This window comes from Oryx dammah, unplaced genomic scaffold (assembly GCF_014754425.2).
Source record: "Oryx dammah isolate SB20612 unplaced genomic scaffold, SCBI_Odam_1.1 HiC_scaffold_10, whole genome shotgun sequence".
NCBI lineage: Eukaryota > Metazoa > Chordata > Mammalia > Artiodactyla > Bovidae > Oryx > Oryx dammah.
The window spans coordinates 55425696-55569874 of NW_024070194.1; the positions used below are offsets into that span (position 1 = coordinate 55425696).

Genomic DNA, 144179 nt, shown 5'->3' on the forward strand with positions numbered 1-144179 from the left:
GTTTAACTTGGTGGACAGCTTGCGGCAGGCAAGGCATTTAAAAAATGAGAATGTGGCCTCTAAAATTCTTTCAGTTTTTTTTTTAAAAAACTCATAGTATTAACAACAGCATTTTATTTTGTGCATTTTTAAATATTTCAGGTCAAAATCCCTAGCACCTGGATGGAAAATGTTCACTGTTTTCCTTCCACAATGAATCATAGTGAGAGGTGAGGCACCTGAGGGATGCCAGGTCCTCCAGCAAAGCCAGAGGAGACTGAGGCTTAGGCCTCAGGTGCTGCCCACAGATGGAAAGGCTGCAGGACACAGGCCTTCGGGGAACGTAGCGACAGCAGCTATTGTCATCGGTTGAGCACTTGTCCTGCCAGACTCTGTACTGAACTACATAATCCTTATGGCCAATTCTCAGGTCTTACAATTTCCAGTTTCAAAAACCCAGTCTTTGAAAGAATACATGAATGTCCAAGGTGAGATAGGTAATAAAGAATTTAAATGCAGGTGTTTGCCAGCAAAGCCCATGTTTTTGTAAACAAAGGATGACCAAATGCATCACAGAGCTTGCTATTATCTTCTATTAACTTTCTATCCTCCCAACATTTTCCCCAAATTCTCAAAAAAAAAATTGTGGTAAAATATACAGAATATTAAATTTGTCACCTTTACTTAATTTTTTAAGTGTACAATTCAGTGGCGTTTAGTACATTTACAACCACCATCATTATTTATTTCCAAAACACTTCTATGACCTCAAATCTGCACCCATTATGCATTAATTCCCCTATCCCCACAGTCTCTGGAAACCTCTAATATATTCTCTGTCCATACACATTTGTCTATACCACATACTTCACAGAAGACAAATCACACAATATCTGTCTTTTTGTGTCTGGTGTGTTTCACCTAGCATGTTTCAAGGTTCATTCATGTTATAGCAGATATTAAAACCTCACTCCTTTTCATAGCTGAATACACACAGACATATCTAGACATTACAGTCTATCTTCTTACATTTCATCTTTTCATCTATTCCCACATGGTAATTCTGTTTAACATTTTGAGGATGCTTTTTAAACACTGATGGCCTTGGGATGTCTGCTCGTGGTTCAGTGGTACCTAACAGTGGCTAACAAGGACACGGAAGTTCATGCAGTCGCAGAGTTGGACGCAACTTACCAACTGAACAACAGTGGCTAACAGGCAGTCCTGAACTGACACCAGGAGCCTAATCTTATAGCTTCAAAAATGTGTTATTTGGATTCTTTATCAGTTGAGCCACAACGGAAGCCCTATTCAGAAACACATCTCATCAAAGACAGAAAAATTAAGATTTCTTACTTATTAAAAACTCCCTTCTGTTCTTTCTAGCTTTTTACTATGAAACATTTCAAAAATAGGGAAAAGTATGTATTAGAACAAACCCTCATATTACCATCACCCAGAATCAGCAATTATCAAGATTTTCCTGCACTTGCTTGGTCCAGCCCTTTCCCCAATTAGCTGTAACAATGTAACTTTATTTTTAAAGCTAAGAAACAGAGGGAAAACCTCACTCACAATCCCATCACTTGAAGTTGACAGCTATTTCCTTCCATGAGTTTTTCAACAGTATGCTTTTGCAATCTATTTTTCTGCCGCTGTGATTTTGTATTGTCTTAGTTGGTGAGTCTCCGGGCCAGTTTTTGCATGCAGCTATCCCATCTTTGCTGGCTGAGCAGAAACGTGCATTGAATGGAATGTAGGATCCTGGTTTCTGCTCTCCTGGCAACTAGCTCTAGGCTAGATCTGTAAAAGGGAGGCTTTAGATTTGGCATCCTTTTAGGCCCTTCCAGCTAGGACATTCTGTCACCCATGTACACAGGCACAATGGTTCATGTCACGAGGGCAGAATGGATACTTTGGGGAGACTTGATGGCTGTGCCCAGATCCGAGCCCTCCATCCTCACATAAGGACTTCATCTCTTGTCCCCAGAACAGGAAGAGAGAAGCCGGAAGGCCATCGAGCAGTGGCGCCAATGGCATTACGACGGCCTGTACCCATCCTATCTCTACAATCGCCACCACATCTGACCTCTGTTTGAAGGACACAGAAGATGGAGCCTGAGACACCCGCTCACCCCCGGTATTCGGTATTCGGGCACCTCTCCCGCACACAAACAGGCCCCTTCACAGGGCCTGTTGCCTAGGGCCTTCTGTTCTCATGGATGGAAACACCCAGGCTTGTGCTTCTTGGCAGATGATTTTCTGAGGTGAGCAAAGGCCTGTGGGGCCTCCTGGTATCTCTCCTAGAGGTTCCCTGTTGCTTCACCATCGCTCCCACACTGAGACTCCTGGTCCACAGAAAGATGAGAAATCACAGTAGAGAGAAAAGATTGTGTATCTGCTTACAGCTTATGAATAAAAACTCTTGAGTCAACACTGTACCGTCTTCTTGAATCTCATGCTGAGCGGCACCAACTTGTCCCTCCCAAATGACAGTGGGGCTCACACAGACTTAGGTGTCAAGAAGCTTGGACTTGGGAGCATGTCTCACTATTTCATCAGCCTGTCTCAGTAGTTATGTGACTGAAAGGGACCTGTAAATGCAACTGTTTGGGTAAAAACCCTTCTCTGAGCCCAGGTGCTTCTCACGTCTCTAAAGTCTTAAGGTTCAATGGTGGTTTCTTAATGGTATCAATCAAAAGCCAGGGTTACAGTGAGGCCAGCTGTAACCAAAAGCAGCCAGCAGATAAGGTTCAGTTTTAGTATCATCTCCTTTTTCTTCATAGTATTAGTTTACTAGAGCTTCCGCAACAATGTGCCAGAAACTGGGAGACTTAAAAACAATGAACATTTATTCTCTCACAGTTCTGGAAGCTGGGAGTCTGAAATCAAGGTGTTGGCAGGGCCACACTCCCTCCAAAGGCTCCAGGGGAGGTCCTCCCTTGCCTCTTCTAATTTCTGGGGTCTCAATTGTTCCCTGGCTTGCGGCAGCATTGCTCCAGTCACTCCTTGCACCATCATGTGGCCTTTACTCCCCATGTCTCCACAATCTCCTCCCCGTGTCTCTCTTCTCTTGTTGTAAGGACACCAGTCATTAAGGGCCCACTCTGCTACCTCAATAACTTAATTACATCTGTAAAGACCCTATTTCAAAATAAGGTCAATATTCACAGGTCTCAGGGGTTAGGTTTCTGTATATCTTTTCCTGGGAAACAACTCAGCCCGTAACAGTGCCCTCTCTTGTTCCAAGGGCTCTGACTTCCTGCCAGACTAAGCACTAGGTTACTTCCAGCCTTGCTCCCAAATGTCTTCAGGGATTCCACACTAAGAATGCAGAAAACTCAAGAACAACATTAAGTGGGCACCTCTGTGGGATCAGAGGATCATCTTTCTTCTCAAACATGGAGAAAAAGCACCCACTCAGGCCTTCTCCCAGTCCCCTCCCCTGGGTCTTCTGCTTCCCCCTCGCCTTGGGTCCCTGGCTGGTTAGTTCTGCCTACTTTGGAAGCAGGTTTCCAGGAAAACTCAGCAGTGGCCACAGGACTGGAAAAGGTCAGTTTTCATTCCAATTCCAAAGAAAGGCAATGCCAAAGAATGCTCAAACTACCGCACAACTGCACTCATCTCACATGCTAGTAAAGTAATGCTCAAAATTCTCCAAGCCAGGCTTCAGCAATATGTGAACCGTGAACTCCCTGATGTTCAAGCTGGTTTTAGAAAAGGCAGAGGAACCAGAGATCAAATTGCAACATCCGCTGGATCATGGAAAAAGCAAGAGAGTTCCAGAAAAACATCTATTTCTGCTTATTGACTTTGCCAAAGCCTTTGACTGTGGGGATCACAATAAACTGTAAAATTCTGAAAGAGATGGGAATACCAGACCACCTAACCTGCCTGTTGAGAAATCTGTATGCAGGTCAGGAAGCAACAGTTAGAACTGGACATGAACAACAGACTGGTTCCAAATAGGAAAAGGAGTACGTCAAAGCTGTATATTGTCATCCTGCTTATTTAACTTTATGCAGAGTACATCATGAGAAATGCTGGACTGGAAGAAACACAAGCTGGAATCAAGATTGCCAGGAGAAATATCAATAACCTCAGATATGCAGATGACACCACCCTTATGGCAGAAAGTGGAGAGGAGCTAAAAAGCCTCTTGATGAAAGTGAAAGAGGAGAGTGAAAAAGTTGGCTTAAAGCTCAACATTCAGAAAAAGATCATGGCATCTGGTCCCATCACTTCATGGGAAATAGATGGGGAAACAGTAGAAACAGTGTCAGACTTTATTTTGGGGGGCTCCAAAATCACTGCAGATGGTGACTGCAGCCATGAAATTAAAAGACGCTTACTCCTTGGAAGGAAAGTTATGACCAACCTAGACAGTATATTCAAAAGCAGAGACATTACTTTGCCGACTAAGGTCCGTCTAGTCAAGGCTAGTTTTTCCTGTGGTCATGTATGGATGTGAGAGTTGGACTGTGAAGAAAGCTGAGCGCTGAAGAATTGATGCTTTTGAACTGTGGTGTTGGAGAAGACTCTTGAGAGTCCCTTGGACTGCAAGGAGATCCAACCAGTCCATTCCGAAGATCAGCCCTGGGATTTCTTTGGAAGGAATGATGCTAAAGCTGAAGCTCCAGTACTTTGGCCACCTGATGCGAAGAGTTGACTCAATGGAAAAGACTCTGATGCTGGGAGGGATTGGGGGCAGGAGGAGAAGGGGACGACTGAGCACGAGATGGCTGGATGGCATCACGGACTCGATGGACCTGAGTCTGAGTGAATTCCGTGAGATGGTGATGGACAGGGAGGCCTGGTGTGCTGCGATTCATAGGGTTGCAAAGAGTTGGACACGACTGAGCAACTGAACTGAAGAGAAACAAAAATATATCCACAGAAAGACTTGTATCTGAATATTGTTATTTATTCATAACAGCCCCAAATTAGAAACAATTCAACCCAAATTATCTATCAATAGGTGAATAATGACATATAGTAACATAATAAATGACATAAGTGACATATCCCTACTATGAAATATTAAACAGTAAAAAAATGAACTATGGACACAGGCAACAACATGGCTTTATTTCAAAATATGCAAAGTATAAGAGTATATTCTGTTTTGACTCCATTTATATGAAACTCTAGGAAACACAGATCTAAATAGCTCAGTGATGGATGTGACCAGGGCATGTGGCCTGACTGGGAAGTGGCAAAGGCAACATTTTGGGGGTAATGGCAATGCCCTCTATCTTGCCTTTGGTGGTGGTTACGTGGGTGAATAAATTCACCAACATTTACCAAACGATATACTTAATATGTGTGCTCTTTGCTGTGTGAAATTTAGCCCTTAATAAAGTTGACTTAAAAAATACCAATAGTGAAGTCTCTGCTCACTACTGTCTGCTCAAGCAACATTATTACAGACTTAGTTGTAATCTGTTTCAAATCACTTAATTTTCTAATCTGCAAAATGAGAACAATTCTGGTCTGGCCCTGTTTTGGGAAATATTATACAGTTGTTTCTCATTATTTGTGGATTCTGTGTTTTTCCAAAATCACCTAATAACTAAATCTTAACTTCTAATTCCAAAAACAGTACCTGTGGTGTTTTTTTGTGGTCACTAGGGACACGCACATGTGCAGACTAACAAGAAACTTGAGTTGCCCCTAGCTGAGGTCAAAGCAACATTTTTGCTAATTTCAGCTCTGATACTTTAAGAAGACGTCCTTTTCGTGCATGTCTGTCACATTGTTGTGCTTTTTTGAGGGGCTTTTGATGTTGAAAATGGCTCCCAAGCGGAGCGCTGAAGTGCAATATAGTGTTCCTGAGGGTAAAAAGGATGGGATGCATGGATCATCCAGAGAAAATGCATGTGCTGAGATCAGCTTCATTTGGTCAGGAGTCACAGGGCTGTCCACTGTGAGTTCCATGTTAATGAATCGACAATATATATATTAAATAAGCTTTCTTTAAACAAACATATATAATATAAAGTTATTTATCGAGCCAGTGAAGAAAACGTGACTAGAGGCTCACGGAAACCTAACCTGTATTTCCTCTAGGAGCAGTGACTGTATCTGCTAGCTCAGTTGGTAACTTTATGGAACAATTACTATGAATAACAAAAACCCACTGTATATATATTTCTAGTCTTTCTTTCCTTTCTCAGTGAAAAGGCTTTGAGTTTTCACCACCTCAATTACCGCTGTCTGGCTTTTCTCCAAAACGCAAGTCAATTTTATTGGCTATGTGGTCTGACTGTGTAGGACATGGCAGGTCTCGTCTGCATTTGATCTGGAGAGTTCAGCTGTGGTAATATTCTTGGCTCTAAATTTTCAAAACTTCCATAGCTTTTTCACAAACTACTGCCAAGCTATGCCCACTGATTTCTTCCACCTTTTGTACCTGTTATTTTCTTTAGATACTTGGTTCTTTCTTTCCTCAATACTAACAAATACAGAATTTCATTTTTGGAGCCCATCATCCTTCTTGTGAGTGGTGCTGTTTCCAAATCTCTCCCCGCGGCATCTGAAGTGTCTGCTTTACCTGTAAGAGCAGAGGCTGAGAGGGGCTGCTATCAGTGACAACTTGGGCAAACAGATTTACACTCCTGAATTTATATGTTGTCAGACACATTTAGTCTCTTATAAACATCTAGCTTTACTTCTGTCATCAACTTTTACACAAAAACTCAACTCATGCAATCGCTCTCTGTCAACTTTCCTATACATCAATTTGTAATGTTTTTAGAAGTTGAAAACTGGAAAATTTTAAAAGCTGAAATTCAATGTTTTCAGTTCTCTTTGGAGACAATTCCATAATCCTCATTCAGAAGCTTCTTATTTGCTATTCTGGATCATTGTTACCTAAATTAGTTCAGTTTTCCTTCTGTAGTTCGGAAAGGGAAAGTAGTATAACAAAACTCAAGAGAAAGATAATTTTCTCTAAAAAGCCACTTATTTCCTCTAAACAAAAAAAGGCACAGGGAGTTCTCTGTGGCCTACTGTTAGAGGATTCTGGGCTTTCATTGTTGTGGCGTGGATTCAATCCCTGCTCAGAGCACTAAGATCTTGCAAACTGTGCAGCATGCCCAAAACAAACAAAATAAACCCCCCTCCCCAGAAAAGGCATTAAAAAAAAAAAATCTATTGTGAAGATCAGAATATTGTGATCAACCATGGAGGACATGACCATTTTTGTGTGCTTAGACCACCATGTGCTTACTCTCTTCTGATTATACAATAAGCCCTACACTGCTATTAATACACACTGGTAAAGAGGGTAGGAGGATTGAAGACTGGCCTTGTGATGAACCATACTTTTAATGTAAATGAGTATGTGCCCCTCCAGCCCACCTACCCCTCTCATCCCTGAATATTCTAACAGAACACACACAAACAGCATCCCCTGGTGGAAGCACCCCAAAACCTACAGTAAGTGAGAAGTAACTCAATTAATTTTTAATTATTCAAAATTTAAAAGTCAAATTTAAAAACAGGGGCATCTACATTCAGCTCATCCATTCATCTTTATAAGAATGTTACTGCACAACATATACAGAAATGAATCTGAACTCGCATAACACCCTTGGTTCAAACAAGAACATGTTTCTTATACAGGGAGGGGTCTTCAAAGAGCAACCTGCAGCTCAGTGTCCAGGTGGCTGCTCAGATGTGACCTACTTCAGACCCATAGCTGTTTTAAGTTTATGGGACATACACAACTACTTGAAATGAGCCATCAAAAATATAAAATTTTCACGTGCTTTTGGTTATTTTTGAGATTTAAACATTTTTTCTGTTTAGAAAACAAAACAGAACAAAAACGCATTCCTCCTGGAAAGTGAAATACTCCTAAAAGTGTGTGACCTTAAGTGGAACACAAGCCTCAGACACAGAAACTTCTACACACAGAGCAGACTTTGATGGACTCTAAGGCATGTGAACTTTATTCCTGGCTCTTGAAAACCCGAATCAACCATCTTCCACAACCATGTCCTTTTAAGAGTTATGTTCCTACTATATTACTATCCTGGGAGAAATATGTATTATTTCTAGCTAGAGTTAGGTGGCATTCACTTGGGTCAAATGGCGTTTGCAAACTCAGGTTGCCCAAGCAGAGGACTCTCCTAAATGAAGTAGCCTGCATGTCTGACCTATCGGTTCAGTTCAGTGGCTCAGTAGAGTCTGACTCTTTGTGACCCCATGGACCGCAGCTGCCCCTGTCCATCATCAACTTCCAGAGCCTACTCAAACTCATGTCCATCACGCCAGTGATGCCACCCAACCATCTCATCCTCTGTCGTCCCCTTCTCCTCCTGCCTTCAATCTTTCCCAGCATCAGGGTCTTGTCAAATGAGTTGGTTCTTCGCATCAGGTGGCCAAAGTATTGGAGTTTGAGCTTCAGCATCAGTCCTTCCAATGAATATTCAGGACTGATTTCCTTTAGGATAGACTGGTTGGATTGCCTTGCTGTCCAAGGGACTCTCAAGAGTCTTCTCCAACACCATAGTTCAAAAGCATCAATTCTTTGGCACTCAGCTTTCTTTATAGTCCAACTCTCACATCCATACGTGACTACTGGAAAAACCATAGCCTTGACTAGATGGACCTTTGTAATGTCTCTACTTTTTAATACACTGTCTAGGTTGGTCATAGCTTTTCTTCCAAGGAGTAAGTGTCTTTTAATTTCATGGCTGCAGTCACCATCTGCAGTGATTTTGGAGCCCCCAAAAATAAAGTCTGACACTGTTTCCCCATCTATTTCCCATGAAGTGATGGGACTGGATGCCATAATCTTAGTTTTCTGAGTGTTGAGTTTTAAGCCAATTTTTTCACTCTCCCCTTTCATCAAGAGGCTCTTTAGTTCTTCTTCACATTCTGCCACAAGGGTGGTATCATATGTGTATCTGAGGTTATTGATATTTCTCTCGGCAATCTTGATTCCAGCTTGTGCTTCATCCAGCCCATCATTTTGCATGATGTACTCTGCATATAAGTTAAATAAGCAGGGTAACAATATACAGCCTCGACTTACTCCTTTCCCTATTTGGAACCAGTCTGTTGTTCCACATCCAGTTCTGACTGTTGCTTGTTGACTTGCAACAGATTTCTCAGGAGGCAGGTCAGGTGGCCTGGTATTCCCATCTCTTTAATTTCCCACAGTTTCCTGTGATCCACACAAAGGGTTTGGCATAGTCAATAAAGCAAAAGTAGATGTTCTTCTGGAACTCTCTTTCTTTTTCAATGATCCAGCGGATGTTGGCAATTTGATTTCTGGTTCCTCTGCCTTTTCTAAATCCAGCTTGAACATCCGAAGTTCATGGTTCATATACTGCTGAAGCCTGGCCTCAGAATTTTGAGCATTACTTTGCTAGCGTGTGAGATGAGTGCAATTGTGCGGTAGTTTGAGCATTACTTTGGAACTGCCTATCTTTGGGAATGGAACAAAAACTGACCTTTTCTAGTTCTGTAGCCACTGCTGAGTTTTCCAGATTTGTTGGCGTATTGAGTGCAGCATGTTTACAGCATTGAACAATTCAGAAAACATTTATTAAGTTCCTTGTATTCACAATTTTTAAACTCTCCATCCACCCAACATTCACTGAACACCAGTAGTATAGCACTGGGCTTGGCACCTGGAAATTGAACCACACTAAAATATACAAGCTAGCAGCTTGTATATTTGTGGATAAATATATATTTATATCATATCATATAATATATTGTGGATAAACAAACCCACTACAATAAGTTTTCTGCCACAGCAACGCTCAAAATACAGCAATAGACTGGAGAAAGGAGCAGTAACTGTCCCCAGGGATAATGGGTGGGTATCACAGAGAAGAAAAACTGGAGTTGCTTGTTTTTACCTTTCATCATGATACTTTAAAACATATATGATAATACAGACACAAGCACCAGTCTCCATGTACCCATGACCTGGCTTAAAATAATTCGTAACTCGGTCCCTTTCGGTTCACTGAAACCCCCACGTGCTGCCACCCCACCCTTTGTTTTGCTCTGAAAGCCAATCCTCAACATTTTTATCTGTGTTTGAAGACTGACCTGGATAGGATCTTCGATGAGTAACACCTCCCCATCTATTTTTCTGCTTGCGGCCCTGCCAGAGTCATATACCCTAATTCTTGCTGGTGACACCAAAACCTGGGCTGGTTCAGGCAAAGACCTAAGACGTTATGGGTACCTCTGAGTTGGGTGCAAGACAAGATGGAGCTGATTCAATGAGAACCCATCCTGCCTTATCTGGAATGCTGACTGCATTCTTCTAGCCCTTGGTGCTCTTAAAACTGCTATTTCTTTAGAAGCTTACTGAGCACCTAATGTTTGTATACAATGTGGTTACAGTTCACACTGGACTTCCCTCAGAGCTCAGTTGATAAAGAATCTAGTTTGATTCCTGGGTCGCGAAGATCTGCTGGAGAAGGGATAGGCTACCCACTTCAGTATTCTTGGGCTTCCCTTGTGGCTCAGCTGGTAAAGAATCTGCCCGCAACATGGGAGACCTGGGTTTGATCCTTAGGTTGGGAAGATCCCCTGGAGAAGGGAAAGGCTACCCACTCCAGTATTCTGGTCTGGAGAATTCCATGGACTGTATAGTCCATGGGGTCACAAAGAGTCAGACACGACTGAGTGACTTTCACTTCACTTCACAGTCCACATTCCCATGAGCCCACTGCAACCTCAGACTGTATGGGTGTTGTCCTGGCGGCTAAGCTGCCCCAGACTTGGGTCCTGTCACCACCTTGATCTTCCCTGGGTGGGGAGCCTGGTGCATCTGAATGTCTGGGCTATCTACCTCCCATCCCTTCAGTTTTTTCTCAACATCCATGCAGTTAGTTACCTAACCCAGAGCATGACCCTGGACTCCCTCTCCAGCACAATCTGTCTGTTCCTTTGAGGTCATCCACAACTGTCCACCTCCACCATCATCCTTCTGTCCAGGTGCCCACATCATCTCAGGCCTCTGTGCTCTTACCTGGGAAGCTCCACTTCTCTCACTGATGACAAAAGTCACACCTACTGTGCTCCTGCACACATACACCATCTCACAAGAGTTCATGCCACCAAGACATCATCACCTTCATTTTGCTGATGGGGAAACTGAGGACGGGCACCTCAGCCACAGTTCCAGAACGAGTGAGCAGAAGGGCCCAACTTGAGCGTAACCACACGTCCCAGTGATCCTGGATCTAAAATTATTAGTGTGTCTAATAATATCTGTAAATCGGAAACTCCACAGGATTCTCTTTGTGAGATGCTTCTGTTTTACAATTGGGTTTCATGGTTTCTCTAGTTTTACAGTTGTTTTGGTTAGAGGTTTCAGTTTCTTTAAGCCATATTTAAACAAAACCGTATTTTAAAATGATGAAATTTTAGGTATTTCTATTACAGAGCTCCACAATAATGTAAGGGCACAAAGAACCATATAGATATGAACTGAAATGCCACATGGGTCAGTGACTTGATTTCCAAGGACAAAAAATGGAGGTAACAGCAGAATCAACAGAAGGAAGTTGGGTTTTAATATTAACATAGTGAGACTATATCAAGGGTGATGGTCATAATTTTCTAAATGGCAAAATGTTATATTAACTTTAGAGTTTTGAGTGCACATTTCAAGATCATTTAGTCCAACCTTCCTCATTTTACTGATGAGGAAACTGAAGCACAGAAGTTAGGCAGGTTACCTGAGCTAAATTCATTCTTTTGCCTCTGGCTATCCACATAACAGAACCTTACTGTGATTAAGAAGTGATACGTATACTCTATAACCCAAGAGACAGAGAAACACAACTCTTTATCTACCTTTTGGTATCTCGATTTTCCACTTAAAGGTCATGTTAAATTTGACGTTAAACCAATGAAAAGTCATAGGCTTAACAGTATTCGACTGTGTCAATCAGGAACATGGGCAATTCAGAGCCAAAACTTTGCTTTTCCAGAACCACAAGGGGCAATGTACACTGTGGGTACCTGTTTGAAGTCAGGGCTATTTAAGGCTATTCAGAAATTTGGCATGTTCTTCTCCTCTTGGTAACAAGGTTTCTCCTCCTATCTTTGGACCTGTCTTTTCCTAGAAAAACAGAAACAGTTTAATAAGAAATGGGTCAACAGTATTTGCATGGGTCACTAAAATCTATCACCTTACAGATGACATACCTTTAACATTCCGTCCCGTTCCCATTTGAAGAGGCCACAATTACTGAAACAGAAAAGATGGGACTGACTCAGTGATGAGGTTACAGGTCCACATACATGAAGATAATAGTGCTCCTTGCACTTTGGGGGAGATCCGCCTCATTTAAGCAGAAGCTCACTAAGATGAGATTCATATTCCAGTTTACATTCTACTGCTACTAAAAATACACACGTCAGTGATCTGAGCAACGGTTTTGAAGTGTGTCAAAAGCCAGATACTTCAGAAAAGGAATTTCAAATGGTAGGGCTGCATAGGGCTATACACTCTACAGGCGAGGAGAGCGAGCTTGGTTTCTAGGGAAGGTCACCGGGATGACCCTCAGATTGAGAAAGCCAGCCTACAGTGACAAGAAGCCCATGGCTTGTTCCTTTCTCCTTTTCTGGAACTCAACGGTTGTGGTAAGAGAGGATTACTCTTCCTTCGGGTTTAAACAATGCTTCCTCGTTTTCAGTAGTTAGAACAGGGAAGACAGTAACTTTTCCACTGAAAGGTCACTGTTAAGTTTGAGGCCAAAGCAACACAACAGGAAGAAAATCTTTTCTTGGTCCAGAGATTTTTCACTCTCTTTAGTCAAAGGGCCTAGAGACTCATTCTCATTGTTTAACATGGTAGTTGCATCCAACCCTGAGAAGGCAGGGGGATACTATGGGGAAAGCTTATTTTCTAGCAATGTTACACTGGGGAGAGAGAAACAAATGAAATACAGTAAAGTCATGGGACTGTGGCTCCCAGGAGCCTTGGATCTGAGAGGGTCTTGGGCATAGGGCCACCCCATCCCTACTCTGAGCATCAGCTGCAAAGGACTTAGCCCGGAGCCTCTCCATCACCTTCCCCAGCTACAGACCTGTTTAATATCTATTGAGAGAACTTTCACAGCCTACTACCAGATCAATGATGATATTACACACCTCACTGTCAGACAATTATAACACATGGGCCAACTCCAGCCTGCCACAGTTTTCATGAATTTTTTAAAACACAGCCATGTCTATTTGAGTATTACCTATAACTGGCACAACATGTTTGAGTAGTGGTGAAACAGGGCTGGCAAAGCCTAATATATTTACCATTTGGCCTTTTACAGAAAAAGTTTGCCCATTTCTGCTCTAGATTAAGAACTGACAAGAGAGACACCAGAGAAAGCACAAGTTCTTAACAAAGTAACAGTGCCACCTGGGGGCTGAAAAGCATCATATTCTTTCATTTGGGTTGCACTTACTGCTTATCCTTAATGATCACATTTCTCTGATACTCTGTTGTTTTACATAAGCTCTTGCTGTTACAATATTTTGGAGAGAAGTCAAGTATCAATATATGAATAGGTACTTTAAACAATTCGAATCTCAATTGTTAAAAAAAAATGCACAAACCAGCTCTGACAAGGGGATGAACCAGCACGGGCTTTGGGTTCCTCCACCCCCACCCTCATTCCAAATCAGCCATGGAGAAACTTGACATGAGAGTGAAGTTTGGGCTCCAGGAAATAAACAACAACCCAAATGAAATAAGTGAACAACAACAAAAAGTAGTGAGGATATGCTGGTGAAACATTCTTGGGAAGACTAAAAGCGATAGCAAAATTGCCTCAAGTTCCAAAGACTCAACATCATACAACCCACCACCCAAGCTCCATTTAGTCAACAAACATTTCTGATAACCTAGTGTCAGGCACTATATTTAGTACTGGGGGTACAGTCATGAAAGGGGGAGGATCCCTTCCCTCCAGGAGCAGTTGGGGATACCCAGGAGCTGTAAGGAGGCACAGAACAAGGCTGACCCTCTCGGGGTCAAGGACCGTCTGAAGTTTCTAGGGAAGAGCATCACCCAGGAATTGCAAAAAGGTTCAGGAGGCCTATGGGACCAAGAACCCCAGGAATTCTCATACCTGCAGTGCTTCTGGGGGAGTCTGTCAAGGGAGATAGTTCTGTTTCCACAGGGACACTTGAAAAACCTCTTCACACCGTCATGCCAGTGGTAGTCATGCTGCTCACTGACGCAGGTCTCCAGAGGCTTCAAGTGGGTGTAGGCACACTGCACAGAACCAGCGCAAAGATCTGGTCAAGAGCTCTTAAAGAGAGAGGAGCCAGCTGCCATGCGGCCTGTTCCTCAGAACTTCTGTTCTCTTGTCACTACCAGGCAGTGACTAGTGGAGTTACCATCTTTCAGGTGCAGTGATCCCTGTGATTTCTTGACTTTCCCCTATTAATACCATTTTTTCTCATGTTTGCCCCAACTTCAGGTATAAAATTCACAGTAATCTTCTGTGACATCAAGACAATAGCTAAGGAGAAGGAAGAAAAGGACTGGAAATTTCTAAGTAGCTTCAGTTGGTCTACCTTGTATTCACTCTAGTCCCTGATTATATACAGGTTATAGGCATGGGGCCTATTTAGGAAGGATGATGAACTGCTTTTTCACTTTCTCTTACAAGGCCTCTGAAAAGGATTATAAGCTTATTACTACTCCTATTTCATAAGCAGTAAAACCAAGAAAGATCTTAAGTAATTTTGATCCTAAAAAGGACTGAACAGAACAAGAAATGGTAGGAGAGGGTTGAAACAGAGTCAGGACAGTGCTATGTAATTTTTGGTAATCACACTGAGTCTAGATGAACAACTTTTGGCCTTGGCAGCCTCAAAGGGGGCAGAGTACAGTGGTATGCCAATTGTGTTAGGCAAAATAATCCTCTCATGATATGCACACCCTATTCCCTGGAACTCACAAGTATGTTATGTTACTGGCCAAGGGGAATTTAGGTTGCAGCTGGAATGAAGGTTGCTAACCAATTGATTTTAAGATTGGGAAATTATTCTGGATTGTCCAGGTGGGCCCAAAGGATTCACAAGAATCCTCAAGAGTGGGAGAGAGGAAAGGAGGTTGGAGCCATGCACTGAGAGGACCCCACCTCCCACTGATGATTCTGATGATGGAGGAAGGGGCTACAAGTCAAGGTATGCAGGCAAGCTCTAGAAGCTGGAAAAGGCAAGACACGGATTCTCCCCTAGAACTCTAGAAAGGAATGTACCCTATTGACACCTGGATTTCACCCCAGCAAAACCCACATAAAATTCTGACCTATAGAACTGTGAGATAATATATCTGTGCTGTTCTGAGGCCCCAGCTGGTGGTCACTTGTTAAGCAGCAACAGGAAAGGAATGCACCAGCTCTCTCCTAATATGGCCATCTTGTCAGAGGAAAAGCTGTCCTCTAAGGTAAAGGCTTTACTAACTGCACTTTTTCAAAGGAGTAGTTGGTTCAGTGCTGCCCACCCCCCCCCCCCAAATATAAAGGAGAATCTAAGGTTTTAAAAATAAAGTCAGAGAAAGTTGTAAGCTAAGTCTCTTCCTCTTACACAGGCTCACAATGCTGATTAGTCATGCAGGTATATTCAAAAGGAATGGTAATGCCAGGAAACATGCACAGAAAGAACTTTTCCGGGGGACATATACATTAGGCCCTGAGCAGAAGGGAATAAAAGTAGTTATCACATCTGATGTCAAGTCAAATTTTTCAATTAAGTCCCCAGGGACTGGAAACTAAGGATTGAGGACATGTTAAAAATTGAGAAGGGTGGCTTCCCTGGTGGCTCAGTGTAAAGAATCTACCTGCAAGAGATGGGTACAATCCCTGGGCCAGGAAGATCCCACATGCCACAGAGCCACTAAGTCCATGCGCCACAACTCCTGAGCCCGTGCTCCAGAGCCCACAAGCCGCAATGACTGGATCCCGTGCTCCCTAGAGCCTGTGTTCTGCAGCAAGAGAAGCCATTGTAATGAGAAGCCAAACTGTAACTAGAGAGCAGTGCTCCCAATGGCTGCAACTACAGAAGAGCCCACGCAGCAACGAAGACCCAGCACAGCCAAAAACAAACCAAAAAAACTTGAGGAGGAGAGAACACTGGGGTCCTGCCTAATTAAACGACCCTAAACCCAGGCAGGACTCTGGTCACAAAACATGGCCCCACACCCCGCCAAGTCTCCACACCCTGCAAGGTCACCGAGCCCGCAGATAGGCCACAGGGAGAGCTGTCTCCCGCACTCACCGTCTTGCATGTCACGACTCGACATTTTACTTCCCGGGTGTTTCTCATCTTTTCTTCCATTTGTTCTTTTTTCACCAGAGGCTCAAAATAGCGTTCCTGCAGCTCAGCCTCGGCCTAGAGAGACATGACACCCAGAAGACCTTGAACCAAATCTGATACAGACTCAGGCAGTTGTTTAATAATAATCAAATCAGACCGAAGAAACAAGCTAACTGCATGAACGCATGGCTCAGTGAACTGCAACCCAAAAGATGGTAAGTAGAAATACGCCCTTAATGGACAAACAGAAGGCATGAAAGCATCTGGTGATGTGTAAGACACTAAACACAAACTTAAACTACTGATGTGATTAGCAGTGTCATGAGCTCAAGTGTGCCCCAGAAGGGTAATGTTTCTGTTGTTCCAACACAGACTAGTTTACGGGAGGTGTTGGATACCTCCTCAGTGATGGTACCCCATCTGTTTGATTCTATTCCCCAGACCAAGCACTTGGAAGGAGCAATCCCTGCTTGTCTGGAACAATGTATAGGTATGAGGGCAGAGAGCTATTCATGACAGAATGTGGTCACAGTTCAAGTCAGCACAGCTGAACAAGGCATAAAGTGCCAGGGAACTTGGCTCTATAGTCTTTCAGGGTCTGCTTGAGCTTCTCTTCTAAGTCTCGAGTCCAGTAGAAAAATATTTAATTGTCTCCTTAGTTCTTTATTAACCAAAAAAGAGGTAGATCATTTGGCATGCTGGCACTAAATAAGGGATATTTAAAAAATCTGCTGTAACACTTTTTCTGTTATCTCAGTGACCACTACCCCTGCTACTGACAGGGACCACAAACACTACACCTTTTGCAGTGCATGGAACAGTACTTTATACATCAAAGGATTGTTCTGAATGTTCTACAGGGCATCCATGTTGATGGAAAACCTATTATAACTTTTGAACCTAATAGCCTTATTTATATACAACCCTATGACACTTGGAGAAGGCAATGGCGCCCCACTCCAGTACTCCTGCCTGGAAAATCCCATGGACGGAGGAGCCTGGTGGGCTGCAGTCCATGGGGTCGCTAAGAGTCAGATACGACTGAGCGACTTCACTTTCACTTTTCACTTTCATGCATTGGAGAAGGAAATGGCAACCCACTCCAGTGTTCTTGCCTGGAGAATCCCAGGGACGGGGGAGCCTGGTGGGCTGCCATCTATGGGGTTGCAGAGAGTCGGACACGACTGAAGTGACTTAGCAGTAGCAGCTACAACCCTTGTGCATGGTTTTAATATACACTGACTGTTCCTAAAGTGCAACCGGACAAGTCCTATGGTTATGGAGGGACAACTGTGCTTTGATATCTTGTACAACACAGTAACTTGATATTTTTATACAATATTAAGTTATTATAAAATATGGACAAACACTTTAATACCAAAGTCAATTTAAATAATGTTGAATGATACTCTTCAAAGCAGCAAAGGCAAAGCTAAAATCTATTAGCAATATTCCTGTTCTTCAAAATAAATTCAAACAAACCAACATACAACTAATGTTTCAGCTGAGGTTACAGGAACAAATTCTGAGTCCCATAACAGAGCACCCGAGTCAGAGGATAGCTCTGTTACCTACGCCCTTCTGGGCTCTTTCTTACCTCTTTTAAGATCCCCGTGTGCCTCGATTTTGCTTTTAGAATTGTCTGAAATTCCTCAGATTCCAGGTAGGAAAGTTGCTCTCTCCTTTTTTTCTTGGCAGGCTCCAATTCATCCTCAGCTAGAGCAGAATGAAAAAGTGTGAGCTGTCACAGAGGAACTGCAGAGAGTCAGTGTGCCTCACCAACTCAGCTTCCCCCAGCTCTGTGTTCTCCGCCATAAGGCCCTTCAAACTGAATTTACCTCCCCTGGTACCAACAAAGGGAGGCTCTTAGAAGAAGTGAACTGAGAAGTGCAAACTAGAATGGAGGGAGGGGATGGCAGGTTTGATCACTAAATTAAAATCTCTTTTTCACCTTAAAATAAGGGCCAATTATGAAAAGAGGTAACAACAACAAAATTTTTATCTACAAATTGAGGTTAAAGTGACAATTGTCAGCTTCAGTTTTAAAAATTAAAATAGGGCAATTTAAAACAATGTCTGCTCCTTTAAAGCAAAGTAAATCTTTATACTAAAATATAGGTGCAAAGATACAATGAGTAATCTCAAGATTTTAAACTGTACATAATTTCATTTTAATTCAACGTGATTATAAAAAACAATCAGTTCCAGCTGCAGAAATTCTACTTAGGTCCTCTCCATAGAGGAAAAGTGCAAAAAAAATAATGACTTTTGATGTCGAGGGCTTCCCTGATAGCTCAGTTGGTAAAGAATCTGCCTGCAAGGCGGGAGACCCCGATTCAATTCCTGGGTTGGAAGATCTGCTGAAGGAACAGGCTACCCACTCCAGTATTGGGCTTCCCTTGTGGCTCAGCTGGTAAAGAATCTGCCTGCAGTGCGGGAGACCTGGGTTCAATCCCTGGATTGAGAAGATCTCCTAAAGAAGGGAAAGGCTACTCACTCCAGTATTTTGGCCTCGAGAATTCCATAGCCTGTATAGTCCATGGGGGTGCAAAGAGTCAGACATGACTGAGCAACTTTCACTTTCAGTCTTTCAGCCTTCAGGCTGATTATGTTTGGAACGTTTCCTCTGTAAGTAGTGTCTTTCCCCACTGGACAGCTTCCCATTTGCAGTACCTTGAGGAGAAAATGTGCTGTTCTTTTCTACACGTTCCTTCACTTCCAGGACATCCTGGGGTTCCTTTAGCTTCTTAATGCTATTTGGGTCTGTTTTTGTAAGAATCTGGCCTTTTGACCTTAATTTGGTTATAGCAGCTAACTAGGAAAACAGAAAAGAGAGGGAGATAAAAATCTATAACGATAAGATAGGCATCTGTAGCTCTGTATCCCTTTCCAATGAATTAACCAGTGAATTCTTGAAGTTCTCAAACACACATTAGCAAAATATATCTTCATTTTACTTGGCATTATTAACACAATCATTAAAACTTCAAAGAAGGGAAAACAGGTCTGTAAGTTAGCAAACCAAATCTCAGTTTGTTTCGAACAGAAAAAACAATTCCAAGTCTGTCACTTACTAGTTTATAACCTGACTTAATTGTTTAGCTTCAGTTTCTACATTTGTAAAATGAAGATGACAACCATATCTTTTAGGGTTGTAGTTGTAAGAATAAAATGAGATAATGCAAGCCAAGCATGTACTTATACACAGTAAATAGCACGTATGCACAAATATCAGACACCGAATAATAGTAACATAGGTGTGTAATTGCTATTATTATTACTGAAGGTGTGGATTTGCATTGCAGCTAGCCTTTGCTCTTCATGTGATTCTAGCTGCTAACTAGGACAGAGAAGACAGGTTCAAGTTGGGGGCTCCGTGACTCAGGAAGAGGAGAGGTTCTGACCACCCCCAATTGCCACTTCAATCAGAGCAATTTAGCTTCTAGCTGTCTACAGACTAGGCTTCTACGTAAGATTTCTTCCATGTTATCTCCTGCAGCCTGACAAGAAATAATGTAGACAATGGCTAGTTTTCTTGGATTAAATTAATGGCATTGTTGATACCAATTATCATTTAAAATTCCTTTGACTCTAATTATCATGCTCAATAAATAGGTATGAGGTAACTGTCTTTTCTGGTTACAGGTATATTAAGTTTGAAGCACCAGCTATGTCTGACAGAATACAAGTCCAAGTGGTGAAGAAAACAGATGCCAGTTACCTTTTTGGCTTCTGCTAAGGCACTCAGTTTTGGTCTTGGTGGTGGTGACTCATCAAAAAAGAGGACATCATCTCCTTCTGAGATGCCTCTTCCAAGCTTGGGCATCTGCATGGCTGGGGTTCCTTTCATCTTGGGGAATTCAGCCCCCGTTGGTGGAGATCGACAAGGGGGCTGCTGAGAAGAGGATGGCACAGCTGGGCTCTTGATTTCACTGGAGCTTTGCAGAAAGCTTTATAAAGAAAAAGGCAGTCACAAACTATGCACACAAGCACAAAACACACAGACTGGGAGACCACAGACAGGCCACCAGCTGATAAGTAGTCGTCAATAAAATAATTTTCCATCCTTGGTTATTCAGATTAGCGCACAGTAAAAACAAAACTAACCTCACTAATTCTTCAGTTAACTGACTTTTCACTGAATAAATGCTAATTGTTTCACCAATTTAGAACTGATTATCAATTGGCTTTCTAGTGGGGTCGGTATATGGAGCATCTTCAGCCCTGAAGGTGAGCTGTGCCCTCTGGTTAGCTGAGATGCTTCAGGAACTCACTGAATCTGTGTATTTTGTTTATTCTACTAGGATGAGGTAACACGCACGATACATTTGGAAATCATAGAAGAAGGGTGCTATTAATATAATTCACACTGATTATTTTATATATGGGCTTTTGTAAAATTTTAAGATATTTTATTTTTCTACTATAGTAGTTTTACAATGTTAATTTTTGTTGTATAAGATATCTCCTCCTTCTTGAATCTCCCCATCCCTTCATATGTGGCTTCAAGGGCTATGTAAAAACAACAAAGGTCAGAAATCATTTGTCCAAACCTCTCATTGTAGAGATGAAGAAACTGAAGCCCAAGACCCCACTGCCCATTAAGTGACAGGCTGAGGACTAGTACCAGGTAATCCTGAGCCAGTCTTCTTTTCACTACCATATTATCCTCACTCCTGTAAGTTCTAGGCTGAGTCTGCAAACTGCCTACCAGATGCTGTCCAAAGATAAGTTATGTTTGGCTAGGAAAACTTTGGAAAACTTTAAACTGTAATGCCATTAAACTGACAGGTACTTTCCACTCCCCACAAGGTCCACATATGTATATACATATACATTCATGTCATCTGTAGGCCCCTGATGAATACTGCTATAAACAGCCTACCAGGACCTCAAAATAACCTGCCTGAGGCCAAATCTGTTCCCCTATTTTTTTCAAAGCATCTGTTCTTGACTCGTAATAGCCTTTTACCCCCTATGGAACCACATACCCTGTAAGAGCCCAGGTCTGAGACAGCAATGGTTCAACACTGGCGTAGAACAGGTAAGTGTGAGTTTAAACTTGGCTCCAACATCTACTAGCTCTCTGGTCTTCAGTCACATTAGTCACAAAACAAGGATAACACTTCACAGATTATGATAAGGACCAATGTGACACGTGTACAGTGTAAAGCATGGTGGTCAGCGTACACTGGGTACCTGCAGACCGTAGCTTTTACTACCATTCAAATAACTTGAGTTCAAGAATCTTTGATTCATTTACTTTCCATACCCATTTCCACTTGATTTTGCCTCTCAAATGACTCTCTATTCTCAGTGTCTCAATTTTATCACTGACCTGAACAAATGCAGAAGCCATGCCCTGGCTCAGACTGTAATTAAAAAACCTAACTGACAAAACTGAGAAACAGGTGGCAAACTGGCCACAGTCTACTTTCCTTTTTCACAAAACTGTCTTTGTATGTCATTACTTTCTCTTTTCTACAGTGACATTCATTACTACAGCCTGTAGTACCTGGTCTCAGGATTCACTAGCATCAGTCAGAAATACTTACCTTTAAATGCTTTATAACCTTAAAAGTTATGCTAAAATTATTTTTAAAAAAATTTCAAAGTTGAAAAAGTGGCCAACCACCTCAAATCCAAAGTTACATTTCTGAAATCTATTAGGACAGCCCCAGAATTCACAAGATGAGCAATCTGAACGAATATTAAACCTGCGACTCCTACCGTTTCTGTCTGTCTTCTGACTTCTTTTTCCGCATCTCTAACATATGCTGCTTCTGCTGCTTCAAGAGGGCTGATGCTGAGATAGACTGGAAAGCAGGTTTCGGGCTCCCCACGATCCCTAGAACACAAGCCACAGGCTGAGGAAGTTCTGAGAGGGGCAGGGTCTCAGGTGTGGGCACTAGAGCAGGTGCAGGCTGACTCTACCTGATGACTTGGCTTTGGCTAAATGATGTTTCAAGTTTCTAGCTCCAGATGTAGGCAAGTCCATCAATTCCCTAAATTCCTCAGAACAAGACAAGCTCTTCTGGGGTATTCCTGAAATATATATCAGGTTTAGAAGATTCAAAATTCAGTCTATTTTCTGTCATGTATCTTATTCCTTTTTAAACTCTGCTTTCATAATTTTTTCATTTGTAAAATGAAGTAGATGGAATATCAAGAAAAAAAGAGAATCCTTAACCTCTAATATCAGACCAGTAGGACTGCAAAGGTAAGACAAATATCTTACTTTGAAAAATGATTAAAATACTATTATCTGAGGGGTCATTTTACACACTATTTCTGGATTATACACTACGGGCAAGGGTCCATGCTAGACTTTGACCGCTGTTATAAACAGAGCCCCAAGGACAGAGCGGAGGTGGCATTCTCTGACCTGGACCTGTTTTAGTGAAAGACAGGAAGTTGACAATACTGATTCTAGTGCCAGACACTAAGAGTTAGACCCAGATACATCAAGAAGTTTTAAAAACCTAAGACACAGCTAATATTAATATGCTATAGCTTAAGATGCTGCCAACGAAGCTTGGTTCTTTTACTTTAGGCGATGTCACTCAGTATAATTTAGAGTTAGGAACCAACTGTTTTCAATCCTGAAGACTACAAATTTAAGATGGAGAATGATACAAAGTTACCTAGTTTTTGTTGAGTTTCCTGAAGAATCAAGTCTGTGCCCTTAACCACCAGGTTAGTTAGAGTGGTTTGAATCTTCTTTTTAGGAGCAACAGTGGCTGCACTGAAAAGGAAAATGAAAACCACTGAAAGTCAATGCTCTATGAGGTAAAGAAGGCAGAAAAGTCGTTACAAAATATCAATGTTTCTCAAAGCTCCTTTTAAGTAGACTGTAGTTAATACCATGGTCCTACCACTAACTGGTGTGTGCATTATGGCACAGACCTAAGACAGGCAACCTAAAACTTGCTTGAAGGCCATTCCGGAAAAGTAAATTGGCAAAAGAAATAAAAATATGCCAACACTTTGATCAAGAGTAGGACTTATCAAGAAGTCTAGGATTTACATTAAGACCTATGCAAAAATGTAGGATATTAATGGAAGCTTTGTATTGTTAAAAGTTAGAAATACTATAAATGTTTATCCATAGAGAATTATTTAAACTATCAGAGCCATGTGAAAGAATACTGTAGCCACTAAAAATAATGCCATTAAGTGAATAGTCCACAAAGAAAAATTCATTATTTTTATGGGAAAGAAGAACATTGCAAATTATAGGCATACTATGACCTCATTTTATACTCTTAAAAATTTATACTTATGGGAAATGTCCCCCCCAAACCATATATACCAAAACTAACAGTTATCTAGATGGTGGGATTATAGATGGTTTTTATTGTCTTCTTTTGGCTAAAATGTACATGTTTAAAAAAAATAATGTTATGTGCACTGCCTTTTGCAATTAGCTAAAATACAGACATTATTTTAAATCTTAAAAATGTTCTTTGATATTACAAAATAGAGGTGAGAGTCCTCTAGCCCAATGGCTCTTGGATTGAGGACAAAATCTGTTTTATTCTTGGACCAACTATACCTCCCCTGAGCCAAATCCCTGCCTCAAATGTATTTTATAGAGTCAGGTGACAGGCCATCAGTCACCTACTCAGGGACTCTAGGGACAGGCTGAGATCCCCAGGAGTGCCAGCTTCAGCAGTATCCCCCTTCCCTGTGAGGTTTCTCTGCATATTCATTCACTAAATTCACTGTGGGTTCCCTGAGATCTACAACCTCACACTCACAATGGAAATGATTTCAAGGATGTCAACACTATGATGAACACTTTCAGTGGCCAATCAATCCTGACAAAGTTGGACTATTCACATTAGAAGCCAAAGAGGAAGTGCAGGCTCCCTGTTAAAGACCAGGAGAGCCCGACTCAGTTTCTCCTCCTTCTAAGTGTGTTTTCTTCTCCTCCCAGGAATGAAGTAACCTTGTTTTGGGTCTCTTCTCCTCTGCTACATTGTTTTAGGCAGCTTGTTATAAAAGATAAAACCTGTACAAACCTTCTAGGACTGGGACAAAAATATACAACCACTGGGCTTACTTTTTGTTTTTTCCTTTTTGGCCACACAGCACAGCATGCAGAACTTCCCCAATCAGGGATGCAACTCACGCCCTCTGCAATGGAAGCATGGGGTCCTAACCACTGAACCACCAGAGAAGTCCTGGGTTTACTCTTAAATGAAGACCCCAGCCCTCAAAGAAGCTCTGAGAATGTCTTACATTGAGGCTGCATATGAGGCTGAAGAAACGCCTCCGTAGTAAAAACCATCCTGACACAGCCGTTCTTTCAGGCTGATGCCTTTGCGAGCAAATTTCTTTGGAATGCGGCCTCCAGAGAAGGTGGACTGCAAGTCAGCTCGCCTGGCGCTAAGCCTCTTGTACTGGGCCTGGATGTGATACTGACAGTACTCACAGTCATTCTGTGAAGAGAAAGAGCAGCTGTATCAACATTAGGGCAATAGGCTAGGGACAATGTTAATGGACACAACTCCTTTACAACTCCTTTCTCCCAGCCTCACAGAGAGCTATTCTGTGGGCAAAACTCTCCCGGCTAACTTCTGAGATCATTTTCTATCCACAGCTAAGAAGCAACTTAGAAGTTCATCCTCTAGGTAAGGGGGTGGAGTGGGGGTGATAAATTGGAAGATTGGGATTCATACACACACACTATTATATATAAAATACATAACTAATAAGGACCTACTCTACAGTACAGGGAACTCTATTCAGTACTCTGTAATGGCCTATATGGGAAAGGAATCTAAGAAAGAGCAGGTATAAGTATATATATATATATATAACTAATTCACTTTGTTGTATACCAGAAACTAACACAACACTATAAATCAACTATACTCAATAGAAATTAAGAGAAAAAATTTAAGGGGACTAAATTCTGAACACACTATTTGGGTACAAGAAAAAGTGGCACTTTTCAAACTGCCTTTGTCCTCTTTCTACAATGGAAATAAAGTCAGTTTCTAGGATGAACCTTCAAAATGTTATGCCAAATGAAAGAAGTCAGACACAAAGGTCCCATGTTGTATGATTCCTTTTATGGCATATATCCACAGAGACAGAAAACAGATTATAGGTCATCAGGGAAATAGTTACTTAATTGCTAGGGGGTGTTTTTTAACGGGGTGATGAAAAGATTTTGAAACCTGAAGCTGGTGGCTGGACAATAAAGTGAATACACTAAATATTACTGACGTAAATGGTTAACTATACACAATGTGCATTTTACCTCAACAGAAGTTAAAAAATAAAACAAAATCAATTTCCTTTCTGTTTCTCTGGTTGACTCTCAGACAAATGCTACCCTTACAGTGAAAGGCGCAAAGAGAAACTATTAAGTATTGTTGAACTAGGTGAAACTTAAAGAGATGCTGACAATGGAGGTTTAATGGTCCAGCTCTTGTGATCTGATAGGTATACGTCCCCTGAGACCTCTTTCCAACTGTCTCCTTCCTCCCTATTTCCTGCTCACTAGTTCATCTGTTAGACAGCAATGAGCGAAATAAAAAAGAGATGAAACCAGATCCTATTATACAGTCTTTTCAAAGAGCTCTAAGAAGTACCACTTCACATCTACTTGGATGGTTGTAATCAAAGACAGACAGTAACAAAGTGTCAGAGAAACTAGAACCCTCACATACTGCTAGGGAGATTGTAAAAGCCACCTGGGGAAACCAGTTTGGTGGTTCCTCAAAAACCTAAATACAGATCCAGCAATTCCACTCCAGGTATACAGTTGAGGCAACTGAAATGGACATCTACATAAAAACCTGTATATGCATGTTGACAGCAGCATTATCCATAACAGTCAGATATGAAAACCACCTAAGTATCTATCAACCAATGGATAAACTGAGTGTAGCCTATCCATACAATGGAGTATCATTCAAATACCAAAAGGAATGAAGTGCTGATAAAAGGCTTTGTAGCATGAGCATAGCACAGATGAATTTTAAAAACATTATTCTAAGTCCAAAGAAGCTAGATACAAAAGGCTGTACATTATACAATTCCACTGTATGAAATGTCTAGAGTAGGCAAATCTATAGACAGAAAGTAGATGAGTAGTTGCCTGGACTAGAGGAGAAGGGGAATAGAGAATTACTGTTAGTGGGTATGGGTTTTTAGAAGGGGACTGAAAATGTTCTGAAATTACCTGGTGGAGATGATTGCACAATCCTGTGAATACATTAAAAATCACTAGATTGTGTACTTCACAACTGAATGGTCTGGTACATGCATTCTATCTCAGTACAATGTTTTTTTACTTTTCAAAAAAGAGAGTTCTAATAAAAGGTAGAATCTGGCTAAAATAAGGTTGCAGTGTATTTCATCATTAGTGTTTGATCTTCAACACTAGAAAGAATTGAGGGCAAATTAAAATTCTTTCTTAAAGTTCCCGATCAGCTGGTAATAAAAGATCAGTTTCCTAAGAAGTTAAATCCTTCCCCTGCCCTCAGCTTTTTAAACTGGCCATTATTAACCACACATTTTACTTTCTCTCTTTGATTCTTCCTATTATGTAGGAAACTCAGTTCCAAATAGGTCATTACAGGTCAAGTGCCTAAAATTTATTCTTGTTAGTTTCTTTCTTTAGCAAAAACCACCCCAACAAAGCTTAAACCTACCAAATTCACAATCTGTGTACATGGTTCTCCATTCTTTTTCTTTGCTTTACAGGTTCCCAGGTCAAGAGCTTCCCCCATAATTAAGATCTTTTGAGGATGATCAATAGATAAGCATATCTGTAGAAAAAGAGGTAGTGGGAATTAAAAGCAAACAGTTATGGCCCCTCACCAGCAAGAATGGATATAATAACGGTTGGCATGAGTTAGGCTTTTTGTCCTTCTCATCAGTGCCCTGGGATTTGAAGCCAGTGCTCTGTAAAACAGTTGTAGAAATGGGAAAGAAGACACTTAGTTCTCTGTTCCCTTCTGCGTCTTTACTATCAGAATCCTAACGCTCAGCCTTGAGTGATGGAGCAGGTTCCCAGTTTTCCTAGCACTCTTTGCACTCTGGCCAATGAGACTGAAGTAGTAGTCTGCTGGGAAGGTAGCCAGGAAAGCTTCTGCTTTTATATAAAAGCAGGGAAGAGGCTGGCTGACTTCCTGGCTTCAGTGGAGATATGATGGCTAGGGTTTCAAGCCATCTTGTGACCAAGAGGGAAATCTGAGAGACTCATGGACACCAGCCCTGGTGTTAGGGCATTATTACACTGCCTATGCCTGGATTTTTTATTATCCAAGAAAAACAAAAACCTCAGTGTCTACCATTACAAAGAACTGTAGCGAAGCTTTTGTTACTTGTGGCCAAACACCTTCCAAACCAATAAATGAAGATTTGTTGGTCTTCTCTCCTGAAAGCAATGAATGCAACAACTTTGTCTCTTACTCCTCCTGATACAATGTGTCTATAACAGAAGCAGTAGCCTCTTGTTGACATCTGTGGAGAAACAGTGTTCACGTACCTAGGTTTGCAGTTTACTAGAGAATCAGTAGGTAGTAACCCAAATTCTAATGCTGCTTAAGACTCTGAAAAGTCACTTTAAAAATGAAAATTCGTAAAGTTGCAGCTATGATTGTACTAACAAATGGAACAAAACCTCCTCAACTATAAACCCTTCCTTCCTGATGCTATCAAGGATATTCATAGGAGATGGAAGGGAACCTGAGCCCAAGAACTGAAAAATAAATTCCAGGAAGCTTGGAACGAATTTGAAAAAATATAATGAAATAAGTTGTCATAAAATACTCTAGCGTAGTCTGAAATTCAGAATACTGACAAGTAAGAAATGAACGACAAACAAAAAGCCAGTAAAATGGAGTCAACATAATACAAAAGCTTGACTTATTACCTGGAGGTAGACCAGCATAAAGGTTTTTGATAGAACTCAGCCAAGTTATAAAGACCACACACACACAAAAGAAACCCATGGAAAGAGTCTTACCTCCTCTGAACCATCCTTGGGCTTCATGAGGTTTGCATTGAGCAGCCCTATGACAGAACCCTGCTCAGTCTTCCAGAGTTCTTTGTGAATCTCTCCAAACAAGAACAGTGATACACATCTCGTCAAGTCACGAAGATCATTCAGTCGCCAGATGCTAAATGTTTTCCCCTGGAGCAAATCATTTATGCTTATCTTTAATAAATCTTCAACAATGGGTTACAATGTCTTCATTTACAGTCCAAGTGTTCTACTGTGGAAGATATCTAAGCATGACCTAGTCTGAATAGGTTATCATCAGAATGTCTGCTAATTATAAATTAATCCTTTCTCAAGGCTTTGGTATGCCTCTTCTCATTTTAGAAATGAAGGTAAAGAAAGACAAGCCTCAGAAAGAAATGGCTTTCTTGTTAACTCGTTAACTTTTTTTCTTCAAACTTGTTATTAGCAGACACAAACTAGTATATAAAATATTTAGACAATAAAGACTAGTACTGTAAAGCACAGGGAACTATATTCAATATCCTGTAATAAACCATAATGGAAAAGAACATGAAACAAATCTACATATGTATAACCATCACTTTGCTGTACACCTAAAACACATCACAAATCAACTATATTCCAATAAAAAATTTACTGATATATATTTAAAAATATTTATCATTGTTATTTTAATATTAATAAGGAAGTTTCAGTTCAATGCTTCTAAATCTTTCCTTAGTTTAGAAGAAAAACAACATCATTTAAAGAAAACTGGTTGTATTTAACTCTAAAATTTTGGAAATACTATGACATATCAAGAAACTCAAAATGCTAGCCACACACTAATATGAACAACTTCCATGTTTACAGATTTTTTAAAAAAGCAATTCACACAATACTGAATCAAGCTATTTCACTGAGGCAGCCTAGAGTGGGTATGGCTACAGGTTATAGTGAATTATTGCCTAAACTCCAGTATTATAATTATTCTTCCAAGGATTTATACAATGCCATTCTTAGAGAAGTTCAGATAAATTTCACACCTATTATTTCAATGTCATTATAGCCAGTGATGATGCAATTATGAACTTAATCAAATGAAAACCAGACTTGTTCACATTTACTGAGACAGACCAGATATAGAGCAGGACTCAGAATCTGAAACTCAACCCCTGGTGTCAGATTCATAAAAAAATTTAAGGTTGGCCAAGATCAAAACTGGAGAATGAAATTAGTTTTGAACAAGATAATCTGCAGTATTTTAGAGACAGCCTTTCAGGTAATCAAAAGACAATTCCTTCATTTTACAGATAAGGAAATGGAGGTCCTTAAAGAAACAGTAAGGGCCACCTAATCTCCTGATAAATGGAGAATGAGGCTTAGAATCCAGCTTTTCTGACTTGGCCACAGAATAATTTTTGTTATTCCTCAGTCAACTGTGATTTTAAAACTTATCAGACCTCTTGTAATATTTGTCAAATGAAATGTACCATCCTGTACTGGCACAGGTCAGCAATATCAGGACTTCAGAGACTGACATCTTACATCTAGTAAGGCTCTTCAAATGGTCTTTGAGGACGTGCTCCCCTTCCACAAGGGGGATTATTCAGAGTCGTAGGGCATCCACAGGCATCACCAAACAACAAGTAAAATGAATAAGAATGATGTGGACAATAAAAAGCGCAAGAAACTTGTCCAACCAGACCTTCTTTAAGTAGGGCCTTCCTTACAGATCTCCCCCTCTGGTACCAACCAGGTGATGGTGTGGCAATTTGAGAACTCACTAGCAATGACTACAAAATGAAACACTGATGGGCTCTGGGTAACAAATCAAGAACATGAGTCTCCATTGCCAATCTGTGATGAAACAGCTGATTAATAAAATAGCTTACACTGTTAGAACTCTGTGGAGTGATTTTCTTCAATATAACCCCAAACGTCACCCAGTCTATTTCTTCCAGCTTCTCACTTGCCATCTTTTCCTTGAGCTGAGACAGTCTGATAAGTTTTCGGCCGATCATTTTCTTGTTCATTTCTATGGAGGATACTCGAGGCTTTCTGGGTCAAGACACCAGCAATTGGTAGATTATTACTCTAAGAGATAACCTGGCACTGTAGCAAATTAGTTAGAAGAGATATTATGGACAGAAATCTCTAAAGCACCTATTCTCAGGGAGGCTTAGTACAAGGCACGTATTTTTTCAGCAGGTAAAACTTCCCTGGTTGTTCAGTGGTTAAGACTTTGTGCTTCCACTGCAGGAGGCACAAGTTCTACCCTTTTTGGGGAACTAACATCCCCATGCGATACAGCATGGCCTCCTCCCCAAAAGGAGATAATTTTAAAGACCAGGTTTGCTTTTCCACGGATATAGAACTGGGACTTATGTAGAAAGTAAAGACCACAAATTACTTAAGTTCTTATGAATTCTAATATAATATTCTTTTAAAAATAGTCTCTTGATTTTAATACAAAATCATGAATTGCTTAGGTAAATTAAGATATTTCAATTCCATCAATTCTGTGAGAATTTCATAAGCTCTACTGTTTCTAATTAGATTTTTTAAAAGCCAACCTTTTCACATAATAAAAAAAACTGACTCAAGCTTCAATTAATATACTCTTGTTTCTAATGACTGGTTAAAACTCATAAAATTTGCAAATTATTTTTCTCTAGTTGAATATTAAAATTTGTTTCATGTTGGATCATAGGACGAGAGAAAGCAGTCAGGAGAAAACAAGCTTTTTGACTCTTTCACAAGTTTTCTAGACTAGAAACTCCAAGGGCTAACTCAACAATAAAGAATATTCAGGAGGGAAACACTGACATAAATGGAGAAATCCTTTCCTTATTTGATTTCTGAGTTAACAGGTTACTATGAAGCTACGATCCTACAGAGCATCTTCAGGTTCTGAGGTTCAGTAGAACAATCATGAGAAAGACTCAAACAACTCTGCAACCCCCTAAATTTGTAGGCCCCACAGAAGCTTTGGCTGACTAGTTTCAACTTCGTCTACTTCCATTCAGTTCAAATGTATACCAAGACTCACATGAGCAACATCTTTATTATCTCTAGGGTGTTTCCACTGGCAAAAGCAGTATTATCTCAGGAGGGCCACATTTACCTTGAAAAAGAAGCCTCAAGTTCCCTCAGTGAGTTTTTACTACATTCCATTCCTTGGACTCTGTCTCAAATGTAATTAAAATATTGATCCCCCACACCCAATTTTGAAAAGTATGGAGTTATTACAATAAAGTTCTATTGCATGTCAACAGTCACTTGTTCTCCCCAATAACATATAATTTAAAAGCTCAGCGGTTTTAGTTTAGGTTGACAAGGTTCAGGTGTTCTAGAGGGGTTGCACTTGGCTGCTCAGTACTAAAGGCAATCTGATTTCAGAGTAAGGATGTCGTCTCTGCCCAGGACTTCAAGAGCAGTAATAACAGAGATGCAAAGCAGTAGACACAGAAGACTTAGAAGTCCAGGTTTTTCCCTGAACTGATCCTGGGATGCATTTCTTTTTTTTTCAAATTGGAGGACAATTGTTTTTTTACAATGTTGTGTTAGTTTCTGCTGTATAATGTGAATCAGCTGTAAGTGTATATACATCCTCTCTCCCTTGAGCCTCTCTCCCACTCCCCATTTGTATTTTGCATGAATATCTTAATTTCTCCACGTAACAATACAAAAGAGCACAGTTATTTCTATTAACATTAATTATAAGAAGATGCTACTATCCTAGTTAAACTGTATATTCCTTTAGGTATTTAAGAATAGTCTCTACCACTGTTCCTACTAGTTTCTGGTTAAATACAGTGCTTATTATTTATTGATTTCATTTTAAGAACATATATCTTTTACTCTCTACACAAACAAAAGAAAACTTTCCTTATTCATATGTAAATACACGGAGTCAAACTCAGTGCCAAAGGCTTAGTATGGTAAACTACAAGAGCTATACGTCTCATGTGACTCAGCGGTACAAACACACTAATTCTGGAAGGCTCAGTCCCTAGGAAGGAGGAAGAGGCATCTTGTGGGGCCTACGAACAGAGTGAAAGAGAGGGCTCTCACAATTACTGACCTGAGCCTCAGCCCGGAGAAGGCTTCCACGGAGACTTCCTGAGCCATCTCCCCAGAGCTCCTGGGTGTCCCTGTACTCTGATCCCTAGTCATCCCACCAGGCTTGTTCCCAGGAGTTGTTCGCAGGGGTTGGGAGGGTACACTTGTCATCTTCAAAGGTGAGCATTGGGGCTCTAGAAAATATAAAAACCATACTGATAATTAAACATTTTTTTATTAGAATTGTTTCTTTTTTAATCAACACGTCAAATCTTGAGAGAACAACAGTAACCCACAGGATCATTTCTGTACTACCCCCAAACCTCTGCAGCGTAGTCTAGAACTTCCTGTGTATGGAAATGTTTTATACCACTGCTGTCCATGTGGTGGCCACCAGCCACAAGTGGACACTGCCCACCTGAAACTGACCAGTGTGTCTAAGGAAATTAATGCCTAAATTTGTAATCTAATTAGTCACAAGCGGCTAGTGGCTGCATCAATTCTACTCTAAAACACTGTTTCTCTGTGCCATGCCATTTCTTGAATAGTCACCATATACAGAGCACTGTGGCAGATTTCATAAGGTGTAAAAGCCCTCCTTCTGAAATCAGTAATTAGTGGAGATTTGTGCACAGGTCAAATTCTACTTGAAAGACATTCAAATTTAGCTTCCCTTTCTTGTTTCATTTCAATTCATTTAATTTTACTTGTGTGTATGTGCTGGAGTGGGGATGGGGGTGGTCGCGGGAGTGTTAGGGGACCCAGGATATTCTGATATGGTTCTTTTCATATATTACAAGCATTTGATAATGTTCATGAGGGTTGGAAAGCTTGGGTATTCTCCTTAATAAGTATAACTCTCTCTCAAATAAGATTGGTATTTACTTTCAAAGTGACTTTGGATCACTGCTCCCAAGGCAAGGGCTAGGGTAACCCTAGACCTTTTTAGAATTGCCAGAAACCATACCCTTATCTCAACATCTCAAAACCCAACTTTGGACACTGTCTAATAAAATACTTTAGTAATACCAGAGCTCCTAAGGGAATAAACACCATTAATAAGTGGATGCATGGAATATATCATCTGTTGTCAAATAAATATGAACACACAGAGGCTACAGCCATTCTGTATTGTTGTGTCATATGCCAATGGTAGTCAAAAGGGCCTTTTTGAACATGTGTGATCAATAAAATGCTGCCTACTCTAAGCCTAGTTATCTCCAGGTCATTTTCTCTTAGATCTTCCAAAGAGTAATTGCTTTGGGCAAAAAGACAGTATGACAAAACCAATACACAGAGCTTACAAATCCTTTACATTTTATTTTGTGTGAATATACGTATGTGCCGAAATAGGATTTGAATACCACTCTATCCTCCTGGCAAAGATGACTTTTCACAAGAATGAACCCTCTGGCTTCAAATAAAACTTGACCATTTTATTAAAGAGATCACTGTGCCTCAGTCTCACCGCCTGAAGATTAAATCTCTAGCTTTCTAGCATAAGAACTCAACCCAGTGGTTATACTTCACTATAATTCAACTACAGGACTATAGAACCAAAAAAAAAAAATTGAATCCACTAAGCATTTAAATACTTATTCTCTACCCAAGTATTTTCTAAGCACTTTGTGATGTACACAAAAATTATGAAATATAGAACGTGGTTCCCATTTCCAGGAAACTTACTTTTCTCAATAGGCAGGTAAGACAGACCAAGACAAACACCCATACATAACAGTACCAAAATATATTGTAAACAGAGCCCAGGCAGTGAGAAACTAGGGGTCATGAGTACTCACCTGCAGGTGAGACCTTTGGTGTCCGAGCCACTCGCTTGGGTTTTGGTAGAGTAGGGACGTCAAGCTCCGCAGAAAAGCACAATGACTCCTGAATTTTCTGAACTTTCTTCTCCTTAAGAGGGGGACGTGGAGACTTATCTACTTGGTTAAAAGAAATTAGTAAAGAAAATTTAGAAAGGGGTTAAAAAACTGTTTCACCAGGAGTTGGATGCAGAAGTAATGTTATGATTTCTTTATAAGAGAAATACATACTATCCCTAGAATTAGTTTGATTACCTGGAGTTTTACATGAAAGGGCTGGACTTGCAGGCTGTTTAATTGTCGCTAGTTTCAGCTGTTCTTGTAAGGACTTCATTTGCTCTTGCAACTTCCTTAATTCATCTACGGGAAAAAATATATTGATTTAAAAACCAGGCCAGATGAAATACCATACATAATGAAAGTGCTGAAATGATTTTTGATGTCTACCCATCACCTCCAAAACTTGAGACCCACAATAGAATCACATACTGAGAACTCATAATTAACTTTTGCACTTTAAATAGTCCCCCTTAGAGAAGTAAACATGGTATTTCCAGTAAACAAATCTCTAATACCAAAGCTGATTATGAATTTGTACTATTGACAGTTAGATACATGTCCATGGTTGACAAGTTCTTAAGAGTCAAGAAATGATTATGGCCCCTAAGCAAGGATGACATGCAAATTTGTGAAGCTTTCCGTATTTAAAACACAAAACAGGTAAGATACAGGGATATAATGTACAGCACAGAGAATAACCCAGTATTCAGTAATAACTTTAAATGGAATATAATCTATAAAAATGTCAAATCATTATGCAATACACCTCAAACTAATAACACTATAAATGAACTATATTTCAATTAAAAATATATATGTAAATTAAAAAAATACATATCAGAGATGTCAGGAATAAGAAAATGGCACTCCTCCCTGGAGAAGAAAATGGCAACCTACTCCAGTATTCCTGCCTGGGAAATCCCATGGACATAGGAGCCTGGGTGGGCTACAGCCCATGGGGTCTCAAAAGAGCTGGACACTATAGTGACTAAACAACAACTTCATAAAACTAACTAATATAGATAAACCTTTTCTAGTTGATGTTTATAAGTATTTGAATCTCCTGTTGGGATTAAAATAGAAATTCTGTAGCCAAAATCCACCTGGAATCCTAATCATACAGATTAGGATAAGTGACCCAGGACAAGTCACTTACATGCTCCAATGCTCCTGAAACAATGAACTAAAAAACTTGTCATACTGCTTTTTTGTGAGATGATAAAAACAGGGAAAAAAAAAATCTGTAACACTAAAAAAAAAAAAAAAAGAAAGAAAGAAAGAAAGAAAGAAAGAAAAAGCTACTCCTAGATGGATCTGTTCAGAAGAGGTCTTCTGCTCAAACAGAATATGTGGTGGCTTTGTAGTCTTGTCCCTGGCTCCCTTTGCTAATTCCCAAAGTATTATTTTTCTGTAATAATTGTGAGAAATGTTAGAGCCATTTTGCAAAGGCTCAATTATAGCTGGCTGACCCTGATATCAGGGACTGCTATGCCCTCAAATGCTAGCTTTAAATGCTTGCTCCACTAACTTCTACAATTTTTTTTGCAAAGTCATGTATCTCTACCCCTGACTCAGCAGCTATTTTGAAGAAAGCTGTCAGATGAATAGTCTTCATCTGATCTATCATAAAGAAATTAGAGAAAGCAAGTGGTTAGGGCACCTTGCAACTCCTGATTAGTTTTCCCTTGACTGGGAGCAGGAGCAGAGACGACCCTCTCTTTAGTTGATTGCGATGTAGGAGCTTCTTCCTCATCTGTTAAGTCTCCCATGTCTCCAAAGAGAGTAGCCAAATTCTCCTTTTCGTTTTCAGCCTTTTCCACTTCTCCCTCATCAGTCTCCTCTGTGTAAGATTCACCATCACCATCAGCATCAAAGAGCTCATCAAATGAGTCAGGTTCACCATCTTCCTGGGTCAAGGGCTGACTCTCTTCTGAATTACAATCCAAGGCTGACTCATTCTCCTCCAGCAATGCAGTCAGCAGAGACAAATCATCTTCCTCCCCTACGGGAAAAAGAAGAAAAAGGAAAAAAAGGAAGCCTATCTGTGAAAAACAGCCATTGACAAAGCAGAGTCAAAACATTCAACATTCATAACGCAGTTAAAATGACTGCAGATTCACCTTTTTGCCTGGTACATGTAACTATCGTTCTTGTTTCTACCTTTCTTCTCCCCAAGTGCTTCTTGGTGGGCACTAGGCTAAGAAAGTAGGAGCTAGTATCTGCTTAGTTATCTCAGTGGGCCAGCCACTAGACTAGGTCTCCTTATCTACACTACTTAAGCTAATCAGATGACTTCCTGCACATGAAATTCAATCTACAATGGAATAATTGAAAATCATACTAAGTATACATTTAGTTCCTAGATGTATACATTCCCCACTTTTTAATTGTTTGAGTAATTTTTAAAAACTACAGCAAGTTACAAAGCATTACATTAAATGTACTCATATCCCATCAACCAGAATTAGCCATAATTAACTTTTTATTAGAGAAGGAAAGGGCAAGCATGCCAGTATTCGTGCCTGGAGAATCCCATGGACAGAGAAGCCTGGTGGACTACAGTCCATAGGGTTGCAGAGTCAGACATGGCTGAAGCAACTTAATGCACACACAACCTTTTATCATGTTTGCTTCTGGCTTTTACGTTAGAAGCTTATTATGTCAAATCTTATCCTAACTCCTTACCATAGCCACCAGGTCCCAGTATAATCACTGTCATAATTTTGATGCATCACTCAAGGCCATTCTCCATACTTTTAACATAAATACATATTCATTAACATATCTGGCAACTATTTACATAGCATTTACATTGCACTGGGTATTATAAGTCATCTAGAGATTATTTAAAGTGTACAGGATATGTGTAGCTTGTATGCAAAAAAATATGCCATTTTATTAACATATCATGGACCTGAGCATCTGGATTTTGGTATCCATGCAGGGTCCTGGAATACATGCCCTGTGGATACCAGGGATGACTGTATTAACTGATTTTTTCCTCAGAGCAAAATAGACAAGAAGACAAATGTTTGGTGACTTGCCAGAGGTGAAACTGTCCAGGGCAGGAATTTGAACCCAGGCAGCCTCACTTCAGAGTTCACCTTTGATACTGAAATCTGTTGAAGTGGTTTTAGTCTAGCTCTGACAAATTCTTATACTACTTCTAAATTTTGTTCATTTTGCAGGGATATGTGCAAAATATTTATTAGTACATAGAGAGAGATCAGCTCTGGTTTTCTCATGAAAAGATGGATTCAAGGCCAAGAGTGTAGAGCCACTAGGCAGCCTTTCTCACCCAAGGTTCCCAGTGGTGTTGGGCACAGGCCTCTTCCAGGGTGTGCTCTCTGTAACAGCTTGGAATGGGAAAGAGAGGAGGGCCTCTTGGCTCCGTTTTGGGGATGCGGTTATCTCACTTGGAACCTGGGTAGCCAAGTAGCCTCTTCTCTCTTGCTACACCCTGTAGTCTTGGAATCACTGCTGACTAAGCAACTCAGATTAATCATTATGCAATCTCTGACTTTAAGCTTTAGGTTTTTTCATCAGATTCTAGACCCTGAGTTACTGGCTCATTTCCTTCTGAGGTCAAGGAGCGTAGAGTGGTAGAAAGCGTATTGGTTTGCTGACCTAGAGGTCTCTATCCTAACCCAGGCTCCTGTGCTGACCTGTTTCATCATGTGATCCTGAACAGGCCCTTAACTTCTCTAGATTTCAGCCCCCATCTTTTCAGTGAGGGAGTATATCATGTATCCTTAATGTCTGTGTTTTAAATGCCTGATTTTATAAAGGAATCATGCCCAAATTGTGGGGAGGTAGGAATGACCAAATAAAAGAAACAGATAAATCAAGAATAAAGAAATCCAACTGGCCAATAAATAAACCAACAGTTCTCTACTTCACTAGTAATCCTGGAAATGCAATTAAAATAGTGAGCTACCTTTTAAAATCATCCATCAGATTAGTTAAAAAATCTTGGATGATGTCTCAGATGCTGGTGAGGTGGTAGGGAGAAATGCTCACACATGTGCCAAACGAAAGAAAACAACATAATTGCAGCATAGTTTATAGTGGTAAAAGATTGGAACCCATATGCCTTTTACTGGAAAATGGATTACTAAAATGTGATTCAATCTTACCATGGATTGTAATTAAAAGAAATACAGCAATTGAAAGAAATAAAATGAAACCATATTTTGATTTGCATCAATGTTACATGCAATGTTGAATGAAACCAGGAGAGGAGTAATACGTAGTGTGAAATAATTTATATAAATATTTTAAAGTAACATGGATACCAAAATCCACAGATGCTCAAATCCCTAATATATTACTTATAACACCCAGTGCAATGTAAATGCTATGTAAATAGTTGCCAGAGCTTAGCAGACTCAAGTTTAGCTTTTTGGAACTTTCTGGAATTTTTTTTCCCCTCAAATATTCTCTACATGCAAGCAGTTGGTTCAGTCTGCAGATGGGCAACCGTCAGATATGGAAGGCCAACTGTATGCATAAGATCTTAGAGCAGTGCCTGGCCAACCATCATTATTATGAAAGACAACCAATGTTAGGAACAGAAAGTGCACCTGGTTAAAACAAATAACATTCACTGACTGAAGTGAGATTTCTATTGCTACTCAGACAATGCTTGAGGGTAAGGTAGCTATTTTCACTATTTTATAAGTGATTTAAGTAACAACTAAAGAAGGAAATGGCAACCCACTCCAGTATTCTTTCCTCAGAAATCCCATGGAAAGAGGAGCTTGGTAGGCTACAGTCCATGGGGCAGCAAAAAGAGCTGAACACGACTTAGTGACTAAGAGACAAAGAGAGAGATAAGTAACAACAAGCCCACGGACAAAAGATTGATTTTTCATGAAACAAAGGGAAATTGAGAAAACTGCCAGGACTCACCATCCATGCTGTCAAGTGAACGGTGGTGATGGAAAACTGAAGGAGTATCAGGTGCCCAGGAGATGGCAGCAATGCAGAACCTTGGCTGTGTGGAATCAATGCAGGGAAAAAATCACTCTCAACTGTTCTCTCACATTACATATCCAACAAATCCAGCATCCTACAAATTGTAGGAGCTTAAGCTCAGAATTAATCCAGGCTCTGGCCATTTCTCACCCCACCACCAACATTCTCTCCCTCCTTGTATGGATGCAGTCCCTTGTATGGATGTGTCTTGTCTGCAAGCTACTGTTATGCAAACTTCGTTGAGGTACAGAGTTGTTTTGTGTGATACTAGATTACACGGATGAAACAAACTGTGAACAGGTATTATGACACTCAGAGGAATAGCTGGCATAGCTAAGTAGGATAACTTTATATTATCCTGTGCACTTTCCTCTTTTCATTTAAAATGATTTTTAAAACTACAAGAAAAAAGCGTCTATTTTCTAGGCTATTGTTTAACTTATAAGTGCTCTATAATACATATGATCTTGATAAGTTCGATGTCAAGGATTAATTACGGTGCTTTCTTTTCATTTATTCACCAGACATTCCTACAATCTATCATGTATCTGGCACTGTGCTGTCAACTGGGGAATCTGCAAGACTGTAAGGTTCCTGAGGGTTGGAAAGGGGCAAACTGTCTTGGTCATTTCTATAACCAACCTCCCTCCCACCCTACCCCCCACCCCCATCATCTAGGACCATCTGACAAATGCTAAGGGTTCTTTCTTCAATATATTGCTAAAATCTTCTGTGCTGTGCTCAGCTGCTCAGTCGTGGCTGACTTCTTGGGACCCCATGGACTGTAGCCCACCAGGCCTCTATCCATGGGATTCTCCAGGCAAGAATACTGGAATGGGTTGCCATGACCTTCTCCAGGGGATCTTCCCCACCCAAGGATCAAACCCATGTCTCCAGCACGGGCAGGCGGATTCTGTTACCAATGAGCCATCTGGGAAGACTCTGACCTAAGGAGTCAAGTGGGAAAATCATGAGAGTACTGATGTCTTAAGGAGAGCATCTGGGTGCTGGTCCTGGGGGAAGAAAGAATGGAGGGAGTGAAGGTTGAAAGGAGTGTGAGGACTTGGGAGAAATCTCAGAGGCATAGGATCACATCCCCTGGGAGCCTTGTTCAGTATCTGGAACTCAGTGTATACCTCAGAGCCCCCTACTGGGGAAAGATTAATTACAACACTGTTCCCTGATTGCCAGTACAGACCTCCTGCTCAGTCACTCGGTGGTTTTCAACTCTTTCAGTTGAAAATCTTCTATTTCTCCCCAATTACATCCAAAAACCTAGTCCAAGTCACCATCAATCTTTTGCCTGGAATACTCTATTAGACTCTCTGTCCCTCTGAATTGTAAACACTACAATAATCTTTTCTTTGCTCAGCAATATCTGCAATCTTTTAAGAACATAAGTCAGATCGCAGTATTCCCTTAATAAAATTCTAATTAGTTTTCCATTGCCCTTAGAACAAAATTTACAAAGACTACTCGCTCTCCTACCTACTTTCACTTCCTCATTTTTTCCTACAACCACTCTACCCAACCCCAACCCCGCAATAATGCTTCATGCAGACTAGCCTGCTTTGAACTTCTTGAACACGCAAGTGCTTTCAGGCCTCTTTGGATAGCTCTCCTCTATCTCCTTCTCATTCCTCAGTCTCTGCTTAACTACCAGTTTTTCTAAGCCTTTCCAGACCACTCTATCTGACCAGGCCTCTGGAACCCTGTCACCTCACTGGTTTCACGACTTTATCGCACATTCCACTACGGTGTACCTGTTATCTGTTCCCTGGTGGCTCAGACGGTAAAGCGCCCGCCTACAATGCAGAAGACCAGGGTTCAATCCCTGGGTAGCGATGATCTCCTTAAGAAGGAAATGGCAACCCACTCCAGTATTCTTGCCTGTAAAATTCCATGGACGAAAGAGCCTCGTAGGCTACAGTCCATGGGGTAGCAAAGAATCGGACACGACTGAGCGACTTCACTTTCATTTTTTCACCCACTTTAAACTGGATAACACGAAAGTAGATGCGATGGGAGCCTTGCACCCCTATCAGCAAATCATAAACTTAAGCATAAATTTATAAAAGAGAAAATCCAAATGGCATGTATTTACAAAACGTTTTAAACGGTAATCTTTAAAGAGAAAAAAATGGACCCTTACACAGCTTGGACGGCCGAACGCCTGGCACCTCTCGGCGCCTTTCGGAACTACCCGCCTTTCCTAGCTCCGGAACCGTCCATGGCTCCGCACACAAGGCCCTCCCGGCCGCCCAGCCCCGCGTCAGCCCAGCGCTCGGCCCAAGCCACCTCAGCGTTCGCCTAGTTCCAGTCTCACCCACCTGCGCGCCCCCGAGCTCCGCGCCTCTCGCCCTAGGAGCTCGTTAAACTTTCACACAGACGCCTTCGGCGGTCCCTCAACCAGCGCTCAACACTCGCAGACCCGCTTCTTACCCGGCTCCTAACCTCTTTACCCTGCACAGCCGGACCCGCCAAAATTCCAACTCCTCTCTGCCCCTGCTTCTGACGTCAGACGCACGCCTTCTCAGGCCTGTACTGATTGGCTACTTCAGAGCTCTGGCGGAAACGACCTCAAGGGGGCGGGGAGAACGTGAACGTCGCGTTTAGCAATCAGGTTGGCTCACGTGACCGGCGCCCTCTTTGTTGGGGGGCAGGGGAACTTCCGGTCGGTAAAGTCCTAGGCTTCTCCGGATAAGTGTTCTAGCGTCGGGAAGTAGATGTGTCTTTTTGTGGTCAGTTCCTGACATTTTCCGGGACTTTCTGTGTCATCCGATTCTAAGCTTCGTTTTCTCTTCCTGTGAGGTGGAGGGTAACTCTTGATGCCGACAAGCCTAGACAGAATCTCAGACCGCGGAACCCATTGCAAACTTTCCCCCTGCCCTCACCGATTGCCAGTGGCTGCGTTGCCTGTATATAGATGTGGTTGATTATTTCCTTTAGGTGATCATTTTACAATCGTGTTCAGTTGAGATAATTGGACTAAAAGAAAAGTCTGGTCCACTTTTACCTCTGTCTTATCTTGGGGAAGTAATATCACCTGTAAAAAATGAGAAGGAAAGACTAGGTGATATTCTTTAACACACTAGAAACGACTGTTTCTGGAGGAGTGCGTGGTCCTTAGACTGGGAATTGCGTCAGAGTTGGGAGTAACTGTTTTCTGTTTCTTCCCATCAAAAGGTTAGCATCTGAAGACAAGAGACTGTCTTCAGGGACTGAAGCATCTGAAGACAAGGGACTGTCGTCTTCATGGTCCTATATCTTCCTCTCTCTCCTCTTGCTTGTACCTGGCACACACGAAATGTTACAGAGAGAAAATTTCGAGAGCATTGCCTCCTTAGCAAATGACTTCGCTTTGGAGGGCTCTTTTTTTTTTTTTTTTTTTTCGTCTCTAGAGTGCTGATGAGGGGGGAAGGATCAAATGAGAATTTCCAGTACATTTTTACACACTGGTTATCAGTCATAATCACTTAGTGCCTCTGTTGTGCAAGGGTGGGCAGACATCTAATTTGGGAGATGTGATCTATGCATAAAAGACAAATTACATAAGGTGACTAGGGGGCACCAATTTTGCTGGAGGAGGTGAAAGAGAGGGTGAGGTGAAAACATTTTAAGTTGATAAATCAAACTGTGTGGCAGATGATGAATACCAAGTCAAGAACTTTATTCTGTAAGTGTTAAAAGGACCATGTTTGAGCAGGTGGGGGAGGAAGGTACAAGAGCTAGATAGGGGAAGGTGTGGCTAAGTGCTTAGGCTCTGGAGTTAAGATGGTGTGATTTTTAACTGCCACATACTAACTATGCAGCCTTGGCTAAATTAGTTAACCTCTCTGAGCCCCAACTTACCCACCTGCAAAACAGGGACAGTCATAGTTATTTCATAGGGAATTCATGAGAAAAACTTAAAAATATGCAGAGTGTGCCCAACACATGTAAGTAAGCATTAAATGTGTATTAACTTTTATTCTTACTTCTTTATCAGGCAATGCTTAGGATGATTAAGCTAACAAAGATAGGTACTCAGGAATTGGGTATACCAGAAACTGGAGGCAAAGAAATTCCACAGGAGATTGTGAGAGTCTGACTGTGAGAGCTGAAGGGAAGAGAAGAATGGGAAACATGTTATGAAGGAAACTTACCTGCTTTGGTAACTCACCAAAGGAAAGGTGTCCTTGGCAGGAAGAAGAGAGGATGATTGCCACATTGGCAATAGCTGGGAGACCAGCAGAATTATAGAGGCAGAACTTGCTTTTGCACAGCATAGACATGGTGAGTTCAGCCTGAGGTGGTGGCGTGGAGATTTCAGCACTACCTTTAGGTTTGTGACCCAAGCCAAGGGGACATATCAGGGCTTCAAGTATAGGTTTACTGAGTTCTCTAGAGATTTTAGAAGCAGAGTATCTTAGAGTATGTTTCTGGGGGTTAACATGCCAGATGATAGGCCCAGCAGAAAACAATGCTATTTAAAATCAGATCTTCTGGGAGTAATGGCCAGTTTCCATAGCACCGTTATCACCTGCCTGTAGGCATCTGTTTACATATGCCTTTATGTCTCATGCTTAATGGTACAGAATTCTCTAGAGTCTTATCCCAAACTTGAATTTGTCCAGCTATTTGGACAAAACTCTTTACTGAAAAAAGTATCCTTCCTCAGAGGCAACACTCTACTGAGAGATGAATGACCCCTCCGAGAAAGAGGAAAACCCAACCTCTTGTTTTCCTAATAGAATATTGTCTCTGTTGCCCAAATAAATGTCTGTTGCTTTTCAAACTATCTAGAGGTTACTTTAAGCAACAGGGTATGTTCTCCATCTTTACTGATGTTTTACAAGGGAAGCTAATAAACTCTCTAGCCTTGCTGGTTTTAATTAATTCATAAGAACATTCAACACATTTCTTCCTTGGTCTTTGCTGAGTTAACTACAATATATACATTATGTATGTGGTCTTTGCTGAGTTAACTACAATATATACATTATGTATGTGGAATAAATGTTATCCATGATTTTGGATCTATATATTTAAAGGACAAAATTGCTACATAAACAGTGAGAGTTCCTGAGCCAGTATTTTTTTTTTTTGTATTATACTTCATATCTTTGTAATTACTTAGCTAGAAAAGAAGAACACCTATGGTATTCAGTGATGACTAGTATCTTCACAATGAGAACATAATGTTCCTTCAATAATTTTTAAAATGATAAACTCTGGAAGTCAAAAGATACCAAAGAGGATATAAAATTATTTCCACTTTTTGCCCTTCATAGCAAAGCAGTTTTGGTACCTTTCCTTCTTTCATGGAAACATTTGAATATTGGTTCATATACTTGATTCCTGTTACACTTAAATGCTGCAACTGGCTGTTATGTCAGCTTTCTTCCACTGAACTAATGATAGCATAATGAATCTGATATCTCATTAAAACCAATTCCAACGGAGTCCTTTCATTATGGTTCAGATGAAATTGTTAGGCAGTTTTTACCAGAATCTTGATTGTATGATGTACACAATATATTTTATGTGTATTCATATTAAATAATCATATATAGTTCAAAGGTTTTTTCATTTTTTAAGAAAATAATATACTTATTTTTTAGAGTAACTTTAGGATTACAGAAAAATTGAGTGGAAAGAATAGAGTTCCCACATAGCCCCTTCCACAATTTTATTATTAACATCCTGCCTTAGTATCAGACTTTTTGTTACTACTGGTGAGCCAATATTGGCACATTATTATTATTAACTAAAGTCTGTAGTTACCCTGAATATTCATTGGAAGGACTGATGCTGAAGCTCCAACACTTTGGCCACCTGATGTGAAGAGCTGACTCACTGGAAAAGACCCTGATGCTGGGAAAGACTGAAGGCAGAAGGAGGAGGGGGCAGCAGAGGATAAGATGGTTAGATACCATCACCAACTCGATGGACATGAATTTGAGCAAATTCTGGGAGATAATGGAGGATAGAGAAGCCTGGTGTGCTACAGTCCATGGGATTGCAAAGAGCCAGACATGACTGAGCAAATGAACAATGATGAGATAGTTTACATTGATTCCCTCTTTATGTTATACATTCGATAGGTTTTGACAGAGGTATCCACCATCAGTATTATCCAGAATAGTTTTATTGCCCTAAACATCATCTGTGCTCTTCCTATTCATTCCTCCTTCCACCTAACCCCTGGTAACCACTGATTTTTTTTTTTTACTATCCTTACAGTTTTGCTTTTTCCAGAGTGCATGCTCAAAGCATACAGTATGTAGTCTTTTCAGATTAGTTTCTTTCACTTGACAATATGCATTTAAGGTTCCTCCATGTCTTTTTGTGGTTAGATACTAGCTTATTTCTTTTTATTAATACCACTGAATAATATTCTATCATATGGATACAATATCCATAGTTTGACTACCCATTTACCTTTTGAAGGACATCTTGGTTGCTTCCAAGTATTGGCAGTTATGAATAAAACTATTATCAACATTCAGGTGCAAGTTTTGTGTGGATGTAAGTTTTCAGTTCATCTGGCTAAATAGCAAGGATTGTGTGCTTAGTTTTGCAACAAATTGCTGAAACATCTTCCAAAGTACCATTTGGCAGTTCCACCAGCAATGAATTCCTGTTGTTGCACATACTCCCCAGGTGAATTTGGTGGTGGTATTGTTTTGAATTAGTAGCCATTCTAATAAGTATGTGATGGTATCTTGCTGGAATTTCCAATCCCCTAATGACATATGGGCTTTCTCAGTGGTAAAGAATCTGCTTGCAATGCAGGAGACCTGGGTTCAACCCTGGGTCCGGAAGATCCCCTGGGGAAGGGCACAGCAACCCACTCCAGTATTCGTGCCTGGGAAATCCCATGGACAGAGACGCCTGGGGGGCTACAGTCTATGGGGTCGCAAAGAGTCGGACACAACTGAGCTACTAACACTTTCACTTTCAATGACATAAGATGTTTAGCATCCTTTCAGTATTTGCCAACTGTACATCTTTGGTGAGGTATGTATTTTCTTTCTGCCCTTTAAAAAATTGGGCTGTTTCCTTATTGTTGCATTTTAAGAATTCTTTGGATATTTTCATACCAGTCCTTTTTCGGATATATGTTTTGTAAAGATTTATTCCTGGTCTGTGGCTTGAGTTAGTTTTTGTGAAAGGTCTAAGGTCTGTGTCTATAATCTTTTTCTTGCATTTGGATACTGTGCCAGCATTTCAGCATTTGTTGAAAATACTGTCTTTTCTCCATGGAATTGCTTTTGCTTCTTTGTCAAAGACTAGTGGCCTCTCTGGGTCTATTTCTGGACTCTCTACTCTGTTCCATTCATGTATTTATCTACTCTTTCACCAATACCACACTGGTTTTTACTGTAGTTTTATAGTAAGTCTTGAAGTTACTGTCATCCTCCAACTGCTCTCACTCAATACTGTGTTGGCTATTCTGGATCTTTTGCTTTATTAATAGCCACAAAATAATTTGGGATTTTAATTGGAATTACTTTGAATCTGTAGATCAGGTTGGGACAGTCTTCACAATATTGAGTCTCCTATACATGAACATGGAGCATCTCTCCATTTATTTAGTTTTTTGTCTTTCATCAGATCTTATACATATTTTACTAGATTTATAACTAAGCATTTCATTTTGGCATTTAATGTAGATGTTAAGAGTGTTTTAATTCAAGTTCTACTTTTTATAGTGTATTGATATTAGTAATATGTCTCTTCTTAATTAACATGACTAGGAGAAGGCAATGGCACCCCACTCCAGTACTCTTGCTTGGCAAATCCCATGGACGGAAGAGCCTCGTGGGCTGCCATCCATGGGGTCACGAAGAGTCGGACAGGACTGAGGGACTTCACTTTCACTTTTCACTTTCATTCACTGGAGAAGGAAATGGCAACCCACTCCAGTGTTCTTGCCTGGAGAATCCCAGGGATGGGGGAGCCTGGTGGGCTGCCATCTATGGGGTTGCCCAGAGTCGGACACGACTGAAGCGACTTAGCAGCAGCAGCAGCAGAGGTTTATCAGTTTTATTGTTTCAAAGAACCAGCTTTGGTTTCATTGACTTTCTCTATTGATTTCTTGGTTTAAATTTCATTGATTTCTGGTCTCAATTTTTTTTCCATTATTTTCTTCTGCTTATTTTGTGTTTAACTTGCCATTCTTTTTCTAGTTTTTTATTTTCAAAAAAGCTCTAATTATTGATGTCAGATCGATCATCTTTTCCATTTATGCATTGAGTGCTACACATTTCCAGTGCTTTCATTTCATCCCCAAATTTTGAAGTTATATTTTATTCCATTTAGTTCATATTTAAACTTTTCTTGAGACTTCATTAGGCATGCATTATTTACAGAGTGTATTTAATCTCCAAGTGTTTTGAGAGTTTCCAGGTATTTTTGATACTGATTTCTAGTTTAGTTCCATTATGGCATGAGAACACACTGTGTATGATTTCTGTTGTTTTAAATTTTTTAAACTGTTTTATGGCTTGGATGTGAGCCTAAGAAGAATGTGTATTCTGTCATTCATATGTGTCTTCATATAGAATATGAAGTTAGATCTAGTTGACTGATGCTATTCAAGTCAACTATGTTAATGATTTTTTGGCCTGTTAGGTCTGTTAATCACTGATAGAAGGATTTTGAATTCTCCAACTACATTACTGGATTCATGTTTTTCCCCTTACAGTTTTATCAGTTTTTGCCTTATGTATTTTGATGCTCTGTCTTTAGGTACATAAATAATACAGATTGTATGTCTTCTTAGAGAATTGATTCCTTCATCATTTCATAATGGCTCTTTATCCCTGATAATTTTCCTTGCTTTGAGTCTTTGTCTGAAATTAATATAGCTATGCCATCTTTTTTATTGATTATATCTTAGCATGCTATATCTTCCTCCATTTTTTTACATTTAATGTGTCTGTGTCTTTATAGTCAAAGTGGGTTTCTTGTATGCAGCATATAGGTGAGTCTTGTTTTTTATTCACTCTCAAAGTTTGTTTTATTTTTTTGAGCTGAAATATTTCGATTTTTTTGAAAAATTTGTTTTTTAACTGGTGTATTTAGACCAATGATGTTTAAATTGATTCTTGGTAATTGGATTAATATCTATCTCATTTTTACTGTTTTCTATTCATTCCCTCTGTTCTTGGTTTCTTCTGTTATCTTTCAATCTATTTCTGACTTTTCTGGTTTTAATACAACATTTAAGTTTCTCTGTTTTCTCTCTTCTCTTCAGTTAGGTCAGTTGCTCAGTCACATCTGACTCTGCGATCCTATGGACTGTCAGAGAAGACTGTCCTTCACCAACTCCTGGAGCTTACTCAAACGCATGTCCATAGAGTCAGCGATGCCATCCAAACATCTCATCTTCTGTTGTCCCCTTCTCTTGCCTTCAATTTTTCCCAGCATCAGGGTCTTTTCCAGTGAGTCAGCTCTTCGCATCAGGTGGCCAAAGGATTGGAGTTTCAGCTTCAGTATCAGTCCTTCCAATGAATATTCAGGACTGATCTCCTTGCTATCCAAGGGACTCTCAAGAGTCTTCTCCACCACCACAGTTCAAAAGCATCAATTCTTAGGCGCTCAGCTTTCTTTATAGTCCAACTCACATCCATACATGACTACTAGAAAAACCATAGCCTTGACTAGACTGACCTTTGTTGGCAAAGTAATGTCTCTGCTTTTTAATATACTGTCTAGGTTGGCCATAACTTTTCTTCCAAGGAGCAAGTATCTTTTAATTTCATGGCTGCAGTCACCATCTGGAGTCATTTTGGAGCCCCCAAAATAAAAGTCTGTCAATTTCCATTGTTTCCCCATCTATTTCCCGTGAAGTGATGGGACCAGATGCCATGATCTTAGTTTTCTAAATGTTGAGTTTTAAGCCAACTTTTTCACTCTCCTTTTTCACTTTCATCAAGAGGCTCTTTAGTTCTTCTTTACTTTCTGCCATAAGGGTGGTGTCATCTGCCTAAGTTCAGTTCAGTTCAGTCGCTCAGTTGTGTCCAACTCTTGGCGACCCCATGAACTGCAGCATGTCAGGCCTCCCTGTCCATCACCAACTCCTGGAATTCACCCAAACTCATGTGCATCGAGTCGGTGATGCCATCCAGCCATCTCATCCTCTGTCGTCCCCTTCTCCTCCTGCCCCCAATCTCTCCTAGCATCAGAGTCTTTTCCAATGAGTCAACTCTTCGCATGAGGTGGCCAAAGTACTGGAGCTTCAGCTTTAGCATCAGTCCTTCCAAAGAACACCCAGGATTGATCTCCTTTAGAATGGACTGGTTGGATCTCCTTGCAGTCCAAGGGATGCGCAAGAGTCTTCTCCAACACCACAGTTCAAAAGCATCAATTCTTTAGTGCTCAGCTTTCTTCACAGTCCAACTCTCACATCCATACATGACCACTGGAAAAACCATAGCCTTCACTAGATGGACCTCTGTTGGCAAAGTAATGTCTCTGCTTTTCAATATGCTATCTAGGTTGGTCATAACTTTCCTTCCAAGGAGTAAGCGTCTTTTAATTTCATGGCTGCAATCACCATCGGCAGTGATTTTGGAGCCAAAAAAAAATAAAGTCTGACAGTGTTTCCACTGTTTCCCCATCTATTTCCCAAGAAGTGATGGGACCAGACGCCATGCTCTTCATTTTCTGAATGTTGAGATTTAAGCCAACTTTTTCACTCTCCTCTTTCACTTTCATCAAGAGGCTTTTTAGTTCCTCTTCACTTACTGCCATAAGGGTGGTGCCATCTGCATATCTGAGGTTACTGATATTTCTCCTTGCAATCTTGATTCCAGCTTGGGCTTCATCCAGTCCAGCATTTCACATGATGTACTCTGCATATAAGTTAAATAAGCAGGATGACAATATACAGCCTTGATGTACTCCCTTCCCTATCTGGAACCAGTCTGTTGTTCCATGTCCAGTTCTAACTGTTGCTTCCTGACCTGCATACATATTGCCTCTCAAGAGGCAGGTCAGGTGGTCTGGTATTCCCATCTCTTTCAGAATTTTCCACAGTTTGTTGTGATCCACACAGTTAAAGGCTTTGGCATAGTCAATAAAGCAGAAGTAGGTGTTTTTCTGGAACTCTCTTGCTTTTTTGATGATCCAACGGATGTTGGCAATTTGGTCTCTGGTTTCTCTGCCTTTTCTAAATCCAGCTTGAACATCTGGGAGTTCATGGTTCATGTACTGTTGAAGCCTGGCTTCAGAATTTTGAGCATTACTCTGCTAGTGTGTGAGATGAGTGCAGTTGTGTAGTAGTTTGAACATTCTTTGGCACTGCCTTTCTTTGAGATTGTAATGAAAACTGACATTTTCCAGTCCTGTGGCCACTGCTGAGTTTTCCAAATTTGCTGGCATATTGAGTGCAGCACTTTCACAGCATCATCATTTAGGATTTGAAATAGCTCAGCTGGAATTCCATCACCTCCACTAGCTTTGTCTGTAGTGATGCTTCCTAAGGCCCACTTGACTTCACTCTTTAGACTTCATACAACCCCATGGACAGTTAGTTCATGGTATTCTCCAGGCCAAAATACTAGAGTGGGTAGGCTTTCCCTTCTCCAGGGTATCTTCCCAGGCCAGGGATTGAACCAAGGTGTCCTGCATTGCAGGCAAATTCTTTACCAGCTGAGCCACAAGGGAAGCCCTCTCTTCTCTTAGCATATTGATTATACTTCTTTTTTAAAACTTTTTTTTTTTGCAAGGGGGTGGGTGCCCTAAAGTTTGCAATATACATTGACTACTAACCCAAGTTCACTCTCAAAAGAATACTATACCACAACATGAGTAGGAAAAATACCTTGTAACAGAGTATCCCCAATTCTTCATTCCTTCCCTTAAAATATTATTGTCATTCATTTCATTTATCCATTAAATAATCACCAAATACATGTAGCTATTGTTACTCTGAAGAAACCATTGTCTGTTAATTAAGAATAAGAAAAATAAGTGACTTTACCTTCATGTATTCTTTCTCTTGGGGCTTCCCAGGTGGTCAGTGGTAAAGAATCAGCCTGCCAATGCAGGAGACATGGGTTCAGTCTCTGGGTTGGGAAGATCCCCTGGATAAGGGAAGGGCAATCCACTCCAGTATTGTTTCCTGGGGAATCCCATGGACAGAAGAGCCTGGTAGGCTGCAGTCCATAGGGTCACAAAGACATGCAACTTAGCGACTAAAACAGTGGTTTTTCTTTATGCAGATCAGAGTTTCTGGTCTATATAATTTTCCTTTTCTCTGATGAACTTTTAACATTTCTTGCAAAGCTGGTCTACCGGCAACAGACTCCATCTGCCTACTTCTCCTTCACTTTTGAAGGATGATTTCCATACACACAGAATTCCAGTTTGGTGGTTTCACTCTCAGCTTTCTTGATTGTATGGTTGATTGTGTGGTTGCTGAAGAGAGGTCTCATGTATCTCTTATCCTTGCTCCTCTACAGGTAAGATTTTTTCCCTTCTGGCTTCTTTCAAAAAATTTTTGTTTGCTTTTGAATTTCTGCCTTTTGCACATGATATACTTAAGTGGAGATTTCTGGGGCATTTATCTCAAGTCATGTTCTCTGAGTTTTCTATATCTGTGGTTTGTGCCTATCATTAATTTTTGAAAAATTTCAGCCATTATTATTTCAGACATTCCTTTGTCCCCTTCTCTCCTACCTGGTATTCGCATTGTACCTTTGTTATGCTTTTTATAACTACCTCACAGTTCTTGGATTTTTTTTTTTTAATTTCTTGTTCTATTTGCTTTTCAGATTTGGAAGTTTCTCATGACATTTCTTCAAGCTCACTGAGTCTTTCCTCAGCCATGGTCAGTCTTCTGATAAGCCCATCATAGACATTCTTCATTTCTGTTACAGGATTTTTGATTTCTAGTGTTTCCTTTTGACTTTTTCTTAAGAGTTTCCATCTCTCTGCTTACATTACCTCTCTGTTCCTGCATATTGTCATTTTCTTCCATTAGAGCCTAGAGGATATTAATTGCAGTTGCCTTAAATTCCCATTCTTACATTATGATGTCTGAGTTTGGTTATGATGCCTTCTCTATCTTTACAAATGGTATGGGTTTTTTTTTTTTTTTTTTTTTTGTCTTTCAGTTCAGTTCAGTTCAGTCGCTCAGTCATGTCCAAATCTTTGTGACCCCATGAACTGCAGCACGCCAGGCCTCCCTGTCCATCACCAAGTCCCGGAGTTCACCCAAACCCATGTCCATCAAGTCGGTGATGCCATCCAGCCATCTCATCCTCCATCGTCCCCTTCTCCTCCCGCCCCCAATCCCTCCCAGCATCAGAGTCTTTTTCAATGAGTCAACTCTTCGCATGAGGTGGCCAAAGTACTGGAGCTTCAGCTTTAGCATCATTCCTTCCAAAGAAATCCCAGGGTTGATCTCCTTTAGAATGGACTGGTTGGATCTCCTTGCAGTCCAAGGGACTCTCAAGAGTCTTCTCCAACACCACAGTTCAAAAGCATCAATTCTTGTCTTTAGTATGCTTTGTAATTTTTTGTTGAACACTGAACTTGATGTACTAGGTAAAAAAGAACTACGGTAAACAGGCCTTTAGTTTGAGCTTGTTTGTTTATCTGGTGAGGAGCTGGGCCATGTTTGTTGTTTGCTGCAGCTGTAAGTGTCATCTGCTAAAATTTCCTCTGGTGTCTGCTTTTGTCTCCATTGTTGTCTCTGGGTTTCCTTACAGACTTCTTCTTAGAGAAAGTTGAAGATTGTGCAGTTCTTTCTGTTGTAACCCACTGTTATTATACAGGAGCCCTGTTGATGTGGTGGTGAGGTGAGGTGGGGAGGGGATGCATTCTATAGGTCTATGATCACTCTTTTTTGTGAGACTGTGCCTCTGGGCAGTGACCTTTACAAGTATTTTCCCTCCTCCTTTGATGAGAATAATAAGGCTAGAGGGGGCAGAAGTTAGGTATATCTGTTTTCCCAGGTTTCTTAGGCTCTGATAACTTCCCAGCAAGTTAGGCTCAGGTGAGTTTCCCTTGAGGGCAGACCTTCTTAAGAAGAGCAGAATGTTCTGGTGTCTTTTTGAATGTCTACTTTTCCCCTCCCCCTGCTGCAATTATAGGGGAGCTTTTTTCTAACCTTTACTGTGAGAATCTGGTAGGGCTCATGGAAGTAAAATTCACAAAAGTTCAGGGGTCCCCCCAAGACTCTGCTCCCTCTAGAGTTTTTAACTTTTGAGTTCATCCATGTGAGACTTTAGCAATTCTTCAATAATAGCTTTAAGTTTTTCTGCTTAGGTACTTGCTCTTACCGTGGTTTCTGCTTCTGAGACCTTGGTCCTCTAATCAGTGATGCTCTATGCCTGTCTGTCTGTCCAATTTAGGAACAGAGGTTTGCTCTGTGACCTCAGATCTCTGAAGGATTTAAAAAGCATTGATGACTTTAAGTTTGTTCAGTTTTTCTTCTTATTGTAAGGATAGGAGTGATCATATCCAAACTCCTTACATAGCAGACCAGATCAAAATTACTTTTACATGTAATATCTGAAGACTGAATTTTGTAAAATTATTACATGTGACATTTGCTCATTCATATTTCTTCACAGTTCCCATCTTTCTATTATTCCCATTAAGCCACACAAGGCTACAGCATGGCTAAAATTCCAGTGAGGTATAGTTAACTGGTAACCTTAACCTAGAACAAGGCTTTGAAGATGAAATTAATGGAACAAGACATGTGCAGATTTTACAAGTTGTTTTCCAAACTGTTTGAGTCCCCCCAAACAATAGCCTTAATTTAACTTCACCATATGAACTTGCCTTCACCTGCAGTCCTAATTACCAAGGAAACAATTTGATCCCAGACTTAATAAGCACATTCACAGTTACTTCACATTGGAATTAGATTAATATTTTTACTTGAACAAAGCAAAAGGGTACTGCCAATAACTTAAGGGTGGAATCATTTGGTTTGTTTTCTATTTAGGATACTACAGTAATTTATCTACTCCAATATAAAATAATAAGGAAAAAAATTTTAAACTAGAGACTATAAATAAGAAATTAAAAATTTAATAGTTATTTTAGAAATGTCTTAAACATTCTCCATGGGGTCAAGCAGGGGAATCTTTACTATTGAATTTGTGCAATGTGTTCTGTTGTAATGAAGCTGTAATTACCTGTTTTAATTCCTGTTTAAAAAAAAAAAAATATATATATATATACATATACACACACACAAGTCAGGTTTGTCTAGGAGAAAGTCTTAGGACAAAGCCAGAGGAGATTTTAAACTTTTCTCTTAAATGTTTTAGTATACAGATACATAAGGACATTAATAACTTCTAGGTGTGGCCCAATATTAGCTCATCTTGGTAAACTATATTTATAAAGTATGGCTAAGCCCTATCTTTCCATCTTCCTAGAAAGAACAATTTCTAATTCAAACAACACTTACTAGTCTCTAATAGAGATTTTGCTTATATTCATGGAATTAACAAGACAGATCTGAATATGTATTAAATTTATGTGAAGCTGAATACAGAAAACACATCCTGTGAAATTAGCTAACCATATATGAAAATGTGTAAGACTCATAAGCAAAATTTTGCAGTAACTATTTTCGTGAATATGAATATAGAGCCTGATCAGGAAGAAAACTGATAGCCATTCTTTTTAGAAATTCATAAACTATCTACTCCATAGTAGATAACATGTACCTGCATCATAAGGGAAGGAAAAGGGAACTTTACACTGTGGATGGTTACACGGAATCCAGTGAACCTAATGTGTCTGCTTTGTGTAGGCCAGTAGTTTTTCACCTGTCCTGATGATCAAGTAAAAGCTCACAGGGCTCATCTGAAAAGAGCCACATCATAACTTTGGTGCTGTGCTTGAAATAAAACTGTAAGATATATACACAACCCCAGACAGATCTGTCTTAAATGGATAAAGAAAGATAACAATATAATTTATTTAAAAATACTTCAAAAACACTTTTCTCGATTATATCTGTGACCACTTCATTTTTCCTGCCTCCTTAGAAGGTTCTAATCAGTGAGGCGTCTTCCATCTTATTACCGCCTTTACTCCGTCCATGATGTCACATGCTCATTACCTGCATGAACAGTTCAGTGCTCACATCAACTAAATATTAAAAACAACGAGCCTATTATCAGAGAGTGGTACGCTAAAGATTCTATTTTGCGAGTTAAGGAAATGTGCCCCAAATGTCCTTTATAGAACATGATTTTTCTTTCTTCTAAAGTAAAAATAATAGTTGCATGAAACAAATGACACAAAAGTACAATTCTTGGAGGAAAAAAAAAAAATGAGATTTACCAACAGCTTGGGGGAGGTAAAAGGTCAACACTTAAATGATACAGTCCGTAACATGAATCAGTAGTGTATCTATGTCGGGCAGAACTTCTCCACATTTGGGGCAAGAATGAACTGGAATATTCTGTTGCTGCTCCAGCCAGTTTCTATCCTCGGCTCCTGGGAAGAAGCATTAAATGAAATGTTAATCCATTCCTTCCATAGTGCAAGCAGTTTTTAATAACAGATGGTAAATTTTAATGTTCAGGTAAACTTTGTAATCAATACCTCGTGGGAAATGAACACAGGTTTTTCAGTCTATAACTGAAGTAATCTATACACACAGAAAAAAATAAAATGTCCAGAAGCAGTGCCTGCTTCCCTGTGACATTAGGATTTAGCCTCTATTCAAGGTTCTAGGTATATGAAAACATGTGGTTTCAGTTCCAGGTACAGGACAATACATGTTCTAGTAAAAACTAGGATATTTGAGAGAAGAAAAGAGATGAGGATGTAAGCTAAATGGAAGGAGAGAATGTGGAGAAGAGAGCGAGCAGAATGCTGAGAGGGATCCGGGAACAGTAGGTACCTTCTCAGAAGTGGAGACAACAATTAGGGTCATTCAGCAGTTGTGTTTGAGCACCTAGGGCTGGGGGAGAGGGGTACAGACATGATGGGGACATCAGGCAAGAAAAGTGAGTGACGGGGGTAGGGTGTGTGAGAACGCCACAGTTGGTTTCCTGGGAGGGCGGAGAAGGGCTCAGACTGCTTGATGCAGACAGGCTCCCTGATGAGATCAATTCCACATGTGAGAGGAGTTTTAAGAATGAAGAGTTATCCAGGCAAAGGAAGTGAGAAGGGACTGAAGAAAGAGTCCTGTCATTTCCCTCAATTTTGGAGTTGGACTGAAGTTCAAGTCTAAAACAAAGAATGCTTGATGTATGACAGAAATCAAAACAATATTGTAAAACAAACATCAACAATTAAAAATAAATAAATATATAAAAAAGAATGCTTGAAACAAGCCTTGACTGTTGGCAGGTCCCACGTGTGCGAACCATACTCCATGCAGGAAATGATTTCTGGCTCCCAGGATACCTCTTTGATCTGACCTTGCTGCACTGATGCAAACCATTTTTAGCTTTTTAGCATCTCTGCCCAGGTCTCTAGACTTGTTCAGGTACCCCCAAATGTTTGTTTTTGCAGATGATAGTGGAGATAACGTTTAACATTATTATCTACTTCTGAGGATATTATTTGAATTGAATAACACAGGAGACTGTTATGAATAGTCTGTGTCCAGCAAACTTTAGAAGCAACTTTGAATAGAAATACTGATCACAAGGCATTATTTCTGAAGCAGTGGGCTTGCTAATGGTCTTATTGTTTTAGATCAGGGGCAGTAAACTTTTCCTGTAAAGGGCTGGAGAATAAGTATTCCAGGCTTTACAGGTCATAAATTTCTGGCATAACTACTCAACTCTGCCATTGTTGCAAGAAAGTAGCCAGACAGTATGTCAACAAGAGGGCATGACTATGTTGCAATAAAACTACTTATACAAACAGCTGACAGACCAGTTTTGGCCTGTAGGCTGCAGTTTGTCAAAATCTGTTCTAGATGACAACCACCCACTTATCAGGGACTGTTAATTCATCCCTTTAAACTTTATGGCATCCGTTGGCACCTTTCTTTTTGTCCTGAAACCTTGTCTAGGTTTCAAGATGCAGACTTGGGCTGTTGTTATCACTCAGCTAATGGTTCCCTCCACCTCCTGGCTCTTCACTGTAAAATAAGCTTAGTCAGTTTTCCTTATTTACGCACCACACTCATTTCTGCCTTTGCCCTTTTATTCTCATACAGAAGTTATGGTTTCCAGGTGAAGCTTATAGTCACATCTTTCCAAGGCCTTTCTCAAGCCTCCTGGCCCTTATCTCTTTCCTTATCCTTATCCTTTCCTCTTAACTCCAGCACTATTATTTCTGTCCCTTACTTGTTATATTATGAATTCATCTTGTTACATGCATATCCTGTCTAACTAGACCACAGGCTTTCATGGATCTGACCGTGCTTTATGCTTGCCTGTTCCCTCATGCTCAGCCAAGTGCCCTAGGTCAGAGAAGACACTTACATGGCTGCAGAGGACAACCATGATGAAATAACACTGAGAGGAGTTATACTGTTTAAGGCTGCTTTGTTAGGAAACAAACAAAAATTTTTAGGATAATCTCTGTTTGGAATATTGTTACTTATATGACCAAAAAACTTATTAGGATAATTATGAATACATTTGTGTTTTGTGGTGAGTTTTAGATTATAAATATAAGTCAAAGAGTGTTTGGTCAGTTTTTTTTTCCCCTAAGTGTAAATAGATATTTGCCTTGTATAGTTATGAGAAAGAAAAATTTTCCCGAGAAATCTAGGTGTAAGAACTGTCCTTTTTTTGAACCAAGACAATCTTGGATGCACTCAGAGATATATGGTTATTCCTAGGATATTTAAATTCAGGTTAGAGAAAAGGCCTGGCAGTGCATGAGTGGGTAGATGCAGCTTTCTCTTCTGATCCTAAAAAATGCCTAGGGCTAATATTTAGACCAGTCCCTGTGCTCCTTCTGGGTCCCCGCCCCCTACACCCCCCCCACCAGGTGGTGCTAGTGGTAAAGAACCTGCCTGCCAACGTGGGTTCAATCCCTGGGCTGTGAAGATACCCTGGAGGAGGACATAGCAACCTACTCCAGTATTCTTGCCTGGAATATCCCATGGATTAAGGACTGATTTTTAAAGTCCTTAGGGTCGCAAAGAGTCAGACACAACTGAAGTGACTTAGCATGCACTGTGCTCCTTCCACATATGCCCCACGAATACTATATGTATCTTTTTTATGTGTGTCTTTAATCTGAATCACTACCTCTAATATTTACTTTAATCTATTTTTTCCTGTAAAAGGACTTTGGCAGCGGCACGTCCGCAGAGACAGGTGGTAGAAGGGATGCTCAGAAAAATTTTGCTACAATTTAACAGTTAACTATACATACTACATTGCTTCCTTGCTATTGATAACAACACTGATAGTTCCTTTTCAATAGTCAGTTGGTATGTGGAAGGGATTCAGACTGATCTAGCATTAAAAAAATTAAGAATCAGTTTTATGTAAAATTTAGATAACATCTTTTTTTTGATAACATGTAATCAAATCAGATAACATCTGATTCTTCTTAGTGGCACTGCTATTAACCTTTCATCTAGCTATGTCAGTCTTTGATCCTTTGACTATTAAGTTTTTTCCTATCTAGACTCAAGGATAATACTTCCCTTTCAGTGACATAATTTACTGTAAATGACAGAACATTATTCCTGGAGTATTAAAACCATGTAATAAACAGCACTATATTTTGTATAAGTATTATGATCAGCTTCACTCAGGGAATTAAAATCTGGGTATAGAACATAGTGACAGGCTTATTACATGTAGTACTGTGTAGTGGCGAAGAGTTAAGATAACCTTGGGCTCCATGTTCAGTTCTGCCCCTTAGAAGCCTTGTGATCCTGGGTAATTGAACCTTGTCTTCTGGAAGATGCTGATACAATATACCTGATGGAATTCTGTGAGGATCATTTGAAGTAATTTGTATGAAGGGATCAGCATAGCACCAGCACATAGTAAACTCTCAATAAATGGTAACCTTACTATGTGTATAACACCAGGTATTGGGTGAGGATATCAGCTCTGCAGGGGCTTATTTAATAGAGTACTTACATGCATATTTAGAACACATAAGTAACTATAAAATAGCAGATAAGTACTGTAACAGAAATAAAGTACTTTGGAAATTCAGGAAGGAAAAGTCACATTCTGTGGGATTCATGGGGACGGTATTTGAGATGGGTTTTAAAGATGGGGTATTCTTGCCTGGAAAATCCCATGGACGGAGGAACCTGGTAGGCTACAGTCCAAGGGGTCGCAAAGAGTCGGACACGACTGAGCGACTTCACTTTCACTTTAAAGATGGGGTAAGAGTTCACTGGAAAGAGACTGTAGGAAGAGAGAGATGAATGAGGAAGGGCCTCTATATGAAGGATACCACATAAGCAAGTGCACATAGGTGTTTAAGTTTAGGACAAGTTCAAGGAACAGGGAGTGATTCTGTTGGCTAATATCCACAGGGGAACAGAGTGAGAGAAGGCTCAGAATTTTGGCTATGCCAGGTGTTAACTGCCAGTGTGAAGAGTCTGGTCTGGATTCAGGAGGGAATGGATGGCATTTGGGGTACTCTGGAAATAGGACTGATTTTTGCTGTATTTTTGGTAACTTGACCTGGAATATATAGAATGTAGTGAGATTTTAGTGTATATAGAATGTAGTGAGATTTTAGTGTATATAGAATGTACTGAAATTTTCCTTCAAGCAGCTTCGTCACAGGATAGCAAACCCATGGAACCTCTACCACTTGGTATCACACGTGACTCACCTCTTTGAACGAGATAAGCCTGCTGGTCAGCGTCACTTGCTCTCGCCCCATGACGGCTCTGCATTTCCATCAAGGTCTGCCTGCTGGGATAAAAAGCAATGTTATCTGTGAAACCTTGAAATATGACAACATTAAAAAGGCATTCAACAGAAGTATGAGAAAAAAGAGGTAAACTATAAAGCCAAGGTTCACAGAAACCAGAACTTATGAGCAATTTGAGTTTTAAATATCACTGGCACTAGGACACAATGTAGTAAATATGATTTTTTAAAAATCAGGAAATAAACAGAATGTCAATAAATGGGGAATAGGTTGTAAAAAAAAGTGGCATATTTCTAAACCAGGACACAACAGAGTAAACAACAAATTAAATCTGCATATACATATATATATATATATATATAATCCAAAATCAGTTATATATATAAAACAAGTTGCACAATAATACCTTTAGAGACAATTTTGTAACCTATGCACGTTGTTCTAAGAAATTAATATTACCTTGTTTTAAGATATTATATAGGTGTGTATATATGCAAAAAATACAAAACAGCTGGAGATGCTACATACGAGTTCCAGGCACTGTGGGAGAGGGAGAGAGGATTATACTAAGGGGTAGGGAGAAAGGAGACTGCAACTTCATCTACAGTTCTTTTTCTTCTTTTTATAAAAATATACTTGAAGCAAAGAAAAGAAATATTAGTAACTGTCAATCCTCGATGGGTACATATTAGCTTCCCTGGTGGCTCAAATGGTAAAGAATCCACTTGCTGTGTTCATGGATTGGAAGAATCAATATAGTGAAAATGAGTATACTACCCAAAGCAATCTATAGATTCAATGCAATCCCTGTGAAGCTACCAACAGTATTTTCCAGAGAACTAGAACAAATAATTTCACAATTTGTATGGAAATACAAAAAACCTCAAATAGCCACAGCAATCTTGAGAAAGAAGAATGGAACTGGAGGAATCAACCTGCCTGACTTCAGGCTCTACTACAAAGCCACAGTCATCAAGACAGTATGATACTGGCACAGAGACAGAAATATAGATCCATGGAATAAAATAGAAAGCCCAGAGATAAATCCACACACCTATGGACACCTTATCTTTGACAAAGGAGGCAAGAATATACAATGGAGAAAAAACAATCTCTTTAACAAGTGGTCCTGGGAAAACTGGCCAACCACTTGTAAAAGAATGAAACCAGAAAACTTTATAACACCATACACAAAAATAAACTCAAAATGGATTAAAGATCTAAACGTAAGACTAGAAACTATAAAACTCCTAGAGGAAAACATAGGCAAAACACTCTCTGATATAAAACACAGCAGGATCCTCCATGACCCACCTCCCAGAATATTGGAAATAAAAGCAAAAATAAACAAATGGGACCTAATTACACTTAAAAGCTTCTGCACAACAAAGGAAACTATAAGCAAGGTGAAAAGACAGCCTTCAGAATGGGAGAAAATAGTAGCAAATGAAGCAATGGACAAAGAATTAATCTCAAAAATATACAAGCAACTCCTGCAGCTCAATTCCAGAAAAAAAATGACCTAATCAAAAAGTGGGCCAAAGAACTAAACAGACATTTCTCCAAAGAAGACATACAGATGCCTAACAAACATATGAAAAGATGCTCAACATCACTCATTATCAGAGAAATGCAAATCAAAACCACAATGAGGTACCATTTCATGCCAGTCAGAATGGCTGCTATCTAAAAGTCTACAAGCAATAAATGCTGGAGAGGGTGAGGAGAAAAGGGAACCCTCTTACACTGTTGGTGGGAATGCAAACTAGTACAGCTACTATGGAGAACAGTGTGGAGATTCCTTAAGAAACTGGAAATAGAACTGCCATATGACCCAGTAATCCCACTGCTGGGCATACACACTGAGGAAACCAGAATTGAAAGAGACACATGTACCCCAATGTTCATCACAGCACTGTTTATAATAGCCAGGACATGGAAGCAAGGTAGATGTCCATCAGCAGATGAATGGATAAGAAAGCTGTGGTACATATACACAATTGAATATTACTCAGCCATTAAAAAGAATACATTTGAATCAGTTCTAATGAGGTGGATGAAACTGGAGCCTATTATACAGAGTGAAGTAAGCCAGAAAGATAAACACCAATACAGTATACTAAACGCATGTATATGGAATTTAGAAAGATGGTAATGATAACCCTGTATGCAAGATAGCAAAAGAGACACAGATGCATAGAACAGTCTTTTAGACTCTGTGGGACAGGGCAAGGGCGGGATGATGTGGGAGAATGGCATTGAAACATGTAAATTATCACATGTGAAACGAATCGCCAGTCCAGGTTCGATGCATGATACAAGGTGCTCAGGGCTGGTGCACTGGGATGACCCAGAAGGATGGGATGGGGAAGGAGGTGGGAGGGGGGTTCAGAATGGGGAACACATGTTCACCCATGGTGGATTCATGTCAATGTATGGCAAAACCAATACAATATTGAAAAGTAAAGTAAATAAATAAAACTGAAAAAAAAAAAAAGAATCCACCTGCAATGCAGGAGACCCGGGTTCAATCCCTTCATCAGGAAGATCCCCTCAAGAAGGAAATGGCAACCCACTCCAGTATTCCTACCTGGAGAATTCCATGGACAGAGGAGCCTGGTGGGCTACAGTCCTTGGGGTTGCAAAGAGTCAAACATGACTGAGCAACTAACATACAAACATTGGTGTGTGTTATTTTATTCTCTGTATATTTCTGTTTCTTACTCCTCTATATTTTGTTCTCAAAAGGAAATTTTTAAAGATAGAAGTAATTTTAGCAGTATTTTCTTGTAAAACATATTACAGAATTACTTAAAGTATTAGAAATATTTCATCCATGACAATGGCAGGATATGACTGGAACCCATAATATCATGCTTTTACAATTTATCTAGAAGCAGAAACTCAATCAGGTTCCCATAAGATACTGCCAAGCCTTTTAAAGCAAACCAAGTGTCAGGAGCACCATCAGGCCAGGTGTACTCCAAGTGAGTCTTGTAGCTCAGCTAAAACACTGTGGGTCCCTCTCCCACAACCTAGGTGATCTGTGCTCCAAGTCTTTCCCTCATTTACCTGCCTCCATCTTCGAAAGCATTGTTTTCTTTCAGTAGAACTGCCAGCTGCAATGCTAGCTGTTCCTTTTCTTCATGAATCTTCTCTCTTGCTGCTCTTTCAGCATGAAAATCAGAACAATAAACCTCCATCTGTTAGAGGGAAAAAAAGGAGAAGTTACTACCCAGACAAATGTGCATTCTCTACAGCCTATCTGTTGATGAGTGGAAGAGGCTGTGCTATGTCCTGTGACACGTCTTACAAATATTAATAACAAGTATATGCTCCTGCTAGAAACCAGTGTAACGACCATGACCATGTGAGTGAGACATCCTGAAGACAGATCTTCAAGTCCATCCTGAGTGCAGCCTCATGAGAGACCCCGAGTCAGCTAAGGCTCACCCGGCTAAGCTGCTCCTGGATTCCAGATCCATAGCAACTGAGACAATAAATGCTTGCTGCTTTAGCTGCTTCATTAGAATAATAATCTGTTACCTCTAAACAAATAAATATTATGCTGCTGCTGCTGCTGCTGCTAAGTCGCTTTAGTCGTGTCTGACTCTGTGCGACCCCATAGATGGCAGCCCACCAGGCTCCGCCATCCCTGGGATTCTCCAGGCAAGAACACTGGAGTGGGTTGCCATTTCCTTCTCCAATGCATGAAAGTGAAAAGTGAAAGTTATTATGCTATAATATGTAATTTCTTCATTGTTATAAAGTAAAAATGAATGCCTTAACATTGAACTGAGCATTATTTTAATACCAGTTCTTAACTTTCTATATTTTCAATTAGGTTTTCCTTTTCAGATTTAGTGGTTCTAGGATATATTTTTTTATCCATTATTTTTAAAAGTTAATAAAAATTTAAATATTCTGATCACAATTTTAGTTGCCAGAAAAAGTATGAAATAGATCATTTTAAGGGACTTCCTACCATTTGTGAGTGCTCTAACATTTTATGGTTTTCATTGGTAGATCATGGGCTTTTTTTGAGTCAGACATAAATCTGTGTTAGAATCTCATTTCCATCACGTCATTAGGTTTGAGCCAGTAAGAACGAGGCCTTTGTTTTGTCCATCTCTATATCCCCAACATTGCTTTTAATTACATAAGCAATTAGGTGGTAGGAAGACTTAACTCTGCTGCTGCTGCTAAGTCTCTTCAGTTGTGTCCAAGTCTGTATGACCCCATAGACAGCAGCCCACCAGGCTCCCTGTCCCTGGGATTCTCCAGGCAAGAACACTGGAGTGGGTTGCCATTTCCTTCTCCAGTGCATGAAAGTGAAAAGTGAAACTGAAGTCGCTCAAAGACTAACTCTACCAGACAGCAAAACACTTGTCAAGCCCAATCAAAGGAAATACCTGAAAAAGCTCAAGCTGAAATTGTATTCCTGTAGAAATAAAACCAAAGTTGTGAAAAGTGAAAGTTGCTAGTCATGTCTGACTCTTTGCGACCCTGTGGACTACACAGTCCATGGAATTCTCAAGGCCAGAATATTGGAGTGGGTAGCCCTTCCCTTCTCCAGGGGATCATCCCAACCCAGGGATTGAACGCAGGTCTCCCATATCACAGGTGTATTCTTTAGCAGGTAACACACCAGGGAAACCCCAGAATACTGGAGTGAGTAGCCTATCCCTTCTCCAGAGGATCTTCTCGATCCAGGAATTGAACCAGGGTCTCTTGCATTGCAGGTGGATTCTTTACCAGCTGCACTACCAGGTAAGCCTATAACTACAGTATCAGGTCCAATCAGAGAAAATACCTAAAAGAGCTCAGGTTGAAATTCTATTCCTATAGAAATAAAACTAAAGCTGTAAGTCCATTCAGCCACTCCTATATTTCATAGGCCAGCCACTATGGGCAGCAGGTAATGAGTATGTATATAGGGAATAGTAAACTTCTGGTATTGCTACATTGAAAATAATCTGTTTATCAGTTTGGCAAATGTTTAAAAGAGTAATGCAAGGATGTAGGGAAATAGGAGCTTTCAGCTACTTTTGGTGAGCAAAAAATTTTGATTATGCACTTCTGGAAGACGGCTTGGAAGTAGTTATTTAACTCAAAAACAATCTAACCCAATGACCCAACCATTCCATTTTTGTATCTTACTAGAGATTCCACAAATGCACAAAGATATACATACAAGAATGTTCAGTTCAGCATTGTTGATAAAAAGCAAAAATACGGTACAACCTACATGTCCATTAATAGAGGGCTGGTTAAATATACCAGGGTAATGCACACTTTGGATACCATGCAACTATTTTAAAAAGTACATATGGCTGTGAGTAATAACATGGAGAGGTATCCAAGATAGATTGGGAATGAAAAAGTAGTACAATGTGTATGGCGTGATCCCAGTTTTAATTACACAAGCAATAAGGTGGTAGAAGACTAACTCTACAGACATCAAAACATTTGATTATTTATAATGAGACAGTATGTACCAGACCAACAATGTACAAACAGCCCAATGGAACAGTGTGGAATCCAGAAATAGACATGTGGGTACATTGACATAATATGTGACAAAGAGGGCAACAGAGTCCTTTAAGAAAAGATGACCTTTTAAATAAATGGTGCCAAATGGATAGTCATGTAGAAAAAAAAATATGAATCTTTACCGTTACTTCACTGCATATAGAAAAGCTCATTTCAGATATTTTTGTATTTTAATGTAAAAGACAAAACCATAAATCTTTTAGAAGTCAACACAGAATATATTCATAGCCTTGAGGTAATGCAAGCTTTTAAAACAGGACACAGAAGTACTATAACCATAAATGAAAAGACTGATAAACTAGACTACATTAAAATTAAAAATTCTGTTCATCAAAAGACATGCTCCTGAGAGTGGAAAGGCAAATCACAGAATGAAGAAATCTGCAAAAAGCACTGGCAAGGGCTTATGTCTGGAATATATAAAGAACTCCTGTAAAATTAAGAAAAAGCCAGCAAATCAGAAGAAAACTGGGCAAAGACCTGATCAGGTACTTCACAAAAGGAGATCCTTAAAAGGCCAGTAAACATTTCAAAAAGTACACTTTCAAACCAGCAGGGAAATGCAGATTAAAGGAGACACCATTATAAACCCACCAGAATGGTTAAAAATTAAAATACTGATAATACAAGTATGGGTCAAGGTGGATGCAGAGCCATAGGAACTCTCTGATGGGAGTGAAAACTGGTAGGTACATCCACTCTGGAAACCTCTTTGGCATTATGAACACTGAGTAACCTGCCTACTCTAGGAACAAGCAGTTTCATTCCTAGGTGTGTACCCAAAAGAAATGAGTGCACAGGTGAATAAAGAGACTTGCATAAGGATGTCAGAGCAACATTAAACACCAAGCCCCAAGCTGAGATGACCTAGCTGTCCGTCAACTGTAGAATAGATAAATTCAATGAGTAGTACACTTAGAAGTGTGGTATGCTTTCCACATGTGATAAACTTCAGTAAAAAAGGTTTGTTGAAAATATATTAGCAGAAATAGTGTAAAATCAAAAAAATATATCTTAAGCACCACCACTTTCCCGTTTGAGAATATGATCAAGGTTGGCTTCCCTCAGCTCCCGCTTGGGAACGAAGCCTACCTGAGCCCTGAGGACAGCCATGGTCTCCAGGTCCTTCTCCTGCTTGGCAATGGTCTGCTTCATCCCATCCATTTGGAGCTGCTTGGAAGCCAGGGCCTTCTCTGCCAGTTCCAGCTTTCCACTCAGTTCCTGCAGCACCACCTTATCCACTTTTTCTGACTGAAAAAGATAAGCTTATTCTGGACTTGGTTTTGAAATAATTCAACCTATTTTAATAAAATGTAACATGAAGGCTTAAACTGAAAATTTACTAGGTCTTTAGAGAGGAACCATATTCTAGGAAAATTAAATGAAAAACAAAGTATATTTCTAAGAATATAAACTCAAAGACCCCTTCTAATTCAAAGCTCCCCTGGTCTTTACTTATTCCTACTTTACTGAGATAAAACTGACAAAACTGTAAAATATTTGTAGTATAAAACATGATTTGATATACACTGTGAAAAGGTTCCCCTGATCGGGTTAATTAACTCATCTCTCATCTGACGTATCTATCCACGGTGTTTAAACTATCACACCATGTTGGGGACATTATTACTAAGTTAAGTTGCAGCCCAAGAAGTCCAGGGTCTCAAGTTCACTGACAGAGGCAAGCTAGCCTGGTGAGAGCTCCCAGCAGCACTCTCACTATACATCCATTACTCATGTAGGAACCCATACTCGGCTCTCCTGCAAATTCACCCACCATTAGCAATGCTAACAGCTTACTCCATGACCATAAGGCGTGTATCCCATCTTTAACTACACGGCACATTATACATATGCAGCAGGAGTTATGAACACTTAAGACACAAGAAATCAATTACTGATATAAATGGAAAAAAAAAAACCTTTGAAACCAGACTTAGTTAAGGAGTAACACAACTACCTCACATATATACATAAAACATTCAATAGTTCCATTCACTACTAGGCTCTGAAAGTAATTTTTTTTCTATGAGTACCTCTCTCCTTTTTAGTTCCTCAATTGTCTTCAGTGCATTATTGTATTCTTGAAGAAGCCTGTTGTGTGTCAACTGTAGAGTGCCTAATTTGGACCTATTTAAAAAGAATATTAAAAAGAAAATCTTGGGGAAAATACATTGAAACTTAGTCTTTCCTCCCAACTTTCTTCTGAACACTCAAGTAGCAAAATCTCTTCCACCTTTATAATCCCACCACCTACTAGCATATTCTTACTCTCAAAGAAAATGACTTTTCTTCAAATTATCAAGATAGACTACAAATACTTTTCAAAACTGTTAAAACTTAAATTTTATCTCTTCAGAAAAGTCTACTAATTCTCCTTTAAATAAACAAAAGACAAAAAATAAATTTAATTTATTCTCAAATCCTGATTCCAACCCATAAAACTGCTCTTCTATCTTCTTCCAGCAAGTAGCCATCCAGTCATTGCACACTCACTTTTCATCTTCAGTTTTAGCTTGTTCCATTTTGATTTCTGATCGCATGCTTTCCACTTGGAGCTCTAACTTTTTGTTTTTATAAACCAGTTCTTGTTTTTCATTCAGCTCTGATGGGCTTGCAGAATTTTTCCTTTCAAGGGCCTGACATCTAAGAAAGAGCAAAATTTCATGAGGACAAACAATGCTCCTTCACATTTCTTAGTGGCTTCTAAACAGATTCTCAGATTATGTAGCAAATACAAAGAATTTCATGATGACATTCTTCAAAAATTTAACAGTACAAAATTAAATATTTTATCCTTCCTGCTTTTTTACTAGAAGTATTTCTGAACCGTTATGACTGAATATAAAAATATACAGATTTTTATAAAAGAAATTTATAGCCTCTGTTAAGTACAAAAAATATGGTTTCTGATAAAGATTCAGTAGGAGAGAAGGAAGTGCTTTAAGTCCTGTTAAAGATCAGACCGAGAATTTCAATGTAACAAGAGCAAACTGAGCCAATGGCTGGCTGTGTGTAAGGCATCAATGAAGAAACCATGTTAAACATTAACTTATTTAATACAAAGTTTGAATTATGACACACAGTTTACAGATGATAAAACTGAGGCACAGAGAGGTTAAATAACCTGTCCAAGGTAATACCACAAATAAGGGGTAAATCTGTATTTCAACCTGGGTCTGTTTATTCAAAGTCCTTTTCTTCAGCTGCTATGCTGTCCGTAATACTGTACAGCCTTGATCAGTGTAACTCCACAGAAACATACATTTGTATATTGTGCTGGAAATATGCTTGCCGATTAATCTAAGAGAACAACATCAACTTAGCTTTTTTAAATTTGGGGCAACTCCTTACATCAAAAGAAACAAGCAGATGCAAAATTCTCTCAATTTAGATATTAGCCTTCATAACTGATAGAAAATCAAGTTATTTTTTCTCCCCTAAATAAATCTCATTCAGGTTCTTCTTGCCCTTTGTAGTTTTCTTTTATGTTTGTTCACATCAATGCTGTCAGCTTACATAAATCACAGGAAGTCTGGCTCACTGTTTTTTCCAGGTCCTCATATATGCTTAAAATGCCCCTGGAAAGCAGAATCAGAGTCCCCTGGGTCCATTCCCCCAAGGACTTCATGGTTATATATTAACCGGAACATTGGTGTTTTCTGAATTCGTATTTCAATTAGGTGCCTTTTTCTTTTACTCAGTAACACAGTAACAAAATGATGTTTTTGTATATTAACATATTTTGTTAAACAGTACACTTTTTGAAAGGGGTGTAAACATTATCTCTCATTCTTACTTTTCTTGAAGTCTCTTCTTCATTAGCTCAGCTTCACTGAGTTTCGTGTGAGCTTCCTGAAGCTCCTTAAACAGGGTTGTCACCTGAAGGTTTAGTGTTTCCACTTCACTTCCAATCTGTCATCCAGGAAATCCCAAACATGCACTTATTAGAACTTAAATGAACCTCTTTGTGAGGAAACAGTGTAAACCACTGGCGTCTAACTAAGACTCTGAACAGATTAAACTTCTGGCACTTAATGCCCCAAATATCTTGCATGGAAAAAAAAAAAAAAAGCTTTGGATACAACTCTGTTTCCTTATAGAGCATTAACTGATCAATTTGGATACTCTTGTGATAATGCCTTTATCATAGTCACAATGGACCCTGACCACACTTCAGGGGACCATAGATCTCAGTGCTGTCAAAGCACAATCTACTTTACCCAGCTAGCAACTCACGCCCACATTCCCTGACTGTTGTGTGTTTCTAGTTTACTCAGCTGTTTTCACTGTACTGGCTTCTTCCTGGCAGCTCTAGAAGTGTAAAACTCACTGTCAATGAGTTTTACAGTGCCAGGGAAGTCTCAATACTTCCCTATAATTAGTTGTTCATTAGCTTTGGTCTCTTCATCTCAGTTTTTAACACATTCTCCATTCTCTTGAAAGTACGGGACTCAGCTCAGAGCATGGTATACAGCATACATCTGATACAGGCTTGTTGAATAAGTTAGCTAAAGTGAGTGTTTCATGTAAATGCCTTTCTTGTGGGCTACTGTGAGTCTTACAACTTCCTGCCCTCATCACCTTTCCCTAAGCTTCAGACTGTTCGCAGGTTACAAGGCATGTTTCTGAGTTGTCACTCAAGTGTATATAAATATGTACGTAAACAAATGTCTTTCTTGTTCAAACTATTATATTCAAATGAGTAGTGGGAAAGAACAAAGACCCTTCAATTCTACCTGAAGTTTCTGGATCATATCTTCAAATGATTTCATTATATATTGGACAAAATTCCTTTCTCAATTTGTGGGTCTGTTCACTTAGGAATTCTGGAGAGGAAATCAGTCAAGAAGAGATAAAGGAGTGATTTCCTAGAATCACCGGAATACATCTCACTGCAATTTACAGTGAATGAAATTCAGATCAGGACAAGGAAACAGGAGAGAAATAGAAAATATTCAACATGACAAATTGTTTCTCTGTTTCTAAAGCCACACATCACATGACTTGGCTGCTGTGTCCTCACTACCCTCCATCCACTGAGAGTGTGGTAACAGTCTTAGACTCTGAGTACCCACAGTTTTGGTGTCTTTCTCCTCTTCTTTCTCTTGTTCTGTGGGCTTCTCTGTCTGGGTCTCAGTCTCAGAATGATCCTTGGCTTTCTTTTCAAAATCAGAAATTCTAAAAAAAATTACAGAATATAGAAAGCTTACTTTTTCTTTGGCTTCCAGAGGAATAACAATTATAGAAGCATTAAAAAGAACGTTGTCTAAAATTGGGATAAAGGATGAACGTTTTCAAAATCTCTTCATATGTACTGTATTAGATCTGGTTTTGCTTTCAACCAGATACTGGCTGGAACTGATTCAAGGGATGAATGCACATGCAGGATAAGATGGGTATAATTTATCTCCAACACTGAAAAACACTGCCTTTTCCCACATCACTGAAATGCACATAACTGTTTTTTTAATTTGTATTCTTATGTGTGTATGCATGTGTGCTACATGAGAGTGGGTGCCTCTTTATAAGGATTCAGCAGAGAGGCAATCCTTAGACTTGTTATAAGAAGATCCATCTAAGTTTATGAGGTCCTAAAACAAATATAGCAACATTCTTATACTGAATCAAAATCATATGAAAACCACCTCAATACAAATGGAATAAAAAGAAACTTGTGATTAAAGATAGTAGATTAAAAATACACAAGCAATTTTTCTCCCACCCTGAATGCCACTAAAATGACTTCAAAAGAAGAATGGAAGAAGAACATTCAAAGGAACTGCACCCTCCCTCCACCCCTGCCCAGCAAAACACAGAAGATGAAAGTTGGTCAAATATATCAGAAAGCAGAAAAAGACAGTGTGAGTGAAGGGTGAGGAGGCAGGGGAAGGAAGAAAGAAATAAGGAAAGAAAGACAAATGCCAAAGAGGAACACCAAGTTAAGAAAATGAAAGGACTGGTTCAGGAGTCCAATTCAAAATAATAGTCGTTGCTAGAATGAGAGAACAGAGAAAACTGAGGGTAATTAAGTCAAGATCATTTTTCAAGAACTGAAGGATGAATGAGGCCAAGAGTGTCCAGAATGAATGGATGAGAACGGGCCCCTCACCAAAGCACATGTGAGAGGTCAGAAAATGTGGGACGGAGCAAAGAACCTTTGGGGAAGAGGACAAACAAAAGAAGTTTTATGCCAAAAGATCAAGAATCAAAATGGCAATGAATTTCTCAGCCTTAACACCAGCAGCCAGAAGACAATGAAGTACTAATGCTTTCAAAATTTGGCGGGAAAATTATATCCAATATATCAATAGAATTCTGTATCTAGCAAAACTATCTGTTAAGTAAAAAGGTAGAAAGAGAGATTTTCACATATGCAGATTTCAGAAAATATCCTCCTCATATATTCTTTCTTAGTAAGCTAGTGGAGCTATTTAAAGATATTTAGTGAGTAAGAACACTGGATACACAAATCAGGTGATCCAAAAGATCAGAGCTGAAGGAATTCCACAAGTGGCCAAAGGGAGATCCCAAGGTAACTGCAGTAGAACAGGACCTAGACAGCAACCAGGCCAACTCTCAAGAAGAGGAAACTATTAGACTACTAACACGTTTGCATGTCACTGAGATTTTCTCACTGCAGAAGAGTATGGTGAAACTAAGCAAATTTTTAAATGTAATTTTGCATAGAGTTTTTTGCTTTTGTTTTTTAAAGTATTAGAAGGGAAAAGTGGTCAAGGCATAGAGCAGAGCTCAATAGAGAACTGTGTGTGTGTGCACGCATGTGTGCATATGTTTGCATAAGAATAATAATAAACACTGAGTAGTGATCTAACTAAATGTCAATATAATCAGTTTTGGAGTAGGGTGGTGTAGCGTGGGATGGGAATAAGGGTCCAGAAGTGGGTGTGGTGACAATGGTGGGAGTCAAAAGCAGTTAAATTCTCATCCTTCATAGTTGGGAGTTCAATAGATTATGTCTAAGATAGGGGAAAATTTTTTTTGAATAGTGATTTAATATTGATCTATGGGAATAAGTATCAAAAGAACCAGCTAAATAAGTTGTAAGCCAGGACTTCCCTGGTGGTCCAGTGGTTAAGACTCTGCCTTCCAATGCAGGGGGCATGGAATCGATCCCTGGTTGGGTAACTAAGGTCCCATGTGCTGTGGGGTGTAGCCAAGAGTTAAAAAATGATCAATAAATATGTTATAAGTGGTTCAGAAGCAGGAGAAGGAAGTGATGGGGGGGGTGGGAGGTGTAGTTAGCCAAAGAACTACTACTATCTTTCCATAAAAAGCCTGTGGAGCAACCAATTCTTTAAACTATGTGAATGCAAAACTGATTTTTTAAAAAGAACTTAATGATAATACAAAATAAACAAACAGCATTGGTATCTGTTGCAAACTGCCAAACCTAACTGGTGCACAGGCACCGTCTCTAGAGCTGGTTGGTGCAGGGTGGAAGGATGGGCCTTCATCGTACCACTCACTATGATGCAGGCTTCCAACCCACATGTGAGTTTCAACTTAATTTTCTAGGGCAAATTTTCATCTTAGGCTGACTTTTTCCTGTCCCCTCTTGTTATCTTGGGCCATACTTCATTTACAATTTCCCTTTCCTTCCTGGCTATCAGTTTATGTTTGTTCAGAAGACACAAATTACACAAAATATGAATCCTGGCAAAGAGTGAAAGAGAAATAAGTCTACTATCCCCTCTCCCCACCTATCACCTAAAATTTTTCAACTTCTCTTATTTCTCATGACTAATGCAAACAGTTGAAGACTGACTTATGTATTTGAGAAAAAGACATGTTAGGTCTTGTAATGTCTTTTCATCATACCCTGCATAGTAAATCAAGTCAGGTGATATATCAGTGATTTTATTTCTTGGTTTCAGTATGACCTTAGCCAGGAGGTTGTCCTAACATAGACATGGAGAACACTGGCCCTGGCAACCAATCACTGACTTACCAGATGTTAAAAACCGCAAGAAGTCTGACTCACAAAGTGGAAATTTAGTTATTGAGAAAGGGTAAGAGAGGGAAACACCCTGACTTCCTAGCTACAATCTGAAAAGTTACACTTCTAGACAGAGAGCTATCATTATTTTGAAAGCAGGAATTATATATTAGATCATATAAAAGATCAGGATGTATAATCAGCAAATTCCTAAGTTTACACTTTTATTATTAAAGCTAATCATGTTGTCTGAGGAAGGATGAATTACCAGGTAAACTTGACTTCTTCGAATGCTGTACAGAACTCAGGAGGGTAAATGTGCCAACGAAACAGAAACACACTGATTACTCATCACGATTAAAGGTCTTTTTCCAAAGCAAAACAACTTCTTTTTAAAAAATCAGCTGACCCTGTAATAACTGAGGTGTAAAATGAATGCTTCTACTTATTTATTTTCTGTGCATCACTACTCAGTTCGGGGACTTATCAAAAAGGCAGGACAAATGTTTTACTCAATTAGAATACACAGTATTAGTCTCCTGGAAATTAACCTCTGAACTTTCCTATTAAGACAGTGGTAGGATATGGGGTTCAGTTCAGTTCACTTCAGTCACTCAGTCATGTCCGACTCTTTGTGACCCCATGAATTGCAGCATGCCAGGCCTCCCTGTCCATCACCAACTCCCGGAGTTCACTCAGACTCACGTCCATTGAGTCAGTGATGCCATCCAATCATCTCATCCTCTGCCGTCCCCTTCTCCTTCTGCCCCCAATCCCTCCCAGCATCAGGGTCTTTTCCAAGGAGTCAACTCTTCACATGAGGTGGCCAAAGTACTGGAGTTTCAGCTTTAGCATCATTCCTTCCAAAGAAATCCCAGGGTTGATCTCCTTCAGAATGGACTGGTTGGATCTCCTTACAGTCCAAGGGACTCTCAAGAGTCTTCTCCAATACCACAGCTCAAAAGCATCAATTCTTCAGCACTCAGCTTTCTTCACAGTCCAACTCTCACATCCATACATGACCACTGGAAAAACTATAGCCTTGACTAGACGGACCTTTGTTGGCAAAGTAATGTCTCTGCTTTTCAATATGCTATCTAGGTTGATCATAACTTTCCTTCCAAGGAGTAAGCATCTTTTAATTTCATGGCTGCAGTACAATTCATAGCCATCATTCCTTTTCACCTTTGAAAAAAACTGACTATCAAGTAAGTTATTGGAAAAACACTGATTTCTTTCAGATAACCCTCATTCTGGATAAATAACTTTTGTTTCATATTTTAAGAACAGATTTTCTTATACTTAAATTTTTCAGCTGCTTCAGTTAGAAAGTGCTATAATTTTAAGACTAATGAAACATTTATAATGTCTGAGAATTATGTATGTATATTATATTTATGTATACTTTAGTATATGCTATATACAGTATATTTATGACTAAATGTTGCAATCATTCGGACCCTAAAACTGTTCCATTTTGCCCCCCTCTTATGTGGTTTAGCACTCTGCATTCCTAAGAAGTTCATTCACACATAGAAATTCATTGACTTCAGAACTCTATAAGGTAAATAAATTTTATCCCAAAGTGTGTGTGAGTATGTCACATTCTATGAGGTCTGTATTTCTCTCATACCAAAACCAGACAAAGACATCACAAGAAAACTACAGACCAACACCCCTTAGGAAAACACATGCAAAAGTCTTTACTAAGAAGACTAGCAATCCAAGCCAGCAACATAAAGCAGATCATATATCATGACCAAGTGTGATTTATCCAGGAATGAAAAGTTAGTTTAACATCAGAAAATCAATCAATATAATACATTAATAGAGGTTTAAAAAAAAACATAATCATCTTCATAGACTCAGCAGAAGCATTTAACAAAATGCAAAACCTTTTCATGATAAAGATTGCAACCAGAAATAGAAAAGAGCATTTCAACTTGACAAAAAGCATCTATGAAAAACAAAGCTAATACCACCAATTTAGTGGTGAAAGACTGAAAGCATTCCCCCCAAGATCAGGAACAAGCCAAGGATATCTACTTTCTCTACTTTTATTTAACATTGTACTGGGCAATCATGGAAGCAAAAATAAATAAATAAATAAAAGGAATGGTGGTTGGTAAGGAAGATGTAACACTATTTTTTTGCAAATGACATGGTCTTGTATAAAGAAAATGCTAAGGAATTCACTAAAAAAAATGATTAGTGCTAATAAGTAAATTCAGCAAGGTTGCAGGCTATAAGATCAATATATGAAAATCACTTATATTTCTCTACACTAACATGGACAGCAAGGATATCAAACCAATCAATCCTAAAGGAAATCACCCTGAATATTCATTGGGAGGACTGATGCTGAGGCTCCAGTACTTTGGCCACCTGGTGTGAAGAGTTGACACTTTGGAAAAGACCCTGATGCTGGGAAAGTTTGAGGGCAAGAGGAGAAGGGGGTGACTGAAGATGAGATGGTTGGATGGCATCACTGACTCAATGGACATGAGTTTGTGCAAACTCAGGGAGATAGTGAAGGACAGAAGTGCCTGGCATGCTGCAGTTCATGGGGTTGCAAAGAGTCGAACATGACCTAGCAACTGACCATCAACACTAACAATGAAAAATCCAAAAATGAAATCAAGAAAATAATTTCATGTATTATAGCACCAAAAAGACTGGAATACATAGGAATTAATTTTGAAAAAGAACTGCAAGACCTATATGCTGAAAACTATAACACATGATTGGAAGAAATTAAGGATGACCTAAGGAAATGGAAAGAAACCCATGTTCAGGGATCAGAAGACTTCATATTGTTAAGATGGCAATGTTCCCCAAATTGATCTCCAGATTCAATGTAATCCTTAACAAAATCCCAGCTTAAAAATAACAAGCTTATTCTAAGAGTTATATAAGAAAAACAAGGGACCCACCAAAACAATCTTTTTAAAAGAAGAACAAAATTGGCAGACCTACATTTCAGAATTTCAAATTTTACTACAAAACTAATTAAGACAGTGTAGTATCGCCATTAGGACAGACACTTAGATCAGCTGAACAAAACTGAGCATTTAGGAATTAATCTTTACATTTGTTTATGGTCAACTGATTTACATCAAGGGTGTCAGTGAGAAAAAAATTATCTTTTCAACAAATGGTGTCAGGACAACTAGGTATCCACATATACAAGAATGAAGTTGGACCTTCACCTTACACCATGCACAAAAATGCTCTCTCAACATAGACCAGAGACTTAAATGTAAGAGCTAAAACTAAAAAACAATTAGGAGAAAACATAGGAGTGAATCTTTGTGGGTTAGGTGGTGGTTTCTTAGCTACAACCCCAAAAGCAGAAGTGACCCAAATATCAAACAGATAAATTGGACTAGAGCAAAATAAAAAATAATTTTGTGCTACAAATGATATCATCAAAGAAATAAAAAGATAATTCACAGAATGGGAGAGAATATTTACAAATCATATACCTCACATCATCCAATAATTAAAAGACAATCCAAACTTTTTAATGGGCAAAAAAGATACATATATAGCCAACATGCGTATTCATCACTGGGGAAACAGAATCAAAATCACAATGAGATACCATTTCACATCCACAAGGTTGGCCATAATCAAAAAGTTAAACAGCAAGTGTTGGTGTGGATGCTGGTGAGAATGTAAAATGGTGCAGCCACTGTGGGAAACAGTTTGGTTGTTTTTTAAAATATTAGAGTGTAACCATGTGACCCAACAATTTAACTCCTAGGTATATACCCAGCGAATTAAAACACTATGTCCACACATAAAACTGTGCATGAATGTAGAGAGCAAATATTATTCATAATAGGAAAAAAGTGGAAACAACCCAAATGTTCATCAAATGATAAACAGATAAACAAAATGTTGTCTAGTCACACCATGGAATATTATTCAGCAACAAAAAGGAATGAAGATTGACACATGCTACACCATGGATAAGCTTTGAAAATATTATGCTAAATAAAATAAGCCAGTTACAAAAGACCACATGTTGCATGATTTGATTTGTATGAGAGTCCAGAAAAGGTAAGTCTATGGAGACAGAAAAGTAGATTACCAGGAGGAAAGAGGAATGAGTGCTAATAAGGGACTTATCTGGGGGAAAAAATGTTCTAAAATTATAATGTGGTAAAGACTACATAACTCTGTGAATATCCTAAAAAAAAAATTAAAACGTACACTTTAAATGGATGAATTTTATGGCATCTTAATTATATTTCAATAAAGCTTATTTAACTTATATGTAGAGTACATCATGAGAAATGCTGGGCTGGAGGAAGCACAAGCTAGAATCAAGATTGCCGGGAGAAATATTAATAACCTCAGACATGCAGATGACACCACCCTTATGGCAGAAAGTGAAGAGGAGCTAAAGAGCCTCTTGATGAAAGTGAAAGAGGAGAGTGAAAAAGTTGGCTTAAAGCTCAACATTCAGAAAACGAAGATCATGGCATCCAGGCCCATCACTGCATGGCAAATAGATGGGGAAACACTGGAAACAGTAGCCGACTTTATTTTTTGGGGCTCCCAAATCACTGCAGATGGTGACTGCAGCCATGAAATTAAAAGACACTTACTCCTTGGAAGGAAAGTTATGACCAACCTAGACAGCATATTAAAAAGCAGAGACATTGCTTTGCCAACAAAGGCCCGTTTAGTCAAGGCTATGGTTTTTCCAGTAGTCATGTATGGATGTGAGAGTTGGACTGTGAAGAAAGCTGAGTGCCGAAGAATTGATGCTTTTGAACTGTGGTGTCAGAGAAGACTCTTGCGAGTTCCTTGGACTGCAAAGAGATCCAACCAGTCCATTCTAAAGGAGATCAGTCCTGGGTGTTCTTTGGAAGAACTGATGTTGAAGCTGAAACTCCAGTACTTTGGTCACCTGATGTGAAGAGCTGACTCACTGGAAAAGACCCTGATGCTGGGAGGGATTGGGGGCAGGAGGAGAAGGGGATGACAGAGGATGAGATGGTTGGATGGCATCACTGACTCAATGGACATGAGTTTGGATAAATTCCAGGAGCTGGGATGGACAGGGAGGCCTGGCGTGCTGCGGTTCATGGGGCTGCAAAGAGTCGGACACAACTGAGCCACTGAACTGAACTGAAAGCCACTGAAAAAGCAATGTATGTATTTTCCGTGTTGCTTATTTCCTTATTACCTTTCTTTGGCTTCCTTGAGGGCAACTTCAAGTCTCTCCACCTTCTGGTTTCCTTCCCTTAGACAATGCAGGAGCTGGCTCACAGTTAATTCCTCAAACTCCACATAATTCCTGGTACCTTCTGCAGATTTGCTCCTACATCAGGACAGCAGAAAGGTTAAAAGGTTTCAAGAGAATATGAAAACGTCAGAGTCTAAGGATATTACTGGAACTAGTTAAAAGGAACAGCTTTCCAGAACATTCTCCAGTTAATTCTCATTTACAGACCAAGCACAGCTGGCCTGGTGACAACCAGCCCCTAAGTCCTCCACGCTGTCTGGGGAAGGGGTGAGGCTGATGGGTAGGCTCACCTTACTCCGCACATGCTCACTCCCTCCACGTGGTCAGTGTCCACGGCACCAGACCCCAGGACCCACAGAGGCAGTGGAGCGGAGGGGGCCCTAGTTTTGCAGCCCTGCTTTCCCAGAGGACTCATCTCCAAGAGGACCACAGTCACACATGTGCTGCCTGTGGTGACATGCAGACCGCTGGTCTTTCTCCAGCTTGAGAGAAAACACCACATTCTCAAGTCAGGAGAAGAAAATGCATTTTTGTTTTTGGTTTCTAATAACTAGAGCACAGAAATGTAGGCACTGTTGGTATGTCAAATATATTTCTTGACTTCAAACTCAGATTAAATCAAGAGGCAGTTCAATGATGAAGAAAACCACAGCCACCACTGCAGTAACTAAACATTCTGGAAAGCTATGCTGATGCTAATAGCAGCTATGCCTTCAGTAACCTACCCAAGTTCACATCTAACAAAGAGCCAGGATTCAGGGTTCAATCCCAGTTCCCATCCCCAAAGCTCAAACTCCAACTCTGGAGATCAATCTCTGACTCCTTAAAATACTTTCAAACAAGGTAAAGAAGCTGTTATCAAAACACACAGCTGTGTGGTTTAAAAGGAGAAGTGGTATTCACACAGCTATACATGAAGAGGAAGTGGCTTAGAAATTTCAAACATGGCTTTCTTTCTTCCCACCACTTTCAGGAAAGTCTTCTGATATTAAAAAGGCAATATGGGGGGGGCAGGGGTAGTTATTTCTAACTAAAAATGGGAGTAACTTTCATTTCTGCCAACTGCCCTGTTTGGTGAAAGAAATCTAATCCTGATTTTTTGCCTTATACAAGGGCTTGGCAGCATAACTGATGGAAAAAAAAAATTTTTATTAAGTCTATTCATCAAGTTATAGAAATAAGATATTAAAAGTCTCTGAAGGAAGAGATGCTTAGGGAAATTTCAGGTAAGTCTTCTTAAGCAGATTCATACAGTAGTAGCCTGCTTACAGGGGGTGAGCTAATCGCACATTCTGGGTCACAGCTACTTTAAGAGACTCAGGTGCCCGGGCCCCCTGCCGTCGCCTCCTTAAGGTCCCCCTACAATTTAAGGTGGCTGTCCACTAGGCACAAGTCTACTGAAGATGCCCAGGTAAGATCTCTGGGCACTTTCAGAAAAACAGCAATCACCCAGAGCAATAACAGTCACTGTTATGGAAGACTATCCTATATTAGTCACTTTGCCTTGTACTTGGGAATGAACAGGGAAGAGAAAAAGGAAATATCGCCCTTATCAGCTGGGCAGCCTGGTCCGGGGCAGACTGCACTCATAAACACATTAGGAAATATGAGTCTCTTAACTGAGAACAAGCTTGTTTTCACTTCTCACTTGATGGAGATGAAACACCTCTACACGTGGTGGTGAGGGGATAGTTAGCCTACCAAGGCACCAACCATAGTTTTTATTCTCTACTAGTGGGCTGCAACAATAAATATGAATAGCATTCAAACTGAACATTCTGGAAAGGCCCCAGTGTAAATCAGTAAGTGGCTTTTTCAGCCCACCGTGTTTGGCCTCTCAGGGGTGAGCCGAAAGTGACAAGACTGCCCAGCGTGCCTGTCTGACAGCCCGACTCTGTCTTCACGTACATGTCAACGGAATCAGTTCTTGTGGGCCTAGGACTTGTCTTGATTTCTTTTGCTGCCACATCTGCTTCGCCCTCCTATAAAAGCAGAAATGAGAGAGGTTTAACATAGCATGCCTGTAAGACAAATTCTCCAGCAAAAGAGAAAAAGGCGAAAGATCAAGAATTTGGATGACACATAACCCAAGGAATCTACCAAACACAGAAACGTGAGATGCTTCAATTCAGGCACTCAAACGGAATGGAAGTTTATCCTTCGCTCAACCTGCATGCCCCATCAGGATTATAAATATCCAGACGAAGACGAGAAGGCCGGGCTCCTCTCATTCAGCAGAGTCATCCTGGCCCCACATACAGGAAAGCTTATCTCCTCTCTCTCTCTCTCTCTCGTTGGCAGTTCCCTTCTCTACAAGTTAAGGTCACACACAGCTAATGACAATTCCACATACTTTTTCCACACACTCCTTCAAAATGCAAAATGTGGGACTTCCCTGGTAGTATAGTGGTTAAGAATCTACCTGCCAATGCAGGACATGGGTTCAATCCCTGGTCCGGAAAAATTTCACATGTTACAGAGCAACTGGGCGCATGTACCACAACCACTGAGCTCACGCACCTACAGCTTCTGTTCCGCAACAGGAGAAGCCACTGCAATGAGAAGAACAGCTCCCACTCGCTGCAACTAGAGAAAGCCCGTGCACAACCACAAAGACCCAGAGCAGCCAGAAATAAACAAATAAATCTGAAAAAATAAAATGCAAAATGCTAAAACTTGGTGAAGCCACTTGGAAAGAAGGCTGTCTTCTGTGGGCAAGGCTCACAGAGCAAAAGGCTGGCTCCCATTTGAAGTTCATCTGCTTTTTGGGCCACTTAGGGAAGAGTGGGGGCTAAGACCACTTCAACGATTTGAAAGACATTTCTAGTCCAGTGAGCTAGTGGAAAAATATAGAGGTGGTTCTAGATAGTTCTGTATGCGCACACTGTTCCTAAGTCTTGGGCAGTGTTTTTCTGTTCATAGGAGCCAGGCAAGAAAAACATGTTTACACTAGAAATAACTGTCACTCATCAGTGAGGGGGAACATTATGGTAACCATGCACCCCAAAGAAAGAAGCCTCATTTGGAAACTTCTGATACGCTCCTTGGACTTCCTGAATTTTATCAGTTATTTGCAGAAGGTGAAAGCTCTTTGATCAATGTTTTCATAATCTTTGCTCGTGTGCAGAATGAGTGCTCTGACACAGGGTACTTCCTGATTAGTATTTTCTCTTGACTTCAGCCCCTATTCATCTAAAATTTCTGAGAGGCATGGGGGGCAGGGTTACTAAAAGACATTTTTCACTTCTGTTCATCTTTAGTGCAGCAAATAAATGAGAAAGTAGAGAGTCATGCTCTGGTATTTCAGACATATCCAGTAGTTGAGCTTTTTGTAAGGTGCACTTTACCCCACCTCACCCCCACTTGTCTACATGTAGGGTTTTCTCTTCCAGAGACACAGTTAAGCTCTCTTCCTGTATCAGACGTGTGCTCTGACAAAGCTGGACTGACTGTACAGTGAAGGATTGGACCCTCCTGTGCTTATCTCCCTCAATCTGTATTCCATTATTTTTTTCTCGTAGCAAAGAAGGATGTTTCCCTTCTAGCAGGACTGCCCACACACCAGCTACCTGCCGACACATGCTTCCCATCAGAACAGGCCGGCCTGTGCTGCCTCGCCCAGCTTGCTTCATTTGGGGCTGGGCATAAAAGCCAGTAAGATAATGCTGGCTTCAGAATCTGTTCTCGGTGCTTCCCTAGCAGCTGCTGTTGGAGGGGAGGGAGAAGCCGGGTATTCCCTGGGGCTACAACCAGAGCACCTCTGCTCTTGCTTTTCTCCACTTCTTATTTTTAATATACCTACGTTCCTCGTAAGACTTTGTCTGAAAAGAGGGTTCTATGATTAGTAAGTGACGAGCCTTTTGATTTACTGCATCTGATCATGATTCTGCTTACCTAAGTGAAATGCTAAACACAGCTTTGAAACCTGGGCTGAACAAGTTTATACCTTTTCTCTTTTTAGGTCAGATAAATTATTCAGGATGTACTGGGGGGAAAAAAGGACTATCTCTTCAGTCATAAAAGGTAATCAGTATTTTCCATTTCAGCTGTGATAGCCACAAGCATGATGTTTTATATTTATGCTGACTACGCTGAAATTTCCCCACTGTTTGGCTTTCCCATGTTGAAAGGAAGCGGTGATATTTCTAGCAGTTGTCTAGATGAGGTTTTGTAACTTGTTTAAGACAAAACCAAAACCAACACACTTACAGCCATCCTGATTTCAACAAAGGAGTCTTCGGAGGAGCCACCTAAGTTCAGCTTGAGTTGCAATTCAGACACGATGCCCAGCAGATCTGCCTTTTCAGCTTGGAGGCGTGCCACCTGGGTCTTCAGCTGTTCCACTTCTTGTTCCACTTCTGCCTTGGGGACCTTAGGGTCCCCAATGATGTCCTGGAAACAATGCAGAGCAAAGTGAATGAATGAATCAAGCCAAGGACTCGGCCATCAAACTCGCGTGCCTCTATACCTACTGGTAAGACAGCTGTGCTTTACAGTAGGGAATTCTAGTTTTTCCTTGGCAATTTATTTTGACATACCATTTAAAATGGAAAAATTTACTTTGTCGTGTGAAAATAATAGGAAGTTAAAATAAACTCATGACAAGCAAGGTTTCCTCAACATGCTAAAAGAAATAATCTGATCATCATGAAAATAACCAACCAGACTTTGGCAATGGTTGACTAGTAAACTGCAAACCCAAATCCCAGAAAATAAGGATAAAGAACTGCCACAACTCAACCTTTTGCTTTTTTCTTTTTTCTCCTTCCACCTCTTCTCTCCTCATACTTGTCATTTCTCCTTAGAAGCCAAAGCATGAAGGGCATGACAGTACAGTGATGGCAAAACACAATGAAAGGTCCAAAATCCTCCCAGGCATGTAGGTTGGTTGTCACAATATTCTATGCTGGTGTTTTAAGGTTGCTAAAGGTAAATCTAGTGAGAAATAAGAAAACTGAAAATTCAGAGGCTGGTACCAAGGGTGTAAAATTAATTTTGGCCTCTGTAAACATTAATGGGCTTCCCTTGATAAACTAATAAACATTAATATTTTCCTAATGTCGAGTACCTGTTGTGTTCATCCTGTTGCAATTACCACATATGACAAAGTCATAAAAGAAAGAGCTTGCTGACATGTGTTGTTTTTACTTGGGAGAAGGGAGAACAGACTCTAGTCTGCACTCTGCTAATCAGAGCATGTATTGCCTTGAACAGATTCCCTTAATGTCTTGGCTTCAGTTTTCTTGGATCAGACAGACTTGGTACCATGTGGTCTCTGTGGTCTCATCCAGCTTGACCTTCTTGGCCTCCTGATTTCTTCCCTCATGGGTTTATGGACATGGCACCACCAGAAATATGTATACTTGAGATTACCAGAAGATTGCAACATTGAAAATTCACCGACCCACCCACTCACCCACATATACACACAAATACCCTCTGACAGATTTCATAAGGAATGGTAAACAGGCCCAAAGGCTCATAGTAGAACCAAAAAATTATCATAAAGGTATGTGTATGGACCATAAACCAGCTAGTCCGTGACGTGTTAAGATACTGAGGGCTAGGTAGTAACTGGCACATGGAAGTGCCCCTCACACCGGTAGAACCATGCTCTGCCTTTATCTGGACCATCCCCGTGCTAGGAAACTCTCACAGGCTTTAGGAAAAAGCAACTCATAAAACTGAAGAGTTAGGTCTGCAAGGAAAAGTTCAAAGCTTGTGCAATCTCTCCTGCTAATGATTCAGACCACAGAAATATACATTTAAAGGCATAAAAATGAAAAAAAAGGAAAGGTACTGCCTAGCTGGAACCAGGAAGCAAGTAGGGAAGGGGAAGACTATGCCCTGTGAGAAACCTTCACATCCATCCTCTTGACCTTCCTGAGAACACTGAGTGGAACACTGAGTGGAATGGACTTTGAAAAACCATCTTTCCACAAAGGAAGGAAATAGAGTTTTAAACAAGTGTCTGAGGACCAGGGATATGAGGCCATGACTCTTGAGTCTCAGAAGTCAGGTTAATTTTCTTTTTTGCAATTGTGTGGATCTCTTCTTTATCCTTGGGCTTCCCTGGTGGCTCAGACAGTAAAGAATCTGCCTGCAATGCAGGAGACCCGTATTTGATTCATGGGTCAGGAAGATCCCCTGGAGAAGGGAATGACAACCCACTCCAGTATTCTTGGGTGGAGAATTCCATGGAGCCTGACCGGACAGAGGAGCTTCGGTGCCTGAGGTTACAAAGAGTCGGACGCTACTGAACGACTAACACGTAATTATCCTTGTGAAATTATGGACCTGCAAAACACCTTGTGAGGTGACACTTAAAATTTCTCTTCATTTCACTGTTAAGGCTCTGTCCATCATCTTTCTGGACAAAACTCCCAGGGTTTATTCTCGGGAATCTCAAGCCCAACTAAATTATTTCTCTTTCATCACCTTTTGAGCACTTAGCATTGATTAGCCTTCGGGAAACAACAATTTCCCTTTTTCTGTGTTTCTATTGTCTTGGAAATGTACCCAGGCTGATATGTCATTTTATAATACAAAACAAGTCTAATGACCTTTGCCTGGCAATCTGTAGTTAAAAGTCAAAAAGGATTCTTTAGACATACGTATACCTATGGTGGCTTCCCAGGTGACACTAGTGATAAAGAACCTGGCTGTCAATGCAGGAGATGTAAAAGATGTGGGTTCAATCCCTGGGGAAGATCCTCTGGAGAAGGAAATAGCAACCCATTCCAGTACTCTTGCCTATAGAATCCCATGGACAGAGGAGCCTGGCGAGCTACAGTCCATAGGGTCGCAAAGAGTTGGACACGACTGAGTGACTGAATTCAACTGAAGTCACTTCAGTCCTGTCCGACTCTTTGCGACCCCATGGACTGCAGCACACCAGGCTTCCCTGTCCATCACCAACTCCTGGAGCTTGCTCAAATTCATGGCCATTGAGTTGGTGACTTACCACCGCACAAACCTATGGCTGATTCATACTGATGTATGTCAGAAACTAACACAATATTGTAAAGCAATTATCCTTCAATTAAAAATAAATGGAAAAAAAAAAAAAGGATTCTTTAGAGATCACCATGATGTCTGTGAAAAGTGAAGTCGATCAGTCGTTTCTGATTCTTTGTGACCGCATGGACTATAGCCCACCAGGCTTCTCTGTCCATGGGATTTTCCAGGCAAGAGTACTGGAGTAGATTGCCATTTCCTTCTCCAGGGGATCTTCCTGACCCGGGGATGGAACCCAGGTCTCTCACATTGCAGGCAGACGCTTTACCCTCTGAGCCACCAGGTCTGTAATTCAGTGAAATCAGGACAGAATCAGTCATACCTCAGCCTCACCCTGAGGACTGAAAGGCAGATCTCAGTGGAAACTCCCTGCTCCCTTTCCTGTGCCTCACAGAACACAGGGGCAACCCTAATGGCTTGAGGGCCTGGGGGAGGGGTGCCTGCAGAAGCAGCAGCAAAGACAGGTCAGCGTGAGTGAGTGAGAGGTCTTGAGAGCCTCAGTAAATCAGGAAGATAAGAGGCTAAACTAAAAACGAACAAACAAACACCTCAAGTGGTCCATGAAACAAAAATTAAGAGAGGTGGGGGGCAGGTGGGGGCCTGGGAGGCACAGCTTGTAGAGAAAAAAACGATGACCATGGGTTTTGAAGAATCCTCAGTGTCTCTTTGTACCAAGGACTCATTTCTGAGCCCTGCCTATAGTTTGCTTCAACGGATCCTCTACACTAAAAGAAGCTGTCCAGAGCTCCAGCTTTTGATCTCAACTTCTTCCAGTATTGAGACGTTTCTGGAAAACCTACAGCACTTTTCATTCACATCTTTGATATCCGTTCTCAAGGGTGTCAAAGCACATTTCTCAGGTTCTTTGAGTTAGTGGAAATGTGGTGACCTTACAGCCTCATATCACACAATAATATTTGTCAAACCATTTTTCAAAAGCAAATGTAAAACACAAAGTGAGGAATCCATTGTAGATGGAGAGAAAGGATAAAGTCAATAAGTGAAAATTCTGAGAGACAGATTTTAAAAATGTAATTCTATATCAAGGACTAAAGTTCAACATTTGAATGGTTCCAGGCAGAGGTCTTTCTATACTATCTATAATGAACACAAAATATTGATTTATAGCCATAACACTCTTTTAACTATAATCAATAAGGTCAAAGTTTGATCCATTTCTTTTCTTCACCAGAGACTGCACATGACCCTTAAAATTGCAACCAATCTTCTCATCACTCTTCTTTCAAGATAATGCCAGCATCTAGCTGGAACTGTGAAAGTTTTGATCTCGAAATCTAGACAAGTAAGATCCCACTGCAATTATGAACATAATAAAATTACAACTGATCAGTCCACTCACCTCGAATGCCCTTTCAGTTTTCCCTGTTAGTTTTCCGAGTTCTTGCTTCAGTTTTTCATTTTCAAGGCTCAGTGCTGTTAAGCGCTCTTTGGCTTCTTTGCTCTGAGTCTCAAAATAAAGGCGTTCTTCCTTCTGCTTCTCTGTCCAAGCTGAAAGCTCCTCAAATCGCCCTTTCATAGCTTGGTTATTTAGCTTCATGGCTTCTGCATGGGGTTCAGAGGGAGAGTGTCAAAACACCAGGGGACGGGACTTAGGGTCATGAAGAGAACCTCCCCATAGATCACCTCACCACATAGCTCTGAACCTCAAAATGCCAAGGTTGGCCTGGGCTCCAGGGTCAGCTGGAAAGACTACATAGCAAAATGAGTAGTTTCTGCTTTCAAACAGGACTAGGAGGTCTAATGTCACCGACTGCCCTCAAGAGTCTCAAGAATATAAAATTGATTCTATTGATTTATTTTAACAAAATGTCTATTAATAACTAGCTAGGCTGAGGTCCATCACTCCTGGATTCTAACACTGGTTCTGCCAAAAGCCATGGCTGGAGATATTAGAATCCCTTCTCTTAAGGTAATATTTAGGACTAACTCTGTAATAATAGCAGCCTTTTTATTTTCCCTTTTAAATTTAGGGCTAAATGTCATTCTGCCATTTCCCAGAGATACATAATTTTATTCTTACCTGTATCCAAAAGTAAACAATGGGAATAGCTTTAGCCTTGCTCTTGTTTAATCACTAAGTCGTGTCCAACTCTTTTGGACTATAGCCCATCAGGCTTCTCTATCCATGGGATTCTCCAGGCAAGAATACTGGAGTGGGTTGCCACTCCCTTCTCCAGGGGATCGTCCTGACCCGGGGATCAAACCCACATCTCCTGCATTGGCAGGCGGATTCTTTACCACGGAGCCCCCTGGGAAGCAGTTTTAGTCTTACTAAGAGCAAATCCTGTGCCCTATCTCTCCCCAGGGAACCAGGTGCAGAGAAAGGGATTCACCTACAAGCTATTACCAAAGGACTGTGTTCCAAAAGGCCGTGGGTGAAAGGAGAAACATGGGGCTAGGTGTTGCTTACCTTTCAGCTGATGGTTCTCGATTAGAAGCTCTCTCATCTGCTGCAGCAGCTCATGTGGGGTGAACGTGTCCAGGTTTGGGTGAGCCAGATTGGGGGGTCCATTTCCTGTGGTTTCATTGGGGCTGTCCCCCTTCTCAGTCAGGCAGCTAAGCGGTTGGTGGGACATGGTAGCAGTTCCTATAGAAAAATCACAAACTGAAAATATAACCCTCTCCTTCTGCATTGGGTCCCCAGAAGTCCACAAACCCATGTGCAAGTCCTAAGAAGTATTCTAGAAGGGGCTGACTTTCTTTCCCATTACATTTTGAACAACCTTGATTCTTCTGTTCAAACAAGAAAGATACATCCTTGCTTCAGTCTGTATGTACATGTCTGTGCATAAGGATATATAAAGGGGTACAGTGAGGAGGTGGACGATGGAGGAGGAAAGAGATGGGAATAATATCAAGATGGTAAGAAATCCTAACATGAGGTGTTCAAGAGGGTTTCTGTGTATGTATTTGTAGATGTGGGCAAAGTATTATGAAGTTGATTTTTTCCCAGAAAAATGTTTTAAGCTCAAATCTCCATATTTTGGGTGAACTGTATGGTATGTGAATTATATCTCAATAATTAACTGTTACAGAATCTCCATATTTTATATCTCATATTTTTGGCTAAGAGGAAGGGGAGAACTAACATATTTCAGATAATTACTATGTGCTCAATCATCACACCAGAGTGTCAAGTTCTAATCCTCACTAAAACTCAACTAAATGGGTATTTCCTGGGTGACAGAGCTGAATTCATGGAGCTCATCCAAGGTCACTTAATGAAAGGCACAGTCGAGCATTAAGGATGATTCTAAAACCCAGCCCTGTCATACAATGAAGGTACTACTGAATATCTAGGCTTTCATAGTTTATGTTTGCAAATCACGCTAAAAAGGCTAAGAAAATCTTGCTTAGTTGTTGCATATTCTGAGACTATTTTAAGCATATAATTTGTAAAGGGGTCACTGTGGCCACAAATAAAATGCAGGGTTAGTTGCACAGTCGTGTCCGACTCTCTGTGACCCCAGGGACTGTAGCCTGCCAGGCTCCCTCTGTCCGAGTGATTCTCCAGGCAAGACTGCTGGAGTGTGTATGCTCTTCCCATAAATAAGATAGATGGGTATATCCCAAGTGTATTTCTGTATGGCCTACTACACCTCAGCAAGCACAGAAATCAAAGACTGTGGGCAAATGTTTTCATTTCCACATTTCACAAAGATGATGATTCGTCTTTTCCTGCGGCACTGCAGGGTCACTGGAAGCTGAGGGCAGAGAAGTGCTCTCTCATCTAGCACTGTATCATAGCCTCTGGGTGTGTGCCCTAGATGAGCGTGGAAGGCTGCCCCATTCAACTTACCCAGAGTCCAGATTCTACTTCATCCATCCATCCTGCACTACCAGCAATCCTAAACAAATAACTAAGGCTTCCAGAAGCCTTTTTCTTCCTACTTCTTAGCAATGAATTGCTTACAAACAGGTTACTTACTACTAACTTACACTGTCACTGTGTCCCAAGAACCACGTCCCTGTAAGTAGCTCCCATGCGTGCCAAAGGAACCTGGCGCTGCTGGCAGGAGGGCCAAGTACAAACAACTGTTTCTCTAAGAGACTACCAGGGACACTTTGGTTATGGTTTTTGTTAAGTTCCTCAGTGTGTGAGGGGAGAAGCTGGGGAAAGTACCGGCTATTAGTGCTTGTACGTGAATGCAACAAACCCTCGGAGGGCAGAGCACTGCTTCTTCCCCACTCTGGCAGGAGGCAATTCCTGGGCTCTCTGGAGCCCTCCCAGAACTGAGAGCCTGCTGACCTGCTCTCAGTCTAAAGGCACCTATAGGATTAGAGACGGTGCAAGATACCTGTAGGATTAGAGATGGTGCTACTACTGAGGGGAGAGCGGGCCCTGGCACTGGTGGCCTGCTGACTTCTCTAGAGCAGCCAGCACAGGAAAGGCAGCCTTGGAGTTCTTTAATGAGGATGGCGATTCTATGAAGTGTTAAACACGGATAAAGCATTCTAAGTCTTTTGAAAGCAGCTGTGTTTTACATATCCTGATTATTTAGAAAGAGGTACACTGCTGAAGTGTAATGTCTCTTGGCATGAGATCACCAGAAGACACTGCTTTTGTTTTTCCCAATAAAATTATTTGGGTTATTTTGCATAAAATAATTTGGATGATAATAATTTGGAAAAAGCCAGTTTCTGGCTTTCCATAAAACTCACTTTTTCACAGAACTATGCTGGAGCTGAAATTTCATAAAAATGGGTTTTTACTAAATAAAAAGTGCTCCTATCTATTTTTCAGAGAATTCTAAATACCCGACAAAGGCAAAATCATTGTAACATGTTTTATTCACTTGTCAATATTAAATTTCAAGTTTTCAAGGATTAGACTATACTTTTCAAAAGTAAAAGGAAACATTTAACAGTTTAAAAAAAATATCTAAAGCAGAGGGAAAGATGAGGAGAGAGGATGCATGAAGAGAAGGGAGGAGAGAGGAGGGAAGGGAAGGGGAAGAGGTACGGTTCCTTTAGATACTTTTCATCCTTGACTTTTTGTTATATCTCCACCAAGACTTGAGAAACAACCATAACAATTAAAACCAGTTCTACTTAGCAACTTTCTGGTTGCCCAGGTTTTAATAGGGCATGAGGGAAAAAAAAAAAAAAAAGCAGGGTTATAATAAGGATGACAATACAAAAATAGACTAGAAGACACTAACTAGATGTATGACCTTGAGAAGACCTCCTGCGATGATTTACTGACTTGTCTAGCAAATGATAATCATTATGGCTGCTTTCAGCTCAAAAGAGCTGTAAAAAGTATTCTTAAGGTTCTATCAAGATCACGGTCTAGTTCCCACTGTCCAACACATATATCCCAGTACCCTCATGGCCATGCCGCCCTCTCTCACTTATACAAATGCCTGTCCCAATTATAGTGAATTCTTTGTTATGCAGCATTGCTAGAAAAAAATTATTTGGTTATTTAAACATCATAGCAATAAGAAGTTAGTATAAATGCCAAACATAAGCATATAAATACTGTAACCAAACTTTTGCTAAAAGCAATTTAATTGATTTTTGGTGACTCAAAGTGCATTTTATGATTTTAAATATTTGGGGGGCCATCATCACAAGCTATCACAATAAAGTGTATATGTGAAATGTCTACTGGTAGAATGCCAGTTAGAGAAACCTGAATTCTCTAAATGTTTAGCATCCCCTTGAACTACTTTCAATTGAGAAAATGCAGATAAGTTATAAATCCTTAAATCCTTGCACACAAACATCCTCAAAGGTAATGGAAACTGGACCTAAGCCATTTACTGCAAGGTTCTGCCTGTTTAGTAACTGAATTTCTCATAGAAACCCAACCAATCTGAATCAGAAATGCATCATTTCTAGGCAGAACGGCGAATTAATAACTAAGCATGGATATGTCAAGATTTCACCAATGAGGAAGGATGGGAACTACCTGGAAGGTGGAAATCAAAAGCAAAATCTCTAGATTTTATTGCCAGATTTGTTATTTGAATTCCTGATTATAACAATCCTTCTTAATTCCAGAGGTCAAGTAATTATAGCAGTGACTTGGCTTTATAGGCATGAGCTTGAATTGCATTCCTGAGTTGGTCTTAAAAATGGCCCAGCCCAACTTCTTATTTGATGCAAGAATGTCCTGCTGGTTTCCATGGCAGATGGGCATATAGACCAGGCTTGAATGACTTCAATGACAGAAAAAATAGGCACATGACCTTAGCAAGCAACTGCCCATTCTATTCCAGGATGGCTGTGACTGCCAGAAAGTCATTTTGTATCCAACAAAAATCTGCCTTATACTGACTTCTACCCACTGGACATTGGACTAGCAAGAATACTACAGAATAAACCCATGCCCTTACCCTGGTGTGGCTGATTCTCTGAATTTGCTAAGTACTCCCAGGTTCACCCCTCACATGCAAATATTAGTTTTAAACAGTGAAAACCTATTTCCTGACCATAGAGAATAGTTGGCTATTGGCAGATTCTGGTTTGGCTTTTCAAGGGGATTGAGTAACATTCCAAGATTGCACCAACAAAATTCATCACAATCCTGGAAAAAGAACTAAAAGTACACATCCTATTAAAGGGCAAAAGAGGCCTTACCTTTTATGCCAGAAATGGTAGTCTGACTTTTGGACATACAGAAAATGGAAAAAGACTTAGCCTCATCTCCCAGGGCAGGAGCTACACTTGATGACGCCTATTTCCTCTTCCCGCGAATCTAATGGGTCACCCAGTCCTGTCACTCCCACTGCCTCTCAATCTCCACCAGTTTAGGTCAGGTCCTCTTGTCTTATCTGGCCTACAGCAATGTCGTCCTCCACAGAGGAAAGGGCTTTTGTCTATTCTGTTCGCTGCATTGTCTCTTGCACCTAGAACATTCCCAGAAACATATGGGGGTTCAACAAATAGATGTTGAATGAATTTACATACTTCCTCCATTGTCTGACTCTTCTCTTTCCATTACACTACCTCCATGGTTTCTTCCCCAACACAAGAGCATCCTCCTACTTTCACCCTTTCCATACAGACAGAGCTCCAGCTCCAGAGCAAAACAAACACGGCTTTTCAGAGTCTGGCCCCCATTTACCCACCAGTACCATCTCCTGTCACCAACACCACTCATGTCTGGGGCACATTAAAGAGTTCACAGTTCCTGGCCTTTTGCTTTTCTATCCTTCCTTGAGATGCCTAGACTTGCTGTTACCCTGGCAAACGTCTACTGGACAGTTTAACGTCCAGCTCAAATAGCTATCTTATGTAAAAAGACCTACACTTTTCTCTGAGTACTCAATAATGCTTTATGTATTCCAGTAGCTTGGTTCTTTTATGCAAAGTAGTGTATTATCCCATGCCAGTCAACTTTCCCATCAAACCTAAGTCAAGGTGTTTATTTTATTTTTCTTAGAGACTGGCACACTGAGAGCAGTCTCTCAGTAAACATTTGTTGAACTCAAATGAAACTATCAAGTTATGAGGTAAAAGCCTTACACTTGTAAAACACTTTCTGCTCGGTAGGCAACAAATCCAACATAACTAGTATTATGAGTTTTTCCTACAGTTTTTCAATGGCACCCATTTCCAGATTCTTGAACTAAACTTTTGAAAATTAGTACTATTTTAAAAACATCACTACAAAGGTATCTGAGTGTCACTTCACAACACATATTTCATCACTCATCCCATTTTCATACATATGTCAAAATGAAAAAGAAAACTTAATATAATTTTTTTCTGAATGAAACATTTTATTTTCAAAACACAGTTTAATTTCCCTCTTTTCCTTTGAATTTACTATTCCATAAATTCCAAAGAACATACCAAACACTCCAAGTCTTTATTAAATTCAGAAAGAGTGAGGCTTGGAGAAGAGAAGACTCCTGTGCCTCTACCTAAGGTGGGGGATTGCATGGGAAGGTAAAAATAAAGTTTGATTTTTTTTTTTTTTGGTGTTTAGTCAGAGTCCACACCTAATATGCAACTTGTGGTCAGTTACCAAAAAAGAAAAAAATACTACACCTGGCCAGGTCCCTCCAAACTGGGCCTATCTTGGAGTGGGGGGAGGTGGCCAGGGCCCCCTTGCTCTTCTCTCCTTCAGTCACGGAGCAAGCATGAGAGGTTCTTCTGTTAATAACTGTTGTTTAGGATTTCCCAGGCAAGGATACTGGAGTGGGCTGCCATTTCCTTCTCCAGAAACCTGCATCTCCTGCATTGCAGGAGGATTCTTTACTACGGAGCCACCAGGGAAACCCACTGCTAATAGTGCCGCTTGCTTAACGAGATAGATCCTAGGCTTTTGATGTTCAAAGTTTCGGTTTCCCACTTCATCCTTAAGCAGTTCTGCGGCACATAATTTCCAACAACAGTTTTTCTGGTGGAGGAAGGAGCCTAGCTGGAACCCGAGTTACATTTTCTCTTAGTGATGCTTACTGCCTACTGCTTACACAACAGAAACAACCCCTCTGGGGTTCTCGCCTCAGCAAATATTCATATTCTCTACGTATGTATCTATACGTACACACATAAACACACACACAAGCTCCCCCAGACACAACGGTTTATGAAGATTCCTTTCAGCTGTTCAGTAATCCCATCACCTTAGAGAGTGGCCACTGGCTCTTCAGTGTACTGGGTCTTCTCGTGGAGCTAGTTTTTACGGCTTTCGAAGGCGTGTCCTTAACCCCTTCTCTTATAATGAGGAACCGGCTGTATAATCATCCCCTATCTGCGGAAGGATGTCACCCTTAAACCACCTTCATGACCTACAGAGGAAGTCACCTGCGGCCAGCCTGGCGGGTAAAAAAGGGGGAAGGGCGCTTTGGGATGGACGCCCCTGCTGCCCTTTGGCACCAGGTCAGGATCGCCAGGGCCTGGAAACCCTCCTAGCGAGCGCCGCCGTTCCACTGCAGGAGACGCCCCACCCCTCGCCACCCATGTCCCTACCGGCTCCGGGTCGCAGGGAAGGGGGCTTCGGAACAGCTTCCAGGGCGGAAAGGGAGACCCTGCCCGCCCCCCGCCCTGGCTCACCGGCGCCCGGGCTCCGGCCTCCCTCGGGTCACTGCTTCCTCGGCATGACGCCCGCTGGGAGAGGGCTCCGGACCCAGATGCAGACGCCAACCAGAAGACCGGCCGGGGCAGCGGCGGGGGTTGGGGAGCTTTAGATTGATTTACGGCCTCGCGACCCCGCCCAGCGCTGCTCAGCTGACCGCCGCGCCAGCCTGCTCACCTCCGCCCGGGAATTTCCCAGGCCCCGCCCATCAGGGCCCGCCCCTCGGCAGGCCGCCCCCATAGGATCCGCCCCAGCGCCCCGCCCCTCCCTTTTCCTCCACCAGCCCACATCCTCCCAACCACAAGGCTCTCTCATGGTCAAGGCTCCGACCGGGTTAATGCGGACTGCGCCAAGATGTTAGTGTGACGGCAGTGAAGGACGAGGTTAATTAAAGCAAACTGTTAAGTAAATGAAGTGTGAGCAATCGGTCGTCGTCGAAGAAGGTCCTTTTAGAAGTCGAGCCACAGGGGGTCGCTGCATCCCACCGAAAGAGGGAGATGAACCCTCTGTCTCTCGTTAAAGGGCTTACATTTAGACACAGTTAATTGAGCATGCACTGCTTTCCACCCGATTTTGCCCTTAAAACAGACTTTTAATTAAAAACACAGAGCCAGCAGGATGTTTCTGAGGCTTTTGTTGCCGGGAACCAGGCCAACCGTTGACACTCAGAGACTTCAAATGCTCCAGACAGGTGGGATTATTGGATTAACCTGGATTGTATCTGAAAAGCAGTGGTACTGATATACTGAACTAGAGGAGGGTGGATGCCTCTGGACACGACAGAGTGAAATGGGAGGAAACAAGACACAGAAGGAGGGAGAGCACAGAAGGAGGGAGAGCCGCCCTGGTTTGCAAACTAAGCACTGCAAGAAGGGATTAGCAAGGGCGCAGACACAGGGGTCTGATCCCAAGGTCAGGGTCTCGGCCAAGCCAGTGAGGCCGGTTCTCCCGGTAACAGGCCCCCAGTGTAAAATAAGAAAACAAAAATTAAGGGAGAGAGGGCCTGGGGGCAGGTTTGTGCCGAAGACCAAGGACATCACAAGAGAGAACTTAATTTATGAATGAAGTGGCTGACGTCGCTTAAATCTGCGGGATACCAAGCACATTGATGCACGTCGAAGCTGCTCGCTGGTTAGAAGCGGGGGAAAAAATAAACAGACCAACCCCCCCCCCCCCGCAGAACCCTAATCAAAATAGGAAAAGGGGAAACGCGCCCTCTCCTGGTATCTTGAAGGATTCAACTCCTCTATTTAGACAGCGGGCTCCAGGCCAGTTCTTCTTACTAGGCCCTTAACACCATCCTGAGATTTAACCCCCTGCTCAAGGTAGAAAGAAAGAAAGTAAGTGAAGTCGCTCAGTCGTGTCAGACTCTTTTGAGACCCCGTGGACTGTAGCCTACCAGGCCCCTCCCTACATGGGATTCTCCAGGCAAGAATACTAGAGTGGGTTGCCATTCCCGTCTCCAGGGGATCTTCCTGACCCAGGGATTGAACCCAAGTCTCCCACATTGCAGGCAGATTCTTTACCCTCAGAGCTACCAGGGAAGCCCACTCAAGGTAGAGGGGACAAGCACATCAGGGCCTGCCCCACACCCAGTTCCAGACAGTCCCTCCTGGGCTTATTAAGAGTGAGTCAACTCTGGTGCCTTACTTCCATTATTTTAAATAGAATCCACCTGCAATGCAGGAACCCCAGGTTTGATCCCTGGGTGAGGAAGATCCCCTGGAGACGGAAATGGCAACCCACTCCAGTATTCTTGTCAGGAAAATCCCATGGAGAGAGGAGCCTGGTGGGCTACTGTCCATGGGCTCCCAAAGAGTCCACATAACTCGGCAACTAAACCACCAAGGAGAGAGAAAATGAGTATCAGAGAATCTAATACTCATTAGAGGGGCAGGGAAGGGATGGGATGGTGGGGGGGATGGCTGGTGGCGGTCGGTGTTATACACAAGACTGCCCCTAGTTGTGGAGTGTGAAGGTTGAGAGTGGATGAGTTTCTGGTAGAGAAACTGATCAGAACCACTTGTTCCGGAAACATTGAGCACTCCCACCACATCATAGTTGTGTGACCCTGCATAAGCTACCTAATCTTGCTGTGCTTCATTCTCTTTATCTGTAAAATGGGGCCTCTAATACAGGTCCAAAAATCCAAAGATCTGAGAATTCAATGCCTTCCCTAGTTCTTTTGGTGGCAAAACTGACCCAAACTAATATAAAGTTATTGTCTATATTTGCACCACTTGATATGATTGTTTCACTGAAGGCACCTTATTCAGCTTGTATGAGATCTGTCTCAGAGTCTCTTGGGGAAATTATATTTTGTAAATTACATGCACCTTATTACCTTGTAAAGTCCAAAAAATTCTGGGTTCAGGAACAGCTTGCGCCAAGGGCTTTAAATACAGGATTTGGATATACAGAGCTTACTGCCTAATGTCACTGTGAGGATTAAGAGATAATACATGTAAAACACTCAGAACCATGCCTGATGCACAATGTGAGTTGCTATTCTTACTGCTGGGGCTAGAACCAACTCTTAGCCTAAGTAGTCCAGAGGGGTGCCTCCTTCCTCTCTCATGCTTCCATGAGTAGATAGAATCTGAATGCAGCTAAGAAAACTGAAATTATGATATGCTTTCCGCTGTTCACTGATGTGGTTTTGTGGTAGGTGAATGCAAAGCAGTGTGGTAGGCTATTTAGTGAGATACTCATTTGTTTCATGCTTTCAATGCCTCTCCTTTTTGTTTGGAGAAGGCAGCTAATCACTTTGTGTTTCCTGTCATGGGGGTATTTGCAAGGTTCTTGGAAGATCAACTTTTCTCTTGTTTTTAGAGAAAGCCCAACCCCAGTAAGTACATCGTCTACCCCAGGTGTCCTGGAGGGAGAGTGCAGAGAACCCAGGTGGGGTGGGGGGCTTTCATGGTGTTGTGGGGAAGAGTGAGTCCCCCAGAGTGGGAATTGGGTGGAGGCTGGTGGTCTTCTGAGCATCAAAGAGTAACACCCTCAACCTCTACAGTATTAGGACCATAGCCAGCTCTGGGAGTGACACAGCTGTAGGAGGCATCTGTTGGACCCTGGAAACTGATCTCACAGCTTCAGCAGGTTCTGGAATCCAGGCTTGTCACTGGAAATAACAGAGCAACCTGCCTTCTCCTTAGTAGAAGCTTTATGGTAGATGGCGACGGTACCAGCATCAGTGGGCTGATCAAGTTAACGTGGGCTGAAGAATAACTGGCCCAAACTCTAGTGGATACCAAAAGTCCTCTTGGATTGTTCCATGACCCCACGAAAGGAGAACCTTCACTCAAGGCCTCCAAGATGTTCAAGAGTGGATTTTCCTACACTCCTACAGGGCCAGGGACGGCTGGAGAGAAAGTAAAGATATATTACATTTTAATGCATGTCTGAGCTAGTGGTAGAAAAATATACACACTTGGGAACCAGATCCAAAGACTATCTAAATTATGATCTCCCTATACCATGATTCCACATATATGAAATGTCAAGAAAGGGGCAGCATAGACACAAAGCGCTTGTGGTTGCCTGGGGCTGGGAGTAGCTTTGACTGCAAATGAGCTTGAGGAAATTTTGAAGAGTTGATGGAAATATTCTAAAACTGGGTTGGTGAATGCAAAGGTTGGTAATGAGGATTGCACAGCTGTATTAGATTAAACATGATTGAATCATACACTTACAATGGGTGAATTTTAAGGCATGTAATCCTATAGGAAATCAACCCTGAATACTCATTGGAAGGACTGATGCTGAAGCTGAAGCTCCAATACTTTGGCCACCTGATGCAAAAACCCAACTTATTGAAAAGACCCTGATGCTGGAAAAGCTTGAAGGCAGGAGGAGAAGGGGTGACAGAGGATTAGATGGTTGGATGGCATCACTGACTCAATGAACTTAAGTTTGAGCAGACTCTGTGAGATAGTGAAGGACAAGGAAGCCTGCTGTGCTGCAGTCCATAGGGTCACAGAGTTGGACACGACTGAGCAACTGAATAATAACAAGTTATATCTTAACACAGCTGTGAAAATAGCACCAAGGGAGTTCTTTGGTGATCCAGTGGTTAGGACTCTGATTTCACTGCTGAGGGCTTGAGTTGGGTCCCTGGTTGGGGGAACTAAGACCCACAAGCTGTGTGGTGTGGCCAAAAACAAACAAACAAACAAAAAAACAACCCACCAAAAATAATGCCAGAAGTAAATCATCATGCTGACTGGTAAAGTGTATACCCCTTCTGCTGTTGGGCCAGCATTGTAATGGCTATGTCAGTCATCTACTGTGTAACTGAGCTGAGTCTGGGTTTTGTTTGAGCTTTAGTTAGGTTCAGTTCACCGTTGGCTCCAAATATTCTGAGAATGAGTTCCTCCAAAAGTTCAACAGAATTACCATGTGACCGAGCAATTCCACTCCCAGGTATACACCCTGAAGAACTGGAAACAGGGACTCAAACAAGCGCATGTAAATGCCTCTAATAGGTTGCTTTCCTCTTACGGATACCTGGCATCGCAGTGTCTCCCAGGATGAGAAGCGAGGCTTCTGTTCGTCAGAGCAGCCTCAGATAAGCATCTGGAGTACCAGGGCCAATGGCTCTGTTTTTGAAGAGCCAGAGCAAGTGTGTGTGTGTGGGGGGGGGGGGGGTCTATACTTCCTTCCTCTCCTTTGCCTCACAGCTCTAAACTTTGAAATAGTCAACTCCCTGGGAAGAAGGTGAGGGTTTATCTTTTAGGTGATCTTCAGTCCTCTGTGAACACTGAATAAGAAGACCATAGTTCAGTTCAGTTCAGTTCAGTTCAGTTGCTCAGTCATGTCTGACACTTTGCGACCCCATGGACTGCAGCATGCCAGGCTTCCCTGTCCATCACCAACTCCTGGAGCTTGCTCAAACTCATGTCCATCAAGTTAGTGATACTGTCCAACCATCTCATCCTCTGTCGTTCCCTTCTCCTCCCACCTTCAATCTTTCCCAGCATCAGGGTCTTTTCCAATGAGTCAGTTCTTCACATCAGGTGGCCAAAGTATTGGAGTTTCAGCTTCAGCATCAGTCTTTCCAGTGAATATTCAAGACTTATTTCCTTTAGGATTGACTGGTTTGATCTCCTTGCAGTCCAAGGGCCTTCAAGAGTCTTCTTCAACACTGATGAAGAATATCATTGATGTTCAAAATGTTCATCATTGAGCATTTTGAACTATGTTCATCAACATGATGAACCTTGATGTTCAAAAGCATCAATTCTTTGGCACTCAGCTATCTTTATAGCCCAATTCTCACATCCATATGAGAAAACCATAGCTTTGACTAGATGGACCTTTGCTGGCAAAGTAATGTCTCTGCTTTTTAATATGTTGTCCTCGTCTAACTCAGTGAAACTATGAGCCATGCTGTGTAGGGCCACCCAAGACAGACCGGTCATAGTGGAGAGTTCTGACAAAACGTGGTCCACTGGAGAAGGGAATGGCAAACCACTTCAGTATTCTTGCTTTGAGAACCCCATGAATAATATGAAAAGGCAGAAAGATATGACACTGAAAGATGAACTCCCCAGGTCAGTAGGTGCCCAATGTGCTACTGGAGAAGAGTGGAGAAATAACTCCAGAAAGAATGAAGAAACAGAGCCAAAGTGAAAACAGCGCCCAGTTGTGGATGTGACTGGTGCTGGTCTGATGCTGCAAAGAACAATATTGCATAGGCACCTGGAATGTTAGGTACATGATCACAGTAATACTACTTACTAATTACTTCCTATTTCTTCTCGTTGTGTAAACACAGAAGCTGTCATAGTCCTTGCCATTTGATCTTCCAGCAAATCAAAGCAGAGCACAGAGGAACATTAAATTCTTGTTTCTTCATTTTGCTGTAAAGCTGCTAAGAATTCCTGGTGCAAATTTTTTTGTTAAAGTATTGATTACCCATCACTGTTGATGGAGGCTTCCTTTGTAGCTCGGTCAGTAAAAAATTGGCCTGCAATGCAGAAGCCTGCCTGCAGAGTCTGCCTGCAATGCAGGAGACCCCGGTTCAATTCCTGGGTCAGGAGGACCCCCTGGAGAAGGAAATGGCAACCCACTCCAGTATTCTTGCCTGAGAAATCCCATGGACAGAGAAGCCTGGTAGGCTACAGTTTATGGGGTCACAAGAGTCGGACACAACTTAGCAACTAAACCATTACAGTTGATTTGGGAAAATAATCACTAGGAGATGCCACAATTCTTTGTAGTGGTCTGAAAAGCATTCCTGTTTTCTTTGTGTGCCTCAGTGAGAAATGGTTTGGTATCTCATTTTCTAGACAGAATTTTTGTTTTTGATTAAGTAATACATCTGTCAGTATTGAAGGACATGATTTTTCTTGTTCTTATCTCCCTTATTTTTTCCAAAACAAGATGTCTTACGTCTCAGAAGAATGGTATGGTGGAGTGAGGGACACAGACCTGGGTGTCAGATTACATATTTTATATTACGTTGTAAATTATTGTTATATTCTATATTTATATTATACATTTCATATATATTATATTAATATAATTATGCTATATATTATATAATATTATGCTTATGTTTATAGCATATACTTATATATTACACATCTATATACTTATATATGTGTAATATACTATATGCTATATACTTATATATTACATATATATTATATTATATATATATACACAAATATATTACAGAGGATGAGATAGTTGAATGGCATCACTGACTCAATGGACATGAGTGTGAGCAAGCTCTGGAGGATGGTGAAGGACAGGGAAGCATGGTGTGTTGCATCCATGGGGTTGGACATGACTGAGTAACCAAACAACATTATCCTTATAGTATATATTATATTTATGGTACATACTTACATATTACATATATATGTCATTTTGATTTTATGATTTGAAATATATATATATATAGAGAGAGAGAGAGAGAGAAAGAGAGGGAGAAATACTGACATTATGAATAATTGGCTCATACAATTATGGAGGCTGCTGTTGGTAAGCTGGAGACACATGCAGGCTTGGGTGTGATGGAGACCTAATACTGTGATTCCAGGCTAAAAACTGGCAGGTTTGAGACCCATGAAGTTGTTATTTCAACTTGAACCTGAAGGAAGGAATAAAACTGATGCCCTAGCTCAAGGCAGGCAAACAGGAAGAATTCTTTCTTACTAAGGGGAGAATTAGCCTCCAGTTCTAGTCAGGCCTTGAATAGATTGGGTGGGGCCCACCCACTTTAGAGAGGGCAATATGCTTTTTTTCAGATCAATTTAAATTTTAAATTGATCCCCAAACTCCTTTATGAAAACATCTAGAATAATGTTTTCCCAAATACCTGACTGAAGAAGGGAAAGGAAGTGGGAGATGGTAGAGCCAAAAGATCACTAGGAATAGGAGACAGAGGGCAAGCTACAGTTTCATTCACACTTGGCGTCGATGGCACAGGTTGTGGTTCCTTGCTGGATTCAGTTCTATCCACCCTCCTGAAAAAATGAGCCAGGGATGTCTGGATGATAGCTCTTTTCTTCCTCATCATAGATGACATGCACTGGATTGCATGCAGAACACCTGCTCCAACCTTCATGTACCGTTCTATGTTTGTATCCTCTGCCTCAAAAACACAAGCCTTGTTTCTTGTTTTGGGGGTTGCTTGGGATTTTTTTTTTTAATCACAAGATATCAGGAAGGGGCATATTTCCAGTGTAAGTTCAACAACAGCTTAACTGTTGTAAAAGAAAAAAAGATGAGTAGGCAACTTCAGGGAGAAAAGGTTAATTATGATTCTATAATCTTGTCCCTATAAATGTATGAACTATCACTGTGGCTGCCTTCTTATCCCTGTACTTCAGCACTTTTGGTTGTTATCTCTATGTATATAGAACCCCTTTATATGAGATTTCAGGAATGAATTGTCCTGTATGTGGGAATGCTTAAAGAGTACTTACAAAAAAATTTTCTCCTGATTCTTTTCTCTGCACTATGGAAAATGTTTTTAGGGCTGTCTAACAATAGTGATTTTTTTTTTTTTTTCGGTCACAATCCATTTCTAATAGAACAAACAGTAGTTGCACTTTTTCTTGCTTGTTCACATGGCATGCTTATGGTTGTTGTTCAGTCTCCAAGTCGTGTCCAACTCTTTGCGACCCCATGGACTGCAGCACCCTGGGCTGCCCTGTCCCTCAGCATCTTTCAGAGTTTGCCCAAGTTCATGTCCATTGAATTGGTGATGCCATCCAACCATCTCATCCTCTGTCACCCTCTTATCCTTCCGCCTTCAATCTTTCCCAGCATCAGAATCTTTTCCAATGAGTTGGCTCTTCGCATCCCATGGCCAAAGTACTGGAGCTTCAGCTTCAGCATCAGTCCTTCCAATGAATATTCAGGACTGAGTTCCTTTAGTTCAGACTGGTTTGATTTCCTTGCTGTCCAGAGGACTCTCAAGAATCTTCTCCAGCACCATGGTTTGAAAGCATCAGGATTTCGGCACTCAGCCTTCTTTATGGTCCAGCTCTCACATCTGTACATTACTACTGAAAAGACCATAGCCTTGACTATACAGACCATTGCTGGCAAAGTGATGTCTTTGCTTTTTAATACACTGTCTAGGTTTTTCACAGCTTTCCTTCCAAGAAGCATTCTCTTTCTAATTGCAAGCCTGCAGTCACACTCTGCAGTGATTTTAGAGCCCAAGAAGAGAAAACTTGTCACTGCTTCCACCTTTTCCTCTTTTATTTGCCACGAAGTGATGGGGCTCAATGCCATGATCTTAGGTTTTTTAATACTGAGTTTTAAGCTGGCTTTTTGGCTCTCCTCTTTGTTACCCTCATGAAGAAGCTCTTTAGTTCCTCCTTGCTTTCTGCCATTAGAGTGGTATCATCTGCATATCTGAGGTCATTGATGTTTCTCCCAGCATGCTATTATTTTTACGTTAATTCAAACAAGACACTTAAGATAAAGATTTCATGCATTCATTCTAAAGTCTCCCTTCCTTTGGAGCATGCTGACCCTTGACTAGATTGTGGAAATGAATGTTGCATAAATGGTCATAGTGTTTTCTTTGACCTGAATTTGGCCTTTTTATCTTTCTATTAAACAAAACAGTATACTTTGAGCATTGGTGAATGACCAAACAAATTGAGTTTCCCATCCATAAAAATCTATGTGGTGGTTTTGTAAAGAGTTACATGTTTCTCTACTTAATCTTATCTTCATTAACTCCCCAAATGCTATTTCTGAAAGATTATAAATCTCATATTCTCTTTTCAAAACCATTTCCTTTTCATACACTTAAAAAATCTCTGGCTTCTAAACAGTCTATCATATATTAACTGATAAAGTAAAACAGCAGCTGCATAATTCACACAAGCAAATCTGCCCTTGGGAATTAAAAAAAAAGAGGTTTATTTTGGCTAAAGTGAAAGTGTTAGTCTCTCTGTCATGTCCAACTCTTTGTGACTCCATGGACTGTAGCCCCTAGTTTCCTCTGTCCATGGAGTTCTCCAGGCAAGAATACTGGAGTGGGTACTCCTTTCTCCAGGGTATCTTCCCAACCTAGGGATTGTCAACTAACAAAAAAATGTACAACTTGAGAGTTGTGAGTTAAGTTTTATTGGGGCAAAATGAGGACTGCAGGTCGGGAGATAGCTCTGAGAGACTGCTCCAAAGTGGCAATGGGGGAAAGTCAATACACAAGGTTTTGGTGAAGAGGGAGTTCAATGGCATGAAGCACTCATTTTACAAAAGGTTTTTGTTAGTCATGAGGATCTGATGTTACCATGAAGGGATTTAGTGTTTCTCTAGATATGAAGAGATGCAAAGATTGAGATCATAAAATTTGTTCCTAAAAGCATCCAACTGTCTAAAGACCTGTCCCACCAGATTCCCTGGAGCACAGAGTGCCTCACACCACCCTGAACTCCCTCAGGGATTGTTGAAGGGCCACAGCTATAGCAGCATGGGGTTCAGTCTCCATAGAGGCAGATGGCAAATGCCTTTGTTGTTCAGTTGTTGGCAATGCTCTTGATAAGTGCCAATTTGTAGTTGACAGGATTAAACCTGGGTCTCCTGCATTGCAGGCAGATTCTTTCTTTACTTATCTGAACCATCAACAAAGTCCTAAGATGACTTTAATTGGCAGTCTTCATTGAAAAATTTGCAGATGATATACCCCTTTACTGTGTTAGCAGAAAAAAAAAAAATGAAGAAAACCATTAGTATCAAGAAAGTAATTTGTTTGTAAAAACTCTGCTTTATCCAATGTATTTTGTTCTTAGGGGCTAAAAGGCAGTTGTCTCTCTTGTCTTCTACTTAAACAGAAACACACAGCATCATTCCCATGGTAGCATTTAGCCTTCAAGTTTTTGCTTAGAGTCATTCTAAGTGCTTTGTTGTGATTGTTATGCCCAAGTCGCAAAATCTCCCAATGACCACCAGGGAGCTGATATCCGATGTAAAGGCAAGAGAGTTTTTATTACCAAGCTCGAGCTGGGGCTCCCACCGATACTGACGCAGCGGCTATAGGGAGGAGCCCTGAGCTCTGGATTACATTGCTTATATAGGGTATTCTCGTGTGAGAAATTTGAAAAATGGGAGTTTCTGGGTTGGGAGATGTCTAATTGGTTACCTTCTGTGGAAGGGTTAGGTGTTGGGTTCTGATTGGTCTTCATTTCCCGGGCTGGCCACGGGTTCTGATTGGTCCGCGGGTAGTGGGGTGGGGTTAAGGGATTTCTGAGAAGCTTTTTCCGGGAATTTTTACAAAATGGAGTTTTTCTGTTAACAAAATGGAGTAGCTTAGATTCTTCAATGATGTGTGCAAAAACTTCAACCTATCAAAATGGGCTTGGAATCACTGCTGCTAGCAGAGCAGGTTTAATATTTTTGTTTGTTTCTTATCTGTTTGATGCTTCCTTGGCTGCTAGCATTTCTGTTGTCTAGTTTCCAGGCAACCCTCAGCTTCCTCACCCCCCAGCCTACTTTTTCTGTCTCCTGCATGTCTGCCCATTTGCCAGGAAACAAAGGCTGTGCTTCCTCTCCTCCTTGTCTCCCTAAACATCAAGATGATACAGTGAAATCATACTCTTTGCTCTGCTGTTTAGAAAGGAAATCCAGTTCCCAAGTCCAGGCTTTCCTGAGGGAACAGCACACAGGTAGGAGGAGTGGACTTGTGATATAGTCAAATCCCATATGCCCTGGTGGGTGACCCACAGACTGGATAATAATTATATTACAGAGACTCTCCCACAGGAGTGAAAGTTCTGAGCCCCATGTCAGGCTCTCCAGCCTGTGGGTCTAGGACTAGGAAGAGCCTCTGGAACACTGAGCTTTGAAGGCTGGCAGAACTTGACTGCAGGAGCTCCACAAGATGGGGGAAATAGGGGCACACATTCTCATGTGCACCAGGACCCAAGGAAAAAGCAGTGATTTTATGGGTGCTTTGACCGGACCTACCTGCTGTTCTTGGAGGGTCCCCTGACTGTCAGTAATGCCTAATGCGGTTCCCGACATTTTTTGAATGGATGCATTAGCACTTCATTGAAAGGCATGCTTACTGATTCTCTGAGAAGCGATGGCAAGAGAGACTTTTGGTCTGTACAGCTGCTGATGCTGGGGGCGCAAGAAAGACTATTTGATGCCTTAAAAAAGTGAAGTGAGTGAAGTCGCTCAGTCGTGTCTGACTCTTGAGACCCCATGGACTGTAGTCCACTAGGCTCCTCCGTCCATGGGATTCTCCCAGGCAAGAATACTGGAGTGGGTTGCCATTTCCTTCTCCAGGGCATCTTCCTGACCCAGGGATCGAACCCAGGTCTCCTGCATTGCAGGCATACGTTTTAACCTCTGAGCCACCAGGGAACCCCTCATTTAAAGGACTATCCAAGCTGTGCACTCCCCACTTCGGACTCTGATGAACAAGGACTACAGGCCTGGGAAAGTATAAGCAGAATTTCTGGCTTTCCTCGCTGGAAAGAATGCATTTACACCATAAAGTATCTATTCCCATTGCTGCCACCAGACATTTTCTGACCGAATGGGTGTGCCCCTATCTTTCAAATCAATGATGGGGCTTGATTTATGTAGAACCTTATAGGTCCACATGGAATAATTCATTTCTCCCTATGCCTGTAGTAATTACTAGGTGGCATGCTAATGGATGGGTTCCTCCTTTAGTGAGCTTCGATGGAACGGGTCTCATGCAGCTTGAGTTATGGAAAACATTGGCTGCTATGGCACCTGTGATTTTACATAGACCTTTAAATGAACAAAGATATATTGTACAGGCCTGTGTACATCCTCCCTATGCCTTTTTGTTGGCCAGAAATCAGAGTGATCTTGAATTTTCTGAAGGAGAAACTGTTTACAATGTTATATGTGTGAATTGTTTTATATCAAATTGCGTTGGTGAGAATGATTACAATAATTATAAGGCTGTGATGATTGTAAAGCAACCACCATATTTGATGGTTCCTGTAAAATTAGAGGGACAATGGGTTGATGATTATGCATTGAAAGTTTTATATAAACTTAATGGCTTAATCATAAGGGATTTGATTTAGGTCATACCTGAATGGTCTAGCGGTTTTCCCTACTTTCTTCAATTTGAGTCTGAATTTGGTAATAAGGAGTTCATGATCTGAGCCACAGTCAGCTCCATCTTTGGCTGCAAAGAATATCATCAGTCTGATTTTGGTGTTGACCATCTGGTGATGTCCATGTGTAGAGTCTTCTCTTGTGTTGTTGGAAGAGGGTGTTTGCTATGACCAGTGCATTTTCTTGGCAAAACTCTATTAGTCTTTGCCCTGCTTCATTCCGCATTCCAAGGCCAAATTTGTCTGTTACTCCAGGTGTTTCTTAACTTCCTTCTTTTGCATTCCAGTCTCCCATAATGAAAAGGACATCTTTTTTGGGTGTTAGTTCTAAAAGGTCTTGTAGATCTTCATAAAACCGTTCAACTTCAGTTTCTTCAGCGTTACTGGTTGGGGCATAGACTTGGATAACTGTGATATTAAATGGTTTGCCTTGGAGATGAACAGAGATCATTCTGTCATTTTTGAGACTGCATCCAAGTACTGCATTTCAGACTCTTTTGTTGACCATGATGGCTACTCCATTTCTTCTGAGGGATTCCTGCCCACAGTAGTAGATATAATGGTCATCTGAGTTAAATTCACCCATTCCAGTCCATTTTAGTTCACTGATTCCTAGAATGCCGACGTTCACCCTTGCCATCTCTTGTTTGACCACTTCCAGTTTGCCTTGATTCATGGACCTGACATTCCAGGTTCCTATGCAATATTGCTCTTTACAGCATCGGATCTTGCTTCTATCACCAGTCACATCCACAACTGGGTATTGTTTTTGCTTTGGTTCCATCTCTTCATTCTTTCTGGAGTTATTTCTCCACTGATCTCCAGTAGCATATTGGGCACCTAATGACCTGGGGAGTTCCTCTTTTGGTATCCTATCATTTTGCCTTTTCATACTGTTCATGGTGTTCTCAAGGCAAGAATACTGAAGTGGCTTGCCATTCCCTTCTCCAAGGACCACATTCTGTCAGACCTCTCCACCATGACCCGCCCGTCTTGGGTTGCCCCGCAGGCATCGCTTGGTTTCATTGAGTTAGACAAGGCTGTGGTCCTAATGTGATTAGATTGAGTAGTTTTCTGTGAGTATTGTTTCAGTGTGTCTGCCTTCTGATGCCCTCTTGCAGCACTTACCATCTTAATTGGGTTTCTCTTACCTTGAGAGTGGAGTATCTCTTCAAGGCTGCTCCAGCAAAGCGCAGCCACTGCTCCTTACCTTGGACGAGGGGTATCTCCTTACTGCCGCTGTTCCTGACCTTAAAGTAGGGAAAACCACTAGACCATTCAGGTATGACCTAAATCAAATCCCTTATGATTATACAATGGAAGTGAGAAATAGATTTAAGGGCCTAGAACTGATAGATAGAGTGCCTGATGAACTATGGAATGAGGTTCGTGACATTGTACAGGAGACAGGGATCAAGACCATCCCCATGGAAAAGAAATGCAAAAAAGCAAAATGGCTGTCTGGGGAGGCCTTACAAATAGCTGTGAAAAGAAGAGAGGTGAAAAGCAAAGGAGAAAAGGAAAGATATAAGCATCTGAATGCAGAGTTCCAAAGAATAGCAAGAAGAGATAAGAAAGCCTTCTTCAGCAATCAGTGCAAAGAAATAGAGGAAAACAACAGAATGGGAAAGACTAGAGATCTCTTCAAGAAAATTAGAGATATCAAGGGAACATTTCATGCAAAGATGGGCTCAATAAAGGACAGAAATGGTCTGGACCTAACAGAAGCAGAAGATATTAAGAAGAGGTAGCAAGAATACACGGAAGAACTGTACAAAAAAGATCTTCATGACCCAGATAATCATGATGTTGTGATCACTCACCTAGAGCCAGACATCCTGGAATGTGAAGTCAAGTGGGCCTTAGGAAGCATCACCACAAACAAAGCTAGTGGAGGTGATGGAATACCAGTTGAGCTCTTTCAAATCCCCAAAGATGATGCTGTGAAAGTGCTGCACTCAGTATGCCAGCAAATTTGGAAAACTCAGCAGTGGCCACAGGACTGGAAAAGGTCAGTTTTCATTCCAATTCCAAAGAAAGGCAATGCCAAAGAATGCTCAAACTACTGCACAATTGCACTCATCTCACATGCTAGTAAAATAATGTTCAAAATTCTCCAAGTCAGGCTTCAGCAACACGTGAACCGTGAACTTCCTGATGTTCAAGCTGGCTTTAGAAAAGGCAGAGGAACCAGAGATCAAATTGCCAACATCCGCTGGATCATGGAAAAAGCAAGAGAGTTTCAGAAAAACATCTATTTCTGCTTTATTGACTACACCAAAGCCTTTGACTGTGTGGATCACAATAAACTGTGGACAATTCTGAAAGAGATGGGAATACCAGACCACCTGACCTGCCTCTTCAGAAACCTGTATGCAGATCACGAAGCAACAGTTAGAACTGGACATGGAACAACAGATTGGTTCCAAATAGGAAAAGGAGTACATCAAGGCTGTATATTGTCACCCTGCTTATTTAACTTCTATGCAGAGTACATCATGAGAAATGCTGGACTGGAAGAAACACAGGCTGGAATCAAGATTGCCAGGAGAAATATCAATCACGTCAGATATGCAGATGACACCACCCTTATGGCAGAAAGTGGAGAGGAACTAAAAGCCTCTTGATGAAAGTGAAAGAGGAGAGTGAAAAAGTTGGCTTAAAGCTCAACATTCAGAAAACGAAGATCATGGCATCTGGTCCCATCACTTCATGGGAAATAGATGGGGAAACAGTGGAAACACTGTCAGACTTTATTTTTTGGGGCTCCAAAATCACTGCCGATGGTGATTGCAGCCATGAAATTAAAAGATGCTTACTCCTTGGAAGAAAAGTTATGACCAACCTAGATAGCATATTGAAAAGCAGAGACATTACTTTGCCAACAAAGGTCCGTCTAGTCAAGGCTATGGTTTTTCCAGTTTTTGCAAGGAGATCCAACCAGTCCATTCTAAAGGAGATCAGTCCTGGGTGTTCATTGGAAGGACTGATGCTAAAGCTGAAACTCCAGTACTTTGGCCACGTCATGTGAAGAGTTGACTCATTGGAAAAGACCCTGATGCTGGGAGGGATTGGGGGGAGGAGGAGAAGGGGACGACAGAGGATGAGATGGCTGAATGGGATCACCGACTCGATGGACGTGAGTTTGAGTGAACTCTGCGAGTTGATGATGGACAGGGAGGCCTGGTGTGCTGCAATTTACGGGGTTGCCAAGAGTCAGACACGACTGAGCGACTGAACTGAACTGACCTGAGTGCACAATTGCTAAAGAAAGATGAGAATGGGGAAAATTAGTTAAGACAGCTGACATGTTAAAACTAGGCCTTGTAGGAAGGGGAGAATTTGAAAAGAAAGAGAAACAACATTGTAAATGAAGGAAGTGAAGCAATGCCATATGTTGGTGGGAAGCATGGTGTCTGGATTACAATAAAGAGTCATTTTCAACCAGATGCTTTAGAAATCAAGGACTCTAAGTGATGTCATGACATAAAAAACTATTCAGGACCTCAGTTTCTGAGCTTTGGCTCCAGTTACTGCTTTGTTTGCAGATCTCACAGCCCTGCCTTCAGGATCCCCCATGTCTGCACTCAGATGAGGGAGTGTTTACTTCACCCTCAGCTCCCTCCTATACGATCTCACATTTGGAAAATAAAGACAAAGCAACCAAGAAACTAGCCCAGACTTTAAAATTATTATCCATTTAATTCTAAAAGTTATCCAATGCTTATAGTATGAAACTTTGTTTTAAAAAAGTATATTTTAAAAAATGGGTGTAAAACAACAAGAGCTCTTTGTCTCCAAAATATAAAAGGAATTACAATTAATTACTCTTCAGTAAATCTGGAAAACATTCCCACTGTTCAGGAGGAACTATAAAATGTCTTAGTTAGACCCATGGCTTCTTCTTACCACCAAGTGGCAGCAAAAGCCAGGTGATGACATAGATATACTGAGGGGAGATTTAGCACAATATACTTCTTTTTTTTTTTTTGATATAGGTAGAGATAAACATTTATGTGTTCTGCTTCCCAATCATTTTATTTTTAATTTTTAAAAAATGTTTTATTTTGTATCAGGTATTCCCTCGTGGCTCAGATGGTAAAGAATATGCCTGCAGTGTGGGAAACCTGGCTTTGATTCCTGCGCCAGGAATATCCCTTGGAGAAGGGAAAGGCTACCCACTCCAGTATTCTTGCCTGGAGAATTCCATGGATAGAAGAGCCTGCAGTTCATGGGGTCACAAAGAGTTGGACTTGACTGAGCGACTAACACTTTCACTTTCATAGCTGATTAACAAACAATGTTGTGATAGTTTCAGCTGAATAGCTAAGGGACTCAGCCATACTTACACAGGTATCCATTCTCTCCCAAACTCCTCTCCCATCCAGGCTGCCACGTAACATTGAGCAGAGTTCCTTGTGCTATACAGTAGGTCCTTTTTGGTTATCCATTTAAAATATAGCAGTGTGTACACGTCCATCCCAAGCTCTCTACAATATATTCTTAAAGGAATTGAAGTGAGATTGGATTTTAAACTTCCACATTAAGAATAGAGGATTAGAAGGAAGAGGGAGAGAGAGAATGGAGCAGAGAGATCTAAACAAAATATCTGCTTTTCCACTCATCTTTAGGAATGCTAATTTTAATAACACTTAATTGTTGAAACCCTTGCCTCTGAACACCATTATTAAAACATGCTAATTGTCATTTCTATGAGGCAGAACATCCATCTTGCCTATATTTTTTATGCCATTACCCTTGAACCTTGTAGGATGTTACCCTCCGGTCTAAGTGTCCTCTCTAACCAGGACCAGCTCCCTCCTTTAGGGTCTGAACTTAACATCACTGCTCCCCTTACCACTCTTCCCATCACTTCTGGTGGCTCTGGCCCAAGTGTTCATGGGCAAGTTAGCTGGGTCCCTTTCTCTAAACGCACACCACCCATCACTCAGGTTCCTTTTAATTTCCTTCAGCTGAATCATCATAATTTTCATCTCTCATATCAACAGAGTGAGAGTTTTCTTGATTTTTTTTCTGAACAAACATCTCATGCTCTTTAAAATTAAATTGCATTTCTTGAGCTAAAATTTTCCTGTTTAGGAACTCTACTCAGTACTCTATAATAATCTCTATGGGTAAAGAATTTGAAAAAGAATAGATATATGTATATGGATAACTGGATCATTTTGCTGTACATCTGAAAATAACACAATATTATAAGTCAACTAAGTCAGTTCAGTTCAGTTCAGTTCAGTTCATTTCAGTCGCTCAGTCGTGTCTGGCTATTGGCGACCCCATGAATTGCAACACGTCAGGACTCCCTGTCCATCACCAACTGGCAGACTCAAACGCATGTCCATCGAGTCAGTAGTGCCATCCAGCCATCTCATCCTCTGTCGTCCCCTTCTCCTCCTGCCCCTAATCCCTCCCAGCATCAGGGTCTTTTCCAATGAGTCAATTCTTCACATGACGTGGCCAAAGTACTGGAGTTTCAGCTTTAGCATCAGTCCTTCCAATGAACACCCAGGACTGATCTCCTTTAGAATGGACTGGTTGGATCTCCTTGCAGTCCAAGGGACTCTCAAGAGTCTTCTTCAAAACCACAGTTCAAAAGCATCAATTCTTCAGCGCTCAGCTTTCTTCACAGTCCAACTCTCACATCCATACATGACTACTGGAAAAACCATAGCCTTGACTAGACGGACCTTTGTTGGCAAAGTAATGTCTCTGCTTTTCAATATGCTATCTAGGTTGGTCATAACTTTTCTTCCAAGGAGTAAGCATCTTTTAATTTCATGGCTGCAATCACCATCTGCAGTGATTTTGGAGCCCCCCAAAATAAAGTCTGACACTGTTTCCACTGTTTCCCAATCTATTTCCCATGAAGTGATGGGACCAGATGCCATGATCTTCATTTTCTGAATGTTGAGCTTTAAGCCAACTTTTTCACTCTCCTCTTTCACTTTTATCAAGAGGCTTTTTAGTTCCACTTCACTTTCTGCCATAAGGGTGGTGTCTCCTGCATATGTGAGGTTATTGATATTTCTCCCGGCAATCTTGATTCCAGCTTGTGCTTCTTCCAGTCCAGCATTTCTCATGATGTATTCTGCATAGAAGTTAAATAAGCAGGGTGACAATATACAGCCTTGATGTACTCCTTTTCCTATTTGGAACCAATCTGTTGTTCCATGTCCAGTTCTAACTGTTGCTTTCTGATCTGCATATAGGTTTCTGAAGAGGCAGGTCAGGTGGTCTGGTATTCCCATCTCTTTCAGAATTGTCCACAGTTTATTGTGATCCAAACAGTCAAAGGCTTTGGCATAGTCAATAAAGCAGAAATAGATGTTTTTCTGGAACTCTCTTGCTTTTTCCATGATCCAGCGGATGTTGGCAATTTGATCTCTGGTTCCTTTGCCTTTTCTAAAATCAGCTTGAACATCAGGAATTTCACAGTTCACATGTTGCTGAAGCCCCGCTTGAAGAATTTTGAGATGAGTGCAATTGTGCAGTAGTTTGAGCATTCTTTGGCATTGCCTTTCTTTGGAATTGGAATGAAAACTGACCTTTTCCAGTCCTGTGGCCACTGCTGAGTTTTCCAAATTTGCTGGCATACTGAGTGCAGCACTTTCACAGCATCATCTTTTGGGATTTGAAAGAGCTCAACTGGTATTCCATCACCTCCACTAGCTTTGTTTGTGGTGATGCTTCCTAAGGCCCACTTGACTTCACATTCCAGGATGTCTGGCTCTAGGTGAGTGATCACACCATCGTGATTATCTTGGTCATGAAGATATTTTTTGTACAGTTCTTCTGTGTATTCCTGCCACCTCTTCTTAATATCTTCTGCTTCTGTTAAGTCCATACCATTTCTGTCCTTTATCGAGCCCATCTTTGCATGAAATGTTCCCTTGATATCTCTAATTTTCTTAAAGAGATCTCTAGTCTTTCCCATTCTGTTGTTTTCCTCTATTTCTTTGCATTGATTGCTGAGGAAGGCTTTCTTATCTCTCCTAGCTATTCTTTGGAACTCTGCATTCAGATGCTTATATCTTTCCTTTTCTTCTTTGCTTTTTGCTTCTCTTCTTTTCGTAAGGCCTCTTCAGACAGCCATTTTGCTTTTTGGCATTTCTTTTCCATGGGGATGGTCTTGATCCCTGTCTCCTGTACAGTGTCACGAACCTCATTCCATAGTTCATCAGGCACTCTGTCTATCAGATCTAGTTCCTTAAATCTATTTCTCACTTCCACTGTATAATCATAAGGGATTTGATTTAGGTCATACCTAAATGGTCTAGTGGTTTTCCCTACTTTCTTCAATTTGAGTCTGAATTTCCTAATAAGGAGTTCATGATCTGAGCCACAGTCAGCTCTTGGTCTTGTTTTTGCTGACTGTATAGAGCTTCTCCATCTTTGGCTGCAAAGAATATCATCAATCTGATTTCGGTGTTGACCATCTGGTGATGTCCATGTGTAGAGTCTTCTCTTGTGTTGTTGGAAGAGAGTGTTTGCTATGACCAGTGTATTCTCTTGGCAAAACTCTATTAATCAACTATATATTCCAATGTAAAATTAAAAAAATTAAAAAATTAAAAAAATGTCCATGTCATACACATCAGGGTCACCAAGAGGCCATTGTCTTGTTTCATAAATAGCTTCTCTCTAAATAGTATTTAAGAAAAACCGCTTATATTATTGAACAAAATTTATTTAACAAAAGGACAGATGTGCATGAGATACTGATTTGAGAGCAATCATATTGTGAAGACAGTTGTAGTTTTGTAATTAAAATCTAGAACTCAGACTTTAAATTATTCAATATCAAGATATAGTCGGTAACCTTATAAAAGGAGAGTATTGTCTCCACCACCACTCCCAGCATCATCACCAACTTTCTGACTGTTATATCACAACAGTTGTAAGCATGTCGTATTTATATATTCATTTATTTATCTCAGAATGATATTAGGTATGTGCTGTTACTGTAACCAAAGAACTTTTACTTTGGCAGTCTTTTACATTTCTATCAAGTAAAACCACTATAGTGAACAGAAATTCTGCCAGATACTCCTCTCACGTTTTTCCAGATTTCCAAAAGATTGTAGAACAGTAGTTCTTTAAATTTGGAGGAGAGGGTCACAAAAATTATCTAAGGTTACTACTGCTGCTGCTGCTAAGTCACTTCAATCGTGTCCGACTCTGTGTGACCCTATAGACGGCAGAACACCAGGCTCCGCTGTCCCTGGGATTTTCCAGGCAAGAACACTGGAGTGGGTTGCCATTTCCTTATCCAATATATGAAAGTGAAAAGTGAAAATGAAGTCGCTCAGTCGTGTCTGACCCTCAGTGACCCCTCAGCCTTCCAGGCTCCTCCATATTCCAAAAGAGTTTACATGCGAACATAAACACAAAAGTTTACAAAGAATTTTATGTAGTTCATAAAACTCATGAGACAGAGCAATGGGTTTAGGTGAAATGTTATAAAATATTTTAAAGAAAGAAATAGAGAATTATTTATTTAGGATTTATCTTGTATTTCTCAGCCTCTTGTCCAAGAATTGATATTGTCAATAGACTCCTTATCTGTCACAAATAGTTGCTTCTGCCATTGGTTTGCACTTACAGCTAAGGTCTTTGATATTGACTTCTGAGTTTGTACTCTGTGCTCACATTTACATTCCCAGGCTAGAAGTTCTAATTCAAAGTTAGGGACATGACCAACAACTCATCATCATGAACTTTTTGTTCATGAACTTTTGTTCATGATGAACTTTTTGTTCAACTCATCCTGAACTTTTTGTTCATTTCAAGGGATTCTGGATATATGCAGTAAATTTATGTATCATAGAATTTACAGAATATGGGATTCTAGTGCTAAAATGATTAGGGATTAGTTAGCATATATTTGACTTGAGGCAGGAGGATTAACAAGTGATATCCCAAAACATCATGTCTTGATTCTATGATAAACATTTGTCTAATGTGCAAATTGATAGCAATCAACCAATATTAAAAGCTTTAATTTTTTTCTTTACACACTGAATCTTATTCACCTTTTCTCATTTACTCAAATAATTCTCAGAATGGGAAGCTAATCCTTACAAAAGAGGAAAAGTTAATTGAAAAACACTTTCAGGTTTTTTTCTTAAAGTTCATTACAGTGAGTCCTCTTCGGCAGGTGTTTCAAAGAAACTGAGAGCAACATAATACACAATATCTTGCTTAGTTAATACCAAATGCTTATTGGAGATCACTGGTTTACAGAATACCCTATCCAATTTCATCACAAGGCCCCCTTGCTCATTCAAGGCTCTCCAGGGCAGATTAACAGCATCTGTTATGCACCTCTCAACCCTCAATAACCTCTATGCCTCAGCTTGGTTTAATGCCACAGAGGCATTCAGCCATAATAACAGGGGAAAGGAGCAAGGAGAGGAGGACATAAAGGTAAAAGGAGAGGTAGACGCATGAAGGAGGAAAGAAGTGCAGAGAGACAAAAGCAAGGAGGATGGGTAAAAAACAGACACAGTTATTTTTCACACTGCTTGCTTTCTTATATCAATCCCTTTTCCATCTGGCAGGGTTAATTAATTAAATAATTTATGGTAGTTGAGATGTAATAAGATGGTATATGACAGATGTGAAAGGGAGTGATGGCTACCCCTGCTCACAATACGGTAGGCAGGCTTCTGATGCAGGATGTCAAGCAGTTATGAGCTCTGCTGACTTTCACTTGCTGTATTTCTCCCTTCTTTTATTCTTCCCTTATTTGTTGAGCAAGTCCTGTGTTCTTAGCACGGGTATATGATAATTAGAAAGCAGATAAAAACACTTACCTCATGGGACAGATGAAATATTGACAGTTAAAATACAAACTCTGACCGATGGTGAAAACTTTATGGAGAGAAAAAATAGAGCAGGGAAAGAAAGACTGAAAGTTTGGGGAGAGGCAGAGATTGCTACCTTATATAAAATAATCAGAATGTTCCATCGGTAAAGTAAAATTTAAGCTCAGCTCTAAGGGAGGTGCTGGAATAAGCCATCAGGACATCTAGGAACAGAGCTACAAGCCAAGAGGCAGTGAGTGCAAAGGCCCTGTGGTGGAACCATCCAAATTGTTTTTGAGGAAAACTAGAGCCAGTATGTTTGAACAGCATGGGCTGGAGAAGAGTATTAGTGGGTGAGCGAAGATCATCAACTGGACTGATTGTCACAAAACTGAATGCAAGCCAGTTTATAGTTATCCTCTAAGGTGCTCTGCTTATAAGATGGATTCCCAGGTGGCTCAGCAGTAAAAACCTGCCTGCCAGTGTAGGAGATGTAGGTTTGATCCCTGGGTCGGGAAGATTCCCTGGGGGAGGAAATGGCACCCCACTCCAGTATTCTTGCCTGTGAAATCCCATGGACAGAAGAGCCTGGTGGGCTATAGTCCATGGAGTTGCAAAGAGTTGGACATGACTGAGTGGGCGCACACACAAAGAGGAGAATAGTAAAGAAGCTGCAGATTAATGAAAATATATGAACCCACATAGATTGACTAAATTGCAATAAGAGAAACAGAACTTCAGATGGGTCCTAGGTTCAAGCTTGTTGTTCACTAACTGTATAATTATTAACTAAATCACTGATGTCTAAACTATGCTGTTGACAGACTTGAGCTGTTGGTTCTGGGGTTTGGGGCTGAGTTGAGGTTTATACAAAGTTGGAAAGAAAGTTTCAGAGCATAAGATCCAAACAGGTCAATAAATGGCATCCCAGGGACAAAAACAGCTAAACTGGGCTGTGGTGACAACAGGAATATCAATATGAAAGTGAAAGTTTTGGACTTCCCTGGCAGTCCAGTGGTTAAGACTAGGTTTCCACTTTAGGGTGTGCAGTTTCTGTCCCTGGTCAGGGGATTAAGATCTCGCATGCCTCATAGTGTGGCCAAAATATTAAAGAGAGGAAAGAAAATGAAGTGTCAAAGATGAAGTATCGGGACACATTTTTGGTTAACACAGACCAGAGTTTCAAGGCTGAGAATTGGTTGACGGTGGGACACAAAAGTAGAGATGGATTGCCTGTGTTTCATCAGTTGTTGGAGCAAAGCAGCAAGAAATTTCACACATTTTCTGAGATCTTAACAATGTTAGGAGGAGTTTGTAAAGGAAACTAAGCCATTTTGGAAAATTTGATTTCACTATACTTCAGTTTCTTAAATAAGAATTAAACTAAAGTCCCTTCCAGCTACAAATTTACTAGACTACACTAAATTCTTAGAATAAATGAATAGATTTACAGTCTTACAAATGAACCATTGCCCAGAGGAAATTGTTTATTCCTTAGAAGTTTCACCATAATCAAATACACGGATTAAAAACCAATTTGTGTGTGTATATTGAGTGCTGCCTAGAATGAAATCAATCTAACAAATAATATTTTAATACCAATTCTAGGAAACAGAAGAAAAAGTAAAATAGTCCATTAATTGGGAGTTTGTAATTTAAATGGTATATTGCACTTTTTAAGAGAAAGAAATGGGCAAATATAGTCTAAAATTTTTGTGTTTATATCTCTAAACATCTAAGATATAGGACATGTAAAAGAGGTACATAGTGTACACGTGTAGTTTAAAGAATGGATACAATGTCACTGGGAATGTGTCAACCTCCTTATGAAGATGATTTAAGAATGTGTTTGCAGCTCCTGGTGGCTCCTTTCCAATCGCACCCCTCTGCCTCATCTTCACTAAAGGTGAGCAATGTACAGAAGTGAACCTGAATAAGAAAGAACAAACATGTAGAGCAATTCAAACTGAGTTGCCCGTATATAATCTTGTGAAACAGGTACAATTATTGCCCCATTTTTACATGAGGAAACTGAAGAACAGAGGTAGGGCAACTGAGTAAGGTCACACAGTGAATTAGTAGATCTGGAACCAGAGCTGTTTCAGTTCAGTTCAGTTCAGTCACTCAGTCGTGTCCGACTCTTTGAGACCCCATGAATCGCAGCACACCAGGCCTCCCTGTCCATCAGCAACTCCTGGAGTTCACTCAGACTCACGTCCATCGAGTCAGTGATGCCATCCAGCCATCTCATCCTCTGTCGTCCCCTTCTCCTGCTGCCCCCAATCCCTCCCAGCATCAGAGTCTTTTCCAATGAGTCAGCTCTTCGCATGAGGTGGCCAAAGTACTGACTCCTGCTTAAAACCACTATTTCTTCCTGTCTCTATAATCATTCCCCATTAGTCAGGCAGTTTCTCTTCTTTATAGAAATGTATCCCCCTCAAATAAAGCTTAATTGGGCTTATCTTGATGCAAATGGAAACATGCTGGATGATTTTCTTGACTTGCATTTATTGCTCAGTCATTGGTTTTCTCAGATGTATCCCAGTGGTTCCTTAAGGTTCTAGTTCTTTCATTTTTCCTGCTAGATGTTATTCCATTGAGTAGCCAATGTGTTTGTTCTTTGTGCATTCTATTGTTGATGTACATTTGGGTTCGTGAATGTATTAGTCACCCAACTGTGTTTGACTCTTTACAATCCCATGGACTGTAGCCCACCAGGCTCCTCTGTCCATGGGATTCTTCAGGCAAGAATACTGGAGTGGGTTGCCATTCCCCTCTCCATGGGTTCTTCCTGACTTAGAGATTGAACCCAGATCTCTTGCATTTCAGGCATATTTTTTACCATCTGAACCACCAGGGAAGGCTTGGGTTGTTTACACATTGATTCTAACACAGATAAGGCTGATGTACACACTCTTGAAAGCATCTTGAACATGATTGTTTTCCTCGGTTATAACAGAACTGAAATTTTAATTCTGGTGTGCTTATCTTCACGTTTTCTAGAGAACGCCGTATTGTTTTCCAAGATGCTCTGCCAATTTACACAGCCTTTATCCATGCTAGAGAAAGCTCATTGCTCTACACACTCACCAAAACTTTCTGACCTTTTTATTACGTCATTCAAATGTATATGAGTTTGTGTCTCATTGTGGTATAATTTCCCTGTCCTTGGTTATAAATTAACGAGGAAATTTTCATATCTTTATTATGCATTTCTTTGTTCTTTGCTATGAAATGACTATATATCCATTTTGTTTATATATATATATATATATTGAGATTCTTTTGATTTCTTTGTTTCAGGTACTAAAGAGTAACCAATTACATGTATGTTCTTGTGAAAGTGAAAGTGAAGTTGCTCAGTCATGTCTGACTCTTTGCGACCCCATGGACTGTGGCCCACCAGGCTCTCCATCCATGGGACTTTCTAGGCAAGAATACTAGAGTGGGTTGCCATTTCCTTCTCCAGGGGATCTTCCCAACCAGGGGATCAAACCTGGGTCTCCCGCATTGCGGGCAGATGCTTTACCATCTGAGCCACCAGGGTATGTTCTTGTAGCTTGTCCTAATTTTAGAGTAAATGCATACTTTTACATTTACCTTACTTCTGTGTTTACTCTTTCTGGCTCTTATTTAAGAAATCCTTTCTTTCCTCAGGGAAATAATATATTCTATTTTTTTCTAAGATTTAATCTTTTATATCTCACGTTGAAGTCCTAGATCTATGGGGAATTACTCTTTTTGTATGATGTGAGGAAAGAAACCAATTTACTTTCTAGGAATAAGAAATTCTTGTATGATTTGTTAACTAATTGTAATTTTCCCCACTAATCTTCAATGCCAGTTTATAATTAAATAATCAGTAAACAGGTTCAGAAATATTACAGTATGAAAGAGGAGGGTCAAGTTGTACAACTAGAAATAATACCCTAAAATGATTCTAGAATGGGAGTATACGGGAGTAGATTATTTTGTTCTTTTCATTTGAAAAGTTTTTTTTTTTTAAATTTCTTATCCACTTCTGACCTAGTACTAGAATAATATATTGAAGATAATAAATATTTCTCCAAGAACTGAATACAAGATCAAATGCTAATATTTTGTAAACCTCTATTTATTTTGTGATAACAGAAAACTTTGAAAATCTATTTTGCAGCAAGTCAGGATCTCATAGCTTTAAATATGTTGTTCTCAGTTCAGTTCAGTTCAGTCCTCAGTCGTTTCTGACTCTTTGTGACCCCATGAATCACAGCACACCAGGCCTCCCTGTCCATCACCAACTCCTGGAATTCACCCAGACTCATGTGCATCGAGTCGCTGATGCCATCCAGCCATCTCATCCTCTATTGTTTCCTCCTCCTCCTGCCGCCAATCCCTCCCAGCATCAGGGTCTTCTCCAATGAGTAAACTCTTCACATGAGGTGGCCAAAGTATTGGAGTTTCAGCCTTAGCATCAGTCCTTCCAATGAACACCCAGGACTGATCTCCTTTAGGATGAACTGGTTGGATCTCCTTGCAGTCAAAGGGACTCTCAAGAGTCTTCTCCAACACCACAGTTCAAAAGTATCAATTCTTCGGTGCTCAGCTTTCTTCACAGTCCAACTCTCACATCCTTACATGACCACTGGAAAAACCATAGCCTTGACTAGATGGACCTTGGTTGGCAAAGTAATATCTCTGCTTTTTAATATGCTGTCTAGGTTGGAAATAACTTTCCTTCTAAGGAGTAAGCGTCTTTTAATTTCATGGCTGCAATCACCATCTGCAGTGATTTTGGAGCCCCAAAAGATAAAGTCTGACACTGTTTCCACTGTTTCCCCATCTATTTGCCATTTCCCCATCTATTCCCCATCTATTTGACCAGATGCCATGATCTTCATTTTCTGAATGTTGAGCTTTAAGCCAACTTTTCCACTCTCCTCTTTCACTTTCATCAAGAGTCTTTTTAGTTCCTTTTCACTTTCTGCGATAACGGTGGTGTCATTTGCATATCTGAGGTTATTGATATTTCTCCCGGCAATTGTGATTCCAGCTTGTGCTTCTTCCAGCCCAGTGTTTCTCATGATGTACTCTGCATAGAAGTTAAATAAGCAGGGTGACACTATACAGCCTTGACATACGCCTTTTCCTATTTGGAACTAGTCTGTTGTTTCATGTCCAGTTCTAGCTGTTGTTTCCTGACCTGCATATAGGTTTCTCCAAGAGGCAGGTCAGGTGGTCTGGTATTGCCATCTCTTTCAGAATTTTCCACAGTTTATTGTGATCTACACAGTCAAAAGCCTTGGCATAGTCAATAAAGCCGAAATAGATGTTTTTCTGGAACTCTCTTGCTTTTTCCATGATCCAGCAGATGTTGGCAATTTGATCTCTGGTTCCTCTGCCTTTTCTAAAACCAGCTTGAACATCTGGAAGTTCACGGTTCACGTATTGCTGAAGCCTGGCTTGGAGAATTTTGAGCATTACTTTATTAGCGTGTGAGATGAGTGCAATTGTGCAGTAGTTTGAGCATTCGTTGGCATTGCCTTTCTTTGGGACTGGAATGAAAACTGATCCTTTCCAGTCCTGTGGCCACTGCTGAGTTTTCCAAATTTGCTGGCATATTGAGTGCAGCACTTTCACAGCATTATCTTTCAGGATTTGGAACTGGTATTCCATCACCTCCACTAGGTTTGTTCATAGTGATGCTTTCTAAGGCCTACTTGGCTTCACATTCCAGGATGTCTGGCTCTAGGTGAGTGATCACACCATTGTGATTATCTTGGTCATTAAGATCTTTTTTGTACAGCTCTTCTGTGTATTCTTGCCACCTCTTCTTAATATCTTCTGCTTCTATTCGGTCCATACCATTTCTGTCCTTTATCGAGCCCATCTTTGCATGAAATGTTCCCTTGGTATCTCTAATTTTCTTGAAGAGATCTCTCAGTTCAGTTCAGTTCAGTTGCTCAGTCGTGTCCAACTGTTTGTGACCCCATGAATCACAGCATGCCAGGCCTCCCTGTCCATCACCAACTCCCAGAATTCACTCAGACTCATGTCCATTGAGTCAGTGATGCCATCCAGCCATCTCATCCTCTGTTGTCCCCTTCTCCTCCTGCCTCCAATCCCTCCCAACATCAGAGTCTTTTCCAATGAGTCAACTCTTCGCATGAGGTGGCCAAAGTACTGCAGTTTCAGCTTTAGCATCATTCCTTCCAAAGAAATCCCTGGGCTGATCTCCTTCTGAATGGACTGGTTGGATCTCCTTGCAGTCCAAGGCACTCTCAAGAGTCTTCTCCAACACCACAGTTCAAAAGCATCAATTCCTCGGTGCTCAGCCTTCTTCACAGTCCAACTCTCACATCCATACGTGACTACTGGAAAAACCATAGCCTTGACTAGACGGACCTTAGTCGGCAAAGTAATGTCTCTGCTTTTGAATATGTTATCTAGGTTGGTCATAACTTTTCTTCCAAGGAGTAAGTGTCTTTTAATTTCATGGCTGCAATCACCATCTGCAGTGATTTTGGAGCCCAAAAAATAAAGTCTGACACTGTTTCCACTGTTTCCCCATTGGATGCCATGATCTTCATTTTCTGAATGTTGAGCTTTAAGCCAACTTTTTCACTCTCCTCTTTCACTTTCATCAAGAGGCTTTTTAGCTCCTCTTCACTTTCTGCCATAAGGGTGGTGTCATCTGCATATCTGAGGTGATTGATATTTCTCCTGGCAATCTTGATTCCAGCTTGTGTTTCTTCCAGTCCAGCATTTCTTATGATGTATTCTGCATATAAGTTAAATAAGCAGGGTGACAATATACAGCCTTGACTCTTTCCCATTCTGTTTCTTTGCATTGATCACTGAGGAAGGCTTTCTAATCTCTCTTAGCTATTCTTTGGACTCTGCCTTCAGATGCTTATATCTTTCCTTTTCTCCTTTGCTTTTCGCCTCTCTTCTTTTCACAGCTATTCGTAAGGCCTCCTCAGACAGCCATTTGGCTTTTTGGCATTTCTTTTCCATGGGGATGGTCTTGATCCCTGTCTCCTGTACAATGTCCATAGTTCATCAGGCACTCTGTCTATTTGATCTAGTCCCTAAAATCTGTTTCTCACTTCCAATGTAGTATCATAAGGGATTTGATTTAGGTCATGCCTGAATGGTCTAGTCGTTTTCCCTACTTTCTTCAATTTAAATCTGAATTTGGCAATTAAGAGTTTATGATCTGAGCCACAGTCAGCTCCTGGTCTTGTTTTTGCTGACTGTATAGAGCTTCTCCATCTTTGGCTGCAAAAATATCATCAATCTGGTTTTGGTGTTGACCATCTGGTGATGTCCAGTTGTAGAATTTTCTCTTGTGTTGTTGGAAGAGGGTGTTTGCTATGACCAGTGTGTTCTCTTGGCAAAACTCTATTAGTCTTTGCCCTGCTTCATTCAGTATTCCAAGGACAAATTTGCCTGTTACTCCAGGTGTTTCTTGACTTCCTACTTTTGCATTCCAGTCCTCCATAATAAAAAGGACATCTTTTTGGGGTGTTAGTTCTAAAAGGTCTTGTAGGTCTTCATAAAACCATTCAACTTCAGTTTCTTCAGCGTTACTGGTTGGGGCATAGACTTGGATAACTGTGATATTGAATGGTTTGCCTTGGAAACGAATAGAGATCATTCTGTCGTTTTTGAGATTGCATCCAAGGAATGCATTTCAGACTCTTTTGTTGACTATGATGGCTACTCCATTTCTTCTAAGGGATTCCTGCCCACAGTAGTAGATATAATGGTCATCTGAGTTAAATTCATCATTCCAGTTCATTTTAGTTCGCTGATTCCTAGAATGTTGACGTTCACTCTTGACATCTCCTGTTTGACCACTTCCAATTTGCCTTGATTCATGGACCTAACATTCTAGGTTCCTATGCAATATTGCTCTTTACAGCATTGGACCTTGCTTCTATTACCAGTCACATCCACAGCTGGGTATTGTTTTTGCTTTGGCTCCATCTCTTCATTCTTTCTGGAGTTATTTCTTCACTGATCACCAGTAGCATATTGGGTATCTACTGACCTGGGAAGTTCCTCTTTCAATATCCTATCATTTTGCCTTTTCATACTGTTAATGGGGTTCTCAAGGCAGGAATACTGAAGTAGTTTACCATTCCCTTCTCCAGTCAACCACATTCTGTCAGACCTCTCCACTATGACCCGTCTGTCTTGGGTGGCCACACACGGCATGGTTTAGTTTCATTGAGTTAGACAAAGCTGTGGTCCATGTTATCAGATTGGCTAGTTTCTGTGATTGTGGTTTCAGAATGTCTGCCCTCTGATGCCATCTCACAACACCTACTATCTCACTTGGGTTTTCTCTTACTCTGGATGTGGAGTATCTCTTTACAGCTGCTCCAGAAAAGTGCAGCTGCTGCTCTTTACCTTGGACAAGGTCGCTCCTCCTGACTTTGAACTTGTAGTAGCTCCTCTCAGCGCTCCTGTGCCCGCACAGTCTTTATGTTGTTCTAAATCACATCATTTCTCTATAATTATTAACTTAACCATTTTATAATTGATTAAACAAAGTGTTAGCAGAAAATTCTATAAGAAATTTAAAACACTTATAACTAAAAACTCAGTGAAATTAGAGATTTTTTTATGTAACTTCAAAAATTCTTTTCCAACCTTTGTTGTTCTTATTTAGTTGCTAAGTTGTGTCTGACTCTTTTGTGACACCATGGACTGCAGCCCATCTGGCTCCATCCTCCATGGGATTTTCTGGGCAAGAATACTGGAGTGGTTACCATTTCCTCTCCAGGGGATCTTCCTGACTCAGGGATGGAACTTGGATCTCCTGCATTGACATTCAGATTCTTCACCATGTGAGTCACCAGGGAAGCCCCTTTCCAACATAAGAAAGTTGTAAAAGAGAATTTAAGAAGCAAGACTAGAGATCTCTTCAAGAAAATTAGAGATACCAAGGGAACATTTCACACAAGATGGGCTCGATAAAGGACAGAAATGATATGGACTTAACAAAAGCAGAAGATATTAAGAAGAGGTGGCAAGCATACACAGAAGAACTGTACCAAAAAGATCTTCATGATCCAGATAATCACAATGGTGTGATCACTCACCTAGAGCCAGACATCCTGGAATGTGAACTCAAATGGGCCTTAGGAAGCATCACTACCAAAAAAGCTACTGGAATTCCAGTTGAGCTATTTCAAACCCTGAAAGATGATGCTGTGAAAGTGCTGCACTCAATATGCCAGCAAATTTGCAAAACTCAGCAGTGGCCACAGGACTGGAAAAGGTCAATTTTCATTCCAATCACAAAGAAAGGCTATGCCAAAGAATGCTCAAACTACCGCACAATTGCACTCATCTCACATGTTAGTAAAGTAATGCTCAAAATTCTCCAAGCCAGGCTTCAGCAATATGTGAACCATGAACTTCCAGATGTTCAAGCTGGTTTTAGAAAAGGCAGAGGAACCAGAGATCAAATAGTTAACATCTGTTGAATTACTGAAAAAGCAAGAGAGTTCCAGAAAAACATCTATTTCTGCTTTATTGACTATGCCAAAGCCTTTGACTGTGTGGATCACAAAAAACTGTGAAAAATTCTGAAAGAGATGGGAATACCAGACCACCTGACCTGCCTCTTGAGAAACCTGTATGCAGGTCAGGAAGCAACAGTTAGAACTGGACATGGAACAACAGACTAAAGAGGAAAAGGAGTCCATCAAGGCTATATATTGTCACCCTGCTTATTTAACTTATATGCAGAGTACATCATGAGAAACACTGGGCTGGAAGAAGCACAAGCTGGAATCACGATTGTCGGGAGAAATATCAATAACCTCAGATATGCGAATGACATCACCCTTATGGCAGAAAGGGAAGTGGAACTAAAAAGCCTCTTGATGAAAGTGAAAGAGGAGAGTGAAAAAGTTGGCTTAAAGTCCTACATTCAGAAAATGAAGATCATGGCATCTGGTCCCATCACTTCATGGGAAATAGATAGGGAAACAGTGGAAACAGTGGCTGAGTTTATGTTTTGGGGGGGCTCCAAAATCACTGCAGATGGTGATTGCAGCCCTGAAATTAAAAGATGCTTACTCCTTAGAAGGAAAGTTATGACCAACTCAGACAGCATATTAAAAAGCAGAGACATTACTTTGCCAACCAAGGTCCATCTAGTCAAGGCTATGGTTTTTCCAGTGGTCATGTTTGGATGTAAGACTTGGACTATAAAGAAAGCTGAGTGCCAAAGAATTAATGCGTTTGCACTGTGGTGTTGGAGAATACTCTTGAGAGTCTCCTGGACTGCAAGGAGATCCAACCAGTTCATCATAAAGATGATCAGTCCTGAGTGTTCATTGGAAGGACTGATGTTGAAGCTGAAACTCTAATACTTTGGCCACCTGATGCAAAGAGGTGACTGGTAAAGACCCTGATGCTGGGAAAGATTGAGAGCAGGAAGAGAAGGGATGAGATGGTTGCATGGCATCACTGACTCAATGGACATGAGTTTGGGTAAACTCTGGGAGTTAGTGATGGACAGGGAGGCCTGGTATCCTTCAGTTCATGGGGTTGCAAAGAGTTGGACATGACTGAGTGACTGAACTGAACTGAAGAAGCAAGAAGTTTAGACTCAGGAGGTTCAAGATACTTTCATTATGGATTCCAGCAGGAACAAACAAACCATATAGATGGAGAAAAGAAAATTGTGAATGATATGATGAACAGATTTGTTTGAACTGAGAGAAGATATGAATCGCTAGGTTAATCCTAATCTGAAAACATAACATGATAAAAAGACAGTAACTGTGGGAGACAAGAGAACTCAGAACTGGAACACATAGAGGAAACAAAAGTACAAGTATATTTGTTGTAGGAAGAAACCTATGAAGGCTACGAAGGTTTCTGCTCCATAGTGTATATATTCCTTCCTCATAATTCTGTGATTATAATGGAGTAGCTACCCCTCAGTTGGATTACTTGGCTGCTGGTTTGAATAAATGAATCGACAGGAGTCCTGCAGTCATGAGCACTGGATTCTGTCAACAATTAGTAAGCCTAACCAAGTGACCAAGTGAGCAAGTTAAGTCGCTCAGTCGTGTCCGACTCTTTGCAACCCCATAGACTGCAGCCTACTACGCTCCTTCATCCATGGATTTTCCAGGCAAGAGTAATGGAGTGGGTTGCCATTTCCTTCTCCAGAGAATCTTCCCGACCCAGGGATCAAACCCCAGTCTCCTGCATTGTGGGCAGACGCTTTACCGTCTGAGCCACAAGTGAATTCCTTTAGTAAGCCTAAGGAGGACCCAAAGCCTTATACAAGGTTGAAGTCTCAGCCAACACCTTGATTTTAACTGAGTCTTGATTTTCATCTGATTTTCAGCCCAGATTCCTGACCAGAGACACTGTGAGATAATATATTTATATTGATTTAAACCAGTAAATTTGTGGCAATCTATAATGAACCAGTGAAAAACTACAAATTTTGGTACTTGGAAATGTAGTGCTGCTGGAACAAATTCCTAAAGTGTGACACTGAATAGTAAGAGTTGTTTTTAAATTAAGATAATGAAAATTGCTACCCAAACTCAAATACCATTGAGGCAAAGGCTACTATATATTTAATGCCAAAGTATAATAGGTCCTGTGCTAAACTGTAACAGGTGTTTTATATATCATTCATAATAACTGCTATAATTCTGCAAAATACTCCATTTTACAGATATGAAATGAGGTTTAATGAGGTTAAGTATCTTGTCTGAGGTTTCAAATAATTTATATAATTAAATAACTAAAAAGAATCTTAGATTTAATCTGATGTTTCCCAAAATGTGTTCTTTGTATATTAATATTTGTAAGATTATTCATTAGTTAAATAAGGTGTTGAAAACTAGATTAAACAAATCAAACATACAGATATTTTTAAACTTCAGAGTGGAGTAAAAGGAATTAAGGAAACTGGCCCATGATCCATTTCTTTCCCATTACTGTTAAGAGTAAGAGAATCATTCTTACCTGTTAACCTGACTGAAAACTAACTTCCTGGTAAACAGACTCATAGTCTTTGCCAGCAGTAGAATCCTTACCTGTCAAATGCTTTTAGTAAGAAGTTTGTGTTCAGAATTGCTTACTGAAAACAAACTTAGAATCTATGGGTTTTTTTTTAGAGCGTGCTGTCCAGAAATGTCAGATAAGATGTATAACTATCTGATATATAATGAAAGTGAAGTCGCTCAGTCGTGTCTGACTCTTTGCAACCCCATGGAATGTAGCCCACCAGGCTTCTCTGTCCATGGGGTTTTCCAGGAAAGAATACTGGAGTGGGTTGACATTTCCTTCTCCAGGGGATTTTCCCCACCCAGGGATCGAACCCAGGTCTTCTGCATTGGAGGCAGATGCTTTACCCTCTGAGCCACCAGAGAAGCTATCTGATATATAAGATGGAGTCATTTTATAACCTATATATTCTAGGCTTGTGACATCATAGTACGTGTATCTGATTCTCAAAGCTCATCAATATTATGAGTCAGAAAGCCCATGTGTGATGTTGGAAGGAAGCACAGGGAGCATCACCCTTTGTCTTCCGGCATCTTCCTGCTTCACTTGCACCAGCTGACCATTTTAATGAAATTATTAGTAACGCTCAGGAAAGATTTCTGATTACTATGTCTGAAGTAATAATCTCATCATTTGTGTTACCTCACAGGATTTCCCAGAATCTTTAGAATGTTGCTATATATTAAAATAAATTTCCCAGGGAAGAAAAGAGCATTGTATTTTCCAAAATTACATTGCTGTGCAATGTTTTATCCAGGTATATACTCTAGAAAACATTTGCTGTCTCCCCAATATAGCTTAGCTTTACTCTTCTATGAATGAGCGATACAGAATCCAAAGGTTTTAGTCTGACCTTAAGTGTTGTATTCACATTAGTTTGCTGCTGCATAATATTTATTTTGTTATTTAAAAAAAGGATTACATTTTATATAATATGCAAACAGAGTAAAACATGCAACATATATTTTTAAAAATTCTTCATGAAATACTAAATGCTAGACTGTGAGGTGAAATCTAAATCACCATCTTGCACTGGCAGGTACCTGCCGAGCTTTGTCTTTGAGAAATGAATGAGACCTGTGTAGGCTGTTTTTAAAAATTTGTACCTGGTAAATTCAAAGGAAACTCCACACTTCTTCAGTATGTAATGTTTGTATGTATGCATATAATATATATGCTACAACATGATATCTAGGTCCTCACAAATGGCCTTGGGGTATCTGAATAGACTGCACATCTTATCTGTTTATTAGACACACACATATATTATATATACATACATATGTAGATTAATTTATTGAAATTTATATAAGTATTTAAAATAACATTTTATTTTCTGTTATCAAAAACTTAACAGCTTAAACAATGCAATTTTTTTAATCTTACAGTTTTCCTTGCTTCGGTTCTCTTTGCTCGGGTCTCTAGTGCCTTGTGTCAGCTCACCTCAGCCACTGTACGCAGTCCTTTCTAGAAGGCATGGGAGACACACAAGGTCAAGTAGAAAGTCAGAGAGAAACTAAGGAAAATTATAGTCTAAGTGTAAGAAAAAAATTAACAAAGGCTAAGATCTTGCTGTGGTGGCTTTGTGTGGACTAAATCTGTAACTATTTTATTGTTCTGTTTTCTTTCTGCAATAACCACTTGCAACAGAAATGACCTAAAAATACTTAAAAAATCAAGTTAGAACTGGCTTTTCATTTCTCAGGAAAGCAGATGATAAGTATGTACAATATCATACTAAGAAAACAGTATTTTTCAGGAAAATACTAGTGACATGGTACTAATAAGTGGATAAAGTACAAATATATGTAATTATTCTGTTTTCTATTTCTAACACTCAGATACAGTAGCAGCTTTTTAAAATTTTGCTTTAAAAATATATATAGCTCTCACTTTTAGAAATAATCTTATTTCCAAAAATAGTTTTTGAATATAATGGTCAATATACCAGTGTATCCATGTTGATTTCATATTCATTAAATATTTCATAAAATATAAATTTTAATCACTCTCAAATAGCCAATAGTGAACAATAAAGTAAGACATCACTCTTCTTGTAATTTATGTTTTTTTTTGGGTGAATTTACTGTGTGATTTGTTTATATTTCCCCTTTTTAATAAAAGAAAGTGAAGTCGCTCAGTTGTGTCCAACTCTTTGCGACCCCGTGGACTGTAGCCTACCAGGCTCCTCTCTCCATGGGATTCTTCAGGCAAGAATACTGGAGTGGGTTGCCATTTTCTTCTCCAGGGGATCTTCCCAACCCAGGGATTGAACCTGAGTCTCCCGCATTGCAGGCAGATGCTTTAACTGCTGAGCCTTTTAATAAATAGATAATATTAAATAATATTTATTTGCCTGAGAGCTATGCAATATTAAAAGTTCGGGTTTTAGGAGCATTTCTACCACTGAAGACTTGTATTATTTATAGTTTAACAAAACTATAAAATTTTGAAACCTCACGTTTTTTCACCAATAAAAATATTAGTTCACACTAAATTGTTTTGACTACTTCTAGTTCTAAATGCTTCCCAGGTGGCACAGTGATAAAGACTCTGCCTGCCAATACAGGAGATGCAAGAGATACAGGCAGGTTGGATCCCTGGGTCAGGAAGATGTCCTGGAGGAGGAAATGGCAATCTGCTCCAGGATTCTTGCCTGGAGACTTCCAGGGACAGAGGAGCCTGGTGGGCTCCAATCCATGGGGTCACAAAGAGTTGGACACAACTGAGCACACAAGTTACAGCCTCTATTTTCTACATCCTCAGTATGATTTTTTTCATTGCTATAATGGAGCCTGTAGTATCCTAATTTTCTGCTACTACCCAATATTTTACCTTATGATTCAAAGTTGTCTATAAATCTGCCATTGTTGAGGTGGGGTTGGGTTTGGAGTGATGGTGCATAGACAGGAAAGAAGTTTGAAAAATGCTTATACCAGTGGAAAATTTCCTTCTTTGCTCCAAGTTTGAGGTTGTCTGAGGCATTATTTCCAAGTCTAATACTAGTTTCCTGTCAGAGTCATTTAGAGCTCAAAGCCATATTTCTTTGAGAATTGTGATTTGAAATTTTTTTACCTTAAGTTTCTTAAGCATGTTGAAACCCAGATTCTAAATATGTAGAGTATAGTAGTGACTTCGGTTGAAGGGTTCCAGTGTGCTCCTTAAAAGATACTGAGGTTTCCACATAGAGGTTATACCCAAATTATGAATATTCAAATTCTCTTTTTAGACTTAATAACCTCACTCTCTGGAAAAATTCCCACAATATCAAATGAGAGGCAAATGACCTAGAATGATGTCATAAGTGACTAGTTTTCCACACTTTCTCTTCCTAGACTACCCCATACCCTCATTTTTGCCCGCTCCCTCCTGAAAAGGGTTTTTCCACAGGAAGTGTGACCTGGTGGGTCTGCTGTTGGTCCAGGTGTCACCTCTGGCAACTCCCTCTGCAAGTGTATGCTTGCAAGTGGTTACTGGACCTGATTTTAAAAACTGTCACCCTGGTGATCAGAGTTGATTCAAATTACTCTCCATCTCTGTGGACACTATTCTATGGTTGATATTGGGAGCTAGTATGATTGAAAAGGTTCTTCACTTGAAAAACAAACAAACCTCTTCCATTTAATAGCTAATTTAAACGCAAAGCTTTAGAATTTAACCTGTTTCTAAGCCACTGATTGCCTGTATTATTCCCATTCTATTTGATACTGGAGACTCATTTGTTGGCTATATTTTAGTTATTTTTCAAACTTCATATTTCTGCTGATTGGGTCACTGATCTTTCAATGAGTCATCCAAGGATGCTGGAGTAAGTATTCACCGATGAATATTTCCCTTTAAGATAGCTTTGCTTTGGGGGCTGAGCAAATATGGGCAAATTAAGCGGTACAGAGCAATAAAGTGAAAGCGGCAGGAGAGGAGGAGGAATTTTGCTATGTTTTATTCTGCTAGTTAATGCAGTTTGTCTTAGACTAGGATGTTCAGGTATATATTGTTAGCTACCAAGAAGGGCAATACTAAAAAAGAAAGCAAGTGTATTAAAGAAGCGATCCATAACTGTGTTTGTTCTGACCTTGTAAGACGGGAAGAGGATGCTGAAGTAGATGCTGGAAGATTTGTGTTCCGGTTGAGTATAACATTTATTAGTGTTGTGATCTGGATGATAAAATCATTTTCATGGACCTAAGTGTTCTTCTCTGTCTTCAGTGCTCTATTTGTTTATGAAAAATTTGAAATAAAATAGTGACGATTGAGGTAAAAGAATAAATACAGTGTATTTTTTAAAGTGAAACAGGCACCTGGTAACAGTTAGTTAAGGAAAATGAGGTCCATTCCCTACAAGCAGGTTTTGCCCTTGTATAGCCAGAAGGCTTCACCAATTCTGAGGATTTCAACACATTCAATTATGGGTAATGTAACTTGGGCACTCACTCTGTCCTTCTTAAACAAATGCCACATTTTACCACTTGGCTTCCATGAATAGAAACTCATTTTCAGTGTTTATGTTTTTTTTTTTTTTAATATATTGCTAGCATTTTGTTCCTCTATTTCTGAGAAGTTAAAAATGACTACTGGCTCAGGAAATAGTCAAGGCTTTACTGTGTTCTTCCAGCCTCTGCAGGTAGGTGAGGCGAGATTAGGATGGTAGGAGGCTTAGGAGGGTGGAGCGGAAACCATCAAATTTTCCTAGTGCCGTTTCAAGTTTATTTGCCAAGAGCTCATAGGAAAAGAGTTTCTCTTCTATGTCCCTTTGTAAATAGACTTAGCCTTCCTTTGCTTTACTAATGTCCTGGCTAAGCTAAAATACCACAGTAAACAAGGAACACAGGCAAGCACTCCTTATGCTCCAGACAATAACAACTACTGTGGCAGGGGTCAAAGAGTACGCATTGCAGAGTAAGCCAGGACTGACTCTGCACAGGCCCCAGTGTGAGAAGTCTCATTTGTGAGCCCAGGTTTGTCTCTAATGTCCTGCTGAATATTGAGGTGGGTTGTGGCCATCTGTTTCCGTTAGGGAACAGCACCTAAGCTGTCACGTGGATGTGATGTATTTTTTGAAAGAATCTGAAGATATAAAGAGGAGAGTGATTGAAATGAAGTAGCATAGCATCTAACAGTAAAGGAAGTGACCAGAAAGGGAACTGATATATGGGAAGAAGTGTTAAAGGCCCCGAGGAAGGACCAAGAAAGCCCATGAAAAAGGTTATCATGAGAGCCCAAAGGGTTGAGAGTATGTCAGGAAGTGGGGTGCTACCATCTAACACTGCCAAGGTAGATCTGTTCCAGTGTAGACTAGGTCCAGGATGTGGCAAGGCAACAGATGAGCAATGGATATCATGGAGGTGGAAGTCTGTGGTGATGAAGAGGTTAGGAACCTGGGAGTAGAAAGCTGCATGTAGATCTTGAGGTCAGTCAAAGGATGGATGGGAAACGACGAGGACCATGACTGCAAGAACTCCTCAGTGACAGAGGAGGAGGAACCAGAAGATCAGAAAGGAGAGAGGCAGACATGACCCCCGTGCTGTGTCTCTCCCCACATCCTTGCCATTGGTGATTATAGCCCTTCCCACCTTCCCACCCCAAAAGACCTCTCTTCCTTTCCCCTTGCATTTGTGTTGGTCTTATAACTTGTATCAGCAGATGTACAGAGAGTGATGGAAATGATGGTTTGGAACTTGGGCCTCAAAAACCTTGAGTGCTTCTACCTGTTTCCTTCCTGGTTCTTCCCAGCATCCAAAGCTAGTCTGCTGGCCTCATTCACATGGAGCAGAAATACGCTGTCCCACCTGAGGTCGGCCTGGTCTAGCCATAACTCTGTCATCCTGGCAGCAGGAATGAGTCCAGCTGAGACCAGAAGAAAACCCCAGAGGAGCACAGTCCAAATCGCTGCCCTGCAGAATTATGAGTAGTGTAAATGATTCTTGTTTTAAGCCCTTAAGTTTTAGATCAGTTTGTTATGCAGGGAAAGCTAACGTGTGAAAATGCCTATGACAAGGAAGAACAGAAAACAGCAGAGCTGAATGGCATGAGCCTCAAAGAAATCTTTTCAATAAAGGCGCAGATTATAATATGCATGCTAAGTTGCTTCAGCTGGGTCCAACGTTTTGCAACCTTACAGACTGTAGCTGGCCAGGCTCCTCTGTCCATGGAATTTGGAGTGGGCTGCTGTGCTCTCCTCCGTTAGGTCTTCTCGACCCAGGGACTGAACCGCCATGTCCTGTGTCTTCTGCATTGGCAGGCAGGTTCCTTACCACTAGCATCAGATTGTTATAGTCGGTCTCTAAGATTCAGAGAGGCACAGCGTGATATTTGATGGCATTTATTCCACCTCTTATGTGGGACACTGGGGGAGTGTTCAGAAAATAAAAACTAATGTGTTTCCTAGATTTGGGGAACTCCAAATACGTGTTCAGTTACACAATCACTCATTAAAATCTTAAATCAGTTCTCATATTTTATATATGATGAGTGAGATTTATGAGAAAGTAAATAATTTATAATTAGCAAGACCTAGCCCTTCATCTGAATTGGCCTCTGTGTATAGATTTCCAAATTTGTCAGATTCCTTTCAACTAATTGTTCTTCTGATGCCCCACTCATAATGGCCTCTCTTCTATTAGTAGTAATCTCACAAACATTAGACGTCATGTCTTATCCTTTGTTATTTCCCTGTAGTACTTCGTGCTGAGTTATACACGTATACATGCGTGCGTGCATGCTCAGTTGCGTCCGACTTCATGGACTGTAGTGTGCCAGGCTCCTCTGTCCATGGAATTCTCCAGGCAAGAATATTGGGGTGGGTAGCCATTCCCTTCTCCAGGGGATCAAACCTGGGCCTCCTGCAGTTTAGGCAGATTCTTTGTCATCTGAGCCGTTAGAGGAGCCCTTAGAAGTAGGTTACAAATTAGAAAGTAGTGAAAATATTAGAAATGAATAAGATTTATTTTTGTAAAAATCTTAAAACAACTATTCTATTATCCTGCTTGGCAGAAATGTTTTAGCATCAGTGATGAAAGACAGGACGTTGATGGCCTAGAAATTATTTCCACCTGATATATTTCATTTTCTAGAATCTGTCATTCTCTATAATGTACCTTATCAGGCTACTATATGGTACATGAACTTTTCTCAGACTGTTTGATTATGAATTCAGTTAATGGAAATTATCATAATTATGACCATTTTTCCTTTCAGAAAAAATCTTTTTTAAAACCTATCTCTTCAACCTTGGCTTAATTTATCTTGGTTCAGGTCTCCTGGGTTTATGCTGATTGACCACTTTGCTCTCTAGCATTGATCCAGTGTATAACCAGAGAGTGAAGCTGTGTCCAATTATTCATTTCTGTACAAAGTTAGTGCATATGCTCTTGTATGCAATGCACACTTGGACTTTGCTGTGTGTTTTTCCAAGTACTGTATTGCCTGAAGCCTATCTCTGATATCTGTAGAAGTACAAACAAAAACACACAGGCCATCCTTGGGTAAATAAATAGTATTCATGCACTAATGAAGGCTTTCTCACCCACACCTGTTTTCCCAAGTGCGTTTTTCCAGCGATGGTCTTAGAGCCAATCCTTGTAAGTTCATTACCAGATCTGGCCTTCGATCTTAGGGGAGTAGCTTCTTAGGGAAACGAAATATGGTTCCCCTTTGCCAGTGGAATAAATAGGAGACAGGACAGAGAAAAACAACATGACAAGGGGCTCATCTGCAAGATGTCAGAATCTCACATCTTGAATCCTGGAAGAAAATTAGTGGTTGTCTGGACTGAATATGTTCTGCATACAAATGCAGCTAGGTTTTTCCTTTTATTTGTTTGGAGAATTTCAAGAAATGCCAGTCTTCACTGACATGAATTCATAAGGTTTGGCTTTGAGTGCACTACTGTTCTTGCCAAAGAAGACTGCTTTTTCCCACTTTCTATTTGGCTGTGGTTGTGCTAGACGAGTGCGCCTCCCAGGGGAGGGGAGGGAGCTGCAACCTGGTGGCTCTGTCTGGGCACTTGGAGCCCTGGGCCTTGGTCTGGGAGAGCCCTGCCCTCCTTTTGGGAGATGAAAGGGAGAGAGCTGATCAAGGGGAAGACATGTGAGGCCACCACTTAGCAACAACTTTGGGGACCAATGAACAACCAGAATGCTCCAGAGTACACTGATCATTAAAACTGGGTATTTTGTCTGCAAGACAATTAATTTACTCATTAATGATCCAGCCCAACTCAGAATCCAGGACTGAGTGTTTATGAGTTGATTAAGCAGATGCAGATATTGATAAGTAAAAGACTTTAGATAAAATTTTCCAAGGAAACAGCTTCTGAAGTTGAGCACAAGCATTTCAACTTGGGATGTGCCACATAGGGAAGAGAAAGCTAGTCATGGCAACTCTTCCGCTCATGAAGGCTTGTGCCTCTGACTCAGCAAGTCTTCTATATTTTTTCTTTTCTTTTTTAAAATTGAACTATAGTTGATTTATAATGTTGTGTCAGTTTCAGGTGTACAGCAAAATGAATATTTATTTTTCAGATTCTTTTCCATTCTAGGTTTTTACAAAATATTAAATATAGTTCCTTGTGCTATATAGTAGGTCCTTGTTGTTTATCTATTTTAAATATTTATATTTAAAATAGATAAATATGTAATGTATTTATTTAAATATTTAAATATGTAATGTATATATGCTAATCCCAATCTCTTAATTTAACCCCCCCTCATCTTTCCCTTTGGTAAGTATAAGTTTGTTTTCTATGTCTACGGGTCTATTTCTATTTTGCAAATTCATTTGTACTTTTTTCAGGTTCCACCTATAAGTGATATCATATAATATTTGTCTTTCCCTGTCTGATTATCACTTAGTGTGATAACCTCTAGGTCCATCCATATTACTGTAAATGGTAATATTTCATTCTTTATAGCTGAGTAGTACATATATACATACACACACTCACATATACACATACTACCCTTTATCCATTCATCTGTTGATGGGTGTTTAGGTTGTTTTCATGTCTTGGCCATTACAAGTAGTGCTGCTATAAACATTGGGGTGAATGTATCTTTTTGAATTAAAATTTTTTCCAAATATATGCCCAGGAGTGGGATTGAAGGATTACACGGTAACTCCATTTTTGTGTTTTTTAAGCAATGTTTCTAATAACGGATATTGTTTGAGGAGCAAACTCATGTAAGTTGTAGGATAATATGAAGTCTAATTTTAAAATTGCCCAGTGCCAAAGCGTATCCAGATTTATAGATTTAGTGACATCTGGTCCCATCACTTCATGGGAAATAGATGGGGAAACAGTGGAAACAGTGTCAGACTTTATTTTTTTGGGCTCCAAAATCACTGCAGATGGTGACTGCAGCCATGAAATTAAAAGATGCTTATTCCTTGGAAGGAAAGTTATGACCAACCTAGATAGCATATTCAAAAGCAGAGACATTACTTTGCCCACAAAGGTCCATCTAGTCAAGGCTATGGTTTTTCCAGTGGTCATGTATGATGTGAGAGTTGGACTGTGAAGAAAGCTGAGCGCTGAAGAATTGATGCTTTTGAACTGTGGTGTTGGAGAAGACTCTTGCGAGTCCCTTGGACTGCAAGGAGATCCAACCAGTCCATTCTGAAGGAGATCAGCCCTGGGATTTCTTTGGAAGGAATGATGCTAAAGCTGAAACTCCAGTACTTTGGCCACCTCATGCGAAGAGTTGACTCATTGGAAAAGACTCTGATGCTGGGAGGGGTTGGGGGCAGGAGGAGAAGGGGACGACAGAGGATGAGATGGCTGGATGGCATCACTGACTCGATAGACATGAGTTTGAGTGAACTCCGGGAGTTGGTGATGGACAGGGAGGCCTGGCGTGCTGCACTTCACGGGGTGGCAAACAGTCGGACATGACTGAGTGACTGAACAGAACTGAACTGAACACTTGAAAAGAGTTTCAGAGATTATCTACAGCTTCCTCCTCATTTCTTAAATTTCTTTTTATTATTTATTTGTTATGACCAGAAAATGTAACTAAAATTCACCTTCCCAACAATTTCCAAGTGTACAGTACAAAACTGCTAATTCCACACATACTGTTTGCAGCAGATCCCAGAGCTACCCCAGCTCTTCATGACCAAAACCTGACAGGAAAGAATAACTCCTCACTGCCTCCTTCCCCAACTCCACTCTTCCTCATTTTTTCAGCAAATGATACTTAGACTATATGGGTTGGATCACAAAGTCAGATTCCTTCATAGCTAATACGGACAGAACTATTGTTAAAATCAAGGCTTCTTGTTCATCTGAAGTCACTGTCATTCCCTTAACAATAGCTCAGTGAAAGAAAAGAAATGGGTTTCTCTTTGTCTGACATGGACATTAGTTTTTGAAGGAGTATAGGTCAGTATTGTGTGTGCGTGTGTGTGTGTGTGTGTCTGAAGGGAGATATCAGGCTTACATATCTGAATATAATTATGTGGAGAAAAGTGGAAAAGGAAGGTGAGTATTTTAAAAAGGAAGGCAAGATGTGAGGCGGTGTGGTTAGTGCACACCGAGCTGTGGGAAATGGAAAATTGTTTTTGTTTTCTCTTGCAAAATACTGCAGGCATCTTCATGATGAACAACAGTGGTCAGATCTCCGGACTAATAAATACTTATTGTATTCCCACTCAAGCAATGATGGAGTAGGGATTCTCAAAGAAAAATATTCCAACCATCAAAGATGTAAGAATTCTGACTAGGATACCAAAAAATGTGTGTTGGTAGCTCAGTCATGTCCAGCTCTTTGTGACCCCACAGACTATAGCCTGCTGGACACCTGTGTCCATGGAGTTCAACAGGCAAGGATACTGGAGAGGGCTACCATGCCCTCCTCCAAGGGATCTTCCTGAAGCGGGGATCAAAACCTAGTCTCTTACTTCTGCATTGGCAGGTGAGTTCTTTACCACTAGCACCACCTGGAAAGCCCAGAATACCAAAAGGATAACTTTAAATATGTACTAAGCCTTTAAAAACGTTAGGAAAATATACAGGTCTCAAAACAAAGAGTGGGGCTGAATATCAGTGTGCTAATGAGGCACCGACACGACTTCTGTGAGAGTTTTTCCCTGTGGCAGGTGCCACATACTTTAATGATCACACAGGAAACAAGAGACAAGGACTTGGTCCACATCATGGGTGGGGGAAATTGTGCTAGGTTGGCCAAAAAGTTCTTTTGCTTTCTCTGTAAGATGTTGTGGAAAACCCAAATGAACTTTTTGGCCAACCCAATAACAGACTCTCATAGACTTGGAGGGCCCAGGAAACTAAACCTTTTATGAGAGGACATTGTAGAAAAATATTTTCTAAGCAAAGGAGGATTGGTTAATCTTCACCTTGACTCTGCTGTAAAACAAAAAACATTCCAGATATCTGCTCTGAAAATTCACAGTGACCGTCTTAATCTCACAAAGGTCTGAAATTCCATCTGATACCACCTTTGTGCTCTAGTAAACCTCCAGCCTAGAAACATATTTAATGTAGGCCAGGTGTGAGGCAGAAACACAGCGAAATTATCTCCAGAGGTATCACTACCTCAGCCAGGTACTTCAAGATTCCACTTATCGAAGTCATACCAAAACAAGCACTTGATGAAAAATTACAAAACACATGAAAGCAAGATATCACGAAGGAGAGATGGCCAAAAGACAGACAGAAACCCTCAAGGGCTTCAGATGTTGTAGTTAGTGAATACAGATGTAAAATAGCTAATATGATATGTTTAAAGAAATAAAGTGGGAAGGTGGAAGCCTATACATGGATATGAGACAAGTAAAAAATGACTAGGTAAATTAGAAAATAAGCAGATAGAAGTTCTGGAAATGTGATAACATAATATAAATTAAATCTCAATAGCTAGATTCCAGAGTAAAATTAGACTTTGCTGAAGAGAAAAGTCATGGGTTGAAGTATTTGTCTGAAGATATTAAGAAAGAAGCATATGCATTCAGACAGTACAATAGGGGAACAGACTGTAAGGATTTAACATGATTCTGATTAGAGCTCTAGAAAAGAAGAAAGAATGTGTGAGAGGAGTAGAATTTAAGAGGTAAAAACATGGTGAATTTGTCAGAATTGGGAAATAAATTTATAATCAATCCAAAAAAAAGTCAGGACAAAAAAACATTGGAAAAGCAAACAGATAGAAACAGAAATAAAAAAGAAATAAATGTTTGTGAACTAAACTTGATAGCTAAAATTTTTTTTAAAAATTAGGTGGATTAATAATAAAAATGAGTTAGATGTTTTGTATAACAGACACAACTAAAATAAGAAGTATATATTATTTTGATTGAAAGAAAATGACAGCTTATTAAACAAAAATACTAGGCAAATATCACACACAAAGAAGTTAAATAGATATTTTAATATTAGGCAAAATAGTCTTTGAAGCAAAAACATTATTAGTTACAAGTATGTCCAGTACAAATGATAAATTATACTAGGAAGATAATTTAAAATCTGTATGCACTTAATATAACTTCTTAAAATATACAAGGCAAACATTAGGGAAATAAAAACAATAAGGAAAAATTCAGCATCTTAAAGTGAATTTGTAACACAACCCTCAGTTTGGTGTATATAATTGGTAATTCAAGCAAACCCCAGCTGAGAAAGTTATAGAATATTTGAATGAATAAGTAAATAAGTAATAATGTTGTTATAATAATCATGTTTAGAATATCATACTTGATATGTGATGATAGATATTCTTTTCATACTTTATTTTTAAAATCAGATATAGGAAAGAAGAGGAAAGGTAGAAAATGAATGAGCTAGGAAATAAACAAAAAATTAGAAAAATTACAAGAAAAATATCATAAAGATGCAGAGGACAAATTTTATTTATTTTATTTTTATTTTTAAAATTTTATTTTTACTTTATTTTACTTTACAATACTGTATTGGTTTTGCCATACATTGACATGAATCTGCCACAGGAGTATATGAGCTCCCAATCCTGAATCCCCCTCCCACCTCCCACCCCATATCATCTCTCTGGATCATCCCCGTGCACCAGCCCCAAGCATCCTGTATCTTGTATCAAACATAGACTGGCGCTTCGTTTCTTACATGATAGTATACATGTTTCAATGCCATTCTCCCAAATCATCCCACCCTCTCCCTCTCCCTCACAGTCCAAAAGTCTGTTCTATACATCTGTGTCTCTCTTGCTGTCTTGCATACAGGGTTATCATTACCATCTTTCTAAATTCCATATATATGTGTCAGTATACTGTATTGGTGTTTTTCTTTCTGGCTTACTTCACTCTGTATAATTGGCTCCAGTTTCATCCATCTCATTAGAACTGATTCAAATTTATTCCTTTTAATGGCTGAGTAATACTCCATTGTGTATATGTACCACAGCTTTCTTATCTATTCATCTGCTGATGGACATCTAGGTTGTTTCCATGTCCTGGCTATTATAAACAGTGCTGCGATGAACATTGGGGTACAATGTGTCTCTTTCAATTCTGGTTTCCTCGGTGTGTATGTCCAGCAGTGGGATTGCTGGGTCATATGGCAGTTCTATTTGCAATTTTTTAAGGAATCTCCACACTGTTTTCCATAGTGGCCGTACTAGTTTGCATTCCCACCAACAGTGTAAGAGGGTTCTCTTTTCTCGACATCCTCTCCAGCATTTATTGCTTGTAGACTTTTGGATCGCAGCCATTCTGACTGGTGTGAAATGGTACCTCATTGTGGTCTTGATTTGCATTTCTCTAATAATGAGTGATGTTGAGCATCTTTTCATGTGTTTGTTAGCCATCCGTATGTCTTCTTTGGGGAAATGCCTATTTAGTTCTTTGGCCCATTTTTTTGACTGGGTCCTTTATTTTTCTGGAGTCGAGCTTCATAAGTTGCTTGTATATTTTTGAGATTAGTTGTTTGTCAGTTGCTTCATTTGCTATTGTTTTCTCCCATTCAGAAGGCGGTCTTTTCACCTTACTTATAGTTTCCTTTGTTGTGCAGAAGCTTTTAATTTTAATTAGATCCCATTTGTTTATTTTGCTTTTATTTCCAGTATTCTGGGAGGTGGATCATAGAGGATCCTGCTGTGATTTATGTCAGAGAGTGTTTTGCCTATGTTCTTCTCTAGGAGTTTTATAGTTTCTGGTCTTATGTTTAGATCTTTAATCCATTTTGAGTTTATTTGTGTGTGTGGTGTTAGAAAGTGATCTAGTTTCATTCTTTTACAAGTGGTTGACCAGTTTTCCCAGCACCACTTGTTAAAGAGATTGTCTTTACTCCATTGTATATTCTTGCCTCCTTTGTTGAAGATAAGGTGTCCATAGGTGTGTGGATTTATCTCTGGGCTTTCTATTTTGTTCCATTGATCTATATTTCTGTCTTTGTGCCAGACCCATACTGTCTTGATGACTGTGGCTTTGTAGTAGAGCCTGAAGTCAGGCAGGTTGATTCCTCCAGTTCCATTCTTATTTCTCAGGACAAATTTTAAAATAAGAATAGATATTAAGGAAATAGAGTACAAAGCTACAAAAGAAGAAAACAAAGAACCTAAATTTATTCTTTAAAAAGACTGGTGAAACTGACAGAAATATGCTAAGATCAATATAAAACAGGAGAGTAGGCAATATAAATAACATTGGGAAATAAAAAAGAGGACATAATTGTAAATGCAACAGATTAAAAAATAAGAAACCATGTACATACTTTATGGCAATAAATTTTAAAACTTAGAAGAAAATATCTTTGATAAAATATAAATCATCTGAACTGACTCAACATGAAATAAAAAGTCCCATAATATAGAAATTGAACATTTTTTCCCACAGAAAACAACAAGCTTAAATGATTTTATAAGTATGTTCACCAAATATATGAGAAATGCATTATTAGGTTTTAGCCAAACCTTAGAGAAGGAAAAAATAAAAGAGGATT

General features: G+C 40.4%; 3 protein-coding genes across 9 annotated transcripts in view; 1 reads left to right on the forward strand and 2 right to left on the reverse strand.

Moving 5' to 3' along the window:
• Positions 1-2067, forward strand: part of UCMA (upper zone of growth plate and cartilage matrix associated) — a 6470-nt gene extending 4403 nt beyond the window's left edge. Inside the window, 1 exon segment of the mRNA XM_040248561.1 lies at positions 1970-2067. Within this exon segment, the coding sequence (XP_040104495.1) occupies positions 1970-2067 (98 nt within the window).
• A 9254-nt stretch (positions 2068-11321) lies between these two features.
• On the reverse strand, positions 11322-41704 carry MCM10 (minichromosome maintenance 10 replication initiation factor). 2 transcript variants are annotated; one of them, XM_040248541.1, is made up of 20 exons: positions 41635-41704; positions 39115-39199; positions 35864-36205; positions 34399-34503; positions 34123-34260; positions 32346-32517; positions 30154-30319; positions 28280-28447; positions 26961-27077; positions 24535-24734; positions 22935-23035; positions 22225-22335; positions 22021-22138; positions 20012-20240; positions 18964-19105; positions 17888-18006; positions 16252-16365; positions 14094-14239; positions 12169-12211; positions 11322-12082 (listed from the first exon to the last, which is right to left on the reverse strand). In XM_040248541.1, the coding sequence occupies exons 2-20, from the start codon at positions 39119-39121 to the stop codon at positions 11999-12001; spliced, it is 2622 nt and encodes an 873-aa protein (XP_040104475.1). In that variant the 5' UTR covers positions 39122-39199; positions 41635-41704; the 3' UTR covers positions 11322-11998. The 2 variants fall into 2 exon arrangements, with proteins under 2 accessions (XP_040104475.1, XP_040104476.1); XM_040248542.1 differs by having other exon boundaries at positions 11983-12082; positions 41511-41674.
• Positions 41705-54036: 12332 nt separating this feature from the next.
• On the reverse strand, positions 54037-95056 carry OPTN (optineurin). 6 transcript variants are annotated; one of them, XM_040248547.1, is made up of 15 exons: positions 94797-95056; positions 88195-88371; positions 87124-87326; positions 82956-83138; positions 80655-80728; positions 78687-78821; positions 70605-70707; positions 69326-69441; positions 68023-68172; positions 67563-67656; positions 66619-66777; positions 63046-63176; positions 59932-60014; positions 55489-55644; positions 54037-55264 (listed from the first exon to the last, which is right to left on the reverse strand). In XM_040248547.1, exons 2-14 carry the CDS (start codon positions 88358-88360, stop codon positions 55520-55522), a joined length of 1722 nt encoding a protein of 573 aa, XP_040104481.1. In that variant the 5' UTR covers positions 88361-88371; positions 94797-95056; the 3' UTR covers positions 54037-55264; positions 55489-55519. The 6 variants fall into 6 exon arrangements, with proteins under 6 accessions (XP_040104481.1, XP_040104484.1, XP_040104478.1 ...); XM_040248550.1 differs by having other exon boundaries at positions 59932-60011; positions 94797-95021; XM_040248544.1 differs by having other exon boundaries at positions 54204-55644.
• Positions 95057-144179: the final 49123 nt, after the last annotated feature.

What these genes read in the sequence shown, in the direction of transcription:
- MCM10 (XM_040248541.1), bottom strand. An exon ending in AACTAATCAGGAGTTGCAAG is followed by an intron (nt 34,504 to 35,863) that starts GTGCCCTAACCA and finishes TTTTTCCCGTAG; the next exon opens with ATGAATTAAGGAAGTTGCAA. An exon ending in TCAGAAGACAGACAGAAACG is followed by an intron (nt 20,241 to 22,020) that starts GTAGGAGTCGCA and finishes TTCTTTATAAAG; the next exon opens with CTTTCTGCAAAGCTCCAGTG.
- OPTN (XM_040248547.1), bottom strand. Translation starts at nt 88,360, where the DNA reads ATGTCCCACCAACCGCTTAGCTGCCTGACTGAGAAGGGGGACAGCCCC. An exon ending in AGGAACTAAAAAGGAGAGAG is followed by an intron (nt 66,778 to 67,562) that starts GTACTCATAGAA and finishes TATCTTTTTCAG; the next exon opens with TCAGAAAAAGTGGATAAGGT. An exon ending in TGGCTGTCCTCAGGGCTCAG is followed by an intron (nt 63,177 to 66,618) that starts GTAGGCTTCGTT and finishes TCCCTCTAACAG; the next exon opens with ATGGAGGTTTATTGTTCTGA.